This window comes from Leguminivora glycinivorella, chromosome Z, assembly GCF_023078275.1.
Source record: "Leguminivora glycinivorella isolate SPB_JAAS2020 chromosome Z, LegGlyc_1.1, whole genome shotgun sequence".
Classification (NCBI taxonomy): domain Eukaryota; kingdom Metazoa; phylum Arthropoda; class Insecta; order Lepidoptera; family Tortricidae; genus Leguminivora; species Leguminivora glycinivorella.
The window spans coordinates 26,344,512-26,488,690 of NC_062998.1; the positions used below are offsets into that span (position 1 = coordinate 26,344,512).

At 35.8% G+C, this 144,179-nt stretch overlaps 1 protein-coding gene across 1 annotated transcript; it reads right to left on the reverse strand.

Annotated features, from left to right (window-relative positions):
• Positions 1–13,543: 13,543 nt before the first annotated feature.
• LOC125240703 (neuroligin-4, Y-linked-like) lies at positions 13,544–111,407 on the reverse strand. The gene is made up of 11 exons (XM_048148721.1): positions 111,176–111,407; positions 51,019–51,569; positions 50,329–50,546; positions 31,475–31,627; positions 25,569–25,769; positions 24,806–25,304; positions 21,067–21,157; positions 19,738–19,911; positions 19,232–19,383; positions 17,556–17,674; positions 13,544–16,452 (listed from the first exon to the last, which is right to left on the reverse strand). Exons 2-11 carry the CDS (start codon positions 51,402–51,404, stop codon positions 15,434–15,436), a joined length of 3,012 nt encoding a protein of 1,003 aa, XP_048004678.1. The 5' UTR covers positions 51,405–51,569; positions 111,176–111,407; the 3' UTR covers positions 13,544–15,433.
• Positions 111,408–144,179: the final 32,772 nt, after the last annotated feature.

Genomic DNA, 144,179 nt, shown 5'->3' on the forward strand with positions numbered 1-144,179 from the left:
CTCAGGAAACTAAAGCGTGAATCCTACCGAAAGTTTCACATTATCATAACGCTGAAAACGGCTTGTTGGTCGGTACGGGATGATTTAGGTGGTGGTACATGTTATCGTTCTATTTTACTGTTGAATTGTCTACACATTTAATAAAAAATATGTATATTCTATGAAAAAGTGTAGCAAATGTGTGCAGATTATTCTACGTTTATATACACCTAAATATGGAAATGAAAATCGTGTTCACAATTCTATGTTTTGATTTAAAAAAATTAAAACCGCCTGTAAACGTAGGTACTTATTGATGTAAGCTGAACTTAGTACTTATTTTTATAAGGTACAGTCGCCATCAGATATATAAGAGCGCCCGAGGTACTCAAAAATATCTGAACACGCCTCTAACGCCTAGGCAATAGAGGCGTGTTCAGATATTTTTGAGTAACTCGGGCGCTCTTATATATCTGATGGCGACTGTACCTAGGTATATTTGTAACAAAAAAAAGTTGATAGTTCCGCTGATTCTAGTCACCGTGATTACCAGTAAGACAAAAAGGTTTTACACACGGTCACCATTTATCCCTCACATTTACATGTAAGGAACAGTAATGTTAAATACCAAAAACTGAATTCAGATCGCGTAACATTTTTTTTTTAGAAGTAACATACATAGTCATAAAAACTATACCAACACAACATACCTTTCTTCACCCTTAAAATATTGATGATGAATTAATGACGACGACGACTCGTTATATCAACCGTGTTATTGACCTATGAAGCTGAGTCACTGAGTAAGATTATGACGATAACGCTCGGCCAATGGTAATCGAAAATTAAATTAATAGCAGATTTATAATGATAAACCAATTCTTGCTTTAATGATGATTATTTTTATTTAATTATATTTAAATTCGCGGGTTCCCACTGTCTTGGAAAATTTGTAAAAGAGCGGGAATCCAGTGACGGTTGGCTAGTTTGAATACCTATTCACACCCACGGGTTAGTTGTAGTAAAAACGTATGGGTTCCAATACATTCTACGGCTTTTTTTCCGAACAGACTATTAACACAGAATATATACTAGTACAAGTATTACTTGATTGATTGTGTTAGTGCTGTAATAAAAATAATAAAATAATAATGCTTTATTTCAGACCAGTATGCGATCAGTATGCTATTAATTGATTGTTTAATGATAGTGACATTTACAAAATATTACTTTACTTACATATTATAAAAGTACCATAAACAAATTTCTGTTCATACTGAAACAATATCTAATCAAAAGCAATTGACAACGTTTCAAAATTTTTAATGTCCCTAAATCGAAAACCATTTCGAGATATACGCCTGTAGATCACAAAAATATATTTTTTAATATTTTTTTTCCATATTTTTAGTAAAAAATTCTTAAAAATAGTTTAAAGGGGAAGTGACGTTACCTAGTTGATTCAGACTATTCAAAGCTGCCACTATAACCAAAAAAATCTTCCGCTTGGGATGTCACTCGACTTTGACTGTGACACTTATCATCGCTCGTAGTATGGAGACAAGAGGTAAGAAGCGAAAGCTTTATTGTCCCAGAGTTGTAAGAACCTCTTTTTGACACATGACAGCGTCCACAAAACGTAAACTCGTGCAACCTAATGAAATTTTAAATAAAATCCTGTAATAATATTTAAAAAAATCAAGTACTTAAAAAATATTTCGCTTACTTTAAACATAATCTTACACATGTTACATTTTTGCGGATCTTCGTTAGTGAGTATTTTACAATATTAATTTATCGCGCAGGATGTACTTATTATGTCATTTATCATTCATTTTTATTTTTAAACTAGTGCTGTGGCACAGTCTGTCATTTCGATTCAAATGACATTTCAGTAAGTTGATAGAAATCGTATATTTGTTTAAGCGCCTCCTTGTACATAGGGCCTAATCGATTCAACCAATTCGAAATTAATCGTTAGATTTGGCAAACGATACGTCTTAGCCACATCGCAACATACTTCAAAACAAATGTGTCAAAAAATGTGAATTTACAAATCCGGGACAATAAGTATCAGAAGTGCACATATAAAACCATAGATAAGTGTCGCTGCAATTCCAGATACGAGTACATAAGGGTTTGACACGTAATTTTTCGACTGTATTTCTTTGACAGATTTCTTTCCTTATACTTGTACATTCCATAGCTCGTAGTTATTCAACATTTGTTGATAGTGACACTTGACAGTCAGGCATCTCTTAAGCTGACTGTTGAAACTTTTTTTTAGGAATGATTTTATCGTCTTCTTGGGTGTATGAAACAACACATGTGACGTCGTTAAGTTGAGTCTTGACGTTTGTAACTTACGGTCGAAGTAGTAATAAAAAGGGATTTTCGCATTAAAATAGCAATTTTTTCGAAAAATAAAAAAATACGTGTCTCTTTTATTATTGAGTTCTTTTAAACCAAACAATAAAAAGTAGTAAGGTCAGTAGGGATAATAGTAACTACGGGGCAATTGTAACTAATCGAAATATCTTCCATATTTTTCATCATTAAACTGTAGTGCCATATATGTCCAGATAGCGCATAAGCTCATTCATAATTTCACCGTAGATGGTGTTGATAGACCTAATGATGTCTGATCTACAGGACCGTGTAGTTTTCAACGAAATTGGTAGTATGCGCGTGAGAGACAGCCTCTCAAACATTCCATAAAAAAAATGGTTTTAATGTGATTTAACATTTTTTCTACAGTTAGTTGTATAATTATAAACTTTTTTTGTGTTTGTATGTCCTTCAATCTTCTGATTTTAATGTTTTAATAGTATTTAAGCGATAGTTTAAATTGCCCCGCTTAAATTGCGATGGAGGCTAATTTCGACTATTAGGTAGTTTTAATTGCCCCGCCATATTTTATATGAAAATCAACAACACTAGTGATGTACTCGATTCGAGGTTTTTTATCGATATTAATACCTCATTGAGTGACTCTGGCTCTGGAAAGGGCGAATTAGTACATTTCGTTATAAGTGCGAGAAGTATGTCATTACTTCACGAGTCCCGAGACATTTTGCCACGAGCGGCACGCGAGTGGAAAATCTCGGGACGAGTGAAGAATGACATTCTCGCACGTGTGACGAACGACGTTTTTTAATACAGTTGCGAAAAAACACTACTACTTACTTACAACGAAATAAAACAATCCGAACTATCAATTTTCCCATGGACATTGACGGATTATTTGACAATTCAAAGGCATATTTTTGAAGCTTTTCGAGTTTGCTATTCATCTAACATAATTTATTTCATTGGGTGCCATAAAAACATAAACATTTACGATTTGGGACGATTGTTTAATGTACAACTACATTTTAATTTAATCGATCCATTTATGCCCCGACGTATTGCAAATAACGTAAAATAATTATGACAAATCGCGTAACATATTGAGGTTTTTTGAACGTGCATTAAGTTAAAACATGGTAGACGCCTCTACTTTGACAGTAGAAGACGCGTTTCGTTCCAATCATTTTCTGTTTACACGACTCATTATGACCGATTTTTCAAAGTTTAAACCATTTTATAAATTATGTTTAGTATGACTAAAAGTAAACAATTACATATGAAATATTAACGTTTTAAATATTAATCACTTAATAGTATGTTTATAGTTTTATTCTGTCTTAGTAAACTAGACTAATATGAAAACAGCTCGATAAGTAGTCGTATATACTTTTTACGCACTAGTTCGTAAAATACAACTTCTCGCACGCTAAACAGCCAAAAAACGGGCACTTTTTGAGCATATCATACAGTTGACTTTTGCTATGCTGTTTTTGTTTTTATGTATAATGATTGCACGTTATTTAATCTAGTTTTGTAAGTAGAGTTTGTTAATTAATTTAATAAAATTATAGGCAACTGTATTAAAAAGTATATTTTATTGAACATCATTGTGTATTATCGATTATTTTAAGCATTTAGCCTCTTATTGTTCTGATTATGACCAGAGAATAAGGTATGCGCGGGTACACGGTATGCACCTATAGATACAGTATCGACAGATTTCTAAGAGGCACGATTCCTATCACTACTTAGTATGGAGACCAGTTTTAATTACCCCGCTGATATCTTGTAAGTGTTTTTTTACACAAACGGACAGACCTACATAAAAATGAGTGTTTTATTTAGGTTCCTTACGTTTTGACAAACCAAATGATATCCGGTTTACCAGTGTAGGTTCACCGTAATGAAACTTATCAATAGTTGGAAATCCCCCTCGGCGGGGTAATTATAACTATTTCTGCCATCTGATATAAAAATCGCATTTTAAAGTATACGGAATCTATTTTTTTGGATGAGAATCAGAAAAAATAAAACCTAGATAACTAATCTACAGTGTGAAGGCAATCAATTGTCAGTAAAATTGCCGTAGATAGTAGTTTTAGGCAGTCTAAGTTGTACTTTATATTTTAGTAGTCGCATTTACCCCGCTTGACCTTACTCAAAAATATGGAATGTTGTCAATTAAGTAAGGGGTTGAAAGAAAACGGAATGTGATATCGCAGGGTAAGTCGTTAGCCAAACGCCCACACCGCAATTTGAACCCATATCCTACAGTGGACTTCTACGACATCTACGGGAGGTTGTATTACCAGCAATTTTAAATAAGGCATTTTGATCTGGTTAACACGGCTATACTGCATACATTTCATTTTAAATATGGACCTTTATTTATCTGTTTTATACGGTGTACGGCATCAACAAAATTTGAAGTACCTACGTAGTTATTTCGTTTATCGATTCCTCTACTGTTCACGCGAGCTGTATCGCAGGTCCATTGTAAAAAGCTTTTACACAGAGATATGCCTCCATTAGCCGGTGAGTACGGTTACGTTAAGAGCTGAATAGAAAAATTGCAAAGCGTATTTAACAGTTGATAGTCAATTGATTCTGAAGCTATGTAATAGCTGGCAGCATATATAGTATTATGTGCCTAGAACCTACTTATACTCTTTTGTAAGTGTATAATAATGGATGCTCTCTATTTCGCCTATCATTAATTCGCATAATATGAATTGGCACAACAAATTTGGCGTAACTACATACCAACATATATAATTGTAACTATACTATACATATAATTGTAACAATAAAGAATAAATAAATAAATATAGCTACATATCATACAGTTGACTTTTGCTATGCTGTTTTTGTTTTTATGTATAATGATTGCACGTTATTTAATCTAGTTTTGTAAGTAGAGTTTGTTAATTAATTTAATAAAATTATAGGTAGACAAAATAATTGCTTTTTACTGATAATAACCTAACCACAAAATTAAAATTTTGAAAAAACCCCCATACATAGTACCTATTAGTGGACCTATTTTCATGAAACAATGCTAAGAACACTCCCGACTCCCGACAGCTTTCAAATATTGGGTTGGTGAGAAAGTAATGAGCGAATCATAACCAATATTGTAATTTTTATTTAATTTATTATTTTAATAATTTATCAAAAATATAACGGCCTTCGTTATCTACTACTTGTCTCCATCGTTCTGGTAAAGAATGAATAGCATCGGCGAAGAAGTTCTTAGGTTTAGATTCAAAAAACCCAGCTATGTACTGTCGTAGATGGGCTTGATCATCGAACTTTTTTCATTCAAGGCATTGCTTAGCGATCTGAACAATGCGTAATCCGTAAGTGCCAAGTCTGGAGAGTACGGTGGATGAGGTATCACTTTCCAACCTAGCTCCAATAGCTTTAGCCGAGTCACTTTTGCAATGTGTGGGCGAGCATTGTCGTGTAAGAAAAAACTTTAGCATGCTGTGGACGATTCTGACAGATTTTTTGGTTTAAATTTTCAAGCTGATTACAGTATACTGATGCGGTAACAGTCATTCCACTTGGTAGGAGTTCCCAGTGAATAATACCATGAATATCCCACCAAACGGACAGCATAACTTTTTTCGGGTGAGGCTCTGTTTTTGGTGCCTCTATTCCTTTTTCGTTTGGAGCTAGCCACTGACGTTTGCGTGTGTGATTTATATATAAGACCCATTTTTCATCTCCAGTGATAATATGGTCCAACCAGTTGAATGTGCCGCGAAAAGACAGAAGTTGTTGTATGCAGATATCGGCACGGCGGTTTAGTTGATCTCTATCAAGTTCGTGCGGTATCCAAACACTGTATTTGTAGTTTTTTCCCAACTCGTGTAAATGTGTTTCTATGGTGACATGAGAGCAGCCTAACTCGGTAGCAAGAGTACGACTCGTTAGCCTAGGATCACCTTCAATTAAGGTTTTTAATTTGGCTACATCAATCTTCACCGGTCGACCAGACTTAGGTTGATCTGATAATGAAAAGTCGCCACTACGAAACCGCTGGAACCATCGTTTCGCCGTGGCCTCAGACACAACTTCAGGAGCAACACGCTGACATATATTACGCACTGCTTCGGCGGCTGAATGGCCAGACTGAAATTCATATAGTAAGCAATGCCTTACATGCACTTTTAATTCGTCCATTTTCTTCCTTATATTAACTCGGCGACAGCTAGTGAATGACTGACGAGAAACTGTGCGACTCGCCCTTTATATACTTTCGACCATAGAAGATTCTAGAACTCTCTCAAAAATTTTATGTGGAATTCAATCGATCGCTCATTACTTTCTTACCAACCCAATAAAATAACATAAACTCAATCTAAATAGGTTTATCCGTTCGGGAGCTACGATGCCACAGACAGACACACACACAGACAGACAGACAGACAGACAGACAGACAGACAGACAGACAGACACGTCAAACTTATAACACCCCGTCGTTTTTGCGTCGGGGTTAAAAACTAATTTCTTCTTTTATTATCCAGCAAACACTATATTTCGCTTAGCTACAAAAGGTATTTATATAAATACGTAACTATTATGTGATTAATCCTGGGTTTAATAGACCTTAGGGCGATTCTCAGGGATGACGTTCGGTGCCTGATTTCGGTGCTGATTTTTATTTACTACTTTATTGATATGTCAGTCAATTTACTAAAATCTAGCCTAAATATAAAAAATATTGGTGGTGGAGGCCTCCATTAGAACCTTATAGTTTGTAAGAAATTTGACATTTTAAAATCACCGAAATTATGTATAGGCACTGTAATCAATTTGCCCCACCGAATTCAATTTTTTACACATTATTCCACATATCAACTTAATATATAACGTATTATTCAATTTATTGATATTTTTCATTTTAATTCGATGAAGGGTCATGTAAAAAGGCTCATAATCACGCAATTTTACTAAATTTAACATGGTAATATGCTTGTCGTTATTGAGGAGAATTTTGCACCCATAGTATGGCTTAATTTGCTTAGAAACCTAGTTATTTGTTTTTACAAAGTATATCGTACTATTTAAGTATGAAATGTTAGAAAATAATGGACATTTAATCAGTTTACAACGTGGCAATCGAAGTCGGTGGTCACTTTTTTTGATATCGGTGGTCAAAAAATCCACCGAAACCACGGAAATCAACTCCACTGATATCAAATTTTATAGCTTTTTAGGGTTCCGTAGTCAACTAGGAACCCTTATAGTTTCGCCATGTCTGTCTGTCCGTCCGTCCGTCCGCCCGTCCGTCCGTCCGTCCGTCCGTCTGTCCGTCCGTCCGTCCGTCCGCGGATAATCTCAGTAACCGTAAGCACTAGAAAGCTGAAATTTGGTACAAATATGTATATCAATCACGCCAACAAAGTGCAAAAATAAAAAATGTTTTATTAGGGTACCCCCCCTACATGTAAAGTGGGGGCTGATATTTTTTTTCATTCCAACCCCAACGTGTGACATATTGTTGGATAGGTATTTAAAAATGAATAAGGGGGCTAAGATCGTTTTTTTGATAATATTAATATTTTCGGAAATAATCGCTCCTAAAGGAAAAAAAGTGCGTCCCCCCCCCCTCTAACTTTTGAACCATATGTTTAAAAAATATGAAAAAAATCAAAAAAGTAGAACTTTATACAAACTTTCTAGGAAAATTGTTTTGAACTTGATAGGTTCAGTAGTTTTTGAGAGAAATACGGAAAACTACGGAACCCTACACTGAGCGTGGCCCGACACGCTCTTGGCCGGTTTTTTTGGAGATAACTGCAATAGCTTGCATGATACAGAGGAGGTGTCATAATGACGTAATAACATACTTTCAAGGATTTATTAGTAGCGTACATAACGACAAATGCACTTAAACTATGGGAGTAAATTGATCCACCGAATGTTAAAAAAACATGAGACCAAACCCTGCGAACGATTGAGAAACCTTCAAAAAGTCCCCTTAATAAAACGGTACTTGATCTCCTCTACACTGAATGGTTAAAACATAGCTAAAACTAACTGTATTTGTGCCACTATGTCCCTAATCTACTAATTTGTAAGAGTTCTGCCATGTTTAAAAAATTACACCGAAATCAGTCACTAGCCCGGGACACATGGTAAATTTGTCTTTGCTCGATGAGTTTAGCTGACATATTATTTTTATACAGAAAATATGATAGGTTAACTAATACCTTATACGTGAATATCTATAACAACTGCGATTAACAACTCCATCTTGAGTTATGATTTTTTGTTATGCAAATTCTGGGTGCGGGACATGCCCACCGAAGGTCATTTTCCGCATTAAATATTTTATTACTTATATTATACATATAATAAATAAATCATTGTATAGTGTACCAAATAGAACAGAGGCTAAAGATTATGCCTGAATTAATTCAGATTTTTAGAACAGTCCGTTTTGACGTTTTTTGCCTTGGACACGTAAAAACGCGCCTCCTGAGAACTGCCCCTTAAAATACTTTAATTAAATTACACAACCATTGGTACGTCTTGTATTAACTCTACTCGTCACAAAAAGTAGTTTTTTTACTTCATAGTTTTGACAGATGGTGTCTTTAAAAAGCTAATATTGTAATACTTAATAAATTTTGATGTCGCCGGTAATGTTGAAATTGTTGAACTGTAACAGCGATGCGCTAAAACACTTATTTTTTGTTAGAACGATAAGATTCGAGTCGTATGTTATGGCCGTTATGGGTACAAAATGAGGTTAATTTCCGGAAAACATGAGGTTAGCGACTTCTCTGTTATTACGTTTGCCAATATCGCCGACATAGTGTGAGGTCAGGAGATTTAAAACATGTTGTAGGGATATTATATCAAGGCCCAATGTTAAAAAAAAAGGATCGTATTTAAAAGAGAAATTCTTAGTAAATTTCATATGTTTCGTTTTCATTCAACCCCTTATTTGCCAAGAGTGGCACTGAAACTTGAGTTGTTTAATGTGCTCTGCCTACCCCTTTATGGAATACAGGCGTGATAGTATATATTCGTCCAGAGGCGGCTCGCAGCTGTAATTTGTGGGTGTTCACCCAAATAATCATCGTAAGGACCAAGGTCCTACATGTATGTAGCCTACATTAACTGTGTATTTGTAATTCCTATTACAACGGCATAAAGTCTAGTGTTCCTGTTTGTACTTACTCAATGTGATTAAATCATATTAAATTGGCTCAGAGATGCATTTTTTTTCTTTCCTTCAATTTTCCAACAAATGCCTGAACTATAAGTTTAAATTTCAGTGAAAAATATTCTTTATTTAGTTTATATAGCTGCCCAGCTTCAGGGTTAATAACAGTAAAACATAAAAATGAATAGACGAAAACTGCAGTTCATTCAGTAAATTAATGCGGGATTGTGAATGTTTTTTTTTTTATTTTCATCGAAAGATGTGATAAGTCACTTGACGCCGGTATAGGTCCATGCAGACTCACCACCTCCGCCGTCCGCGCCCGCTATAAATAAAAAACATGGAAAGCAAAACAGTTTGTCACTTTTTTCACATCCACATAACCACGGTGTTTTTTCATACTGTTCCGTTTTAAAAACACGTGTAAAATTTTGGTTTTTGAAAAATATATTTGCGTAAGTTTAAGGTCGGGCCGCGGTGGTCCTTTAGCTTTTAATTCTAATCGCGTTGCAAAAGTTTTTTCACACTATTTTATAAATGTCACATTGTATCCATCCATTCTCACACACTTGCAATAAAAACAATTTAAACGGTTTCAAAATAAGGCAAAATTGTATTCCCGCGCGTGCCTTAAAATAAAACTTGTTTATCTATTGTTTACTACGTTTACTAACAATTAACAAAATAGCGCGCGAAATACGCGGCTCGCGGATGACCGCGACGCATTTCGCGCCTGCGCGATGCAACCGAGACGGTAATCAAGGACAAACCCACAGACCTATATCGAGATAGAAGGAAAAAGCTTGGCGGTTGACAGGGAGACCGATCGTGTAACATTTCGCATTTATTGGTGTTCTTATTATGATTGGATTATCCTATTTAATTATTAATGTAGTTTAGAATATTTATAATATAAGTTAGTTTAAGATTTTTGCATGAATGTATTTGTAATTTAATTTGTGTTGCATACTTTTTAATCTGTTGAATAAATAGATAAATACTTGATACCACAATTGTGAATTGACTCGACAGTTTGAATTCATGGCTTATTTTTACATCGCTCGTACTCTAAGAACAAATCAATTTATTTTCATTACAATCATTACATACACATTATTGTAGCATTTATTTCATATTTATAGCTCGTTTGTTTTGAACGCACGCCAAATCGAGCTCGTCAAATTAAAACCGCAATGGAAAACTAATTTTGACATCCAATCGTCGAGCAGACTGCCGTTCGCGGTACTAAATATGATACTTTTTAGGGTTCCGTAGCCAAAATGGCAAAAACGGAACCCTTATAGTTTCGTCATGTCCGTCTGTCCGTCTGTCCGTCTGTCCGTCTGTCCGTCTGTCACAGCCGATTTACTCGGAAACTATAAGTACTACAGTGATGAAATTTGATGGGAATATGTGTTGTATGAACCGCTACAAAATTATGACACTAAATAGTAAAAAAAAGAATTGGGGGTGGGGCCCCCATACATGTAACTGAGGGATGAAAATTTTTTTTCGATGTACATACCCGTGTGGGGTATCAATGGAAAGGTCTTTTAAAATGATATAAAGTTTTCTAAAAAACATTTTTCTTAAAGTGAACGGTTTTTGAGATATCAGCTCTCAAAGTCGTAAAAAGTATGTCCCCCCCCCTCTATTTTTATAACTACGGGGTATAAAATTCTAAAAAAAATAGAGGTGATGCATGCTAATTAACTCTTTCAACGATTTTTGGTTTGATCAAAGTATCTCTTATAGTTTTTGAGATAGGTTGATTCATACATAAAAGTACAAGGCAAAATATCGGGAGAGTTTAGGCTCCATTCACCAGGTGTATAAATTGACATAATAAGTTTATTATATTTGCTGCTACGGAACCCTTTGTGCGCGAGCCCGACTCGCACTTGGCCGGTTTTTCTTTCTATCTTGATATAGCTCTGTCCTAGGAGCTCTGTCCGTCCCTAGGAGCGGCGCTCCAGATTTACCTAATATTTCATACATAATCTTCTGTCTCACGCGCGGAGCTATGACTAAACTTCTCTTTCGCTCTTACTGAATTTCGTATTAGAGAATGTACTGAATATTTCTCCATAGGAGCGCAATTCAAAGCGCTCCGTTGAGCGCGGTGCGTATGAAATTGTATAGGAAGGGAATTGGCGGATTAATATAGACTGTATAATGAACTTTTAAGAAATATAAGTAATTGTTTGATTGGACTTTTTTGCAATAGTTTTTATATAGTATAATACATTAATTTGAGGTACCATAATTGATGTATTACTATAGTTTAATTATGATTATTTTTGGGAGTGCACCGCACGAGCGCACTTTAGGGCAAGCCGCTACTGTATTCGTCACTACTTTGAAAAAATCTCGTATCTCATACTTCTCCTCAAAGTTAAAACGCAGTAAGTCTATATGCATTCCATACCTACTTACTACAAATTTCTTGTCATTGACAGACGAAGATACAAGTTTTTTTAAAAGTAGTGACGAATATGTATGTATGTAAATATCATGTTTAGTCTAAGGCGAGTAAATGTCTACCTTCATATTTAAAGATACTTGGGAAAATGAAATGTAGGTATATAAAATAATTTGAAGTAAACATTTCTCCTTGTTCTCCCTCAGCAAAAATGTTGATAAAAATAATATTATAGGAGGCTAGTGAAAAAATTGAAGCGATCTCTGACCTGGAAGTACCTAAGTTAAAAAAAATCTCAAAAGTTTAAATAAATAGCATTTAAATTTTATTTTTTGGTATGAAATACTATTTATCGTCATTTAATCATCCCTAATAATTGTACATATGTAAAGCACGTTAAAATAAGTTAACTAGAAAAAAATTATCGGAGAAATATTATATTTCGATTTTTTTTACACAAAAACTATAAAGTTTAGAGTGTTCAAATTTTGCAAAATAATTACTAATATGGAGCCACACCACCCATAAAAATTACAAGCCCAAAGTCAATGGCGACAGATTCACTTACCTTATCCTGAAAGGGGGTGCTTTCAGGACTGACCATTGAACTTGGCACCCATTTTGTTGTTGAAGTCGACAACCAAACCAACGCATATATCATATTATTGAACGTAGAACGTGAATTCACATTAATGTTTTTGGTGGGATCAATTCTACCGGCGAGCTTCAGGTATTAAGTTAATATTTGTATGAAATTACTTTACAAATTTTGCCATTCGTTTTTGAAGTGTCAAGAGAGCCTTTACCAGTTGGTGTGGTGAAAATATATTTTTGGGCCTGTAAAGTTAAATGGATGCAGGTATGACTATATTACTTACTCTTGAAAACTTCGAGGAGATGGAGACTCTGTTACGGACAGGAATGGCGTGGCTGCTCTCTGGCAAGGCGGGGCAATCCCATCTAAAGTGAAGGACATTTTGCAGCTCGTACACAAGTTTCATTCGACTTGCCAAAACTGACTTTTTCTATTGATTTTCCGTTGATGTGAATAATTTCGCCAGTTATCGAATAGGTAACCACCTATCAAAATTTGGCATTTGCAATCAACAGTTAGTTAATCAAACTACCTACATTACTTTAAGCCATAAATATATAATATAAAGCTGTTTACTGTTACATGTTTTTACAAGTAATACGGATAGGAAAGATGTACGGTCAGTCAAGAAAGTGGTTTATCACTTTTCGACTCCATTTTAAACACATAAGGTCGAAAAGTGGTAAACCACTTTTTTGGTTGACTGTACCAGTGTACCTACAGGTGATCTAATCAAGAGTTGATGAATCTGAAGCAAGAGCCAGCCAGACCTTTCTAATTTTAACAAGGATGAAACTTTGGGATAATGTAGAGTTCGTGTCGATGTTTATTGTCAGCAATTATTAGCTAGTTCGGCCCGACGGCCATTTTTTAAGCTATGGCCTGACTAATTGTAAGTCCTTAGCAAAGTTGGTATACTAGGCGTACTAGGATTTTTGGGATAGTAAAAAATAAAACTTACTTAATTTTCACAAATGGTAATATTTATTAAGTGTACTTTTTTATTAATTGTCATAAGAATTCATAGTAACGGTTAGGTAACTTTTACATTAATAATTTTAACACATTTCATTAACACGTAATTATGATGTTTTATCGATAAACAGGAAATTACGCACTTGATTAGAAAACATTAAGTATCAATAAATATAATAAAAAAACCGTCAGTAGATACATTTCACACAAAAGTATAAATAAAGCATTATAATAATTATTACATAAACTGACACGTAAATTAGTAAGTCATGACTTCATGAGTCGAGTAATAGTTATATGTATAGCCAATACATGCAAGTAAATTATACATACAAATAACAATGCATTATGTCAATGAAAGTTTGAAGAATCTAAATTCAATATACCGGGTGGGCCCTGTAACAAAAGTAAAAAATTAAAATGTAGACTATAACTCCTTAAACTGACCAACGTTTAATCTTTATAATTTTTAAAAGTCGCTGAATAAATTTTGGTCAGTTTACGGAGTATAGCCTACAGTTAAATTTTTCCTAGTGTTACAGGGCGCACCCGGTATATCAAGTAAGTTAGTTTTGATATTATTTAATGATGGTGACAAATCTTTTAAACGCCCTTCCAACAGTCGTCTTTTTACTGCCCGTGGCTTCCCCTATACTTATTTGTTTTACTGTTTCAAATGATAGTCCTTGTGACAGTCGCTTCAAATCTTTTATAGTTCGGCTCAGTTATAAATCTCATTTGGATTAGGCCATGTATTGTTTCGAAGAAGTTGTCAAAAAAATATTGACACTCTAATGATCTTTTTTTTTAAATTAATTATTGTGAAATCGCAGTCATATTTTATCAAAGAATATCCTTACTGATGATGTAAAGACATCGGAGGATTAATTCAATTTATGTATAGTCATCAATATAGGTACACAGTAGACGTGTTTAGTGCCATTAGTTTGCGTTCATTTCGGTTAAATTTTAAAAGTTCGTTATTATGCTTCGAAGTACTCCCATAAGTCTGCGTTTGCATTGTTATAAGTACACAAAACACGCTAGAGGCAATGTATATGAAAATATACGGTTATATAGTTACATACTCGTACATGTGTATTGTGTAGTCAACTAGTCGTGTCAGAGTATTTAGGGAGCTCATTAATAAAATCTAGAGACCATTCATCAATAACAATTTTTTTAAATATCTGCATAACCATTCTTAGTAATATAAAAATGTAGTTTTATTAATATTTAATACTACTTAGATGGAAAAAAAGAGGGCTTGTACAATGTTTATGACGTACCTATTATTAACCATAATTATGTTTATAATAAATATCTGAAGGGAAAAGCGAAAATTAAAGTACTGTTATTATTTCTAATGAGTTATAATTATAATTATATTCTTTCGGCTTAGTATGTTTCTACGTAAACATAAACATTTTCCTATTACAAGTATACAGTCTTTAAGATTCTAAATTATTTACATTAATTACGTCATTATATGACTATACCACACATCTGTAAAATTTGAACATACGAGTACATAGTGTGAAACGGGCTTGTAGATCTTAAAACGATTCTAATCATATGAAGATCAACTAATTATCTTAATGGTTAAATCCATTTAAAATGGAAAGATATTTATCATTATTTAATTTATAACTATACTTATTTACAAGAGTCAACTAAAAGTAAGATTTTATACAGACATTGACTTAGACATCAAATTCTTTCGGATACATTGCTAAAATTAACGTAAAAAGTACCTGTTTTTGGAGTAATTAAGTCAACTTACATCGATAATATGTACAGTTTTCTGATAAGATATTTACAACCATGCATTATCCAGTGATTTACAATTTGTTTCTACAGTGTATGTAGGTATCGCTCACACTGCACAGTGTCATCACTTTACACATAATTGTAAATATCTTCCATTTCTCATACATTCATTTCGGACATGGCCGCTTGAGGAACCCGGGATTTCTGAAAGTGCTGGGCGGAGGGTGAGCCCGGCGCCGGCAGCGCCGCTCCGTTGCCGGCCGCGTGGCCCTGGCCCGTCTGCGCCTGCACGTCCGGCAGGTTACTCGAGCTGCTCACGAATGTTGCATTCTTCGGTAAAGTCATGCAATTTGAGGCATTACATATTTGATTTTGTTGTTGGTAGCTAAATCCTACTTTCCTTGGCAGAGTAGTACATTGACCTCTACTAGTTGGAGGGCTAGCTTTTTGAGATAGATTTGACATTTGTATGCCAGGGTGACAAACATTGGGACAGTTTGCATTTGAAAAATGTGGTACGCGATTTGTCATTGCAATAATAGCATTCTTATCTTGATGATCGATGTCAACAATTGTGCTTGAACTTTGAGAATGCCCGATAAAATAGTGAGGGTGTTTTGAAGAGACGCTTTCAAAAGTAGAGTTGTGTGAACGTTTCTGTTGTTGTTGCAAAGCTTTTACTTGCAGGCGAGTTTTATCTCTCTGGTAATATACGCCAGCAAAAATGAGAACATTTAGGATGAGTAACGAACACCCAATAGCAATAGTGACACTTAAAGCCGTAGAGTAAGCTGTGTAGCCGGCCACTTCCAAGTTGGAAATGTCTTGTGTATGAGTGCTGTTCGGTGTCTGAGCCTGGGTAACGGCGGAGCCTGGCCGCGCTGACATAACGCTCACGCAAGTAGTCACGAACGTATCCATAGTAGTGGACGGCACATCTAAGGTAACATTGTATATAGGCCTGCGGTAAAGCTCAAGTGTGGGGTCAAAGTAGTTAGCTCGGGTGAGCGGATCAGGCCGGACTAGTCCGTCGTATAGTTCTGGGTCGTTGTGGTTTCGGAAAAGGTTGTGTTTTGCAACCACGTCCTTCATGCCGGCCCTGTGTATCTCCGGGATCAACCGCAGCCACACGGACAGCTGATGGGCCCGGTAATGGTTTTTCATGCGCGGCTTCATGCCTGCAATAGAGTTTTTGAATGAACGAGGGTTTTGTTGGAAGTTCGGGGGACTGAAATTGCTTTTATATTGTGTTGGGTTCAATGAATAAAGGTTTATTTATACAATTCATTTTCAAATTGAAAATTTCAAGTTATTTGTGGTAAGTATTGTACTTTACGTAAAAAAAGTTAAATAAATGTAGCTTTACACAGCCATGGTAGCGAGCACAGCACAAATATCTAGTCAAATATAGTCATAAGAGTAGAGTACTAATCCCTTACCAATGTGGGTATTATGTATAATTGCGGGGTATATAATTATTATGATTTACGAAACACTTTGTCTGAGGACATAGTACAATATACCAAAAAGGTACATTCAAAACTATGCTATTTGTACCTTAATTTTTAATAAGTACCTATCCATACATTTTTGACTCATAGGCTCTTCTCTTTATTTAATTATAATTCGTAACTGACATAACCATAATATGCTACTAGACTCATATCTAATTTGGCACAATAAATTATTGTTTTCTGTAAAATTTGACATAAGAAACCAATATTTAATGATTTTGGGTATTAAATGTGTACGATGGCTACGTATTTTTATTAATTCAAAAATGTGAGTAATTTTTTTTTAAATTCTGGCCACCGAAAACGCTGTCGGCCGTGTAGTGACGTCATAGAATTCATGTCAAATCAATCACAGACATAATGGCCTTTATGCCTCGTACTTAAAGCGTCAGAAAGTGTTGTTTTCGCACTAAATGACTTCATTCACACAATATCTATAGATGACATTGCTGATGTCGTTTTTGCCTGATTCCGTAAAAGTATTTTTTAAAATATTTTTTGCGGTTTATAAGTCATAATAAAATATAGTGTTATTTTTTTTCGATTAATTGGACAGAAGGTAATAATAATATAAGACAAACTTTAAAAAAGAGTCAAGTAGCCTATTATACCTAACTTCTCACAGCCCGACAACAATTGTACTGTTTGCACTTATTACTTGAGAGCTGCATGGTGATGGTGGTCTCACGCTGACTGTTGTAATGGTAAAAGGCCAAAAATAATTATATCAACTAAATAACCAAGAAGTAATGTTATAAATTTCTTACCAATTTCTAGATATTTCTGGTGCAAAGTGTCATATTCATCCCAAACAATGCTCTTGTATCTGTTGCGTTCTCTTGATATTGGTAACAAGGCTTCCTGTCGCAGAGCTTCATTAGGATTCCTGGGTAAAAAAAAAAATAGTTTCATTATATCTGAGTGTCACAGCCATTTAACTCGGAAACCACAAGATACATTCATAGTAATGAAATATGGAACGTAAAAATGTGTTTTGTGACTCGCGACCCGCCATCTCCAAGGCGTAGTGTGGAGTTTTCTCAATGGTACCCTAAGCTTCATAAGTTAATTTATTCGCTGTTGTTAAAATGATGTAAGAGTAGTCTATGAATGTGATGAGACTCGTATTAATTAACGGTAAATTATGATGCAAGTGCTGAATACAGGAAACTCGAAACTAGCGGGGAAAGTTAAAACACTGATTAAGGCGGTGTCAACCGGATGTCAACATGTACAGCCAGCATCAAAAGTAGCGGATGAAATAACGCTTCAGAAGTAACTACCATTCTGTAACCGCTAAACAAAAATATACATAATATATAAAATGTCTATATGAAAATAAAAATTAAACCAAGGATTCCGCACAACAAGCTTACAATAGTTGAATTCTCAAAAGTAAGTAAAATTAAGTATTTATAATCATTTGGTAGCTTATTAAAGAGGCTTACTTTGATGAAAAATCTGGAGGTGTCGCTTGCATGATAATACTTTAAAAAAAAAATTAAAAAATATTTTTCAGTGCAGATGGTGTTTTTTTTACGCACTAGTGCGAGAAGTGGTTCATTTTCATTATATGCCAGGTCGAAACTTCGGAGGGCCATCTGTACTGAAAAACGTCGTACCTACGATACACGTGCGAAAAGGAAATTCGTAACGACTTCCTTTTTTACGCACTTGTATCGTAATGTACTATTTTATATTTATTTAAAGTTTTTGTATGGCAATATAACACAAAATTAATATGATATACTTGTCCTACCTACATGCACAATATACGTGACGCGCGTCAAAAATCGGCTGCCCAGAAAAAAAATATCGAAGAATGTTCAAATTTCGTTTTTTTTAAATTACTAAACTATAAAGTTTTGGGAGCTGAAATTTGGCATACTCGATAGTAATACAAAGACGGATCAATAAAAAAAATTTAAGCCAAAACTCGCTAGGGGCAGATTCACTTTGCTTATCCTGGCATGGCCTTTGAAATAATTATGAACATTGTTTTTTTTTTTTTTGAAAAAAACAACTTAAACTAATTTTGTACATGAATTAACCTCTACCAATTAAAAGTATTATTTTTATTTATTTATTAATTATACAAAATGGCCAAAAATGGGCAAACTGTAAATGTCAAGCTTTTTCCACAACAATAATATTTTTTTAATGTACCTATACTTTGGCATTTCTGAACTACGAACTGTACAGATTTATTTATGGCCTCAGTCAATCTGTGTAAGAATGTCCTATAATATTTATTTATTTATTATTTATAATTTGAAAAGTTATTCAGGATATAAGATACTTTTGGTCCGTAGTATCATCAGCTACAATGAATGATGACTGTGCAATATGTTACAGTACTTACGGCTGTTTAAAGTTTCGACATAGGTAGGCAAGTAAAGTGTTGTTCACTTAATTACTAAGTACTAAACTGCAGATTACTTACCCAGTTCTCGCGAAGTTTGCAATGTAAAATATGAAAGCTTCAGATAATGCAACCTCTGATTTTGTATAATTTTTTGGGAAATGACCTAAGCCGTCGACCAGCGGCGCTCCGAATAAATACGGTAACTCTTCTCCATGAACAGAACCCATTCTCTGAAACAGGTGAGGAATAAATATGTGAGCAAAAACCTGTTTTGATATACATAATTATAAATTATCCTTGGTAAGTAATTAACTTGTCTAATTTGAGCTAAATTTTATGTTTAGAAATATAAGAGATGTATTTATCTCTGCCAAAATCTACAGTCCAGTTAATCACATCAGAATAAAGCGCCTGTGTATGACAAAACCAGCTGAAAACTGGGATTTATAGAAAGTAATTAAGAAAAACCTCCGTGCCCATCCCCAGAAACTTACCGTCAAACGGCGTGATATGATTCAGAAAGACGTTTCACTATCAGTGAATAGTTGAATACCCAAAAGAAGAGAAAGGGACTGTTTAATTACCTGTGGATAATCTCCATCTTTCGTTTGGTAGTCAAAAACATAGAAGAACGCATTTGGCCCAGAATCAGGCGAGCTCTTAGCCACGCTTAAGAAGTCCCCAGTTTGAACCAATGGTGCTACATATTGCGCATCCGAGAGTGCTAATACGGCTGCGTCTCGAGTGTTGATTGGATGCTGGCAAATAAGAAGAATACAACGTTGGTTAATCCGAGATACAAATATTACTATTTTAAGACTGTAAATGTGCAGTTCTCGAAAAGTTTGTACAAAAATTAAGGAAAAAGTTAAATTTGTTTTTATTATTCCTTTTTTGTTACCAAGATTTATTTCTTGAATTGAGATTTTAGTAAGTTTTATTTGGTCATTAAGGTTCTCTAGTATCTATATTTTCTTAATTATAACAATTATCCTGTATATATCTTACGAAAGTCGACTTATATCACTAAATGTTGGTAACAAAATAGGATCAATTAAAATTTGCTGACGTGGCTATGTAAAAACTTTTTGAGAACTGCTGAAATAAGTAACTAAATAATGAACAGGCATGCTTATAACGACGAAAAAGGACGGCCACTTTTCTATGCAAACTTAGGGTCCATTTAGACGGTACGAGAACTCGCATACGAGTTTAATTACATTGCGGTATTTGATGGCTGTGCAAAATCTTATGTATCCTCAACAGCCCGCAATGTAACTAAAATCGCATGCGAGTTCGCATACCGTCTAAATCAGGCCTAAATCTTATTTTCCTCTCTCGTGTCATTTTGGAGAAACATATAAAATGTCATAATTGATTGAGCGGCGAAACAAATAATAATTAAATGTACGTAAATTAATATGTATGTATAAATAAATGAATGATAAGTTATGTTAAAGAATAGAAACAAATGATTGTGGCCCGTGGAATATAATTGTGTCGCTTAACTTCAAACTTGGGTAAATCCATTCTGCTATAAGGTTAATTATGTTTCAGATTATGAACTAATTATGTTTCAGATTAATATTATATCAACCTTTTTATATAATCAACCAATTATGAAATTAAGGTAAATCTTGTCACTAGAAAAAGGCGGCAAATAGTTTTGAAAATCGGTGGAAATTTGTCATTTGTATCTTATCTGTGGAAATCTCCACCCCAAGTTTGAAAAAAAATATCTGTGGCTGTTTACATTGCTGGTTTTTGTTCGTTTCATAGGGATACCATACTTTAGTTTGATGTAATTGCTTGCCAAAATGAAATAGTAGAACATAATACTTGATTAAGTAGTAGGTACGGAATACTATGTAAAAAATAATACTAAAAATATATAGGTAGATATGCTATCTTACCTGAACTGTTCGTTCCCAATCAGTATATTCATTGACAATTGTGAAAAATATTTCACTCAAATGATATGTGTAAGCGTTCCTTACGTAAGTCCTAAAATAAAAGGAAAACATAGAGATATAGTTAGACTTATATTGACCGGGATATAGACCGTGATTACCTGCGTCGAAATATCGGGAGCTCGACAAAAATCAAAAAGGTAATCACGGTCTATATCGCGGTCAATATAAGTCTAATGAAAATAACCGTGAATCATTCAAAACTCTTATAGAGATATAGTTGTTTCTATTGCTTATATGTGTTTATGTGTATAAGTTATACAGCTTCAGCCTACGTTTATAAAATTCTGGCTTTTACAATAAATGTCATATGAGGTAAAATCCTTAAAAATGTTGTGAATGTTGTAATGCAAGTTTAACCACCAAATGTTCAACCACCCCTTTTAGGAAATACTGTAATCACTTTTCTTGTGTTGTAATATAGTGTTTTCCTGCAAAGTTTAAGGCATTTTCCACAAAAAAATGTTCCCGAAACGAGACGGAACTTTCTATCCCTTTTTCATCTGAATTACTTTTCTTAGATTTTGTCCAAATGTCTTTTGACGAAGTTTAAAGTTAGGTATAAATTCAAAATTGTTTCTCATTTTAGCAATTCTCAAAAAGTTTGTACATTTGGATCTCGTCTTCGATGTTAATATAAATTTGGAGGCTGGTAGAGTACATGATTTGTTTGGGAAATCTGGTAGAGCTTGTTCAGCATCATATACTCTAAAATTTCTTCATTCCAATTTTTATCAATGTCGAAGATACAATCCAAATGTACAAACTTTTTGAGAATTGCTTGTTTCTACACACGCGGTAACGTGTCAAGCCCAGTTTAAGTAGCAAGTAACAGAACTGGCGACCACCACGTGTGTAATATTACATGCACCATTTGGAGCCACTTTTGACCCCCTTCTAAAAAAATATTTCACATAAACGTGTCAAATTTGGCTCATATACATATTGAGACTTGCGAGATACATATGTGCTCCCAATTTCATAAACTCATCTCACATGGGTATTTAGATAATAACGTCCACAAATCGTCATTTTTATCATTTATATATCTATAGACTAAAACTCTAACCCAGTTCCAGATGACCTAAAAAGTTCGAATTTGGTATGGAGATAGGTAATTAAATAATTAGGTTAATACACAGAAATAAATCAGAAACTGGTAAATTTTTACATATTTTTTTAGTGTGCATCAGAATGACTGACCAAAGTGGCAGATCGATGTTGGAGTACCATCAGCATTTACTACCTATTTGCTACTATTTACTACCTATATTGACATATTTGCTACCTAAGTTAAAAAAAAGATTTTCCAAAAATAATGTGGGCAGTCATTCTGACGTCAGGATGACTGCCCAAACTGAGTATGTCGGGGTTGGACCCCCTAATTTGCAACAATGTATATACTATGATTTACTACCTATTTGCTACCTACACATATATTTTTTTCAGATTTTTTAGGTAAAAAATAACGATTTTATGAGCAAAGTATTATTTTTAGAGATTTCTTCCATAAAGTGGGCAGTCATTCTGACGTCAGGATGACTGCCCAAACTGAGTATGTCGAGGTTGGACCCCCTAATTTGCAACAATGAATGTACTATGATTTACTACCTATTTGCTACCTGCACATATATTTTTTTCGGATTTTTTAGGCCAAGATTAACGGTTTTATAAGCAAAATAGTTTTTTTGTAGAAATGTGTTTCATAAAGTGGGCAGTCGTTCATACTTCAAGTTGGACCCCCTAATTTGCAACATTCTATGTCCTATGATTTACTACCCATTTGCCTACTTACATAATATATGTATGTTTTCAGATTTTTTTAAATATGAAAAATTTAATAAAATGAAATAAATATAGGCCCCAAGGCCCCATTTGCCTACCTACATAATATTATATGTATGTTTTCAGATTTTATTTTTAAACAAATAAAATGAAAATGTATAGATATTATATGTAGGTAGCAAAGGTAGTAAATCATAGGACATAGAATGTTGCAAATTAGGGGTCCAACTTGAAGTATGAACGACTGCCCACTTTATGAAACATATTTCTACAAAAAAACTAATTGCTTATAAAATCGTTATTCTTTGCCTAAAAAATCCGAAAAAAATATATGTGCAGGTAGCAAATAGGTAGTAAATCATAGTACATACATTGTTGCAAATTAGGGGTCCAACCTCGACATACTCAGTTTGGGCAGTCATCCTGACGTCAGAATGACTGCCCACTTTATGGAAGAAATCTCTAAAAATAATACTTTGCTCATAAAATCGTTATTTTTTACCTAAAAAATCTGGAAAAAATATATGTGTAGGTAGCAAATAGGTAGTAAATCATAGTATATACATTGTTGCAAATTAGGGGGTCCAATCCCGACATACTCAGTTTGGGCAGTCATCCTGACGTCAGAATGACTGCCCACATTATTTTTGGAAAATCTTTTTTCTAACTTAGGTAGCAAATATGTCAATATAGGTAGTAAATAGTAGCAAATAGGTAGTAAATGCTGATGGTACTCCAACATCGATCTGCCACTTTGGTCAGTCATTCTGATGCACACATTTTTTTAAATCAAAATATTTCTGTTTTAGTACGTATAATTAAGAGTATAGTCGACTTTCGTATTTATTACGTCATTAACTGGGGTTTAAAAAGTAATGATATGCTATCAAAACATAAATCGAGGGTTTACTGGTGAAACCCGATAAATTGAGATGATGTGTCCTTGAAATAAGAACATTGTGGAAATTGCACATTTCATTCGAATTTTAAAAACCAGTTTTCGAGAATAAAATCCTGAACGTAGCGAGTTTTTCAATACACGAGAAGTAAAATACATTTGAACCCGTGTGTAACACAAAACTTTTCCCCTCACTATAGCGAGGAAACTACAACGCAAAAAATGCGTTTATTGCTTACAGTAGTTCCACAGGTGGTAAATCATCTTCATTACTAGATTCACCTACTTTTATCAATTTTAAAGCAGTTAATTTGACTATATTCAAGGTCAAATTACTTTACCCACTAGTGGATAAAATGCGTTTTTACCCTCTGGTATTAAAGGATAAAACACGTGTTTCCGAGCTAGTGAGGGGAAAAATAAATTGTAGCCTAAGGTCTGACTTGGCTAGTTCTCGACTACAATCATGCCATATGTACCTATGTATATCATATTATTGAACTAGGCTCTCATTTCACATTTATGTTTTGATAGGATTAGTTTAAGCTGCATCGTCTCACAGTTGACCAAACCCCAAATGTTTACCCGATTTAAGATTAAGTAAGTCCGAGTCTGTACGAGTAAGATAGCAAAGGCACGTCCAAAAAAATAATATATTAAAATTTAGCCACTAAGCAATCTATACTTTATTATAATGAATGCCTCTTAATAAATTAGTAAGCTACGGTGGCTACTGTAATTAAAACTATCATTTTCGATATCTATAAATACAACGACTGTATAGATGATACGATCGATGTAGTGAATTTGTATGTAAATATACGAAATTAGGTATCTATGTATAACCGAGAATTTGTTTAAATTTGAAATGCTAGTTTTATTGTATTATAATATCTAGGTAAATCTTAAAGACATTATATGGAAGTATGTACCTATATCCAAAATAACTGATCCTTGCGGTTGCCAAACACCAATTTGTTGAATAAATATCGACCTCACCTTATTATCCTGTCCCTCCGTTCACCCTCAAATCCGTTTTGTATATCTTGAGCTGAGAATTTCCACAGCGCTTCACTCGTAACCACTCCGAAAAGCAGATCATATTTGTTTTGCCCACCCCTTATCCCGAATATCCTATCGCCACCTCTTTTATCAGCTTTAAAGTTATTAACTCCGGAAACACTTGTAAAACCTTGCAGATCGTTTGGAATGAAATAGGTGAGTAATTCTTTAGCGTAGTCTGTTTTGACTACAACTCCATCAACGGAAGGTCCAAAAGCTGTTAAATAACTAGGCGTATTGATTTCCGCCGACATAAGCTCTTCCAGTGGGACTTCACGTAGACAATCAACAATTAATTCGTGATCCTTAACAATGTCTTCCGGTAAGGTGCAATTTGATTGCTTGGCCAGTTGGACGGAAAAACTAACAGGATCTTCTACGAGAGCCCATGAACTTAATGCAGAACCAGATAACAGTATAGCTCGATGAAAAAGCCCTGAAATAATATAATTTTGTTAATAAAACATTCCTACTTCCAGCAAACCATATTTCACCATAATCACGCCTAGCATGTTTTACCAATATCAAATTACCATACGATGTTTCGTCAGAATTGTATAAGAAACTCATACAATGTAAATAGGAAATGGACTTTTATTCAGGCTCGCTCTGCCTGACCCACACACTACGACATGCGACTAGTCTCACACTCTTACATCAATAAATAAATAAAAAGCATGTACATGTCGATAATCCTCACCTGGCATTACTGTCGGTGATATCATCAAAAAGTTAATACATGCAGCACCAGAACCATGCCCCAGCATGGTTACATTACCAGAGTCTCCGCCAAACAAAGCTATATTTTGTTGAACCCAATGTAACGCCGCAATTTGGTCCATGAGTCCGTAGTTGGCAACCCTAGCTTTAAGATGAGGGATGGGGTTGGCATTTAAGAATCCTGCAAAAATGTTTCGTATTAAATAGGTACGTCTTGGTATAAGAGGAACAAAAAGTATTGGTAAGTATATTTCATTTAACATCGGAAGCGCGACTAACAAATAACAATAATAATGATAATGTTTTGAATAACTATAGTCACATTAATGTTGGTATCTATTCCAGATACCCGAAGAGTATAGGCACAGGAAAGTTATTTTCACGATTTACGATAGGTAAAGGTACGAGTACATTGTTGTATTATTACGATCTGACGGACCTTACACTCGGCAACCGCAAGCAAATTATAAATGTACTAAAACCTTTAAAATATATCAAACTAGGACGAATGAATTTAAATGGTATACAAACAGATAAAATAAATCTACAAGTTATTAATTCAAAGATTTTCTGAGTATAATGTTCAATACTGGAACTCAGTAAGCACTCGTCATCAACGCTACAACAAACAATGCTAGATAGAAATACATACCTAACGTATACAAGTTTTTACAAGTTGATGACTTTTAAATTCTTCTGTTGAGATTAAATCAAGTAAAAGCAGATACATATAGGAATATGGTACACTTAAATACCCTACCTTTATCCCACGTCATGTGGGGTCGGTACAACATGTCGTCCTCTTCCATTTTGCTCTATCTTTCGTCATCTCAGTAATCACATCTTTCGTTCTCATATCCTCTTTCACACAATCCATCCATCTTTGTTTGGGTTTACCCCTCCCTCTCCAGCCATCAACATTCATCTCCAACATATGATATTCATCCATAGATATAAAATGTACAGGATACACAATCAGCTAAAAAAATGGTCCCTCAAATATGCCTCCCGTACAAATACGGAGGTATATACCTCCGTATTTGTACGGGAGGCGTATCGACAATATTGTCGATTAGTCTTGTTTATACTGCAGACAGTGACAGTTGTCCGGAATGACGAAAATGCTCAATGAAAAATTGGCAAAATAGTAATCAGAGTACATGGAAAAAGGATGGAATATATTTCTTTAAGTTATTTCTTTGGATTACATTACAAAATGAATGTATTGTGTACTCGTCGTAATTTAATGGATTTAAATAAATAATTTTATTAGTTCAAATTAAAGACCGTCAAGGTACAAAAACTAATGAGTCGCTATTAGGTCTATATTTTAATATTTTTTTATATGGAAATTATAGATCATAATCTTAATAAATTCTTTTCATATAAGATTTTCACAAAATCCCCAGCGGTCTGCAGAATAGAATATCTATTATAGCGTGAACAAACGCGACGCACTTTTTAAAGCCAAGCTACACGAGTATTGCTGAATTGCTGATATGAGAAACGTCAATTCGGTCGGAGTCAGGTTGTATGGTCGGTATGCAGAGTGGAAATGAAAAGTCGAAAGTCGTAGGTCCTTTCTGTACTTTTTGTTATCTATTTTATATTTAAATTTGCAGGCTTTTCTACCCGTTTTACCGTACTTATAGTACGGGTGCAGATATCGGGTTATCCTATAATGAAACTTGAACACTCGCATTTTAACACTCCTTAGTTTTTGAACTATATCATTACTTTTGATGTATCATATTCACGTCTAATATTATTTTAATAGCATTACAAACATTCAACCTTTTTTCACGTTAAATTAAAAAAAAAAACATTATCACATAATAACTACTGGTATCTAATTTAGAACAATAAGTATAATAAATAAGTAAACCCGTTTAACCTTCGGGGTGTCTGCTGTTGAATTAAATTATTTTCATAGAAAATATTTTTTCCCCTCACTAGCTCGGAAACACGTATTTTGTCCTTTAATACCAGCGGGTAAAAAGGCATTTTATCCACTAGTGGGTAAAGTAATTTGACCTTGAATAAAGTCAAATTAACTGCTTTAAAATTGATAAAAGTAGGTGAATCTAGTAATAAAGATGATTTACCACCTGTGGAACTACTGGAAGCAGTGATAAACGCATTTTTTTGCGTTGTAGTTTCCTCGCTATAGTGAGGGGAAAAGTTTCGTGTTACACTCGGTTGCAAATGTATTTTACTTCTCGTGTGTTAAAAAACTCGCAAGTTCAGGATTCTATTCTTCAACCACTCGCTTCGCTCGTGGTTCAACTATAGAATCCTTTCACTTGCTCGTTTTTCAATTCCACACTCGGCGTTAAAATACAACTTTGCCCCCTTGTATAACAAATAACTATTAAAGTTAACATAAATATAAAAGTAAAAATGCGGTCTTTTATTTTGGTATTTCTATGTATGAAATAAATATTTAATACTCATTATATATGGATAGCGGCTCCCTCAGCTCAGAATTACATAAGTCACTTGAACATATTACGAGTAAATGTATCAGTTCCATTTGCAATTTTGATACTTAGGTCTTATTACTCTAAGTTGGTTATGGCATGAATGTTTTTTTTTGGCAGGGTGCAAAGCAGGTGGAGGGGGTAGCTAAAACGATCACAGCGCTCACTACGGCCAAAATTGACATCTTAGTCGCTGACTTACGCTGTCAAATCCATATTGCAGTAAACATTTTCATATCGTTTTTGAGATAAATTTAATATGGGCCTAGTAAAATTTGTTATGGCGAATTGTAATAACTCCAAGAAAAATAGCGACTAAATTCTAGCTATTTCCAAGACCGTGGTGGAAACGAAACCACCGTTTAAGTGAATAGTTGCCGTAAGAAGAAAAGTGTCGTCCAACCTCTGAAGTTTTACTTTAAGTGCGTAATCATTTGATACAAGTATTGAATTGAATTTACGGTGAATTTATAGTGCAAATTTTATTGAAGGTAGAAAAGCCAACGTGGAAGCCAATCCCAGTTATGTTCCAAAATCATTTTATTTGTTTCCACATGTATGCTCCTGCTCCTGCGTATAAATCGAAACGGATTGACGAAAATGCGTAAATATCGAGGTTTCAATGAGACGAAGGAGCACGAGAACAATAGAAGCAGAAGCAGTCCATCCACTGAAGGCTTATCACATTTTAAATGAAATTCCTGAGAACTTATTTCATCGCATTGATGATTACATATTTGATGTGATATCTGTGGTAAACTTCCAATATTTTAAAGTAAATGAAACAAGTTTTTGTAATGTATATTATAATTAAAAGTTATTATAGCTACATTAGCTATATAGTTTGGTTTTATTTTACAATAAACCCTGTACCCTGTAAATGATATTTATAATACCTATACCATTATTTGATCTGTGCCTATACTTAGCCTATGAAAATGACATAGCATAGCAGTGAACTGTTCAACAATTTCATAAGCCAATGATTTATTTATACTTTATTGCACATAGGTACAAATGGTGGAATAATGTCTTCAGTCTGTAGAAAATGCCCAGCTAGCACCAATTTCTTGCCTTTATTCATCGTCTCAGGTTGGAAAATGATTTCGTGACCGATGGCACGAAACCCCGTTTTAGTCACCAGTTTGTTAATTTCTCACTGAAAACAACAATTTTAATGTTATTGGCGATAATGTTGTAACCACCATCGTCCAAAATTGTCGAATATAGTAAAATAACACAAGATTTCATTAATTTTTTCACAATGTTTACTTACTTCTCGCTTGCCAGCGGTTACAATATTGTCTATAATGGTCACCTGTCACGTGGCGTTGTCGTCGCGCACGGTCCCAATTACTGCAGGGCCCGTGATTCAAGAGCTTAATTTCATAATTAATCATTATTCATCAATCATTTTAATCATGACTTCAAAACTAATCTGTTCATATGTGAAATAATTTATACCTTCTTGATACGTGAAAAGTAAATTAAATTATTTCTTTATTTTTATAGTTGCATTTTATAAAATAGTTGTGTTACAATATTTCAATAAATTATAAAAACGAAACAAATTGTTTCCTTTTAGTTTCACGTATCAAGTAGGTATTAATAATTCCACGTATGAATAGCTCACTTTTGTAGTAATTTGTACATGATTAAAATTGATTAATAAATAATGATTAATTATTACAATAAAACTATTTGAATCACCTATATGCAGCGTGACGTCAAACTGATGTCATCAGCATGAAAGTTATGGGCCCTGATTATTAGCAACAAGAATGTGACAAATGTCATTTAGACCCAGATATTAGAAAATTTTTGTTTGGAACTGTGCGTCCTTGTATTTAATGTCATTACATTCATTCCTTTTCATTACATGACCGTACCACGCCAACCTGTCACTCCTTATCTTTTCCATTATGTTATAGGTGCAACTTTCAAACTACCCTAAACAAATATTTGAACGCAAATACTAAAATCAATTTGTTAAAGTCCCTGCCTTCACACGGACTTTTCTAGTTAAATAAATAGAATCTTAATTAGCAGCGCATAATTGGATTATCGCAACAAGAAACTCCTCTCGCATTTTGGCAAACAAATTAAGTAGGTAAGGTCCGACAGTACCGCTGTTTAATAAAAACGGTGACGGTGCGGAATCGCATTGATGTACTCGTACTTAAGTACATAAGCGTCCCTTTTTAACCGCCGCCCAAATCTCAAGGAAGGACGGTTATCATTCGGTTGTTTTTTTTGTTTTTAGTATGTTTGTTACTCGATATCCCATCCTATATTGGTCCTATTTTTTTCTGAACTCGGTTCTTAATGATGGGATCCTGGAGAAATAGAGGGAACTCCTAGGTTAAATCTTAAAGGCATATATGTAGTGATATTAGTCTTTTTGTAAGAACAGCATGCATTTTAGGTTCAGATCAGTGACATTTGGTGCAGTGGAATTGTTGATGATGATCAGGACGGAACTTCTCAAATCTGCACGGCACACTTATAGTGACTTTAGTATAGTTATAAGAACAGCATACATAAACGTCCAGAACAGTGACATTTGGTACAGTGAATTTGGTATTTTTATAACAACCGGAAGCATTTACGTTCAGAACAGTGACATTTGGTGCAGTGGAATTGCTGCTGATGATCAGAACAAAACTCCTCAAATCTGAACGGCACACTTATAGTGATTTTGGTATTTTTATAAGAACAGCAAGCATTTAAGTTCAGAACTGTGACATTTGGTGCAGTGGAATTGCTGATAACGAACGGCACGGAACTCCTCAACGACACATAGCTCATGTTAGGAGATCTCTGTTCTCTTCGCTATGTTCGTTTAATATGTTGGGTTATCATGTCACATTTTGGATCAGTTGGAGTTCTGGTGATGGGATCCATTAGGAATCAAGGGAACTCCTCAAATCTGAACGGCACACTTATAGTGACTATTGTACTTTTATGAGAAAATCAAGGACTAATTGACAAATGTGACATTTGATGAAGTGGAACTGCTGATGATAATTAGAACGAAACTCCTCAGCGAAGCATAGCTCATCTTAGTTTGTTAAGCATAATTAAGAGTTCAAGTAAAATTTTGTCAAGCTCGATTTTTTATATCGGATATCTGATTCATGAGGTATTGAGGGAGATCCTCAAACCTTAACGGTATACGTATATTTATTTACATTAAAAAAAGATACAAAGAAATTTTTATTAAATTAAATTATATTACAAAGATTTACATTACAAACAGAAAATAAATGCACATTTCTATATAATTCAACATTCGCAAATAACTTTCACCAGAACCTTTATTTCTTAAAAATTAATATTCTCATGGTCCAAGTTAATCGATTTGCGTATGTTGATCAGCACATTTTTTTATTCTCAGTTCGCTTACCTAGGATACCTAGTCTGTAGTTGATTGTGATAACAACAAGCCCCGCATAGCTGGCTAGAACGGCTCCGTCATAAACGTTTCCAGAATTCCATTCAAAAGATTCTCCATGGATAAAAATAACAACTGGATATTTGGCCTGCAATGTCGGACCCACTGAAACAAACACAAACAGTTTTTTGTATGAAAGTTTGAAAAAAAAAGTAAACGAATAATTTGTACATTCCAGTAGGTAGTTATACAATATTTTTTGTTTAATATTACATATATAAACCAAATACAAAACCAAGCGGATTTGTCACTGAGTGACCTTTTTTAACCTTTGGTCGTGCAATCTCTTCATTTACCCTCAACAGTTTTAAGGTGCCTTGTGAGGGTAGATTTTTCACCAAATGAAATACTGCTGTCCGTTTTCGAAGAAGACGAGAGCCTTGATTGTTGGTGTGGTGAAAATAACGGTTGTCTATTGTTTGCCCGACAGTCATATAACATAATATTCATATGCCCGAATCTAACTTGCCTGAATTTCATTTGCCTGAATGATTTGTTTATCATAAACATTGTATGACATACTGGTTGTTTATCCGAACATTACCTTCCATAATCATACAATGCCATACTATTTGTTAGCCATATTATTAAGTGCAATAATATGGTTTAATATAATATCCAAACGCCATAAGCAATTATTGCCATATTAATTGTTGCCCATATTATTACCTAACCTACTTTTTGAGAGCAGTTTCATTTTCCAGGGGGTCACAGTTCTAACCTAACCTAACCTACTTTTCAAGCTGTTACCTTTTCCAGGGGGTCACAGTTCTAACCTAACCTACTTTCTGATAGCAGTTTCATTTTCCAGGGGGTCGCAGTTCTAACCTAACCTAACCTACTTTCTGATAGCATTTTAATTTTCCAGGGGGTCACAGTTCTAAACTAACCTAACCTACTTTTCAAGCAGTTTCATTTTCCAGGGGGTCGCAGTTCTAACCTAACCTAACCTACTTTCTGATAGCATTTTCATTTTCCAGCGGGTCACAGTTCTAACCTAACCTAACCTACTTTTCAAGCAGTTTCATTTTCCAGAGGGTCACAGTTCTAACCTAACCTAACCTACTTTCTGATAGCAGTTTCATTTTCCAAGGGGTCACAGTTCTAATCTAACCTAACCTACTTTCTGATAGCAGTTTTATTTTTCAGGGGGTCACAGTTCTAACCTAACCTAACCTACTTTCTGATAGCAGTTTCATTCTCTAGTAATTCTAGTAGTGTCGCCTCTGTTATAATTACGCATTTCGATGATTCTGCCAAATCACATTATGGAAATGGATTTTTCTGGTCGCTAATTTGTATGACAAATGATGGTATGGAATGTGGTACTGATTTCGATGATTCTGACAAATGACATTATGGAAACTGACTTTATGGGAAACAAAGTTTCTGGCACTTGATTAATATAGTAAACAATGATTATGGCATAAGATGTTATGAAAAACAATATTATGATTGTTGAATAGGGTGGCAAATAAAATTATGGCAAATGAAATTCTGGCAAATGGGGGTATCCCGAAAATAACACGCCGCATCGGGGATTCCCAAAGACCGTTTTCACATTATCCGATCCGATATCGGATGTCGGAAGGATTTCAATAGAAAACATCCTAAATGGCGCCTGTAATGTATGGGATATCGGTCCGACATCCGATATCGGATCGGATAATGTGAAAACGCACTTATAAGTGTTTTTATACTGAATGTTTATCGAATTAAAATATACGTTATTGAAATGTTACAACTCAAGAAGAACCGTTATTGTCGCATTAAATAATATTTGTCAATCTCCAGAATTTTTAGAAAAAAAAAACAATGCTGCTAGGTTTTTTGATTTTTTTCATAAAAAAAAACATTTTTTTTTTGTATTTGCAACCCCTTATATGTATTGTAATATTACAATAATGAGATATTTGAAAATAATTTATTTTCGCTTATTTTAAGAGGCCACATACTGGCACTGGCACTAGGTTGATGAACCCTATCACAGAGGCTTAATACGTACTCGTATTATGTATTTTGTGTAAGGGCTATGATTTGTTTGTATACGTTTTGTATATCAGTCGGTCAATAACCGCTTTCAAGTAAAAAATTAAGATACATATTTATATAACTTTAAATTCTCGCAAAAATGTAATATATGCCTAGTACAGTCACGAACTTTAATTTGGGACCCACCTATGGTTGAATATCGTGTAGCAAACGGTCGCTATTTAGAGCTAATATTTTAATCATATGTTCTCAACACAGAACTTAATCTATATAGAAGAAACAAATTCATTAGAGATGTACCGACTATTGATTTGGCCGACTAGGCCGACTACCGACTAGTCGGCGCTTGGTTGGCCGATTAGTCGGCCGACTAGTCGGCTAGTCGGCCGAAACATAAATGTCGACTAAATTCACATTTTGAATGTTATATTTGGTCCTTCGTTCGCGCTTTTCATGATTTTTTACAAGTTCAGAGGTTCATGACAATATTTATATACATTTTCCATTTTTGACAACCGGCTTGGCTTAGTGGGTAGTGATCTTGCTTATGAAATCGATAATCATAGGTAGGAAATTTCTTTCTGTGATGATAACAAATATTTGTTGTTCTTACAAAGAAAGGAATTACGAATAGGTACATGATACAACCATAAATTTAAGCTGTAGCTCTCAGTTTTTCTATCACTAATGAAGTGCCGACTAATCGGCCTTTTTTGCCGACTAGTCGCCGACTAATCGCCGACTACAAATGTGGCCGGATAGTCGGCTTTCCCGACTAGTCGGCGACTAGTCGGTACATCCCTAAAATTCATATATTTGTATAGGGGCCGAGCGTGTCAAATTTTGTACTGAAGTTGATTCTTGCCTGTAATTTTAAATATGTCTCAGGCTCTTGATTGTTCATAATTTTTGTGTTGTTGCAATTGAATATCACGTAACGAGGCATTTTTTATGTTTTGGTTGACTTCAACTTACAAAAATTGACGCCCGAAAGCTGCAAGCTGCGAGTAAAGACGGACAACTCAGTGGATTTCACTGAGTTCATTTGACACGCTAAGTAGGTATCTAGTTTGCTTGATCTATGGTATATATGACATCTGTGGTTCTCAATGTCATAATTTTTATCATCGACAACTTTATGTTTAGTCTTCTCATTAAACTATTTTCTTGACTAATACTGACATGACATATAATCGAAAACCGTAAAGATAGTTGTTTGCAAAGAGGTTATCATTTCAAGGGTAGTTTAAATAATTATGACATTTTGTCTTAACTTGACATTCAACATTACTGCACTAAATTTTCGACTTTCGACCTTATTGAATTATGAAAAGGGTCAAAAATTTAAACTCGTCACTGTACTTTAAACATTTTCTTGGTTTCCTTGTGCTACAGATCTCTGCTAAATGGGGTCTTGCCCACACTTTGGACCTATGTATTTAATTTAGTTTTGTTTTAATTAGTCATTTTAAACTTAAAAAGTAAGTTGATCCAGCCTTATGCCGTTGCCTGGTGTGGTTGTTAAAGATAAGCAAGAGGGCTATGCTAAAATGGCACTTAAACTTTATAAGAACCTGCCGTCATTATTCTCGGCAGAGATTCGTATATTGTTTTCATTTTCTGGTAAGTACGGTCAGAAAGCTCGAACTTTTGTTAAAATATCGGACAAAGACCTTATCGTTGCATAACAATAGTATGCAACTCTATAGATGGAGCAGAGAGCTATTGTAGACTATGATTACATTTTTGCTTTTAAAAGTGCGAGGTTTTTGAACAGTGATCATGAGATTACTGTGATTTGAAGTTCTGTCCCATTACTCCCATTCAAATTTTATTTTGTAAAGAATCTGAACTACCGGATTTGACGCAAACTGCCCCGATACTTTCAGGCGACAAAGTTACTGTACTGTTACTGTACTATGATGTTGTTGGTCATCGTATTGGGTCTCCAACTGCCGGGGTCGGGAGACAGTTGCGCCCGCCATCTACTTTAGCGGAATGACGTCTTCAAAATCACTCCAGCCACGTTGCGAATTCCATATTGCACCCAAACCATGGATCACACATTCACGTTACGTGAAAGGTATCAAATGAAAGCTAATTAAATATAGTATGATTTCATTTATACATTGTATTTCAAAGTTTGCAACAGTTTCATTTCAGAGCAATTCACTAACATATCAAAAAGTCACGGTTAAATATTTGTGTTTTACAACCAAATCAAAAGTCTGACGTTAAAGTAAAGTACTATAATACTAAAGACGATAGGTACGAGCCTTATATAAATAACATACTAAAAAATCTCAGCGGTTTCCAGATCAGAACTGTCTCTTCGGCCATTTCCCATAAGGCCTTAAGGCCTCTGCCTACTGGTAGAATTAACCTTTGGTCTTAGAGCCCAGAGCCGCCAGACCTTCCTCATCTTCTCAAGGATGAAACTTTGGGACAATGTTTTTTTTTTTTTTTTTTTTTTATAAGTTGGCTTTCACTCCTCGGTCTTTTTTCCGAAGTGTATTTTGCCAATGACGACGTTTCTCAACATACAACGCACGTAAAGAATGTTCGGTGAACTGAGAATTTTGATTTTGGGAAGGATTGGGGACCTGACATGGACATGGAAGAATAATTGTTATTTAGACATCACAGACAAAACAACACTTAATTATGAAGGGCATTGGAAGAAGATAGATTCGAAAGTTATTGACATGAAAGGAAGATAGAAAAGGATTTAAAATTTATTAATATTTTATTTTTAAAGCAACTATAGAGCAATATATAATTATACCATAGACAACAAGAAAGCATGAGTGTACGCGGTAGAAACGAAACGTAAGATGCAAGATGGAGGCAAAGCAAAAAAGGTAGAGTCAGTTTTAGAGATATTATAGTTTTATGTTATTTTCTTTGATATGTTTTATAAGTATACTAGTGAAGGGAGGGTCCATAAAAGATAGAAGAGATTGGAAATTGATAGGTCGTGGAATACTGTTTGGTAAGACGTCGTATAACGAGTGATTGAGCCTGACGCAGTTAAAAAATATGTGGTCCGTGGTACCTTCATCGAGCCCGCACTCACACAAGGAGTTATCCCGTACCCTAATTTTGCAAAGAAACACCGGGGTGCATACGTGTCCCAAACGTAGGCGGCAAATAGTAGACGTGATCCATTTGTGGGTAGACTTAAAGCGAGAAAACCACGGCTTATAGGGAATGATTGGTTGGATGTTACCATAATGTTTGCCCTTTTGTAATCTAGAAGAGTTCCATAATTCCTGCCAGTCATTCCTCGCATCACTGCGGGCTCCCATCATTAAGTCAGCAGATTGTACCGTATTATGCATTTCCAACCCATTAAGAGTGGCCTGTTTAGCCCACATATCAGCTTCCTCATTGCCAGCAATGCCACAGTGTCCCGGGATCCAGGCAAGGACAATCTGTAAACCTATTTCGTGACATTTGTAGAGCAATTGTTTTATTTTTAGGATATAAGGGGAAACTAATTTCATTTTCAGGTGGTTGCCTACTACTGCCTGCAGACAGCTTTTAGCATCTGAGAAAATTATGACCTTGGGGATTTTGTGCGATTCAGCATATGCCAAGGCTTCCATAAGAGCAATGGATTCACCAGTGAAGACAGAGGCCTGAGGTGGACATTTATATGGTAGAAGGATACGGTACCTAGGGATCCAGACCGCGGCTCCCACATAGCTTCCAGGTCCTAATTTTGAGGCGTCAGTAAAAATGGGTAAGAAGTCTTGCCATTTATCTAATTCTTTATTAAAAGTGATGTCTGCAGCAGGGTCATTTTTGTCAATATTGAAGTGTAGAATGATGTTAGGGGAATGTATTAAACTATTAAAATCAATTTCAAATACGGGGTTGGTAATTGTTTTTTTTAGTGGGAAAGGAAGGTTCAAAAGTTTTCTGTAACTAATAATAATTCTGGGTGGTATTTTATGTGTCCAATATGCATTTACAGATGCCTCATCGGATAGGGCCTGTAATCTTGAAGTGAGCGGGTGATCTGATAAGGAACAAGCCTTAAATACATACCGGTCAGACAAAAGTTGCCTACGAATGAAGAGGGGCGGATCCACACACTCAACCTGTAAAGCATTCTTAGGTGAGGAACGCATGGCTCCAATGATGATTCGCAGACATTTGGCTTGAATACCGTCCAATTTACTGAGTGCCTGTTTGTTGCAGGGTTCGAGAATAAATGAGGCATAGATAGATAGATAGATTTTTATTGGTATTAATCATACACTGTCAGTTTACAATCATAAATTACAAAGAAAATAACAATTCATTACAGTCACATTAAATGTTCATAAATTAATTAACAAATAATATTGTTGAAATTATATAACACAAAATTAAAACATACAAATTAATGACATTATTATTGATACAGATACAATAAAATGGGGACTTGGACACTTCAATTTACCAGGTACTCATTCACCGAGTAGCAGGCCATGTTTGTGCAGTAGGTTTTAAACTCACGAACAAAGGTACGGTCTGTTGCAAGCATTTTAATTTTTTCAGGTATTTTATTATATATTTTAGCGCCCATCACACTAAGGGACTTACCAGTTTTCTGAAGCCTGTGTGTGGGTACAGCTAGCCCTGGTTTCCTCCTTGCGGAGTTGACCTTTGCGATTGGAAACTCGTGCAGGTTTCTTCTCACATATTTTCCTACCTCAAAAATATACAGAGAGGGCACAGTTAATATATTAAGATCAATAAAGAGTTGTTTAGCGGGCTCGTCCGGTGGCACGCCGCATATTAGCCGAACAATCTTTTTTTGGAGAATGAATGGGCGGTCTCTGTCCGCTGCTAGGCCCCACAGGTCTATTCCACTACTTAAGTGAGTATGGAAATAAGCATAGTATGCCGTGATTAGATTTTTTAAAGATAGTGTACGCCTTAAGCGCGATAGGGCGTAGTATGCGGTGTTTAATTTAGAACATAATACGTCAATGTGCTCGCCCCACAGCAAGCCCCTATCAAAAGTGAAGCCCACATAACGAGAATGACATACAGTCTCGACCTGAATACTGTTAACGTCAATATTGAGACTAAAAGCTTTTCCAGTAAGTGAAAAATGGATGAGGTTTGTTTTGGCAACATTCACTTGCATTCCGTTACACTCAAACCAGTACAGCAATTGAAAAATGACATCTTTCGTGTTGGTCTGCAGTTCGTCGTGACTGTTGCCATGAACGACTGCACAGATATCATCCGCGTACATTATAAATTTAGCAAATGAGCTGGGAAAAGGTAGATCGTTCACGAGCAGAGCAAACACGGTATTCCCGACGTTCGATCCCTGGGGCACGGATCTGTCTCCGATGGATCCAAACTCAGAACGGTCGCCATTTACGTCTGTTAATTGACTACGGTCAGCTAAAAACGACTTTATTACATCTGAGGCTGTACCACGTATACCGTAATGTCCTAGTTTAGATATTATAAGTCCATGGTCAACCAGATCAAATGCGCGGGATAGATCAAAAAATATAGCGACCACGTGCTGCTTTGCCTCCAAGTCGTCGAGGACAGTTCGTAGTAGTTTGCGCGCTGCACCTACGGTAGACCGGCCCGCCCGATAGGCGTACTGCTCGTCACCGAGTGCCCCGTTCTTATTGAGAAACCCTATAAGTCTATCACAAAGCCCTGATTCAAAAATCTTGGAGACTGCGGGTACAAGGGATATTGGTCTATAATTTTTCATCGAGTCCTTGGCACCCTTCCCTTTATAAACTGGGGTCACCTTGATTTTTTTAAGCGATTCCGGATAGCAACCTTTATGTAATGAGAAATTGAAATATTCGCACATGTGGTGAATAAAGTTTAATGGCAGCCTATGGAGGATTGAGGTGGGGAAGCCGTAAACATCTTTAGTTCCTTTTGCTTTGAGTTTTTTTAAGATTTTCAATACTTCATTACAAGTAAATGGTACAATAAACATAGAAGACGCTTGGGACGGGCAGGCAGCACGCAGCAGGCGCATCGCATCCCCCAGGCGCGGGCGCACCGGGGTGTCGCGCACCACGCCCAGGTAGTGCCGGTTGAGCGCGTCAGCCAGCTCGCGGCCGGTGCCGCGCTCACCGCACACCGCTCGACGCAGCACGCCGAACTCGTCCTTGCCACCCATTCGATTCTTGCAAGTCTCAGTTTTAATGACGTCCCATAAGGCAAGGCTTTTATTAGAGCTAGCCTCGATTTTATTATTTAGAAAAGCTTTTCTTGTTTTATTAAGGAGACCGTTGTGCTTACATTTATAGCTGTGTATAAACTGTGTTAACTGAACATTGTTTGGATGAAACCTCGCTAATAACCCTAAGAGCAAAAGAAATTCCTTGCTACTGGTAATCTCTTTATTTAACCACACTTTGTCTCGTGGCTTAATGAGTACTTTTTTAATAGGACAAAAGATTTCAAATGTTCTATGGAAGTGCTTAAATAGTAGCTCAAAGCTATTAGTACTTGGATCTGAGAACCTAGACCAATCAAAACTCCCTACCTCATGAAGGAGTTGTGTTATTTGTGTATCATTCGTAATTCTTTTTGTGATATGTCTGGTCTGATTATTTAACATTGTGAATGAGTATTCAAACGATATTGCACAGTGATCACTTATACAGGTACCTACTGGATTAACCGATACAGATTCTCGAGCTAAGTCGGTATATACATGGTCAAGACAAGTATTAGAGTTACCCTGTATCCTGGTCGGAAAGTTAACCATGGAACTCAAATTAAATCGGGTCAACAAACCTTGGATGTCACGCCTTTGTTTTGTCCGTTTCAGTAAATCTATGTTAACGTCACCCATTATCAAAATATTCGCATTCTCATTAACTAAGTAGCTGAGTAACAAGTCCAATTGGGAAATAAAGATGTCCAAATCACCCTCCGTATTAGAGCGGTATACGCAAATTACAATTAAATTGATTTCTACAAGTTGTATGGCGGCTATTTCAACATGCATTTCTATAGAATAACTGCACAGGTCGAGCCTATCTATAGCTGTGAGACTATGATGCGCATAAATACACACACCGCCGTGCTGCCTAGTTAAACGGCAGTATTTAGAACTTAAAACATAATTATTGATATTAGTCACTGATAACTCGTTCGATAACAACCAATGCTCAGTAAGTAGTAAAAGATCGTAATTTATACCACCTTGTAGTAGGCATTCAATTTCAGCAGTTTTGTTACGAAGACATCGCACATTTTGTAGCAGTATGTGTAATTTACGTTCGCACGCACTACAGGTTTTTTCCTTGTTGTTGTTCGGTGGCTGGCGAAGCGCAGACTGCTGAACCGCGCCCGGCGCGGCGGGAGCGGGCGAGAAACCAGTTAGCAAATCTCACACCCGGGGGCCACGCAGTCGGCGAGGTCAAGCGCTCGAACAAATTCTCAGGAATACCTATTATAAATGAAGCGTGCCTTGTGGAATTAATCTGCCGCTTTTCCACGTAGTAGTCATTCGATTTTTCAATCTTGTTTAAGAACTGTAGGATGTTATCTGTGGTCGTTTCTGGGTCGAAACGCCAGGCCTGTATACATTTAATTTGCTGCACAGTCTTTATTGTGTCATCCGCTTGTCCCGCTCCTGATATTACAGAATTTCTTCTCCTGTTCTTTTTGCTAGTGACCTTTTCCCATTTCTGGTTGTCCGCTTCGATTTCAACATCGCCTGTTGAGGTGAATTTAGGTCCAAGTTAGAGTTGTCGCTATAGGGCGAGTCATTGATAAGCGGTGTGAACGCCGTTTTAGTGGCCACAACTGTCGTCGTTGCATTTCGGTTGTCATCGGGAATTCGGCTATCAGGTGATGAGTCGTCAATCTTCGGGGCGGGTCGCACGGCTTTCCTTGTCCCACTCGAGAGTTTGGATATGCTTGCGGCTGCACTTGTCTTCGCCAGCCGCGGAAGTCGTTGAGATTCACTGGGCTGCGCATGCGCGGGCGCCGGCGCTGAGACGGGTGGCGCAGGCGTAGTCGACAGCGATTGGCGGTTAGCTTTTGAACCGATTCCGTCTTTGTTTTTGCATAACTGACAAATGTTCGTTGCCTGGTCTGATAATATGCGATTTTGTTCGGTTATCTTGCCTTCAAGTACCTGTACTTTACTCACAAGTGACGTTACGGTTGTTTTTAACTCGCGTATAAGGTTTTCGAGTGGTTTAGTGGACATTTTAACAAAATTTTAAATAAATACGCGGAGTGCAATGGATGTGCAACCGAACTTCACCCGAGGTGGGGAGGGGACTGATCAATTTGACTACGAATCAGCGCATTGTATAGCAGCTTTTGGCAGTAGGGGTGTGCACCCCACCAGACTCCAGAAAGGGCGCGGAGAACATTGATACCTCTCTCGCATTTGCCAACTATATAGTTAAGGTGATGAATTCCAGACATTTTGGAGTCCAAAAATACACCAAGGAATTTCACGAAGTTGCAGCTAGGAATAATTTGGTCCTCATATTGAAGGTTGACAGTTACTGGGGACGCTATTGCACAACACCCTGCATTTTATGATTAAGCACTGAGACTTGGCACAGGTTGTTCCTTGGGTGGCCCTGAGTAGATAAAGATCGGGAGGCATCGAGAGCCCCCCTTAATTTAGGAGGGAAGAGGGGGGGAAGGCTGGCGCCGCCGCGCTTCCTTTGAAACCATATTTCTCTAAAACTATACAAAATAGGGCATGCGATATCATTTTCGGATAAATGAAGGACGAGGAATTCATTTTTGGAACAAAAAAATGTATTTTAGAACAAAAATACAAAATAAAATGGGAAAATCTGAAAACGGGATTTTTTTTTAATACATATTATTGCATATTTTATGAAAACTGTAATGGTTTTTTCTAAATAAAAAATATTATTTAATAGCTACATTTATCTAGTTTTAGAAAATGTACAATTTGTTATAGAAATATATTATAGGACGAGTGATAAAAAATAATTTACATCGCCCGATAGGGTGATTTGAATGCTCATTTCAATAAGTTTTGTCAATGATTTCAGGTATAATCACTATTTTTAACACACGAAAGCCGTAATCATTGTAGTTTATAGCTATTTTAGTGATTAATGTACTTAAAATAAAAAAAAAATACAAAAAATTTCAAAAATATTAAAAATGTGATATTTTTTTTAACATTATCCTATTTTGTTCTTTCTACACAATATATATCTAAAAGCAATAAATATCAATAAAAAGCCACATTTATACAGTTTATAAAAATATATAGTTTGTTATATAAATATATTAAGAAACGCGAGATAATAAATAATGAAAATGAAAATTTTAATGTACGGGTCAGCTGGCATTATTCGATGAGGTGAGGTAAAGGTACTACCCGCTATGCAGTGGAGTTCGTGTAGTAATACAGAAATATACTTATTTTAATAACATTTACACATGTAGGTATATCACGAGCCAGTACAGAAAATTGTAAAAGTCCTATAATATAGTTTATTTTGATTGTAATATAAAATTGCATGTGACTTATATTGCAAAAAAAATGTCTTAATCACGTTCTCCTCTCCTAAAACAGTTCTGCATGCATAGGCTTGAAGATTTTTTAGTTTACTAGCAGAATTTAGTTACTTCCTTTGGGCCCCCTTAAATCGGTTTTACCCATCCATAAAAGATAAAATAAAAATCGTCATATTCTTCCTTTCAGTATCAATGATAGTTAGTTATTGCGCAATAGTGCCATAAAAAATAAACTAGATTCGTATTAGCATTAAACATTAATGATTTTTGAACTAAGACATTGCTTTTGTACAAAGGAGAACCTCAAAAAATGGTCTGACTAGACGAAAACATATGTATCGGGGCTAGTACTCAAGGCTCTCAAAAAGTGTAGCTATTTTGAGTTATTCAAATAAAACAACATGAATAGTCTGAATTTAATTATGTATATATCACAACATCCACTGCATAAGCACATCAGCTCCGAACATTTAATTTAAAAAGTCTTTTTTTACGGTTGCACCTTACGCGGCACTGTTTTTTATTACACCTGCATCCGACAATTTCGAGACATGTTTCTGCAGCAACAGGCAACGTTGCGGGCAAGTAGGCTCCCAAATCCCAACTGTTACAGACTTTCGTCCAGCCACAAGTAGCAAATAATGGCAAATTTTGAATTGGGTTTAGTTGACCCCATAAATGGACACCTTGATATACCTAAAACCCTTACAAAAATGGCGCAAGGCAGCTTTTGTCGGTGAAATGCTGTTAATTTGGCGGTCTTTTTTGGTTAATAACTATTTTCGGCACTCGTTAACCAAAGTACAGGACGCAGATCTGGTATAATAAATATGTCAAGTAAGAATTATCCATAAATTATGCAAATCATATAGATAACTACTATTTCACAAGATGTATTAGGATCAGATGTATACATTTATCTGACCTATCATATCAATCGATCATTTCATGTAATATAAATAGTTAAATTCAGACTATATAGGAGTACTTATGTTTTTTAATTTAATTACTCTAAATAACTACACTTTTTGAGAGCTTTGAGTACCTTTACCTCACCTCATCGAATCATACAAGCTGACCCGTACCGTACATCAAGATCGCCCTGCCACGTCACTTTCATTATGTTTTATCTCGCGTTTCGTAATATATTTATATAACAAACTATATATTTTTATAAACTACATAAATGTGGCTTTTTATTTATATTTATTGCTTTTAGATATATATTGTATAGAAAGAACAAAATAGGATAATGTTATAAAAAAGTTATCACATTTTTTTTTTAATTTTTGTATTTTTTTATTTTAAGTACATTAATCACTAAAATACCCATAAAATACAATGATTACGGCTTTCGTGTGTTAAAAATAGTGATTATACCTGAAATCATTGACAAAACTTATTGAAATGAGCATTCAAATCACCCTATCGGGCGATGTAAATTATTTTTTATCACTCGTCCTATAATATATTTCTATAACAAATTATACATTTTCTAAAACTAGATAAATGTAGCTATTAAATAATATTTTTTATTTAGAAAAAACCATTACAGTTTTCATAAAATGTGCAATAATATGTATAAAAAAAAATCTCGTTTTCAGATTTTCCCATTTTATCTTGTATTTTTGTTCTAAAATACATTTTTTTTGTTCCAAAAATGAATTCCTCGTCCTTCATTTATCCGAAAATGATATATCGCATGCCCTATTTTGTATAGTTTTAGAGAAATATGGTTTCAAAGGAAGCGCGGAGGCGCCAGCCTTCCCCCCCTCCTCCCTCCTAAATTAAGGGGGGCTCTCGATGCCTCCCGATCTTTATCTACTCAGGGCCACCCAATGAACAACTGTGCCAAGTCTCAGTGCTTAATCATAAAATGCAGGGTTCCCATACAAGACATAGCAATAGCGTCCCCAGTAAGTAGGAATAGCGTGCCGACGTGTGAAGGTCACTGTACAGCTTTTAGAAGGGGAAAGAGATAGACCATGATCATCTAACCAGTCCTTCAGATATGCTAGAGCCTCATTGAGTCTGTCAGCTGCTTCGTCGGTATGATGTGCTGTGGAGTAAATGACCAAGTCATCTGCGTACTGGAGGATGCTGCAGAAAGGGGAGACAGATTGCTCTATATCAGTGGTTTTCAAACTTTATGGTGTCACGGCCCTTTATGACTCCTTAACTTTTTCGCGACCCCCATAGCTCTTTCTTTGCCAAATATTAGCTATATCAAGTATAACAAAACTGGATTTGCAGATTTATTTTCTGATTATGTTTGGCTATTGAAAGTAGCAAACGAGTATCTTGCCGCGATATCTTTGACGAAAAAATAATTACAGCAGATAAAGTTAACAGGTTTCTAGCAAAAATATAGTTGTGGACAACATTTTTACACAATATGAACGTGAACGTAGAAATCCATATTTCTGTTATGCCACCATGAGAGCTTGCAAAGTTAAAAAAACCAATTCTCAAGATATTTCTCAAAAACTTGGATTTTGAATCCTTTTTTGAATAAGTCGCGTACGCCTCGGTGAAAGAAGCAAATTTTGGAACTAGCATCTGATAGATTGCTAATAAATTGGAGTTGGTATCGATTTCAATTGGTGCGTTCTGGGTTTTCAAATAATGGCTTGATCCCATTTGCTACTTCATATTTATGTGAGCTGACATTTTCAACAATGGTAGATATAAAAACAAAAAAAGGAATAAGAATTTGACTTTTCAAGAATTTGACTTCGATTAGAAAAAATCAGCCTGTCATAAGTTTCTCTTAAACCTAAACTTCGTGGCCCCCCAGGATAAGTGCCGCGACCCCCCTGGGGGTCGCGACCCACACTTTGAAAAACACTGCTCTATATCATAGGTATACAGATTATAAAGAATGGGACTAAGAACAGAACCTTGAGGAAGGCCTCGCCATACAGTAAGCGGAGAGTATATAGCATTCCCAAACCGAATTTTAATAGTTCTGCCCATGAATAGCTTAAAGATAATGTCGACTATTCTCGATGGAATGCTCAGCTGACGCAGTTTTGCTCTGAGCAGAGGTAGTTGGACATTATCGTATGCAGCGGAGATGTCAAGAAAGCATCCAACTAGTTGCTGTTTTTTAGAGAGTGCCAATCTGATATCAGAGGTTAGTATACTTAAGCTATCCATAGTACTCCTTCCTTTTCGGAAACCAAATTGGGTATTTGCTAGTATTTTTTTGTTTTCCACTAACCATTCCAATCTGTTCTTCACCAGGTGTTCGAAGATTTTACCCATAGTGGCAGATAGAGCTATGGGGCGATAAGAAGTAGACTGCTGCGGGTCCTTGCCTGGCTTCAATATTGGAATTACAATCTGTGACTTCCAATCCTCTGGGACCTCCCCCGACATGAAGAACGAGTTGTATATCTGCAGGAGGAAATCAATGCAAGGGGGACTTAGTTTTTGGATAAAACAGTATGGGATGCCGTCCTCCCCGGGTGAGCTGTTACGTAGTCCTCTCAAAGCTATATCCAGTTCTGAGGTTGTGAAAGGGTTGTCAAAGTGATGATATGTTGAATGAGTATCTGGATGTGTGTAACATTCCTCAGGAACAAATGGAGGAGCTAGTTTGTTGGCAAATTCTCCTAGCCAGGTTGATGGGTCACACGATGAAGTGGGGTCTGATTTGAAGGAGCCTCTGAATTTCTTAACGTTTCTCCATACCAATGATGGAGGGGTTTTAGGGTTTAGACTTTCGCAGAAGCCCTTCCATCCTGCTTTTTTTGATTTGTTAAGACAGCGTTTAGTTTGAGCAGATATTTTTTTGAAGAAGGTGAAATCTGAAGTTAGGCCTGATCTATTGTATTTACGTTCTGCCATGTCTCGCTCCTTGACAGCTTTTGTGCAATCTGCGTTCCACCAGGGGGGAGATGGGATTTTCGAATTATGTGTTTTTTTCCTTGGGATGAACTTATCGGCCGCTTCAAGAACAAAAGATTTTAAGAGGTTATATTTGCCACAAGGGCTTAATAAGTTTTTGTTGATTTCTTTTACTTTTTCCTCGACGTGTGAAGAATAGTTTGGCCAGTCGGCTCTATCGATTATGTGCTTAAGGAGAGGTTCATGAGTAGATATAGGGGACACTGACGATGGTTTTGAGATAATGATGGGAAAGTGATCGCTTCCATAAGATTGGCCCAGAACCTGGTATGATAGAAGACAAGAGAGGCTAGGAGAGCATGCCGTTAAGTCTAAGACAGAGTTGGGGTTCTGGCCAGGGTACACCCGGTGAGTGGGTGTGCCATCATTGATTACTGAGACATTAATATCATCAAATAAATCAATGAGGAAAGAGGAGAAAGTATCATTGTGCGATGAGCCCCAGGCCGTGTTATGGGAGTTGAAATCACCAAGTATTAAAAGGGGGTGTGGAACAGAGAATAAAATAGTGGAAAGATCTGGAATTAAATTTAAATTAGGGTGGGGAATATATATTGAAATTATATTTATTCCTATAACATTAGCTGCAACTGCGTTAATTTCATGGGTGTGAGGAGGAAGTTGAATTTGGGAAAAAGGGTAATTTCTATTTATTAATAAAGCACTACCTGCACGTCCGTCACCACGGTCATCCCGGAGGCACGAGAATCCCGAGACCCGGAACCGGGAACCCGGTCGTAACCATGTCTCCGAGATGGCCGCAACAGTTACGGAGTGCGAGTTCATTAGATTAATTAAATCTGGCTTTCTTAAATTGATGCTACGGCTATTCCATTGAAGGAATGAGGCCATAGTAGCCATTGTCAAAGGTTAAACTTGACAGAGATTGTTTGAGAGAATTCATGTCTTGGGCAACGTTGGGCGGTACTAGGTCTCTTAACCTGGTGATCATGCCCTCAAGGAAGGCAAGACCGGACTGTATAAAGTTGTCAGTAGGGGGAACATCATCATTGAAGGGGGGGTGGTTAAGAGCGTGTCCGTTTGGCAGCTGAGATTGGGGAGTAGAAGTAATGTTCTGGAGAGCTCGACGGTCGTATCCGGGAGAGAGAGGGGACCTTGGCCTAACTGGACGGTATATTGTCTTGCGGTATGACGTTGATGTACAGGGAGGCTCAGTAGTGGAAGGTCTGCGTGGGGTCGCTGGTGGTGGGGTACTAAACATTGTGTTAGCAATTTCGGCAAAAGTCTTACGCACGGCAGGAGTACGAGCTGCAGCCTCCTGGTAGGAGATGTTTTGTTCTGACATAAGTAATTTAATTGACTTTTGTCTACCAAATTCTGGACAATTTTTGTCAGTAGCCAAGTGGCGGCCTGTACAGAACAGGCAGCAAATATGCTCCGGTGCCACGTTGCAGGTTTCTCCCGGGTGTTTTTGAGCACATTTATAGCATCGAGCATCAGATCTGCATTGCGTCTGAATATGGCCAAAACGCAGGCATTTTCTACACTGGATAGTAGGAAGAACATACACTTCTACATTTAGTGACGTGTAGCAGGCGTATAGTTTTGATGGAAGGGTTTGACCTTCAAATGTAACGACTACAGACTGAGTAGGGATCCAAGATGGGGAGCCGTCGTCCTTGGTAACTTTACGCTGAAGGCGGCGGGCTTTCAGGATTTTTCCTGTGCCCTCTTTCAATTCTGTAGCGGATACAAACTCGTCCATCGACCAGTCCACAGGTACACCGCGGACCAGACCCATACGAGAGACATGGTAGGATGGGATTACTCCTATTAGTTTGTTGCGCGTCAAACATTGGTTTGAGAGGAGGTTATTGGCGTCGGCTGGTGATTTACATTCTACGGCAACGCGGTTACGTCTAAGGGCTTTAATACCGTCCCTTTTGATACCAGGGACACTGTCTCTGGCAAATAATTGGCCTACTCTGATAGGTTGTAAGGAGGTTCCTGCATTGGGTGCTGCTTCACGAGATATGTGTACCACAAACGGACCACTGTCAGTGACGTCGTATTTCCGGGTTGTATTGTTGTCGAGGTCAGGGTGTTTATACACGGTTGAAACAGAGGCGTTGTTGACTTCACCTTGCATCTGACGCTTCTCGCTGGGTTCGAGAATTTGTCGTGACTTTTCCAAAGCCTTGGCGGCGTCTCTTTTCCGGGACTGAATGTCTATGTCCATCATTTCTGTAACGTTCGCCAAGGCTGTGGAATTGCCACCAGTGCCAGTGCCACCACCCGGGTCGGGCGGCTTATCCGCCTCGTCCCCCATCGCGAATACCTTACCGCCTATCAGCAGATGCGATTATTTATGTACACTGTGTTAAAATTGTTAAATAAACCAGTACCAAACACTTACAAAACGGGAAGTTTTATTTATTGGGATAACCTAGAAGAAAAACCGAACAGACTCACTCAATGCGCTTCTGTCAAAAACCCTGGGACAATGTTAAATGTAGAGTTCGTATCGAAGTTTAATGTCTGCATATTACCTAGGTCGGCTCGTCGGTCATTTTTTCAGGAAGGTCTGGTGACTCTAGGCTCTTAGTTCATTTATAAGATGATTTTCAATCATAAATATTTTGATGGATGATGGATTGATAGATTTCATTTACTTTTATATTTTAGGTTAGTATTTTTCTCGTGTTGGCGAAAATTTTTACAACACGTGTTTGTGTTTCTTTCACTTGCTAGGATACAAATATTGGCGTGTGGTCAAAACAACAACTTTGCTGCCTAATAATAAGTAACATTACGATACAAGTCTGAAAAAAAGGAAGTTCGAAACGAGTGGTGATAAATTAAAATACCACCGAAGGGAGGGTCTTAAAACGACACGAGTTACGAATTTGTACGATGTTTTTCAGTACGGCCCTCCCAAGTTTAGTGCGTCAAAAAACACCATCAGTACTGAAAAATAAATGACTATTACACACTCACAATATACTTGCATAAATACAAGCTAAACCTTTTGCACCAAATCAGTATTATCCGTTTTTATACTAAACAATAAATTGTTAGTATTGGAAATAAAGTCGAAGCTATGAACGGATCAACGTGTCTGTTTTCAGTGAACCGTAGAGCACAGGTGCGCTCTGTGGAAACAGATTTTATGAGACAAGATTTATAAATGTCGATCCGTAAACTCTGTTAGACTTGTTAAATGTTAATATAATTCACTTATGTAACAGAAATATGTTATATGTATATAATTAATTTTAGTTTCCTGTTTTGTTTACAATATTATAACGATGCTGAAAGTTAGGTCAACTGTAAAGATTGTAGGTTGGAAAAGTTTAACGTAGTCAGACTCCTAACCGTTATTTTGCGTGTTAATGTGAAAGTAAGATAATGACTATAAAACATACCTTGTACGGGGGTGTAAATGTTCATGTAGAGGCAATCCTCGCTTTGATTCTTCAGTCTTGGCAACAGTCTCCTTAAATACTCCAGTCTACCTTTGGGCATTCTCTCCAAAGCAAGAGTCTCGTTTGAAATGTCGGGCAAGCGTTGAGGACACACTGGACCCATTTGGTCGACTTGCTTTACGTCATCCCAGGGCGCTGGAGCGCGCGTCGGCGCGAACCTGTATCAAATATGTCATTTCCTCAAAATGGAAAACCCTACATTTTTTACTTGTTTTTAATCTATTTTTGTCTACTATTAGGTACTCAAAATGTGACAAGAAAGTAAAGAAATGTAATGAATGCATTAGTGCACAATAATTATAGGTAGGTACGTATTTACATTACGGTAATTTATTTTTTAATGTAAATAGTATTATTGAATGTACTAATGTATTTTATTATTATATAGAATTTACAGGTGTCGTTAGTATAAAAAAACTTAGAATAAAAATTAACCTTATTGAATTATGTTATAACTATGCAGGGTCATATGTGTTAAGAAAAAGTTGTACAATACATACCCTTTAGCACAACTTGCCTTGTCGCGCGCGACTCCATACATCAAGCGCGACTTCAAGTATGGACTCGCCCGCGACATGGCAAGTTGTGCTAGAGGGGCAGGTAAAGTATTAATAAATCATTCACACTTACCTGTTAGACCCGGTAGGTGGAGTCGCATATGGTACTCCTAAATACGCTTCCACTGGTTTCAAGAATTTATGTTGATCCATTGGCAATATAACACCTTGCATTTTACCGTATCTTGTTCCAATCACTCTTGTCCTAAGCATAGAATTTCTTCCGCCGCTGTAACTATTGCCACATGAACTTCTTGGAAGGAGTAGAATGAGAAATATTACCAACTTTGCTTTATCTGTTTGCTTCGATTTCCAATAAATATTATTTGTTTTTAAATATGCGGACCGCCTTCCAGCCTTTATGTCTAAGTTTGGGTCATTTATTAACTTCGATTTGGCGTTAAGAGTATACTGTTTGATTGAGTTGCATATATGTAGCGGCAGTCTTATATTAGCCATTTTGAGATAATGTCAGCTGTGGGGTCCCATTATTTATTGAATTTCGCCAATATTATTCAAACTATAATGCGTTGAAATATTTAAACATACGTCTTTAGGTAAGTAAACTTCTTGTAAAAATGTTGGCACAATATTTTGACCAAGCACAGCCATCATTTTTAAAACCTGTAACAAAAGAAGTTTGGATTATATAATATGTAGATATTTTAAAATGCCTGCAGGAGAAAAGTGAAGTTAAATAAGTTCTGTTGTAAAGTATTAGATAACCTAATTCGCATATTAGGTATGCATTCGTTTTATGGCACCTTAATTTAATTTCTCCATTTCACCAGAATGCATTATTTTTTTAATACTAACTTCGTATGACCTATGGTAATAATTTCAAAGTCTCAAAATACCTAAATTATACAGTGCTTTCTTAAAAAAATGTTGCACTTTAAACTTAATGTCATATTTAAAAAAAATGCAGAGGGAGACAATTTTACAATTTTAGCATCATATTGTAGTAAATTTAGTCTAGGTACCTACATTAAAAACGTCCTAAGAAAGGTTTTTCAAAAACTAGTCCTAGTTTGTAATCGCCAAAATTTGAAAAACCAACGATTATTTTGCGGTTTTTTTCTATTTTTGACTAAGTTGCGTTCGGCGCTCGAGTCACAAACTTAGATTATTCATTAGGCCACCATAATTAACAAGTCGGCATAAAATCAGAATTACCGAATTAGATGCATATTATAAATGTAGGTATAAAGTTACTGGATTATTATGAGACTTGAACGATCGCAATAAAAGACAATAATTTTAGTATTTTATACAATCGTGATATAATACAGAGCATTTCAGTCGAGTACCATGTTTAGGCCACGAAGCTTGTTGAGTGGCCTTATTAGGCCACTTATAGAACTTGTATGAAGTTCTATTTCTGAAATTATTAAGTACAGTTAACTAAAGTGATTGTAATGAAATATATTATAGTTGAGTAAGGCCCACTTTCACCAACCACTTAACTCAAGGTTTGAGGGCTGTCATCTGTCAAATTCCATGTAAAATGGTGGGTTAACCCTCCATTTTCGTTGGTGCAAGTGGCCCTAACCCAAGGGTTAACCCACCATTTAATATTGAGCGGAGTGATGCATTTGCACCACGCATAAACTTGTTACAAGTTTCTGTGGCGCATCAAGGTTCTTAAGGTTTTTGTAATTTTCTTTATGATATTAATAAATAATAATAAAAAAAAATATATGGAATTTGACAGATGAGATAGCAGCCCACTAACCCTGAATCAAGTGGTTGGTGCAAGTGGGCCTAAGTGTCAAAGACTATCCAACACTGATAAGTAGGCACTTCTAGTTTAGTTTGTGGTGGCCTAATTGACAGATTGAAGTCGACGAGTATAAAAAGTATTGGGTTGGCACCAAAAACAGAGCCTCACCCGAAAAAAGTTATGCTGTCCGTTTGGTGGGATATTCATGATATTATTCACTGGGAACTCCTACCAAGTGGAATGACTGTTACCGCATCAGTATACTGTAATCAGCTTGAAAATTTAAACCAAAAAATCTGTCAGAATCGTCCACAGCATGCTAAAGTTTTTTTCTTACACGACAATGCTCGCCCACACATTGCAAAAGTGACTCGGCTAAAGCTATTGGAGCTAGGTTGGAAAGTGCCTCATCCACCGTACTCTCCAGACTTGGCACCTACGGATTACGCATTGTTCAGATCGCTAAGCAATGCCTTGAATGAAAAAAAGTTCGATGATCAAGCCCATCTACGACAGTACATAGCTGAGTTTTTTGAATCTAAACCTAAGAACTTCTTCGCCGATGCTATTCATTCTTTACCAGAACGATGGAGACAAGTAGTAGATAACGAAGGCCGTTATATTTTTGATAAATGATTAAAATAATAAATTAAATAAAGTTTGTGGTGGCCTAATTGACAGATTGAAGTCGACGAGTATAAAAAGTATTGGGTTGGTAAGTAGTTAAACTCTCAAGTAGTCAATCTAAATTACATTTGCTTTTTCTAGTTTTGGAATCTGGGCAGTTAAAGGACAACATACATAGTAGAAATTTTAAAAAATCAATACTTCCACTTGAGAACTTATCTGCGATGAATTAACAAAAGAGAACAATGCTCGGCTGCCCTACGCAGAAATCAAGTAGGTATCTCAAAATTTTCCAAAAAATGGTTTTTTACATCATTCGATTCATTTTTTCAAAATACTTCTTTCAGTATTTTTTTGAAATTTTTATAATGTATATTTTTCAAAATATAGAACTTTAAAAAATTCAAGTACTTCTTTCAGTATTTTTTAAAATTTTTATAATGTATATTTTTCAAAATATAGAACTTTAAAAAATTCAAGTATTTTTTTTTAACGGGGTATTCTACGCTAAAGTCAAGTATCTACCCTATTTCTATCTTGAAATCGAATATCTTGCGAAAGATACTTGCAATTCATATTAGATGGCTAAGTTACTTGACTTCAGAGTTGAAATATTGATATTGATTGCGAAGTTACTTGACTTCAGCGTAGAAATTTTGATATTTATTGATAAGTTACTTGACTTCAGCGTAGAACTATTGATATTCTTTGCGAAGTTACTTGACTCCGGCGTCTATCATTTTGTTATGATGTCAAAAGCTTGTAATTACTTATACATATATTAATTTGGGTTTCAGGTAGAAATTGTCTTAGTATTAAAAACAACCAGATGTAAACAGTAAAAGCACGAGGAACTTGTCTTATTTACCTCTAATATGTAACTTCTTTTATACAAAATACGAAAATACATATAACGAACATACTTACATAATTATTGCATGTTGGTTAGTTGATCAATAGGCTACTAGCCTCCTAGTTAAATCAGCTTCTTTTTAAGAACTGTCAAAACGAATTTGAAAGACTTGCTAATATGGAATTTATATGAAATTGAATTGAGTGACGTCACGGTCAACTCCGTTACTTTATATATTTCTACCTGACTTATTAAATAGAAATTGGATTTAAAAATAACTGTTGTCCATGTTTTTCACATAATTATCTGATGCTTTATTTCGTGCATGATATAAAATAATTTATTTGAACTACAGTCAAGTTCCCTATTATTATAATTAAGTAAGACTATAACTTTCATTATTTTTTTCTGTCTTCATGTATTTAGGTATTTAACTACTGTACTTAATTAATATTGTGCGTTCCACGGGAAATCGCTTTCGAGGTTTTTTTATGATTTAAACAGTCTCCTACAACGTAAGTAATTGATTAAGTTTCATGAGTATTTTTGAACTCTTCGTGACAGAAAAACTTCTTAATCCTATAATCTTAAGACAACTTGCATTCAAACACAACCAGAGCTTCTTTTCCGTGGATTACTCCAACATTGCATTTATATTAAAACCTAATTTACACAAGCATGGCATACACTATATTAAAATAATCTATCTAAAATGTATACTAGCGGCCCGCCCCGGCTGCGCACGGGGCTATCATAAAAATGGTTATAGTAATTTATCCTTAAAAGATAGACATATGCTATTGCAGACTTTTTTGTAGGTCTATGAAAGATACACAATTTCGTAATACATTGTTTTGATATAGCTCAAAAAGTTTGGGCAGCGTTTTCGATTAAAGCTCTCAGCCAGCAGAATTTTGTCCGACTTGATTAGCAAAAATTGACATATTTCAACTAATTCGAACAAGATCTCAACAAATTATATACCAAAACCTTTCGCAAGAATCATTCTATTTATTGGTGAAAACCGCATTAAAATCCGTTCTGTAGTTTTTGTTTTAGATACATTTAAAAATAACAAGCCTACCAAAGCTAAATGAAAACAGTTCAAGATACTTGCTTTCTTGTAGAAAAGCTTTAAAATTTTCTTATAAAATAAAATAAAATAAAAACGTTTTTTCGCTCTACTGTAAAATTTGGCAAAACCCAGATACTTGATTTCTGCTTAGGGCAGCCGAGCTGTTCTCTTTTGTTAACCCTAAACCGCTAATTACCTGTGCGAAATAAATACCATAAACAACAAAAGATGTTTTATAAAAAACAACAGTATTCATTTAGTAATAAGGTTCAAATTGTCATAGCATACACTCAATGTACAACGTTTTGAAATTAAGAACCGTGGTCACGCAGGTGTAAAGGAAACTTTGATTATTGTAACTTGTGTTCATTTTTGACCCTTATTACTAAAGGAATAACTGTTGTTATTCATAAAACATCTGTTGTTGTTTATGGTATATATTTCGCACAGGTAATTAGCGGTTTAGGGTTAACAAAAGAGAACAATGCTATTAATCTCAAGTGGAAATCTTGATTTAAAAAAAAAATCTACTATACCAAGATGATATACTTATTTAAGTATTGGTAATCGGCTTTCATTGATCCATTCATATTGAGAAGACGAGGATACCCAACCCCTGAGAGATTTTAAAAAGATGACAAATGGCTTATTCAGTATTCGATAGCAAATGCTTGTAATAAATCAAGAGACTCGATTATTCGTAAAGAGGAATATATATGAGGGAGAAAAGGCTCAGTCGCATTTGGACATTTGACATACCTATTACACATTAGGCTGGGGTTGTTCGTGTAGCTACATTACTGTAGCGGCGTTGTTGTTGCTGCTGTAGCTATGTATTCTTGAAAATAGACTTTTGGTGCAGCTTTATTGCATAAATTATGAGGTTCATTCCATGTTTCATTTTCTTTACAGTGTGTTACCAACACGCGGACATTTAAATATTAAGACCGATGATAATTTGATCCATTAGCAATCGTTTGCGCAAATAATAGTCAATTTAATATTTATATTAACTGCAAAAATAATTCACCGAAATCTGCATATACTCGTACAATGTACTGCGTGCACTTCGTAATTATTGTCATTACCATAGATTAAATATAACAAGATCATACCATCCCATACATTAAAATGCGACCGCCTAAGACCGCACTTACACTTCACCACACATAGATGGCGCCACAAAATAATGTCTTGTAGCTTTCGATTATACTTGTAGATGGCGTTAAGTGTCACTTTTGACATAGATTTACGGCTCGGAATTGACACTTAATGCCAATATACAAAGGCACGTATTTAACCGGGCGACTAAATAACCATAGAAATGGGTATCAAAAATAATAGTTTGGCGACTAAAATGGGGCCTCAAAATATTTCAATATGAGGTAGCATTTTAATGTCATTACGGCTACGGTTTATTCAGACGCGACTACCAACTATTTATTTGGCAACTGAATTATTATATTGGAAACAATTTAAGAGATACAGTTTAATAGGAAAACGGCTGTCTATTAATATAAAATATACAGTTCTTTTAAAATATTTATGTAGCAAAATAACATAAAAAGTACATTTAAAATTTATACATCGGCACTCATCACCTGAGCTGTCATTTTAATAAAAAAAAGTATTGTTATAAAATATAACGGTCGACAAAATATTATACTTATGGGTAAGAAATTAGGTATTTGGGGGTGCTGGCAACTTCGTCTATACAATTAATTTAACTTTTCATGACGTTTACTCTATCGAATCTAAGGCCGGCCTTATACAGTCTTAACTTATCACTCTGAATTACTCTGAAAGATTAATTTTTTTGACAGGAAAACCTTACTCAGAATATGCTTTGACACAAATCGTTTCGCAGATTTTATAATATCGAATCTTATGCTGGCATAATGTTAATGAGCAAAATCAGGGTTCGAGGATATATATCCAATGGATATATATCAAGCGGGGTTCGACGATTATATATCAATGGATATAAATATCCGATATTTATCATTTGTTTATAAATATTGCAATACAAATATGGTTTAAAAAAATGTGACATTGTTAAAAATATAGTTTTTTTTGTGTTTGTTACTGTTTTTCTACTAAATGTTCTGTTTTTTAGTAGAATTTTCCTTATCTGAATTTGTATTCATAAATAATGCAACAAAATACTGCCATGCCTTCCATACAAAATGGATATATATCAAAGTTGATATATATCCGATATATATCAAAGTTGATATATATCCGATATATATCATAAATATCCGATATTTTGATATTTATTATAAATATCGGATATTTTCGAACCCTGAGCAAAATAATCTTCTAAATTAAGAGTACTTCCGTAGATGTTTGTTTGCATAATATTGTTTGCATAATATTTAGGCGGTAAAAAGTTGTCCATATTCTTCCTATTTCTGTTTTGATAGCGAGTCATGTGTGTTGGGGATGCATGCCTCTGGGACTGTATTTCATTTCCTTTTTGCTATCGTTGTTTTGTTCATACAAAGTACCTAAGAATTATGCCATACTTAGCAAATTTGGTAGGACTTATATTTTACTAAAAAAATAACCTAACCCTAACCCACTTTTTGCTAGCAGGAAATAATTCTGCTCTTGTATTATACTATACGATATGGCAATTTTTTTGAATACCACGTCGGTGGCAAACAAGCACACGATCGGCCTGATGGAAAGCGGTCACCGTAACCTATGGATGCCTGCAACTCATGGGGTATCATCATATGCGCGTTACCGACCCATTAGAAGCTTATACACTCCTTTTTGCTGTTTACTTATTATAAAATGATTTGGTACACGTTCCCTCGCTTGCAACTCGCTCGAAGATAGATGTGAGTCGAGATATTTAAATACTACCCGTCGTTTACGGGTCGCAAATACGATGTTTGAATAGAATACACATTTATTCGTGAACACAGGCAAGATAAAATACACATAATAACAACAAGACACAAAGGAATGAAGTGCCACGAAATGGCCTCACCTCAGCGTGTTGCTGGTGACTTCCAGCGCTGATCTTCCGATGAGACCATCCTTTCCCTAAAGAAACGATTTTATATCTGTTTTAAAAAAACCTACTTCTCAATATTTTTTTTAGTTGCCTCTGCAATTTAAATACTACTTTAAACGATGAGCTAAGTATAATTATTTAGGTGCTAACATCTATATGACTACAAAATATTAAAAATCTTACGCTTTACAGTACTAGGTGCCAATTTTTATTTTAGTCGCCAAAGTATTGCTTAATGTTCCTCGGCAATATTTTTGTCGCTTGAAATTTGCTGCCGTTTTTTCAATAATAATGATGCTTAATATTTGAGGCTCATTTATTTTTTTTGTCGCCACTATATTAAAACACAGCCAAATTATATTATTGTATGCCCGACATAACTTCCCGTTTAATATTTTAGTTGCCCGGTTAATTATATGCCATATACAAATAATCGGTGGCAACAAGGCATTTTTTGTGGCGCCATCTATGTGTGGTGGAGTGTAAGCGCGTTCGTAGGCGGTCGCATTTTAATGTATGGGATGGTATGATCTTGTTATATTTAATTTATGTCATTACTCACATCGCTAATACTAATGAGCTGTCGTTGGCCTTACTTGACAGTCTTGTCACGTTTCTGTGCTGTAGGTATGAACAGATGTAGTGCGAAAAGAGTTGCCTTCGATTTGTTACTGAAACGTACGAACGTGTCATGCTATTTCAGTCAGTCTCAGTACAAGATGTACGGACATTGACTGAACTAGCATGACGAATACGAACGGTTCCGAAGGAAACCCTTTTCGCACTACATCTGTACAGTCAACCAATTGGAACCGTAGGCCACTGTAGAACTATGTCAAAGTGACGTTATAAATAAGATTGTAAGAAATCTCTTACTACTTGTCATTTTGACATGGTTGTAGAGTGGCCTAGGGTTCCAATTGGTTGACTTTGACCCAAGGAACAATGTTGTCAAGCAACATCGCCACAGGTAAAAGAGCAAAGTCGCTAGTCTTACTTATCGTACAGGTCATCAAATAGAAATATTGTTAGAGAAAAATGAGCATAGTTTGAAAATTGTGTCGCTTATCTTCAAAAGTGGGTATATATAAACAAATAACAAGACAAACCGACAGCGATGATGAAGAATTTGATGAACAGAGCATACACACATTTGCCGTGAAGAAACACAATCCTGCTACAAAAATTATGATACCAACTCTACTTAACGCAAAAAGAGTTGAAATGCTTTATGACCCAGGAGCAGTACATTCCGTAATTGGTAAGAACCTGTGGAAAGCTATTGGACGTCCAACACTAAAGAAATGCAAAAACCTTATTGCTTACACAGAAGTACAAATTGAAACATTAGGAACATGTGAAATTACAGTTAATGCTTTTAACATTCAGAAGGTATAGACAGCATACGTAACACAACAAAACGACATTCCGCTTTTTGGACTGGATTGGTGCCTAAGTTTCGAGCTACCTATGCCTCCTGGAGCTAGATTGTGCAATGTAAAAACACCCGCAACAGTTACATCAAACCAGCCAGATACAAAACATGATAACATAATACAGAACATCCTTCAAGATTTCAAGTCATTGTTTGATGGTAAACTTGGGACTATAAAAGGACATAGTGCTAAGATTAACATAGCAAACGACGTGAAGCCCAAAACATTTCGACCCCGCCCAGTACCATTCGCCTTACGGGAACAAGTGAACAGCGAACTACAACGATTAGTCCAAGAAGAAGTTTTAGAACCAGTCGATACTATGACGACTCCAATTGAATGGGCCTCCCCAATGGTCATAGCGATTAAAGCCAACGGAAGCATCCGCATTTGCGCCGACTTCAAAGTTACTATAAACCAACATGTTCAAACTGATGACTATCCACTTCCGAGATTCGAAGAAATAACATCAAAATTGTCTGGAGGACAATTGTTTACAAAGATTGACCTGAAAGATGCCTACTTACAACTGATGATCCATCCAGAATCACGAAAATACTTAACGATTTCAACGCATAAAGGCTACTTTCGCTACAAACGTTTACCTTTTGGAATTTCCTTTGCACCTGCCGTTTTCCAAAGGACCATGCACCAGATCCTCAGCGGCATTGATGGTGTTGTATGTTATCTTGACGACATTCTTATAACGGCTTATACTTTAGAAGAACATATAACACGCGTAAAAACAGTACTTCAAAGACTTCAAGATGCCGGAGTCAAGAGCCAAGTAAATAAGTGCGCTTGGTTACAGAAAAGTGTCACCTTCCTAGGACACACAATAGACGCCAACGGTCTACATCCGACGGAAGACAGAATTAACGCAATTAAGAACATGCCCATACCAACTAACACAACGGAACTCCGAGCCCTACTAGGCTCGGTAACATACTACGGCCGTTTCATAGACAGCCTTCATATGAAATGCGCCCCATTGTACAGACATCTAAAAAATAATCAACGGTGGCACTGGACCGAAGAAGACACACGAATAACGAACGATCTGAAAAACATCTTGACGTCATCAGACACCCTCGTACACTATGACGAAAACAAACCGATATATGTCAGCAGTGGCGCATCAGAGAAGGGAGTCGGGGCAGTTTTATTTCATAAAATCAATGAAACAATGAGACCCGTTGCATATGCATCAAGAACACTCTCCGACGTTGAACAAAGATATTCTACTATCGACAGAGAAGTATTGGGTATCGTGTATCACAAAATTTCATCAATACCTATATGGGAGAAAGTTCATTTTATTAACTGACCATAAACCCTGGAAAGGATTTTCAGTCAAGATCGAGAAACACCCAAAATTGCTAGCAACCGGCTTCTTAGATGGGCCATGATCTTAAATAGCTATGAATATTCCATTCATTATCAAGCAGCACGGGAGAACACCCCGGCCGACGCACTATCCAGACTACCGATCCTAGGCAACGACACAACATTATTAGAGGAAAGAACCGGGCTACCGCAATTCGCCCACTTATTACATCTACGACTTGATAACATTCCTGTAACTAAACACGAGCTACAAAAACAGATGATCAAAGATAAGACGCTCAACAGTAGTAAAAATTACATAATAACACATTGGCCTGATAAGAAAGAACTGTCCGACAACCTATACACGTTTTATGAAAAAAGGGACCAAATGTCATATGAAGACGGAATCTTACTTTGGAACGGAAGACTCGTCATACCAGAAACACTACGCCCGCAGGTCCTAGAAATGTTGAACGATGGCCATAACGGCATTACAGCAATGCAATCACTGGCACGTCTACACGTGTATTGGCCAAACATTGACAAAGACATATTAACATTTTCAAAAAGGTCCAGTCTATGCCAGCAGTCTAGGAGCAACACGCAGTGGCGTAGCGAGGGGGGGGGGGGGAGGCACATGACAGGGGGCGGCAAAATCGGCAATTAAAAATTATAACATACATAGAAACAGAGTCGCACCATAAGTGTTCCTTTGTACCTTTTTGTTACGGAACCCTACTAATAAAAAATAAAAAAATTATGAGACCAACATTTTTCAAATCGCGCTGTGAAACGCGCCAATGCTCTGTTTTGTGCTGGCGCCGAATACACCACACCACGGTTGCGAGGGACGCGGGGCGGGGGCGCGAGCGGCCGCACGCTGCCGAGCTTCCACGAACTATAGGCGAATGTTCGAAGAACTATGGCGAAAGAGCTGAAGCGGCAGCTATATTACACGATAAAACACCTTATCTTCATAATGTTAAGCCTTACTTTGTAATGAATGGAGTTTTATATTTTTGTACTTACGACACATGATTACTTGAGTTGAGCAAACAAAATTCGTCATTTTGTTCCGAAGTTTCGATTTTAAAAACTGCAATTTTTACTTCTTAGTGCTAAGTTTAATTTATAATAGGAAAATATTACATTTGATCTGTAGATTGATATTCAATTCACTTATTGTCAATGTCAAACTAGCGACCCGCCCCGGCTTCGCACGGGTACTTTACCTACATATAAACCTTCCTCTAGAATCACTCTATCTATTAAAAAAAACCGCATCAAAATCCGTTGCGTAGTTTTAAAGATTTAAGCATACATAGGGACATAGGGACAGAGAAAGCGACTTTGTTTTATACTATGTAGTGATTGGGTAAGTGTCTATTTTAAGCATTTTTAGGGTTCCGTAGTCAACTAGGAACCCTTATAGTTTCGCCATGTCTGTCCGTCCGTCCGTCCGTCCGTCCGTCCGTCCGTCCGTCCGTCCGTCCGTCCGTCCGTCCGTCCGTCCGTCCGTCCGTCCGTCCGTCCGTCCGTCCGTCCGTCCGTCCGCGGATAATCTCAGTAACTGCAGGGGCGGCTCACTCCGCGATTCTATCGCCGCGCTACAAGTACATCCTGGCGGCCGCGAGTTCGCGGCCTACTCAGGGGTGGCGCGCGTTCTCACGGAATGCACGTTCGCACTTTCTACTGTTACTTTACGTCGCGAGTTTTTTTTAAGGTTCAGATTCGATGTACGCGTGTGGAATGGCTAATAATATTTAGTTAAATAGACATCATGAATAAAATAAATACCATAGGACATTCTTACACAGATCTACTACTGATTAAGTCCCACGGAAAAGTTCAATAAGGCTTGTAATGTTGGAACTTGAACAATAATATATGAATACAGTATTTGTACCTATAAAGTACCCAAAACTTGAATATAATAATTAATAGTACATATAACATTTTATGTGAGTGTTAATTCGTTTTAATCCATAAGTAACCCTATCGCCGGACGCCGCGCACGTGCGGCTCGTTTCTTTGTAAGAATTTTGTAGGTATTTAAAAAGGCGGCATAACGAGAACATCAAAGCAGTGGGCCTTCTGTACTTGTACTATTATATATTCTGTGGTAACTGTTAGCACTAGAAAGCTGAAATTTGGTACCAATATGTATATCAATCACGCCAACAAAGTGCAAAAATAAAAAATGGAAAAAATGTTTTATTAGGGTACCCCCCCCCCCTACATGTAAAGTGGGGGCTGATATTTTTTTTCATTCCAACCCCAACGTGTAATATATTGTTGGATAGGTATTTAAAAATGAATAAGGGTTTACTAAGATCGTTTTTTGATAATATTAATATTTTCGGAAATAATAGCTCCTAAAGGAAAAAAAGTGCGTCCCCCCCTCTAACTTTTGAACAATAAATGTTTAAAAAATATGAAAAAAATCACAAAAGTAGAACTTTATAAAGACTTTCTAGGAAAATTGTTTTGAACTTGATAGGTTCAGTAGTTTTTGAGAAAAATACGGAAAACTACGGAACCCTACACTGAGCGTGGCCTGACACGCTCTTGGCCGGTTTTTGAATATGAATTGAATGTTGAATAGTTTTGTTCCAAGTTTGAAATATTTCTCGTATGTTATGTGCGTAAGTAAACAATAATACTTTAGCTTAGTGCTAAGGCCACTGAGTAATATTAGACGGTCAACCAAATTTTAGCACTAAAAAAACCGGCCAAGTGCGAGTCGGACTCGCCCACCGAGGGTTCCCTACAAACTTTCAATAGTTGAATCATCAAATGGTATTCATATAACTGTACAAAAGTACAAACTTGACTAAATCCCGCAAGACTCAATTCCCACATAAGTAATATTTTAATACACAATTTTATTGTTAGACAACGTCCAAAGAAAATCACGATTCGACTTAAATAGTTTACGACATGTAAGGACGCTCCTGAAGGGACCTCATTATGTCAGGAAAAACGTGATGTAGGAAATGAGCGTTCAACGTCCAGCGATATCTTTCGGCAAATTAAGTAAACTAATGTGTGCGAGATAGTATGGAGGATGATTTTTATGGGATAATTGTTTATTATGTGAACCGATTTTAACCATTTTTCCTCTCTTTGAAAGCAAACACTTTCATTTTTATTCTGTATAATATACAGGTACAATAAACACCCGCAAGAGTGTTCAAATTGAAAATGTAAATCTGGAAGGATTTTTTTATAAAGTAAAAAAAAGTTCACATTTTTTTCCAAAAAAAGTTTTTCTCCACAACAAAAAATTATGAAAAAAATAGTTCTGATATGTATAGTTTGAGTTCTTTCTAACGATAACCCACTTGCCCTAGTAAATTTGAAATTTGTAGTCTTCCTCCCTTTTATTTTGACCATTTTCTGTACTTACATTTAAAAAAATATACTTTCAATTCAATCTCTACAAGAGTAACGATGTTCATAAGTATTGCAAATTTAAAAGCGATAGCATAAGTAGTTCTCGAGATATTAACTAATGTGACAGAAAGACAGACAGACAGACAGACGGACAGAGTCGCACCATAAGGGCCTTTTATTTGTACCTTTTTGTTAAGGAACCCTAAAAAGGCGCAAAATTTAAATTTTCTATGGGAATTTAACCTTCGCCCCTCTATTTTCAATATTTTTTTGAAGTGTCAGGATATGGTTCGTCGGTGGCGTTTATCAGTTATCACCGATTCTTAGTAATTCCACAGGTGGTAAATCATCTTTATTACTAGATTCACCTACTTTTATCAACTTTAAAGCAGTCAATTTAACTTTATTCAAGGTCACATTACTTTACCCACTAGTGGATAAAATGCGTTTTTACCCGCTGGTATTAAAGGACAAAACACGTGTTTCTGAGCTAGTGAGGGGAAAAAACAATTATGCCTCATTGAAGTTGACATCCGGACGTCACATTGATAAAGATACCTACTTACATTACGACATAGTTACTTTCTTGCTAATGTCACATGAGGAAATCCCTTTTACGCCTGCCAAGCGGAAAACCCCGCTAAGTGATTCTCCCTCTAAAACAGAAACGGGTCAAGATATACTACTTACTACTCGAGCTCAGGGCTGACGTACCTACTCGTATGATATAGATAATTAGACTCGTCCGCAAATAGTGTTTAACTTTTTTACAGATTTCGATTCTCAAGGGCTAACTAGGGCAGTGAATGATACATATGTAGCCACTGATTTTGAATTTTGCAAGTTTAACCATTTATAGGGCACTGGTCTCAAAAAAGACCTGTATGACTATCTTTTTGTATTTTTTTCCTGTACAGAATTTTTAGGACTACAGGATGGCGATAAGGTTTGAACTCACGATTTTTTTAGTCTTGCCTGTTAAAGGGTTAAAGCATTCAGTCTAGAGATGTCATGTCTGTCATTCAGAGCTGGAAGTCAAGGAATCAAATTTTCTGAAATTAAATGCCGACATTAACAGGCTGAAAGATGAGCTTTTGGCAGTATCCACCATGTATGAGACCACTAAAAAACAAGTTGAGGAGCACATACAGGCTTTTAATAAATTGCTGCTAGAAAATAGAGATTTGGAGGAGCGGTGTAAAGCATTATTAAATGGAAAACATTGTAATTGTGGCCAAATGCCACCAGCAAAGATTATTCAAGCCGATGTGGCCCACGACACAACTAGGCATGAGCAGTAGTTAAACAGCCCCCTAGAGCAGTCAGTAAGACTGTTGTTTTTTCAGATCAGATTGGGTTAGGAATGGGCCCATTATTAAGCTACCAGTTAGAGCAACAAGTGACAAATTACTGTTATCAAAACATTACTTTGTCTCATTTATGTGACCTTATTTCAAAGGGATGTTATGATAGCAGTACTACATTAGTAATTTTATTAGGAAATAGTCTTAATGTAGATAAGCTTAGCATAGATAAATTGATGTCCACTCTAAATGTTATTGAAAAATCTGGTGTGGGGAAAATTATATTATGTGCACTACCTTATGCAGAAAATGTATCATATGACTATAATTGTAAGATAGCTTACTACAATTCTTTAATGTACCATGCCATAGCTGTTAATAAAAAGTACCATTTCTTTGACTTAAATAAATTCATTGAGCGCTTCATGCTAGCTCCACGGAAGGTATTTTTGCCAAAGAAATTTTTTGTATATTTAGTGGAGTTATTGGCCTTCAATATTGAGCCAAATAGATGTAATAGTGTTATATATAAGTCTCAGTCAGCTGACAAAGCCAAGGACCCCATGCCTCATTTAAACTAGATTGTAAGACAGCGGAAAAACACCTGAGTATGAACGTTGTTCACCAGAATATTCAGGGTTTTTCCAGCAAAGAATTAGAAGTAGGATTATTTTTAGATAGTAATAATGTTGAAGTTATGTGTATTACTGAACATTGGTTGAAACAAGAACAGTTGATATTCGATTATGTTAATTTTAAATTAGCTAGTTTTTTGGCCAGAAAATCTGCTGTTCATGGTGGCTCCCTTATTATTGTTAAAAATTGTATGAAGTGTAAAGAGCGCAAAGATGTAGTAAAATATTCCATAGAAAGAACTATAGAAATTTCATGTGTTGAATTAGACAGATATATTATTGTATGTGTTTATAGACCACCATCAGCTGACTTCAGCATATTTGAATCTACAATGGAAAATGTTCTGAAGTTAGTGTGCAAGGGCCAAAAACATGTTATTGTATGTGGAGATTTTAATGTTAACTTGCTCGAGTCATCTAGTAATACTGTTAAAATGCTCTGTTTGTTTAAATCATTTAATTTATTTAATTTATTTCTTGAACCTACCCGGGTAGGTGTGACTAGTGCAACATGCCTAGATAATATTTTTTGTGACTGTGAATGTATAGATAAGAAATTATTTAACTGTTTTCATTCCGATCACAGCGGCCAAAGGGCAGCTTTCTTAAACGTTATTCATGATACTCCACAAACAATAACATATAGACCCATTACTGGATCTCGCTTGGAATCATTCAAAAATGAAATTCAACATAGTTTGTCTATAATACCATTTTCGCATTATGACTGTAATCATTTGTATCAAGAAGTTTTCAATGTAATTCTGAATCAATTTAACAAAAATTTCAAAGTGAAATCTATTAGTGAGTCAAAAGTTAAAACAAAGTTTAGTGAATGGGCTACTGTAGGTATTCACAAAAGTAGAAAAAGACTTTATGAACTTTATGGTGAGAGAGAGCTGAACAAGAATTCAGAATTCCTGGACTATGTAAGAAACTACTCAAGAATCTTCAAGAAAGTGTGTTTAACTGCCAAGAAAAACTTTATTAGTTCTAAATTGAAAGTGTCGGACAACAAAGTGAAAACAACTTGGAGTATTATAAATAAAGAAGCTGGTAAATGTAAATCACGCGATTGTCAAGTCAACATTGTATCAGATAATCAACAAATAGTGTCGAACAGCGATGTTGCCTCGGCATTCGAAGATTATTTCTCAAACATAGCCGTTAACACCACAAAATGTTTACATTCTTCTGCGGCTCAAGCCCATTCATTACTTTGTGCTAATGTTAAGAAATGTAATAATTCATTTGAATTTAGTCAAGTAGACTCTGTAAATATTGTTAAAACATTCAAGTCACTCAATTTAAAGAAAACGGAAGACTTATGGGGCACATCAGTAAAAGTAATTAGTCATGTCATAGATATAATAGCACCTTACTTGGCCGTAATATATAATATTTCAATTTCACAAGGCACCTTTCCAGATCTTATGAAATGTAGCAAAGTCATACCGCTTTTTAAATCGGGTGATTCGAGTGATATAACCAATTTCCGTCCCATATCAATACTTCCTGTTCTAAGTAAAGTCTTTGAGAAGCTAATGTTAAATGATCTACTGGGACACTTCAACAGACATAGATTACTTACAAGCAAACAGTTCGGTTTCACAAGGGGCCGTTCCACGACCGATGCTGCTTCGGTACTCATTAAACATATATATAATATTTGGGAAAATTCTTGTGATGCAATTGGCATATTTTGTGATCTTTCAAAAGCCTTTGATTGTGTGGATCATGGAACGCTCATTTTGAAATTAGAACACTATGGTTTGTCTATAAATGCCCTAAACTTTATGTCTTCTTACCTTAGCAATAGAACACAAACAGTAGTTGTTAACAAAACTCGCTCTAGCGGGACTGTTGTCCAATTAGGAGTGCCACAAGGCTCAATTTTAGGTCCATTCCTGTTTTTGGTTTATATAAATGATTTGCCATGTATAGTAAAAAACTTTTGTGAAATAGTACTTTTTGCTGATGATACATCACTGCTTTTTAATGTTGACCGAAAATCTACGGATTACAATGTAATTAATAGCACGTTCGCTGATGTACTGCAGTGGTTTACTGTCAACAATTTACTTCTTAATTCTAAGAAAACCAAATGTATTCGATTCTCTCTGCCGAATGTTAAACCAATCGATACAAAAATACTTTTGAATGATGAATGCTTAGAGATGGTAGATACAACACTGTTCCTTGGCTTAACATTGGACAAAAATCTACAATGGAGTCCTCATATAAGGAAACTAGCAAGCAAATTAAGTTCAGCCGCATACGCCGTTAGGAGAATCAGGCAACTGACTAATGTTGAGACAGCTCGCCTAGTGTATCATAGTTATTTTCACAGTGTAATGTCATACGGTATTCTGGTTTGGGGCAAAGCAGCTGACATACAGACTATCTTTGTATTACAAAAGAGAGCCATTCGTTCTATTTACAACTTAGGAACACGTGAATCAGTAAGAGAACTCTTCAAAGAAATTAATATCTTAACTGTAGCTTCCCAATACATTTATGATAGTATAATTTATGTTGTTAAGAATCTAGACTGTTTCACTAAGAATTCTGATATCCATAATTATAACACTAGAAACAAAAATAAGCTTGCCATAAAGAAGTTTCGTGTCCGTAAAGTACAGAAGTCATTTGTTGGGTAATGCATTCATTTTTATAATAAGTTACCTGACACTGCTTTGAGATTACCCCTCCCAGCTCTTAAGAACTACTTAAAAAAATCATTGATGTTAAAGGCTTATTACAGAGTCGAGGACTATTTGACAGACAAACATGCATGGCCCGAACCAGAAACTACAAAAAACGAATAGCAATTAAAATAATTGTATTATGTATAGAGGACACAGTTCAGATAAGAAAGCACATCAAATATTTTATATTTTATGTTGTGTAGGTAAATTACATATTTAATGATATTGAGATTCATATTATCTTTTTCTTCTGTGACAATTTGATATGTTTTCTCTGAAGAAGAACGACGTATTATTAAGCAATAATATAATTTATTGAAATTAATTTCCATAGAGTACCTAGTCTGTTCATATTCTTTGATGAATACTTTTGCATGTTAAATTGTATCTTGTTATTTAATGCATGTTAGTTATAAGATGTAATGTTTTGAAAAGAAGTTGCCCGCCGAGTTTCTTGCCGGTCCCATAGTGGATACCCCCCTCCCAACTGAGGGGGGACTGAAATCTTCTCGAGGCTGAGGCGTAGGGTTAGAGCCGGCGTAGCTTTATTTGACGTTCATATGCGCATTGTAATATGCCTACTTGAAAAATAAATATTTCATTTTCATTTCATTTTCATTTTCGTTATCTTAAGGTACATAAGTACTTAAAAATCTGCCGATTTTTAAACTTACGAGTACGTGTAAGTAAGGCTTCGCTCGCGTTAGAAAGATACAAAAAGTAGCCTATGTCACTCTAGATCCCTTCAACTATCTCCACTTAAAAAATAAAGACGGACATACAAACAGACACACACACTTTCCTATTTATAATATTAGTATGGATTTTCCAAATGTAAAATCCAAAGGTATATTGATATAAATTAATATCCATACATAAAAAACTTCATATGTATTTATACCTATAAACCTCCAAAAGTTTAAAAGCCGAACAAGAAACGATAACAACGAGCTCCGATTTTGACTTTTCCACAATAAAGACGATGTATTTTTGTAATATAGTCATTACATCAGAGGCCGGGAAAATGAGGATTTCCGGCCAAGTGGGTATATACGGCCGAGCGATCGTGCGAGCGAGGCCGGATAGTGATACGAGGCCGGGAATCCGTTTTCACGCCGAGACATGTATAGTCCTTTTCTCAAACATACAATGAAATAAAAAAAAAATGCTCTAAAGGACAATATTTTATAAAAAAAAGTTACTTTGCAGGCCTAGGCCTAAAAAATAATATGAAATCCCTTTACAGTCCTCTCGAGTTGTTGCGCCCAAAAAGCGATACTTCCCAGTCCATTTTAAGGAACGTAAAGACAATATTTCATTGCATGTTTGAGAAAAGTATTTTTACATAAATGTTTTTCGTTATTTTCGTTAAACTCGTTAAAATGTGCGTTTAATTTCTTATTTCGACTGTAAGCTGTAATGTCTTATATACTTTTCAGGATTTCGCCTAGTTTCAGAGTTATTACCAATTGAAAAAAAATATTTTATTATTGTTACTGAGTACAAAAGGTTTTTTCAGTACAGATGGTGTTTTTTTTTACGCACTACTGCGAGAATTGGGTAATTTCTCGTTCAGGTCAGAAACTTCGGATATAATATAATATTTTTTCGCAATATCTTTTAACTGAGTTGTTCTGAATTGTCATTTTTTTTTCGATAAATCTAGTTAATAACACTAGTATATTTCAATTCCCAAATTGAAAGGGGGGCTCCTTTCCATTTTAGCATTTTCGCTCCTGTAGTGTTTTGATTTATCGCGACTCGTTTCGAACTTCCTTTTTTAAGCACTTGTATCGTAATGTACTATTTTAACAATATTGATGCCATTATAAGTAAAACCTTTAAAAAATGAGGTATTTAAAAAAACCGGCCAAGTGCGAGTTGTACTCGCTTTGCACGGGTTCCGTACACCACAAGAAGGGCTTAAGCGCCTCCTTTTTTGAAGGCACTTAAGTAATTTTTGCAAATAATCGATATTTTGAACAATTTCTAAAAAAAAAAACACAACAGAGATGAAATTTATATATTATATTCAGACGCGCTCACACAATTTCAAGAGATTTGGTTACTCCTTGCAGCGGCAGTGAGTGAAATTCGTAATTTGAGTTTTTTCTTTTAAGTCCGGCTTACGTTTGACTGTAGATTTCTAATAGGTTTCCTGTAATCTATAGACTGAAGGCTAAGGATATTATCTCGTGTTTTTTTTTAACTAAGTAATTTCGGAGATAAGGGGAGAACGGTAATTTTTTGCCTTTTTTTTAATAAAAAATATATAAAAAAATATTTTTGAAATACTTATAAAAATTTCTTTCATTCGACATGTACTTAACTCAATGTACCTAGTTCAAAAAACTTTGATTTTAAATTTTTACTTTTATCCCCCAAAAGTGGCCCCCGTATTTAAAGTTTCTTTATTTAAATTCCATATCCGTTTTTGGGTCACAGTCACAGGTTAACATATGTGTGCCCAATTTCAAGTTGATCGGTTCAGTAGTTTCAATGAACTAATGATAATGAAACACGTTTTGTTGCTGTTTGGTGAAACTATTCAATGTTAAAACTGTATCTAATTATTTTTTCTTGCAAGAGTGTTTTAAAATGTCGTCATTATAGTAAACGCGTGTGCATTGGTAGGTGTTCTATCTTTTCGCAGAACTATTTTTGGCCGAATTTCATTTGCCAACCAACATTTTGCCGAAGTTTAACTTTAACAACTAACGTTTAGCTACTTTTTGTGTAGCAACTTTTCAATTGGTAGATATATTGTAAAGCAGACTATTAAAATCCTAAACTTTTGACAGAGTTACTTATCATTTGTCAAATCTTTCACTTGGTCAAACAACTCTTGGACGAATAACGTTTCGTTTATGTAACAGTTGCCTTTTCATATAATTAGACAAGTGCAAATAAAAAAAAAAATACATATCCGTGCCTAGATATTTTTTGTTGGAAGTATTAATTCTATACTTTATGTCACTTCCATATCTTTTGGCGCAACCCTGCCCTTGACCTTGCCTAAAAATTATGATACGTATAGTAACAGAAATCTCATATGTGTGACAGAGTCCAGTTAGGGGCGACGACGAGTAAAGCGAGGAGGAGCGTGTTAGGTTGGCGTGAGCAAACCGGAAAATATTTTTAATGTAATTAATTACAAGTTAAACATAATTCTTGTGAAAAAATAAGTAGGTAACTATAAAAAAAAGATATAGTTATGTAAGTAAAAATGGCATCTGTGTCATAATGTAAATTTAGAGGTGACCGATTGATACTCCGAAAAAAAAATACGCCGATATTCGGTACGTCAACAACGATTCGCCGACATCTTTTTTGGCCGAATAACGATTGGCAGAATCTCATTTCGCATAATATTCGTTCGTAAACGGATTCAGTAAGCAGAAAATTGATACGCCGATTGACTTTTCGTCGAATAATCATTTAGTAATTGTAAAAATTGGCTGACAAAAAATTGGTCGAAACACTATAGGACGAGTGATCATTTGATTTTTTTTTAAGTGAGTTCGCAGGAACTTGCGTAAAAACTGTTCTGCGGATTCAAGAATCTAGCTGTTAGAGCGTTTATTAAGAGTAACTCACATTTATTTAAACTACTTACTTCTTCTTCCTCCTACCCATATCCCACGTTATGTGGGGTCGGTACAACTTGTCTTCCTCTTCCATTCTCCCCTAGCTTTCGTCATCTCAACACTCACATCTTTCTTTCTCATATCTTGTTTCACACAATCCATCCATCGTTGTTTGGGTTTACCCTTCCCTCTCCATCCATCAACATACATCTCCAACATTCTTTTGCCTATATGACACTCATCCCTCCTCATTACATGACCGTACCACGCCAACCTGCCACTCAGTGTTGTCACATCTACCTATTTATAGGTAGATCTACCTATTTTGCCTCCCGTCTACCTGTCTACCTATTTCGGTCCTAAATCTACCTATTTTCTAAAATATTACTATTGTAGAAAATTCTCCATGCGTGTTACGAAATTAAGTTTTACCTGTCTTATAATTACAGCATTTTACTTAAATCGGAACGTGTTTAGTGAATAATCTGTGGCTGTCAGCTTGAAAGTCTTGATGTTTGACAGTTTTGACACTGACAGCCTGGTAGTGACAGTGACAGTGTCATTTGACAATGACATGACACTGACACTTCTGACAGCCTGACAGTGGCAGCTCTCGGAGACGTTAGCTTGTGTTTAAAATATTTTAACAAAAACATGTATAAACACCATAAAGAACTCACCAAGTAAACCAATAAATATATTTTTAATAGTTTAGAAGCATTTTTAATCATTAAAACTGGACTTACCTTAGATGGTATTAAAACAGGTAGATCTACCTATTTTTCGTTTCTAATTCTACCAGTTTCTACCTATTTTTTCACCCTGGTCTACCATTTTGTTCAAATTGTATGTGACAACACTGCTGCCACTCCTCATCTTTTCCGTTATAGGCGCAACTTTCAAACTTCCCCTAATATAGGTACTCATTCCTGATTCGATCCATTCTGGTCACTCCACACATCCATCTCAACATTCTCATTTCCGCTACGTGCACTCTCCTTTCATCCTCCACCTTGTAGATTTTCCCCTTAAGTTTAAGGGGCATTCGTCGATCGCATGTTGTCCCTGAGACCTGTCGCCATTTCATCCATCCCGCATTTATTCTATTTTTCACGTCACGGTCGATGCTTCCGTCATTTTGGAATAGTGACCCAAGGTACCGGAAGTCGGAGCAGACTGGTAGGTATGCACTATCTAAGGCAAAAGGGGAAAAACTGGATAGACCACCGAAAACGCAGAACCGCAGATCTGTTCAGGTATTTTATATTCTGATTCTAAGGATTCATTTTAGTAAATTATGTAGGTATTGTTGTTTTCAACTCACCAAATTTTTACATCTCTCATTAGGAAACTAGCAAAGGAAAACATCGTGAGGAAACCGGACTAATTCCAATAAGGCCTAGTTACCGGTCGGGTTGGAAGGTCAGATGGCAGTCGCTTTCGTAAAAACTAGTGCCTACGCCAAATCTTGGGATTAGTTGTCAAAGCGGACCCCAGGCTCCCATGAGTCGTGGCAAATGCCAGGATAACGCAAAGAGGATGATGATTAGGAAACTAGCACTTTTCTGTTCAAGGACTTTATGTTGCCAGTATATGTAAATTATTAAAGCAAAGAAAATAATATTGTCTTCGGTTACCGCGATAGTTACTCATGAAATAAAACTATGGAAATGGATTAAATCGCGTATAAAACCCGTTGACCACGAACGCTGTAAAGAGTTCGAAACGTCGGGATGTATTTTAAATTCATTATACGCGATTTAATCCGTTTCCATAGTTTTATTTCAAAGAAAATAATTTCACATTACACACTGTTTAAAAAAAGTGTCCATTAAGTGCGTACTATTTTTAAAACAGCGATATTTCATATTTTAGGCTTTCCTCATAGGTGTTGTGAAAAGCAGTATGTGTAACATTGTAGCAAAATTATTTCCGCCTTGGGCGTTGATAGTAGGTATTAGGGCTTGCATTCCGGAATTCCGGAATCTCGAAATTCCGGAATTTCGGACAATTTTTCCGATATTACAGTTCCGGAATTGAGACACATAATCTCGAAAATTCCGGAATTGAAAAAAGATATATTTTTGGACGAAAATGTGTAATATAGCCTGGTTATTTTACAAAACTACCACCGCGTCTATAAAAGGGGTGCGCCAAAGTTCATATAAAATTGGTATAGATTATTGGTAGTCCGAAAATGTTTTTCATACAATTTTATATTATAATGATCATTATTTATAACAATTTTGTGTTAATAACTATCGTAACTTCGAATGACTTATGTTCATAATGTCATTCATCATAAATACATTTTATACTAATGTTAATGTTTATATACTTATTGATCATAACGATTGCGAATAATATAATTTATCGTTATATTATTGTTAATAGAACAGAAATCACATGTGACAGTCCAGTTAGGTGCGACGACGAGCGTAGCGAGGAGGAGCGTGTTAGGTTGACCGTGAGCACTCTAGAAACGACTTTTTAATGTAAATTGTATATGTCACTGTGAAACCTCAAAGCGCGCTTCTATAAATGGCACAAGTTTTTCATAAAACTTCCCCAAAACTTTTTAAATAATTTTATGATGAATGATTTTCTTAAACACAAAATTATGAATGTTATTAAATATTTGTATAGAATTTATGATTAAAATTTTTCGGCTAAATGATTATTATGAACAGTGATAGTAGTACTATTGATAATAATAAAACAAAATTATGATAAGTAAAATTATGAGAAATGATTATTTGGAGCACAAATCGGTATAAACAATAATTTTATAACAAATAATTTTATATGAGCCAATATGGACCCCTATAAAAGATATGTAAATTCATTAAGTTAGACACTACTCGGATTCAGGTAGTGCCTATGACCAAAGGGTTGCATCCAGGGCTAGTTAGAGCGAGATAGTGTAGTTTTAACCCGCTAATATTATACCATTGTCACTTTCTGGTTTTGCTCTCAATTGTTTTAGCTAATAAGTGAATTATATAATCAGTTTAAAGTAAATTTTTGTTGTAGAAAGTTGTGTTTTGTGATAATTTAAAATTACTAGCCGGGAGTTGAGTGTTATGCTCGAATACTGGAGGACAATTAAATATAAATAAATAACATTAGGTACATTATTATTTTATTAGCGTTATTTATGCTCAATTTATTAGATCGAACTTAAATTTCAGTAATAATCTAAATTAATAAAGCGGCATAAACTCAAAATTTTAATTCTTTTCTCATAGCACTGAATATTTTAGGCATAAAAGTTCAGACGCAAATCGTAGTATTTGGTATTACATTCATTCACAAGCATAACATCGTAGTTACTTTATACACTTTTCACAAAGACGTGTGCATATTTTACTAAACTCTATCTAAGTCTATTACCACTTACCACAAAATCAAATGATTTGAGAAGCAAATGTATGGAAAATTATGAATATGAAAGAATGATTTATTTTTTTACAAAAAATTATGGTGTACAATGTACATGTAGGTACCTAGGAATAAATCATAAAACCTGCTGTCTTTTTGGGCTAGCTTGGATATCTTTTGTCCCTACTCGAGTCTGATAAAGGTAATTCAATATTTCTTTTATTACAGTTATGTGAACAAGACGTTATGACATTCTTGTAAATTATTACTTTTATATTATTTCGATGGTCAATGGATAAAAAATAACTTTAACGTTGACCACTATCAGAAAACTGGCACTAAAACCTCGTTTGTATCGTTAACTGTAGTTCGAAATACCTTGCAAGACCGATTTTGACACAAAATGGGCTTTCCTGTAAAATTACTAAAATGAAAATTTCAGTGTTACATGCCTTTCAGGTACGGAGTTATTGTCTTAAACGTCGATTTATAATAAATTTCAATTTAAAATTGTATTATTTCATCAAAAACCCACCAGAAAACCAAACCAAAAAAAATTGTTCAATTCCGGAACTAGTTCCGGAATTCCGGAATTGAAGTCCAATCTCGAAAACCAGTTCCGGAATTGAAAATCGTCCGATATTGCAAGCCCTAGTAGGTATTAACTTAACACTCAAATACCTCACTACGCTCAGGATTCAATTTACGACCTCGCTGTAAATATGTAATTTTGCTCCCAGTTGTAACACAATCTACTATATATATTTTTTAAGTAAAAATAAATAATGAATGTACCTACCTACGAAATGTGCCTTGAACAGAAAAGGGTCACTTTGATCCCTAGCAGGGAAGAAAAGTACCCTTTTCAAATGGGTGAGGTGAAAAACGAATTCCTACCTACATGTTTGACGACCGTTCTGTCCGATCCGTACGTGATTTTAAATATGTGTAAGGTAAAGCGGGGCAATTACGACTGGTGGACAGTTTTTATCTACTCGATTTATTTCCATGTTTCACATTATTGGCACTATTAAATAGAGTGTCTATATCCACTATTATACTTAATCACCATATGGAAGTCTTCAGTGGATATGGAGGTCAAGTTAATAGTGTAGAACATGAATAAAATTGGATCAGTTTAAAATTGCCCTCAGTCGCAATTGTCCCGCTGTACCTTACAAAATGCGAGAATTTAAGATGTGATACCGTGGAAGAAATTCCTAAAATATTTATTTATTTATTTTTCTACAGTCAACAAAAGTGCACTTTATTTGAAAATATTTTAACGATGTATAAAATGCTCGACGATGTATAAATCGACTAAACGTGGCCTAAACGAAAATAATAGTTCGGATAATTTGCACAGAAGCGAACTGAACTGTATGCGAACCAAGATTCTACGTAACATTATTCGACCAAAAGTGACAGCGATAGTTTGAATATTCTGCCAAATGGCATTCGGCGAATCGTCGGCGAATCAATAATCGACTAAAAAATTGTCGGAGAATCATTAGGAAGCTAAATTTAGAAGACCGTAGAATACTCAGTATTGCACCTTTTTTGGAATACGCCCTACATATTGTTGGTGTTCAATAAAACATTTGGTATAAGTACAATAAAGATTAAAGTGTTTATTACGCAAAGTAAAACATTCGACAACATGAAAGTTTACATTTTTAAAACAAGGCCTTTGAAATAAAGGCGTTACGTTGGTAATGTGAGGTTGGCAAATACTTAAAACCAAACAAGTTAATAAGTTGGGAAACTAACATTCGATTCGGCGGTAGGTATACAATTCCGCAAAACGTGAGTTGGAATGTGATATTCGGTCATACAATTTTCAGCGATAAATAAGAGAATCGTATTGGTCATTACATACGACGCTAAATTATGCGCACAAGATGTTAGTTAGAGCCAACCAACCTAGCACATTTGTATCACGTGTTGTTGTTTTAAATAAAATATGCGTAAGTATAAACGTTTTGTCCACTTTGATTACCTTTATTACATGATATTTTTTACTGGATAGGTACATGGTGAGCTTATTTTCTTAATCCATGAACCGCACCAGTATGAAATGGAGACCCGTCGCCTAATTTATAGCTTAATTTGTCAGAATAACCAGCGAGAAAAAAGGAATAAGTGGGTAATCAAGCAACATTTTTGTATCCGTAAGATTATTTTTCAAGCTAGAAGCAATGTGTAAGGTTCACCTTTACTAATCCGTTCCCTACCGTTGCGTGCTTTGTTACCGGATTTAGTCATGAAATAATTTAATTGAGGCATTATTAGCGGCACGCTCACGGTTGTACATTATTGTTTATGAAAAAATACCTATCGTGTACCTGTGTAGAAACAACCGAGCCTGTTTGTACTAATTTCATACTTTTTTTGACTAATCTAATAAATAAACGACATTTAGTTACTAATAGACAATATTTTTATCCATAAGTATGTCTTTTCCATATTGCGGGACGGAACCCTGGGGTCCTGGACCTTTGGGAGGCGTTCACGGGTCTGAAGCCAACAGCCTAGAGGCGCTTAAGACATTTTAATTTAAAGCCAGGCAAATGAGTTCACCTGGCGAAATACCACCCCCGAGAGCACAATATGAATAATGTGATACATCCGGAGATAGTCCCCACCAAGCACAAAGACAATGCAGCACTTCTCTATATTAGAGAGCGGATTCCAGGTAGCGATTTAAATATTAACATGAATATGACTGGCATAATTTATTATTTTATCTACCAACAAAAAAAATGTATCGGAACATAAAAGTAAAACTAATATTGGACATAAAATATGATGATAATAAATAAAAACATGTTTGTTCATTTTTTAAAGAGTTTATTTATTTAAATTCTTCTTCTTTAATATTTCTTCTGCACATTGCACAGTAGAAACTTTTATTATGACTCAAATAATAGAAAAATGGAAATAATGCTCTTCCTCAATGCTCACAGAAAATTGTTGCAAAAATAACATTAATTTTAATTATTCAGCGAAGGTTGCGGTGTGCGATGTAATAATAATAGACTGTAACGCTTTTTTTGGGGGCCCATCTTGTAGGGACGATCGAGTCACCGTCTGCCGGAAATAAAATGGGATACCGTTTTATTAGGCAGGCGTCCGCTTTTTTATCCCATAGCCCAGTAATAAGTCCATTACTTTCATCCAATAGCCCAGTTCATTTTAGATTCCATTAACTCTTAAATAGTCCTTACACCCTGACGGGTGTTGCCTCTGCGTGTGTCCTATGATACGGTCAAGGGCAACATCCGCTCGGTGTACCCCTTACATTTCATTAAAGTGTCAAAAGAGCCTCTACGGGTTGACTTCGGCCCCGCGCACGCCTCCCAAACGTCCGGAAGTCCGGAAGACGTCGACTGTAAAACCTTATTATAAACCATATGACATGACATGTATTTAAATAAATTGCACTAGTCATATCCATCCATCCTCCTTGCGTTATCCCGGCACTAGCACTAGTCATATCCATATTACTTAAATCGCTACATGAAATCTGCTCTCTAATTATTATTATTTGTATGTCTTACCATATCTCGGGACCATATGGTCCCGGACTTTTGAGAGGCATGCGTGGGGCTGAAGTCAACAGCACAGAGGCCCTTCTAGACACTTTAAAAGCAAGGGAAAAACTATTTCAGTGCAGCACTTTTGTGCTGCGATGGGAACTAAGGCCATAGGTTATTGTTGTGCAAGTTGGATGGACTGGATAGTGGTCTATGGTGGGAGACTAACGGACACCTGCCATGACAATTAGTCTCAGGATTGTAAAAGACAGATGGTGACTCGCCAACTCATTGAATGGTCGCCAACTCATTGAGTATGACAACAAGCAACACTTGAGAGTGGCTAAAAGGTTGTCGAGAGGTGAGTCTGCGGTAGCTTGGTACCTGGTGTTTCATTCTGCAGGCCGCCAGCGTTATGACATTTTACACTTCCAACCTGGAGCATAGGTCCTATCGCTCTTGCGAATCCACTCTGAATCCACTCAGCGCAGAGGCGAGGGCTAGATGGAAGTGCCATTTAGAATAAGGGTCCGTGGTGTCACCACTCACCGTCCACCGTCAGCTCGCCACAAGCTGCCCGGCGGGGTTATTATTATTTAATTTTTAGCCTATTGTCTTCTACTGATGAGCAAAAGCATCCCTCTCTTTCTTTCAAGCGTTTTGGTCTGGCAATGTTTGGCCATTCTTTTCCAAATAGGGAACAACTGCTGTAGTATAAGTTGATAGTGAGGAAAATGATTAGTGAATATAATAATTAAGTAAGTACACAAATAATTAATTGAACAAATATAGTTGTTGGTATGTATGTACAATCATAAAAAAAAAGTATTAAAACGGTTCAAAGATAACGGAACATAGATACAATATATAAGACGCAACAGGAGCGAAAATGCTTAAATGGAAAGGCCCTTTCAATTTGGAAATTTTAGTTAAATATACTCGTGTTATTAACTAGTTTTATCTAAAAAAATGTCCATGAAGAATAATTAAGACAAGAGTTCGAAACGTCGGGATGTATTTTAAATTCATTATACGCGATTTAATCCGTTTCCATAGTTTTATTTCATGAGTAACTATCGCGGTAACCGAAGACAATATTAAGAATAATTAAGTTAAAAGATATTGCGAAAATATAGGTGCCACTCTCGACTGTTTGCTCTTCCAAAACTTAATCAATTGGAACCAAAGAGAATCTGAATAACAGTGAAATAACCGATTTTGAATATCACACATTTTTTGCGCCACAATTAAAAAGGTCGTTTTTAGGGTTCCGTAGTCAACTAGGAACCCTTATAGTTTCGCCATGTCTGTCTGTCCGTCCGTCCGTCCGTCCGTCCGTCCGTCCGTCCGTCCGTCCGTCCGTCCGTCCGTCCGCGGATAATCTCAGTAACCGTTAGCACTAGAAAGCTGAAATTTGGTACCAATATGTATATCAATCACGCCAACAAAGTGCAAAAATAAAAAGTGGAAAAAAATGTTTCGTTAGGGCACCCCCTACATGTAAAGTGGGGGCTGATATTTTTTCATTCCAACCCCAACGTGTGATATATCGTTGGATAGGTATTAAAAAATGAATAAGGGTTTACTAATATCGTTTTTTGATAATATTAATAGTTTCGGAAATAATCGCTCCTAAAGGAAAAAAAGTGCGTCCCCCCCCTCTAACTTTTGAACCATATGTTTAAAAAATATGAAAAAAATCACAAAAGTAGAACTTTATGAATACTTTCTAGGAAAATTGTTTTGAACGGGATAGGTTCAGTAGTTTTTGAGAAAAATACGGAAAACTACGGAACCCTACACTGAGCGTGGCCCGACACGCTCTTGGCCGGTTTTTTGGAAATTTTTGATGGGCTCTAGCGTCTTTAAAATTCAAAATATCAAAGAAATCAAAACGGTCCGACACAGATAAAAATAATAATTAAGTATCTGTGTTGAAATAATCATTGCTCTGCAGCTTCAAAAACCAGGGAAGAAATAGTCGAGAGCGTTTGTGTCGAAAATTGACCCCTCCTGTTGCGTCTTAACGTTGATACCTATAATTCTAGGTAAAGTTTTTTTTTATGATATACCTAGGTAGGCAGCAAACGAGTAGACGAGCCGCCTGATGGGATGCAGTCATCGCCGCCCATGGGAGCAACATCAGGGGAGCCACTTATGAGTGGCCGATCTTTGAAAACGCTAAAGCGGCATGAGTGTTGAGTAGCGTGAAATCATTGAAAGATTGCACGTGACCCTCTTTTCGCCTTTTTAACAAACTCGCACGTGACCGGTATTTTAGGTACTTATTTTTCTACTATATTTACTTTTCTTGTAAACGAAGTGTATGAGCATTATAATTGTTCTTAAATAGTATACAATACACATACTTTATTTAATTTTGATTTGCGTTGTAATTGAATGTGGTGCCTTCGTTACAAGTACATACAATATTTTTTTTTGAGAAGACGTTATAACTTGGCCACCACCTAAACTACGTTATCAAAAAAAATAGTAGTTGTATTTTAAAATATCTGTAAGTTTTACTTTACAAAGCTGAGGGCAAAAAACATACGAAATCTAACCACCTAATAAAATGGTTGCCAAATGCGTTCGGAGTGGTGTATCTATCACAAGAATGTAAACATATTCGTGGGAAATGCGGTGTATATAGGCGCCCGATAAGCACGTGTATTGAGAACGTCTATCACGCTCTAGTTGTTTCCATCTTGCACCCGCGTGTCATACCGCATTCGTTTGAGGTAATGGATTTCCCTGAGCTCACGTGACGACAGTAAGCCTTCGTGCGTCACGATTTTTAATACTTTCTATTTTAGCGCTTACGAGTATGAACGTTACAAAAAAGTGTTATAATATTCACAAGTAATGGCTTCAAATTAAAAAAAATATGCTCAACAAAAAATGACTAAAATTGCGTACATATGGAACTTTATACTTTATTTTTATAAGCTTGAGGTGGCTGAGTGTTTATTACATGTGCTCAAGGCATATTCGGGCATATTTAATTACCAGTGATCCGTGGAGAAGCGATTTTGTGAATGACCATAAATCGATTGTGAAATTGTATTTACGTAACTTTCTGAACATTTGTTCAAGTTTTTGGGCGTTTTTCGAATGGCGAATTCATGCGTTCGAAATTCAAAGTATCGGTCCTCGTACCTAAATTATTTTTTTCTAGAGTCTGGCTAATGAAAGTTGAACCCTGTATTTTTTTAGAACAGCAACTCTGGATGTCATATCTTCGATTGTGATCTGTCAGTGTGACTGTCACTTTAACGAATTTCGGTAAAAATTAACAGCGAAATCTATAAATAATAATGAATAACACCATAAAAATTAGTAAAGAAAGTGCTGTAAATAAATTAGAAATAATAAAAAAGAAACCGTGTTATCAATGTGTTGCCAACTCCATTTTTTTTGAAATTGCCACGTTTTTTCGGGCTCAACTTTCATTAGCCAGACTCTACTCCCGTGTTGTTATTCGTCATTTTCCGTGTCGTGCATAGACCGTTAAAACCTTACATAAAAGATGCCCGCCCCCGCCCGGCGCCCCGCACCCACGCATACGATATAGCTCTTAAAGCATTGTAAGGAAGCAGAAGGCCGCGGGGCGCCGGCCGGGGGCGGGCGGCGGCGCGGGGCAGTGCGAGCGACAGCGTGAGTGCAGAAACATTGCAGAGGACAAGTCAAAATACTTATAGGAAACAGTGCGATATTCACGAAAGTTATTCTAGAAAACTATACAAAAGTAATAAGTGCATGGTCGTAGAAAAAGTATTGTATGCAACAGTGTTTAACTGAGTCAAAAAATACTCGTGGCGTCTTAATAACAATTTTCGGCTTCGCCTCAAATTGTTACCCACGCCACTCGTCTTTTTTGACCTCCTTTAAACGCCTGTTGCATAAAATACTATTACAGTGTCGTGCATAACCCTACATATATTATAGATCTTTAAAACCCTACATAAAAGATGCCAGCCCCCGCCTGGCGCCTCGCGCACCCACGCATACGATTTAGCTCTTAAAGCATTGTTAGGAAGAGATTCGTTTTTTAGATATAGCGGGGGTCGTGGGGCGCTGGGGGCTGGCGGCCGCGCGGGGGAGTGCATGCGGGCGGCAGGGTGAGTGCAGGAACAGACGGGAGGCCGACAAGTCAAAATACAGGAAACAGTGCGAATTTCACGAAAGTAATTCTAGAAAACTATGAAAAACTATTTGAATGGTCGTAGAAAAAGTATTGTATGCAACGGTATTTAACTGAGTCAAAAAATACTCGTGGCGTTTTTATTAACAATTTTTTTGTTACTCACGCCACTTGTCTTTTTTTACCTCACTTAAACGCCAGTTGCATAATAGTATATTATATAACGGTAACGTTATGAAGGCTATAAAAGTTGAGTACCGCGGTTAGGCCACGAAGGCTTGCCGAGTGGCCTACGTAAGGTACGAGACTTTTATAGCCTTCATAATGTTACGATTGTATACTATACTTTTTCTACGACAGCCACATACATACCTATTCGAGAATAATAAAATGGGGTAGTTACTTACTTCATGTAATGAATGGGAATATTTGTGTGGATCGTCGTAGCATTGAGTATTCTGTCCACAATGTTGATGGCGAGAACTTGTTGCACAATTCTTCAAAATATGCCAACAACGTCGTTTCAGAGAAAGTTGAAACATTTTTTTGCAATTTCCATGTCAAAACAATCATAACATTTTTGGTACGCTTTATCTGACTTTTCATGTAACAAATTGTCAGTCACTTTGAGCGCCCATAGCCTTGATTTCTTCGGAAGTGAATTTTTCACCAGAATCACTCATAATTACTTATGTTTTTGCACAATAACGTCGAATTAAAACAAACTACACACCACCGAAATAGTTCAAATAGTTTCGTGATAAGTTTACAAATGTCAAACATACCATAGACAAGAGAAATAGAAAATAAGCCGGTTTTCAATTACGAAAAATGTGGTTGCGTTCAAGAATATTTAAATGTCGAATGTAAAATTATATGATTTTTACCTTTGTTTTGCAATATCTAATATGTAAAACGCATTTAAGTTTATTTTTTCATCTTGATTTAAATTATGAACCTAAATATTATATTATTTATTAAAAGTTACTTATTACTGTAAATGAAAACATACCTGATAAATGGAAGTTGTGCTTTTAAAAAAAAATTAACAGGACTCCTATATTCATATGATTACTGCTAGCAGTAATCCTATGAACCTATAGACAAATAGACTTTCTCATCGTTACTCAAATGAACTTAATTTGGATACCGCTGACAATAATCTAATTGACAGATTTAAGTGCTGGAGTAGAAAAAATACTATTAACACACTTCTTTTTAGGGTTCCGTACTAAAAAGGTACAAAGGGAACCCTTATGGTGTGACTCTGTCCGCCTGTATATCCGTCTGTCAAATTACTTTAAATATCGTTGTGGCTCACCTGCCTGTCACTGTGGTGCCGTGGAACAAAGTATACAACACGTTTTCCTAGAGTGCCCATCTACTCGATACACTGGAGGCCTCCCGGAAGACCTGGCAGGCAATTATGGTCGCGCGATAAATGATAAAACATCTGGCCGTCCCTATCGCACTTACTAATGGTGCGATAGGGACGGCCTGATATTTTATCGTCTATCGCGCGACTATGCTACCCGTGCTGATTGAACTGAAAGACGAAGCTATAAAGTGAATTAATTCTCTGGAGTTCAGTAAGATTTATGAATTCCCGGAAATGTACCGGAAAGAAACTGTAAATTTTAAATGACAAAACTGAGAAGAAATACTTAGCTGGCTATAATCTATCTGGCTTGAAAAGATTCACCAGGTGGACCTAAATTAGTTTATTTGTACCCTATTTTGTTGCTAAAGTGTTTTCAGTTCTGACTGTCCAGCTTCTTCCGAACATCTTCCACAATCATTTGTCCATGCTCTTTTTTTTAATTTCTCTTAATCTCCACTTTCCGCATAAGTCATGAAATATAAAATGGTACTCAAATCTTGAAAACCTTTTTTTAATTTATAAAAAAACCTTTGAATAACAATGAAAGTACCTGCTTCCAAATTGAGGGAAAATGGTTAGAATCGATTATCGCAATAAATAATTGTCCAATAAAAATCATCTTTCATTCTTTATGCTCGCGCACATTGGTTTACTTAATTTGCCGATAGATGTCACTGTACGTTGATCGCTCACTTCCTATGTCGCGTTGTTCCTGATTTATTGTGGTCGGGCAGGAGCGTGCTTAGGTACTACGAGCACATGTCGTAAACTATTGAAGTCGATATGTCTTGATTTAATTTTGACGTTGTCTAATAATAAAATTGTGTATTAAATATTACTTGTTATTGTTAAGTATGTGGTAAATAGAGTCTTGAGGGATTTAGTTAAGTCTGTAGAGTTATATGAATAACTTTTGATGATTCGACTATTGAAAGTTTGTACGGAACCCTCGGTGGGCGAATCCGACTCGCACTTTGCTGTTTTTTTACTAAATGGCCTTAGTAGTATCCCAACAAAACAAATGAAAAATGGGAATCGACTTGACTTAGCCGAATTCTTTACATGTATATGCCTTGTCGACTTCGAAGCTGGTGCCAAGTGCTTAAGATAATCAGATAAATTGAAATGAGAGATACATAAAGTAAAATACTAAAATTGGCTAGCTCCCAAGGCGGGGTGCTTGCTTAACAACATGCTGCTAAAGAGATAAAGCAAACCCTACAGTTTGAAGAATTTGTCAACGTAAACGCTCTTCAAAATTACACCCCCGGTCCACAAGTCCCAGTTATTTTATGTGGGTCTTGATCTGAACCCTTTCCCCTCGTCAGCATTCGCGGGGCTTCCAGGTAGCTACTATCCCGGCCCTCCAAAGAAAATTTACTCCGGTTTTCAGGTGATTTGATGGTTCAATTGGAATATAAAATTCCTTAGTCTTCAATTGGCGGCATAGGTAGGCGGGTTCAAAGGTTTTATACACCGTCGTCGTCCTCATCTTATTAGCCCTTTATCGCTCACTGCTCAGTATAGGCCTCTCTTCTAGTACGCAACGTACGTACGTTAGTAGTAGTTCTTCTTTTACACTGCGCTAATAAACCAAAAGATTTTGAATCAACGATCGAACAATCTTGTGCAAATGCAAGCGACACGACAAATAAAATTTTGCAACTGTCAACTTTCCGGTAATAGTTATTTGTTATACAAGGGGGCAAAGTTGTATTTTAACGCCGTGTGTGGAATTGAAAAACGAGCAAGTGAAAGGATTCTATAGTTGAACCACGAGCTAAGCGAGTGGTTCGAGAATAGAATCCTGAACTTGCGAGTTTTTTAGCACACGAGAAGTAAAATACATTTGCACCCGAGTGTAACACAAAACTTTTCCCCTCACTATAGCGAGGAAACTACAACGCAAATAATGCGTTTATCACTCCTTTCAGTAGTTCCACGGGTGGTAAATCATCTTTATTACTAGATTTACCTACTTTTATCAATTTTAAAGCAGTTAATTTGACTATTCAAGGTCCAATTACTTTACCCACTAGTGGATAAAATGCGTTTTTACCCGCTGGTATTAAAGGACAAAACACGTGTTTCCGAGCTAGTGAGGGGAAAAAAAATTCAGTACAGATGGTGTTTTTTTTACTCACTAGTGCGAGAAGTGGTTCATTATATGTCAGGTCGAAACTTCGGATGGCCATCTGTACTGAAAAACGTCGTACGATACACGTGCGAAAAGGAAATTCGTAACTCGTGTCGATTTAAAACACTCCCTTCGGTCGTGTTTTAATTTATTGCCACTCGTTTCGAACTTCCTTTTTTTCGCACTAGTAATCGTAATGCACTATTCTGCTACATTTAAGCGATACTATGAGGCCATAATTAAGGTGCATACGAGTTGTTTGATTATTTCTTTCTAATTCAGATATTTACTCCTTTGCCGGCTTACGATAACGGGTAGTTCCTACTATAGGTACATAGATTTCTACTATGCCTAAGCAGGAATTAGTATGAAGCAAGGACGATATAATACGGGACAGACAAAGCCCATACAAAAAAGCGTACCGCAAATGTATGGACCTTTTAGACAACACTAGATGCGCTGTTTCGCGGCCTGAAGTGGCCAAAATCATATTTTCCTCAAATATTTTTGCGTGTTTTTATTTTTTTGCCACTCTTTTTTATAAGTACACCCCGTTATCTAGTGCTCACTTTGGGGGCAAGTGATGGGGCAGTTTCGATAATCTGAATCGATAAAATAATAAAATTGATTAACTCACTCAATAACGCCAATAACATATTAAAAATTAAAAATCTGATGATTCATAATTATCATAATTTATAACAGAGCTCTGCTGTAATTTATTTTGTAATGTGAAATAAAAGATTTTTCATATTTATTGTTTTTTAATGTATGTTTCGTAATAAATTACCAATATTTGTTCTAAATTTAACGAAACCAAACTTCGTCGTCTGCTTGTGAAAATCTATTTTAAAAATGAAAATGATTTTTCGACCTCTACAGATGTAACGGGCAAAAACTGTTGATTTTTGTAATGCTCTATGCAGTTTTTGTTTATAGTACTGAAATCAATTAGAACTTCGTATTAATATTTTTTACGGGTTTAAAGCCCGGATTTTTATTTAATATGTTTGTTAGTTTTGCATGAATCTGTACCGTTACCATAGGCTGCCCAAGTGAGAGCCGTATTACTTTACTCAGAAAGTAAGTGAGTTTACGTTTGTTTACAATATATTGTGCCTAACTTCACGCCAAAGAAGCTGCTTCTATCCCTTTCTAAGTTTATCAATAAACGGAGAAAGAACTATAGGCGAATGGTACGCCTCTGGTGTTTACGCGATGGAACTAAAATCATAAGTAAATGTAATTTACCTATCGAAATCTGTCAATATAGGGTGTACTGCAAATTTCGAAACATACGCACTGAGGGATTCTTCCTCTTTCACTTTATACTGATAAGAGTAAAAGAGACGCATGTCCACATTTCGATAACTTCGGTATTCGGTAGTAGGCCTCAAACCATAGGCCAAGTCATTCTGACGTGACATTTCTGTCAAGTTATACAAAAGTCACACGGAATTTTCACGATTATATTTGCAGTTTTAAATAAAATTATGACTAACATATTGCATTAATTTATAATATTACGTGAAATTCAAGATTAGCTAAAATTGAATAAAAAAGATAAACCAGTGAACAAATCAAATAAGGTAATGAGTTATTTTTGGCCATCATATTGTACTATTTACAATTGAGATGATTATAATGCTCAAAGCAGTTTTTGGTTTCAGAAAGATGACGGAAGCTATGATTGAAATCAATATTTCCGAACAAACCCATATGGTATTCAGTCAACATGGAAGATGGTTCAATTGATATTAATACTGTAGCACTCTGGCAGTTACGCTACTCAAAACCTTAGGGCAGCAGAGGGGAGCAGTACCAATTTTATAGGTGTTTTTGTTCCGCGATGCACTTAATGGTATTATTGGCCATGATCATCACAGGTATATGTATAGAAGTGCTCCAATAAAGGAAAAAACCTCAACTCCAAAAAATAATCCTGTTACTAAAATAAAGTATTTCATTAATTGACTTTGTTTATTTGTGATGTTCTCGAGTAGAAAAGAAATAGAAATATTTTTTACAGAAAAGGGTACATAGCATCTTATATAGAATTAGCTTTTGCCCGCGGTTTCACTCGCGTACTAAAAGAATTCTTATTCAAACATATACAAATAATAAAATTTTTATTTGGATCCGTAGGTTTCTATGCAGACGTTTGTCTGCGTTTTTTTCGATTACTCATATTACTATTGTTTTTAAAAAAGAAATGCTTGCAGTGGTTGTACAAATGTTACACAGCGACCACAGCGTAGGTAGTAGGTACGAGTAGGTATGTATTCTATACATATACACTGAGGAAACTACATATTGTATACAACAGAACTCACATAGCTCCGTATCTCGGCACTATTGTCGGTGGGTAAAAAGTACTTTCTCGCATTATCGCTTACAATTACCGATTGCCGACCGATTACCCCTATCCCTATCCCTAACCCTACCCCTATCCCTATCCCTATTAGCGTTTGCTCCCGGGAAATACCGGTACCGAAAGTACCGGGAATTCCCGGGATTTTCAGCCAAGCAAAGAACCGGGAAATGAACTTGAAAATGAAAGAAACCCTATAATTTATGAATTTATTATGCACACTATTGGGGCTTTGTAAATAATTGGTAATTGTTCAAAAATACTTCTTTTCATTCATAAAACATTGTATTGTGTAGTTACTAAATAGTCATAAGGTTAGCATTTCAATATGTGCAATATTACTTTTATGATTTACAAAGTAATTGTTATTCCTGTAATTGTTTCTTCTGCTGTATGTTGTATTAAATATTGTATGTTTGCGCTGATGGCCTGCAAGTTGCCAATGCTCCCAATAAATTAAAAAAAAATAGCTTTGTCAATTTTGACACAAGGACTTAGCTGAAATGTCAATCGTTGACGCTAAACCATGGACTTTAAATCTATGCGCTAAACGCCGATCGAAATTCAGTCTAGCTCTGTCATGTCAATACGGAAAAGTGATAGAGATAGCTAAGCTACGATAACGATGTTATCATAATCGTTTGTGCATTTGGCTACGTGCCCTGCCAAAAAAATAGATACAATTTTTACTTGTTTCAAAATGCTTTTTCTACTCACTTTTGTATCAAATTATAATCTTCATATACACCCCATAATGGCCTAATCGCCTTCAAAAGTTCTATAGGTACCTTACCTTAGACTTTGTCGTTACCTATGTCGATTGTTGTAATTGATGTTTGATATGTACGTAAACGCTGAATTTTAGGTTTTTAGTTTTCGTTTCACGTCAATTTATTAAATACTTAGCCTGTTACTCAAGAATATTACAAAATAAACAAAGTCACAGAATGAGATACTTTATTTCAGTAATAGGATAATTTTTTTGAAGTTTTTTCCTTTGGTTCACTTCTAATATATACCCACGAGTTATGGTGACTATAAGTACAAGTATTGTGCATTGAGGAACTAACATGCCCATGAATTGGTACTGCCTGCTGCTGTAGGTAATCAGTTGATTCTTAACTGCCTCATTCATTATCAATTTGAACAATCTTTCTACGTTGGATTTGTACTGAGGTATTCCCCGATGAACTACAGTATGGGGTTCTCAAAAAAAAAAAGGAGTATACAAGTTTCTAATGGGTCGACGACGCGCATGTGACACCCCTTGAGTTGCAGGCGTCCATAGGTTACGGTGACCGCTTTCAATTAGGAGGCCCTATAACTGTTTGCCACCGACGTGGTATAAAAAAAAATGTAGAAGGAAGTGTAACTACACTTAACAACATCAAACTTGTAGTTGGAATGAAAGAACACGTAGGCGCAATTTTAACAGAAAAAAAAATAGAAATGTTGAACGAACATTAAATCTAGTTGTTTTTCTCTCCGTGTGACACATAAATAAACGCTGAGTCTGTCAAGATATAACATCTCCTGAAGGAATTTAAAGACACAGCTGCAAAAACAAATTCAAATCGTGGTACCTTGGGAGAAACACTGTGCTTACCTACTAAACTACCTCGTAGTTCGGTGAGCTGTATAAGTATTCTGTTACTCCTGTTACTCCGGTCAATTTCAGTATGACTTGATGCCTTGTAAATGGGCATGCTGATTTGTTCGGTTAACAGCGCAAAGAAAGTAAATGAAGGAGATAATATTTGGGTAATAATTTAGATAATATTTTATCAAAGGAATGGAATGCACTCCCACCATAGATGTTTAAGATAAAAGTGAATATGCTAAGTATTACTGAATCGGTGAGCTCCATCTTCGACTATATCTTCACCTTCCATCAGGTGTGACTATGGTCAATCGCCAATCAGCAAAAAAAAAAAAAAACAGTAGACAGTAAAAGTTTTAATAACTATGCACTGCAATTTATAATTAAATTTATGAGTAGATCTAACTAAACATTGTAATATCCGTAAGTATTATGAATTGCATTAGATGAAATGAAAAATGAAATAAAATGAAATAAATGTTTATTCAAAAACGAAACCTACAACTAAATTTATCTTCTGCCAAACCAGAGTATGGTTTGTCGGCAGACGAGGCTCCATCAGATACATTAGGTTCTATAACTAAATACTTATATGTACTATTTACTAGTTACTAGCAATAATAGGTGCATATAATGAAGTATAGGGCCGATACAATCAGTTATCATCAATAATTACCTAATATACATTAGACGCCTGACAAGCGACCTATTAAAAAAAAAAAAATGTAAATCATGAAAAGGTATGAAATTAGTGAAATATTATTGTACGAGCCGTACACCTTAGATGATATGATTCTTGATGGTTGATGGTAGTCTTGATAGAAACACTGATTTTTGATACACTTATAAATTTATTGATAACCAAGGTAAATACTGAGTACTAGCTAGGAGCACGTATAAACGTAAACTAATGCATAAATCGATGTATATCGTAATCGCAAATACAGCGATCAATCAATCAATCAATCATTATTTATTTGCAATAAAACATAACTAAATGCATGCAAATGCAATCAAACAATGCAAAGCAATTCTAATCAAGTCATAATTATATTAATTTTAATGCTAGCGTGACATTACACTGAACCATACGGCTGGCATGGAAATATTGTTTTCAATAATATCTTCTTTTTCTGAAAGCAACCAATATAATCATCTCAACTGTAGCTAAACAGTACAAAATGATGAATAATAAACCTAACTTATTACCTTTGTAAAAGTATCAAGCACTGGTTTCATCACTGGTTTATCTTTTTATCGAACTACTGACTAACTGCTACATTTAAGCTGTTCTTTAATTTCACGTAATATTATACATTAATACATATTAGTCATAATTGCATTTAAAATTGCAAATGTAATCGTGAAAATGTTGTGGGATTGTTATATAATTTGACAGTAATGACACATCAGAGTGAATTGGTGGTTTACTTTTACGTTAGTGACTGTCATGATTACTCACGTAAAGTATTGAGTTTTCACTAGAGACTGTCAAATAGTTCTGATTCTATTGACTTCATACAATGAGAAAGAGAGCGCCTTAGCTGTAAAGTTAGGAACGTATTAAAAACTCGGAGTAAACACGTTAATAACTTATGGTACCGATGAAAATTTTAGTACGTGAGCGTTTCCGCTTGGAGCGCTGTTCAGTTTTTCCATACATTTTCCGTAACTCTCACTGAAAACGTAACGTATTTTTTCACTTAAAAAAGTCATGGTAAGGCTACTGTTTTCCTTTCTGGTGTAGCCTCACTAATGAAATTTTATATTGAATATAGTTTACAATATTTAATGAGTGTTTCAATGACAAGTTGGGGTCTTCTAATTTTGTAATGCCTGTTGACAAAATTGTGAAATGGGTGTGAATAAAATTGATATCGCTTGTTAAATCATTGTCCGTCGTCAGAAGTCGCTGTGCTTTAGCTATAGCGACGGCGTCAGTGGCATTCAAGCTTAAGAGGATACGGTCTTGGGAATTTTAGTTAAATATACAAGTGTTATTAACTAGATTTATCGGAAAAAAATTGTCTATTAAGAACATTTCAGTCAAAAGATATTTAAAAAAAATCTTTAAAATCGAGGTTCCGCTCTCGACTCTTTCCTCCTTCAAAACTTAATCAATCGAAACGAAATTTGAGAATCTGAATAACAATGAAATAATCTATGTCGGACCGTTTAGCTTTTTTGGTTAATTGTTACCAATCTTGAGTATCACACCTTTTTTTGCGCCACAATGAAAAAGGCCGTTTTTGGAAATTTTTGATTGGCTCTAGTCTTTAAAAAGCAGAATATCAAAAAAATCTAAACGGTCCGATACTGATAAAAATAATAATAATCTGTGTTGAAAAAATCATTGCTCCATCTTCAAAAACCAGGGAGGAAATAGTCGAGAGCGTTTGTATGGAGAATTGACCCCTACCGTATCGTCTTAAAACAACGTCTTTTACTTTGCTGAAAATTTCGTGGTAATATTTGACGGCGTCAATCCACGTGTCCCATCGTGTAATAACTGGCTTTGGTGGAAGAGGAGTATGTGGATATTTTTCTTGAAATTTGCAAATTCGTTTAGGGGCTTTTAAAAAAAATTCCTTTACGATGGAAATCAACTTACTTACATTAGGAAACAACGCTCTCACTGCTTCAGCCACCCTGTTTAAGCCATGAGCCAAGCAAGTCATGTGAGTCATGTTCGGATAAATTTTACTTACATTTTAACCTGCTTTGAGCTTATAGGATCCTGTGTCAGTTATAAAAAACAATAATTTTTTTTTATTTTTTTTCATATTCTGTACCCCAAACTTCTTTAAGTATTCTATTTACAAGCTCAGTTATTGTTTCATTGTTTGTAGATTGCAGAGGTTTAGAAGCAATTATATGAGGTTGAGAAATTGTCTCCTTCAAGGCACCAACTATTACATTAGCTACTTTTTTGCCTATTCTATCTGTAGTTTCGTCTATACTTAAATAAATGTATTCATTCGACAACTCTTCAATTATTGCATCTTTCTTTGTTTTGAACAATTCTGGTAAATAATTTAAACGTAAAGTTGCTTCAGCTGGCACCAGAATATTGTTGCCATAAACATTTTTTACGCAATTTTCTATAAATGATCTAAAGTTCGGATTTTCCAGCTGAGTCCAAGGAATATTACATGAAGTCATAAACTTTGTTAAATCTTCGGTTTAAAGAAGTTTATTTTCTCATAAGAATATTTACAATTCACTTACATGAGAAATTAACACTAACTTAACTATGTTGAGCGTATGTATGCGTATTATAATTTGATTACAAAAGAAGTGCTTAACCTAAATAATTATAACTTATTTTTTTATATTATGTAGTTACAATAATAATTTACCAGTTTCTAAACTAATAGTATACAAAAAGAGTTGGTATGTGTTCGTAGGGTAAACATAAAATTAGTAGGTAGACAAACAAAATAAAGATCAGAAAATATAACTGCACAAAAAAATGTGTGCTTCATTAAATGTTGCCTGTACGAGTGTACGTTCGGAATATTATTGTGAGTTTGTGATCGTAAATGTCTCTCCACGCTTTGTTTTGAAGCAAATAAGTTACACCGACAGATTGAACAATAAATTTTGGTATCCATTCTTACGAGGCTCATCTTTCAATAAATAGTCCAAATGTATTGAACAGGAAGCTTGTTTTTCTGCATGGGAGCGTGATTTTATATGCCTTTACAAATTATATTTTTTAAATGCAATGTTGCTGTTGCATATAGTACAATGGACCACATCACCAAATAACTCGAGTTCTAAATGTTCATCCAGAAGTGATGCCATTGTCCTGCAATGATTTAATTGTTCTTTAGTCACCATAAACATCGGGTATACAATAAAATTTCCGCAATATTTTATGGCGTTAATTTACTTACCGTCGGCAATCCAGGAAGCGAAAACCGTCAGCCTTTAATTTGCAATGTCAATAAGACAGTGTCTTTGTTAGAAACTATGTCAGATAGAACTAATTTATCAGAGGTCATGTCATGTCACCAGCCAGACAGTCGTAGCAAAGAAGTATTTATTATGTGAAATGTTATTTTATGATATATTATTTTATTTATGGAAGTTGTTTCCTTCGGTCAAATAGTTTTTAATTACATTATATTTTTCAATTACATTTATAATTTCAAACCAAAACTTTTCGAAATCGTGTAACGGTATATTTTTTTACATTTTTCGTAATTTCGATTGTTGAATCGAATCGCAAACATCGCAGGAATCTTTTATTATTTTACTTTTGATTTTTACAGACATTCAAGTGGTGACAACCACTTGAATGTCTGTAGAAATCAAAAGTAAAATAATTAATATAAATTTGGTTGCCTCAAAGCTAACATGTATTCGCAATCGTTTCACAGTCACCTTTATTATCTTTCTTTTGATATTTACGAATCCGAGCTAGTGTGTGTGTCCGTCTGATTGCCTGTCTGTCACATTACTAAATATCTCGAGAACTACTTAAGCTATCGCTTTGAAATTTGGAATACTTTTATGAACATCGTTAACCTCTACGAATTGAAAGTATGTATATTTTTTCTTATAAACCTATAAGATATATATGCCAAGTTTCATGCTTTCTGCTACACCGGGCTGTACCTAGTACCTGTACCTGTTAGGAAACTAGACTATCATAGGTATAAATAAAATGAAAAATACTTATGAAAAGAAATCTAACAGAAACACAGGGTAATACAATGTACAAAATATTGAATATGCGGCATTCGGTTCACAACGTTTGAGTAAAGCAGATAAAACAAAATACATGTTTTGGAAACATGCCAAAGCTTTTATGTCGATGTTTCGGCAGAAAATCTAAGAAAATTACACATAGATTTAGACAAAATTCTAAGACAAATCATTTTATTTAAGTACGTAACGCTTTATAACAAGACAGCTTACATTGTTTTATTGATTAATAGTTATATCATTGCGTCGTGAGCACATAAAACTGTGACAAATAGGTAGGTAGTATCCTAACAAAAACGATCAATGACAGATATTAAGAACGCAAAAATGATACGTAAGTTAGGTCAGGACATGTATTATATGGACGATACCAGGCTCAAGGTTAGCAAAGCCAATATATACTATACTATCCGACAACGGCGCTAGTGGCATGACGAAACCGTTAATATCGTGCGTTAGTAGAATTTAAATCGCTAGTAGTGGAGATATTATTGAACAAATTTCACGAAATCGAATGTCCGAGATTCAAAAATCGGCCCCCTACCGGACCTTGCGATCCTATGCGAAAACTTACCCCTTAATTTAAAATTGATGAAATTGGTGTTTATCTACACATTTTCGATAAAACAGGGTGCTAGGGAAATTGTATTCTAAACTTTTTTGATGCCATTATGCCCAGGATGATATCCCGTACCTATACCTAGACAGGCTCATATAATATTATAATATAAGCTTGTATGAGATGAAAAAAAAAACTAGTAATTGGAGAAATTACAATTTGCACGAAGATGAAAACTTATGCTAGTTTTTAGCCAATCGATTCTATTATTATCCCGTATCAATAATTTCCTACGAGTTTCGTGTCCATAAATGTGCGGTTATGCACGTAAAGGGGAAGGTATAAATTAAACAAATTCGCGACTTTCTGAAACAATGCCAGAATCAGAAAAATACAGTGCGAACAGCGGCAGGAGTCTTTAGATTTGAAAGAAGATTTCACAAATAAAGCAGTTTCAAAGACAAGGATACGATTTAATCATTACTAAACGATCTAGGGTCTAAACGACGCAAGAAAACTTAACTGATAAACTTTTTAGCTGACAGTTTTATTTGTAGCGTAACTTTATCGTTGCTTAACGTTTCTTCTTTTTGTTCGCTTTTAGTTCAATCAGTTAGGGTATTTGATCTTAGCATATAAAAGTACATTAGTACAGTTTGCAGGAATGCGAGGCGAACTGCGGGTAGACCGCGCGGCCCCTGTTTCACTAAGGCTACAATTGTCATATCATATCATGTCGAGTTAATATTTTTTTTATTGTACTTAATGCGTACAAACATATCAGACAATCTGCTACAATTGTATATACGTATTATAATTATGTTGTGAAATAAGAAATATTTTTTCTAGGCGACATAATTATTTGTAGAATTGTCGGTGAATCTCGACATGAGGTTAAACCTGTGTCGAATTGCGTGACGATTGTAGTAATTCGTTGTTGACATTAAATGGCTCTCCATGCGAGTAGTAGTGATGCCAGTGATAGTGACAGTATACATATCCTCGTAGAAGATGATTTAATTAAAATAATTTTTTTTTTTCTTTGGATCTCACAGATGTTATTTCCATTTATTAACTTTCATTTCGATGTTAATTTGTTATCAAATTTACCAATTACCACGGATTTGCTGTCGGAAATCAATTTTAATATAGTCATCTTTATTGTTTTTATCCATATTGCAATATCGTTTTTGAATTATAACACTAACACATACCATGTCTACGACACAAATAATGTTTAATGTTAACGAACAAAATGACATAGGTATTGGCAGGAGAGGGTTTTATAATGTGAATAGTTTTACGTAAGTTTTATCAAAGAGAGCAGTCATTTATATTCAGCCAATAAATATAAAATCCATATTTTAAGGATGGCTCACAGCGCCAGCGAACCGCGTCCAAACCGCGGCTGGGCGGTCAAGTACCGACGCCGCTAGGGGCGCGGTGGGGGTAGTGCAAGGGTTGCCAAGTATTTTTGAGGGAATTTTCCAGAAAAAAATAAAAAGAAATAATTACATTCTTAATAATTTTTAAGAAAAAAAAAACCGCCTTCCTTTGGTCTTCTGGTGATAAATATTGGGTTGGTAAGAAAGTAATGAGCGAATCATAACCAATATTGTAATTTTTATTTAATTTATTATTTTAATCATTTATCAAAAATATAGCGGCCTTCGTTATCTACTACTTGTCTCCATCGTTCTGGTAAAGAATGAATAGCATCGGCGAAGAAGTTCTTAGGTTTAGATTCAAAAAACTCAGCTATGTACTGTCGTAGATGGGCTTGATCATCGAACTTTTTTTAATTCAAGGCATTGCTTAGCGATCTGAACAATGCGTAATCCGTAGGTGCCAAGTCTGGAGAGTACGGTGGATGAGGTATCACTTTCCAACCTAGCTCCAATAGCTTTAGCCGAGTCACTTTTGCAATGTGTGGGCGAGAATTGTCGTGTAAGAAAAAAACTTTAGCATGCTGTGGACGATTCTGACAGATTTTTTGGTTTAAATTTTCAAGCGACCACCTAAATCGATTTATCCGTTCGGGAGCTACGATGCCACAGACAGACACACACCCAGACAGACATGCATACAGACAGACACGTGGAACTTATAACACCCCATCGTTGTTGCGTCGGGGATTAAATATAATGTCTTTGTTTCGTTGCCATGGTAATATGTAATTAGTTAATTAGTAAATCAACATTGCATTGGGATAAACATATTTATTTAACAACAATATAAGTACATATACAATATGAAACTTAACAATACTTAAAGATAACTATACAAAAATGAAACTATAACTAATATTAACTCAGTAGGTACTTAAAAATGAACTTATAACAAATAAAAATAACACTAATAGGTAAAATGAGAAATACTAAAAAGGAGGGAAAAAAGTCATAAAAAGAAAACCCCGTCCAGAGAGTCTTCATGCGGCATCGACCCCAATTACTTTGCAGTAATAATTATTTTAAATGTATCATTCATTGCCATTTCAGGTCTGACCTATACCTACTACGCTCTGTTTCTTTATTTGTACAGTCAGTTTATTCTTGGTTGCAGTTGGTTTGGTTACTCTAAGAACAAATTAAATAATTTTTATAGATAATATTTTATTTTGATTGTAGTCACACTACTATTATATTATAATTATTATTTAAACATGACATGACGTACGCATGGAGGAAGCTGGTTCGATTCTAGCTCTTCACACTTGGAGGCCTTGGTTGCTTTTTGGTTTGGCTAGTTCTATTAATGGTGACCGCGGTACTTCTAGTTAGAATATAGAGGTAGTTACACAATTTACATATGCACAGGGGACTATTGCAACTGGGAGACAATTAATTTTCTTTCCATGTATTACACTATTATCTTTACTTCCATATGTATCCACTAAACATGCCATATACCTACTCTTTTTAGGGTTCCGTAGTCAACTAGTAACCCTTATAGTTTCGCCATGTCTGTCTGTCCGTCCGTCCGTCCGTGGATAATCTCAAATCGTGGATTAGCAAATCTAATAGTTATCAATGTATGCCCCTTAGTCTATGAAGCCTTTGTGCAAATTTTCAGCTTTTTAAATCAACATCTTCTGCCTCCGCATTAGGGTTGAAATTTTGAAAATCTCATACAAACCTAAAAATTCAACTTTCAGATAAAAAAAATTTCGGCAGTATTATGTTTAGTATTTGTAATTGATACATATCATTATGAGAAACTACGAAAAGTTGCGAAAATAGCGTCCAGAATCGCCAAAGTTTGTCTAGTTTCAGTACATTCGCCAAAATAGCCGCTAAAATACTGAAAATTGGCGATTTTTAACGCTATTTTCGCAATTTTTGGTAGTTTCTTGTAATAATATGTATGTATCAATAATGTATACTGAACATAATACTGCCGAAAAACATTTTTTATCTAAAAGTTGAATTTTCAGGTTTTGTATGAGATTTTCAAAATTTCAAACCTAATGCGGAGGCAGAAGATGTTGATTTAAAAAGCTGAAAATTTCCACAAAGGCTTCATAGACTAAGGGGCATTGACTGATAACTATTAGGTTTGCTAATTCCAGAAAAGTGTTTTTTCGCTCCACCCTAATTTATATCAATCACGCCAACAAAGTGCAAAAAAAAAATGGAAAAAAATGTTTTATTAAGGTACCCCCCCCCCCCCCCCTACATGTAAAGTGGGGGCTGATATTTTTTTTCATTCCAACCCCAACGTGTGATATATTGTTGGATAGGTATTTAAAAATAAATAAGGGTTTACTAAGATCGTTTTTTATATTATTAATAGTTTCGGAAATAATCGATCCTAAAGGAAAAAAAGTGCATCCCTCCCCCCTCTAACTTTTGAACCATATATTTAAAAATTATATAAAAAATCACAAAAGTAGAACTTTATGAAGACTTTCTAGGAAAATTGTTTTTAACTTGATAGGTTTAGTAGTTTTTGAGAAAAATAAGAAAAACTACGGAACCCTACACTGAGCGTGGCCCGACACGCTCTTGGCCGGTTTTCCTTTTTAATAACTTAATAATGCAAACATTGTGGAACGTGAAAAAATATCGATTAGTTTTAATTGAACCCCAATGGAAATTATCCGCATCGGCCGTTTTGGCACTAAACCGAAGGCATACCTAGTGAACTTTAAAATCACTAAGGAAGGACTGATGGCGCACCCATTGTCCCAGCATTCAGTGTGGGTGAAGGGTTAACAAAGGGGTGATTTGACCCAATTATACAATTCTCTCATTACAAGGATGATGCCAGCAGCGGGTGGGCCGGGACTCCGGATGTGTTTTCTGTTAGCGTAAGAGTGCGTTTGGTCCAAAATTAATTTTTCTACTCCAGCACTTAAATCTGTCAATTAGATTATTGTCAGCGGTATCCAAATTAAGTTCATTTGAGTAACGATGAGAAAGTCTATTTGTCTATAGGTTCATAGGATTACTGCTAGCAGTAATCATATGAATATAGGAGTCCTGTTATTTTTTTTTTAAAAGCACAACTTCCATTTATCAGGTATGTTTTCATTTACAGTAATAAGTAACTTTTAATAAATAATATAATATTTAGGTTCATAATTTAAATCAAGATGAAAAAATAAACTTAAATGCGTTTTACATAGAGTGTGGTTAATGAAATATTGCCCCAACTTTTGGCGGGAAATTCAAAAAATCTAGGGCTGGTCACATTTGGTATAGTAGGAGATATAGTTTTGATACTAGAAAATATTTTTGTTTTCTGTGCACACTTATATTGAAAATCAATAGAAATTGCTAATATATGTACCTACAGAAATTAATGGTGGTAATTGACATTTTTTAAGGTTCAAATGTCTGTCTTAGGGGTAGAACCTGTGAAGACGAGTGCTGTAAAGGGCTCGAAACGTAGGTCATGATGTTAATATACGCGATTATTCCGTTTAAAAGAGTTTTATTTCAAATGTCTGTTTAATATGTTAAGTAGGCAGGTAAAGAAAATGCACTATCGACATTTTTGCCGCTCATATATAGACATGTTTCACCAAGATATTTTTATATATTTTATATTTTTATTGCCATATAAGCAGTGGTGGCCGAGTGGATATGACGATGACGCCCAACTTTCAATCCGGAGATCGCAGGTTCAAATCCTGGCTCGTACCAATGAGTTTTTCGGAACTTACGTACGAAATATCATTTAATATGTACCACTAGCTTTACGGTGAAGGAAAACATCGTGAGGAAACCTGCATACATCAGCGAAGAAATTCAAAGATTTATGTGAAGTCTCCAACCCGCATTGGGCTAGCGTGGAGACTATATAGCCCGAGCCCTCTCAGACATGAGAGGAGGCCTGTGCCCAGCAGTGGAACGTATATAGGCTAAATTATATTATTTATTTTATTTTTTATATTTTTATATCAAATTACTACTGACCAGTCACTTCACTGATTTCTTCTAAATATTGGTTTTTCGTAAGTAAGTCGTTACGTTCCAATATTTTTATTTTATTAATGCTTTCCAGAGCTTCGAGTTTCTCCTTGTCTTTACACTCTTTTCCTGTTTATGAGATTTAAGTTTTATTATATTCACATACTTAATCAAAGTTATAGGCAAATGTTAGAACTAGTACTTAAAGTATCAAAATATTAATAGAGCACCAACCTACTATATTGTTTACGACTTGTAAACATTGCAGTTTTTCATTATATGCCGCTTCACGTCGACTTCGCTCTTGGTTGTAATTATTTATTAGCTTAAACAGCAAATTGCGGACCTTGCTTGGTATCGTCATTGTTATAATATTTAAGATTTACCCTTAATAACCCGCGAACAATTTGAATAAGTGACATAAATTGACAGCAGACTTTTAGCCTTTTTTTTAAACCATAGACAATTGGTGATACCACAAGGAAATATCTGTCAACAATATTTGGCTAGCCAGACTCTATTAGATATTGCAAAACAAAGGTAAAAACATAAGTTTATCCAATAATTTTACATTCGAAATTTAAATATTCTTTAACGCAACCACATTTTTCGTAATTGAAAACCGGCTTATTTTCTATTTCTCTAGTCTATGGTATGTTTGACATTTGTAAACTTTTCACGAAACTATTTGAACTATTTCGGTGGTGTGTAGTTTGTTTTAATTCGACGTTATTGTGCAAAAACTTAAGTAATTATGAGTGATTCTGGTGAAAACTGCACTTCCGAAGAAATCAAGGTTATGGGCGCTCAAAGTGACTGACAATTTGTTACATGAAAAGTCAGATAAAGCGTACCAAAAATGTTATGATTGTTTTGACATGGAAATTGCAAAAAATGTTTCAACTTTCTCTGAAACGGCGTTGTTGGCATATTTTGAAGAATTGTGCAACAAGTTCTCGCCATCAACCTTGTGGACAGAATACTCAATGCTAAGATCCACACAAATGTTCTCATTCATTATATGAAGTAGGTAAGTAACTCATTTTATTATTCTCGAATAGGTATGTATTTGGCTGTCGTAGAAAAAGTATAGTATACAATCGTAACATTATGAAGGATATAAAAGTTGAGTACCTTACTTAGGCCACTCGGCAAGCCTCGTGACCTAACCGCGGTACTCAACTTTTATAGCCATCATAACGTTACCGTTATATAATATACTATTGTGAGGCGTTTCATGGTAATTCAATGTCGCCATACATTAAGTATCATTTACAACGTTTCTCTACCGAAGCTGGGATAAGAGTTTTCTACAGTTGATAAGGTCGCAAATCGTGACCAGAATGAGTTACCTCGAATCGATGCACGATGTCAAATTCAAGTGGAATCCTTCAAAGTGGGTAAAAACACGTACTAGCTACATCAATTCCACGTAAAATGAGTAATTGCGATGATACCATTAGTTACGAGTAAATAATGTAATTTGTCATTTTTGCCACGTGGACCGTGGATTCGACGTCGCCACGACGTAAAGTAAGACTTACTATTTTTCAATATGATTTCAGGTGTTTTTTACCTTTTAATTGCCATGTTATTTTTTTAGAGGAACCATGACAGTAAATAAGTGATTACGAGAGTATTTTCTTTTCGCTCACAGTATACAAAATGTCTGTCTTCAGATTTAAATTTTGCAACGAGAATGGCGGCCATACGATGAAATTTTGTGAGCTGAACTGAACAGCTGGCTGCATGTTAGGTTTTTATTCAAAACTAGTAATGGGATATTACTTTTTTAAGTTCATAAGTAATAATATACTGTATCAACGCAAACAGTGACTGAAATAGTACACTACTACCGATACAAGTGCATAAAAAACCGGCCAAGAGCGTGTCGGGCCACGCTCAGTGTAGGGTTCCATAGTTTTTCGTATTTTTCTCAAAAACTACTGAACCTATCAAGTTCAAAACAATTTTCCTAGAAAGTCTTTATAAAGTTCTACTTTGGTGATTTTTTCATATTTTTTAAACATAGGGTTCAAAAGTTAGAGGGGGGGGACGCACTTTTTTTTCCTTTAGGAGCGATTATTTTCAAAAATATTAATATTATCAAACAACGATCTTAGGAAACCCTTCTTCATTATTAAATACCTATCCAACAATATATCACACATTGGGGTTGGAATGAAAAAAAATATCAATAATAAAACATTTTTTCCATTTTTTGTTTGCACTTTGTTGGCGTGATTGATATACATATTAGTAACAAATTTCAGCTTTCTAGTGCTTACAGTTACTGAGATTATCCGCGGACGGACGGACGGACGGACGGACGGACAGACAGACATGGCGAAACTATTAAGGGTTCCTAGTTGACTACGGAACCCTAAAAAAGGAAGTTTGAAACGAGTGGCGATAAATTAAAACACGACCGACGGGAGTGTTTTAAATCGACACGAGTACCTGACATATAATCATTTCTTGTCAAGTCGAAACTTCGCAGGGTCATCTGCATCTGTACCTGCAGGATGATCTGTACTGAAAAACGTCGTACGATACACGTGCGAAAAGGAAATTCGTGACTCGTGTCGATTTAAAACACTCCCTTCGGTCGTGTTTTAATTTATTGCCACTCGTTTCGACCTTCCTTTTTTCCGCACTATTAAAATAAAAAAATACTGTAGTAGTAATTGGGTTTCGTCAAAAAAAAAAATTTATATGTCAACATTACAATAAATAATAATTATTAATTCAACTGAACTAAAAGGTTACTATAAGAGTAATCATAAATATCGTAATTTTGTTTCCGGGATTTGTAAGTACAACATATGTAGGTTTCTTGACTAAGATTGTGGCTTTTTAGGGTTCCGTACCTCAAAAAGGAAAAACGGAACCCTTATATGATCACTCGTGCGTCTGTCACAGCCAAGAAACACGCCGATGTGACAAGTTTCCAATATTTGTGGCCAGGGACTCACACAAGCTGCCCCCGATCGACTTTGATTCTGTGGATCTAACTTCGCTTCTAAAAGATATAGTAGTGCTTAAAAATGAACTGCAAACCATAAAAGCACGGTATGTTACGCAGGAGCAGTTTGAAAATTTGGAAAAGATCGCTATGGACTGCCGTAAGATCTCTAACGAAAGTGACCCATTCTATAGAAACGTTAGTCATTCGAATTTAAATGTTAACGTTAGGCGTGGTGCATATTTAAACAGCGGACCAATGGGTCTTCACTTATCCTCTCACAGTATAGAATGTGCCGATGAAGATAACAAGACATGTCTCGCTCGAGTCCGCTTAGAAACGGAATCTCGCCGTCGCACTCGCCGAAACGAAAACCAGCCGAACCTACGAGCAGCGCTAGCGCAGTTCACGATTGTACGGGCGCGCATGCGCTGGACCTTGCGTCGTCGCCATCTCCGCCGAGCTCCTCACCCCCGCCGACCGCCATTGCAACTAAACAGCCGCCGAGTACACAAGTGTCATGCACTGGTGAGCAAGTAGAAAGCAAGGAGTTATTAAATCCAGTGAAAATGGACTCTGCTATGAGCTTTGCTGACATAGCGAAACGGGGAGAATGGAAGCAAGTAGTGAAGAAGTCAAAACCTGCACCAAAAAATCGTCGTGTAGGCATGTTGGGCAAGGCCGAATCCAACACGAAATTCAAAGCTGCCGAACCGAAGATACCTATTCTCATTACCAACATACACAAAGACACCTCAAAAGCAGATATAATAGACTACATACGTGAGAAAACCTGTGAGACAGTGATACTAGAACAAATAGTTATGAAAAACAGAAGCAATAACTATAACGCGTATAAGTTTTATGTGTGTCAAGAAAAAGTAAAAATGTTTTTAAATGAATCTTAGTGGCCGCGTGGAATAATATTTCGCCGATTTATTACATCTAATCATGTACTCATCAATACCGGTCGCGACACCGCGCCGGGCATGGCCGCCAGTGCTACGTCTGGTGCTACGTGTGCTACGAGTGCTACTACGAACAAACAAACGTAATTTTTATTTTATTTTATTTATGGGATTAAGTGAAGTAACGCTGTGCTCATTTAACTGTCGAAGCATTAAACGATCTATTGAAGATATTAGAAAACTGTGTAATACGGTGGATATAATAGCCATTCAAGAGCATTGGCTTATACCAAGTGAGCTAGCGTATTTAAACACCGTAAGTGACGAGTTTGCCTGCACCGGGACCTCGGCAGTGGATACGACGGCGGGAATGCTGCACGGCAGGCCGTACGGCGGTACTGCGCTTCTGTGGCGTAAGAAGCTCTTTCCGTCTACGTCGGTTATTCAGTGCGATAACGTTAGGATAAGCGCGATCGATATAACGTTAAGTGATAAACACATTATAGTGTTCAGTGTTTACATGCCGAATAACTCTATAGATAACTTGCAGGATTTCGTACAGTGTATTAGTACAATGGATGCTATAGTGAAAGAAAATTGCGTGGAAACGGTTTACTTATTAGGAGATTTCAACGCGCACCCTCACGAACTGTTTTATGACGAATTGCTAAGTTTTTGTGCGGAACGGGACTGGATATGTGCTGACATCGTTAAGTTAGGTATAGACTCGAGCGCGCACACATACCTGAGTGAAATGAACGGATCTAAGCGGTGGCTGGATCACTGCGTAACCACGTCGGCTGGTTTGGACGCTATTGTAGATATTGTCATTGATTACGATGTGTATTGTTCTGACCATTATCCTATTGTAATTAAATGTAATTTTTTGATATTGTTAAGTCAAAGATGTACATTAATAATAACTGTGCAATATTTAAGGGAAAAAGTGTAACTTGGGGGAGAGAACATGTGACGAAATTGAAAAATACGAAAATAAATGTAATGAAGTATTAAAATTTATTGATTTTCCTTCCGATTTAAGGAACTGCTGTGGTGGCTACTGCTTAAATAACTCGGAGCATTGTGTGATATTAGATAAAATGTACTCTAACATAGTATCAGCGTTATCTATGGCTTCGATACACAGCAAAGTCACCACGGGAGGTACCGGCCGCCGAAAAAAGATAGTCATAGGGTGGAACAAACATGTAAGCGAAGCGCACAGGGAGGCCAGGGCTAGATTCCAGGACTGGGTTTCGTGTGGTAAGCCGAATGGTGGGTCCGTTTTTGAAGCAATGACTCATAGTCGTAAAATCTTTAAGTCTAAGCTCAGATGGGTCCAAAATCATCAAGACCAAATAAAAATGGACTTACTTGCCGCACATCACAAGAAAAATGATTTTCGAAATTTTTGGAAAATGACAAAAAAGTTGGAAACTAGGCCTGGACTTTCTGTAAGCGTAGACGGAGTTTCAGACCCTAAGGGCATTGCGAATGTATTTAAGGATCATTTCAGCGTTCCACCCGCTGCATCAACCGGGGCCCGGCGGCAGCAGCTGCGCGATTTTGGGGTATCGGAGGGGAGTGACTTTCAAGTCCATTTCACTGCAGATGACGTAAGAAAAATAATAAAAGATATGAAAAGGGGAAAGTCGCACGGTCACGATCACTTAAGTGTCGAGCATCTGCTGTTTGCTGGACCTCACCTGCCCCGCATACTCGCAATGTTCTTTAACCTTTGTATATGTCACTCGTACTTGCCATCTGATTTGACCAAAACCATTGTAGTGCCTATTGTCAAAAATAAAACGGGTGACATATCCAATAAGGCTAAATATAGGCCTATATCGTTAGCGACAATAGTGGCTAGGGTGCTCGACGGCTTGCTCAATGTACAATTGGACAAATGTGTAATGTTACATGATGCTCAGTTCGGCTTTCGACCTGGTTTATCCACCGAAAGTGCCATCATCTGTCTAAAGCAAGCCGTTGAGTACTACACACGAAGAAAGACACCTGTATATGCGTGTTTCCTCGATCTATCCAAAGCCTTCGATCTTGTTAACTATGATTTATTGTGGAAGAAGCTTGACGAAGTGCATTTTCCTATGGAACTTACGCGCATATTCAGGTGTTGGTATGGTGGCCAGCGAAATTGTATTCGCTGGGGTAGTGAGTTGTCGGACGAGTATGGTCTGGAGTGCGGGATGCGGCAGGGGGGGCTAACCTCACCTAAGCTTTTTAATTTGTATATCGATGCCCTGATTGGTGAGCTCAGCAGTACACGTGTCGGTTGTCATATAGATCGGGTTTGTTTCAATAACATTAGCTATGCCGATGACATGGTACTGTTGAGCCCATCGATTGGCGGTCTGAGATTGCTTATTGAGAGGTGTGAGGTATATGCCCGTGCGCATAACCTTAAATATAATGTGACTAAAAGCGAATTTATGGTGTTCAAAGCGGGAAGCAAGTGCCCATCACACATCCCACCCATTCGTTTGAATGGCATGCAGCTGAAAAGGGTTTCATCATTTAAATACCTTGGGCACTTGGTAACCGACGATTTCCGTGATGACGCGGACATTGAGAGGGAGAGGAGAGCGTTGGCCGTCAGGGCCAACATGATAGCTCGCAGGTTTAGCAGGTGTACAGCGCAAGTGAAAATCACATTATTTCGAGCTTTCTGTACATCGCTGTACACCTGCAGCCTGTGGACTCGGTACACGCAAAGGACGTTTAACGCCATGCGCGTACAATATAATGACGCGTTCAGGGTGTTGTTGCGGCTGCCGCGGCACTGCAGCGCGTCCGGCATGTTCGCGGACGCGCATGTGGACGGGTTCCATGCGACGCTGCGTAAGCGCTGCGCCGCGACGCTGCGCAGGGTGCGCGATAGCCGCCACAGCCTCCTGAGCGTAGTTGCTGAGAGATGGGACAGTGGCCTCATCAAGCACTGGTCCTCTCTCCACTTATCTCTAGTACCTAAGTTAGTTATTTAAGATTATTTTTAAGTTAACCATAGTTTTATGTTTTAGGTTAAGTTATACTAACAAAATATGGACCTTGTTTGTCTGAAATAAATGCATTTTATTTTTTTTATTTTTTATTTATATAATTATTAATGAAAAAAATTATACCTATAGTTACCTACTTGGAAAATATTAAATTGAGGAACTCCTTACACAGAACAACCTAGCCTCAAGCTTAGCAAAGCTTGTACTATGGGTGCTAGGCGAAGATATACATACATAAATATGTAGATAAATACATACATAGAAAAGTGGGCTGCAAAAGTGCATGGCGAATTTATCAATGAATTGATTCATATTTTCTCCATGCAATTTCGCAGTTGAAAATAAATAGATATCTATTTATTTTCAATATCCGTTTTGCTTTTCAAGCATGTTTAAAAGGTTTTGAATTACCTAACTTTGAAATGAACAAACAACGAACTGGGTTAATAGTTCTTGGTGGCATTGCTGCGATTATTAAATCTTCCTATACCCTTGAACAGTCAGTCGAAGACAAATTGAATTATGACGTTTACTTAACCTTTGCAGAGGCGGGACTATCAAAATCGTTGCGAACTTATCTTAGCCTGACTCTATTTACCGTAAGACATCTTCTGGGCGAGCTCACTCCATCGTAGGCTACGTCTTTGCCTTTGGCTAGTCTGTGGCCAAGAGTAAGCTCATTTATAACAGCACATTACGATACTAGTGCGAAAAAAGTAAATTCGAAACGAGTGGCGACAAATTAAAACACGACCGAAGGGTGTTTTAAATCCACACGAGTTACGAATTTCCATTTCGCACATGTATCGTACGACGTTTTTCAGTACAGATGGCCCTCCGAAGTTTGGACCTGGCATATAATGAACCACTTCTCGCACTAGTGCGTAAAAAAACACCATCTATACTGAAATAGTACATTTCGTTATAAGTAGAAATCTGTCGAGAAATATGTCATTACTTCACGAGTTTGGGACGATTGTTTAATGTATACTAATATTTTAATTCAATCGACCCATTTATGCCTCGATATATTGCAAATAACATTAAATAATTATGACAAATCGCGTAACATATTAAGGTTTTTGAACGTGCTTGCATTAAGAGACAACTCTTAATTTGACAGAAGACGCGTTTCGTTCCATTCTGTTTACACGACTCATTGTGACCTATTTTTTCAAAATATAAACCATTTTATTAATTATGTAATTTATGTATAATATGACTAAAAGTAAACAATTACATAGGAAATATCAATGTTTTAAATATTAATGCCTTAATAGTATGTTTATAGTTTTATTCCGTCTTAGTAAACTAGACTAATATTAAAACAACTCGGTAAGTAGTCGTAAAATGGAACGCGTACTTTTTACGAACTAGTGCGTAAAAACCAACTTCTCGCACGCTAAACAGCCAAAAAACGGGCACTTTTTGAGCACCTGTATTAAAAAAGTAGTTTCTATAATCTAGATGCAGTTGCGATTACGTTATCGATGACATACTCGTGATGAGAGTAACCAAGTACCTACTTACATAAATAATGATAATTGATAACGAATAGCGACATGTATACATACAAAATTGTGTTAGGTAGGTACCTAAGTATCTGAATATGTCTGAAAAAGATACCAGCATGAAATTACTTTATTAAGTTAGATTATGGTACCGTCGTTTTATTATGACGAAAATTTTATAAGTACTTTGACTTGTTAAGTACAATGACATTTTGTAATTACTGATGTACATTAATTATGATTTATGAACTTTAAATTTTATCATTAAGAAATGTGAACCTATATGCTGCCGTGCTGCGTACTAGTGAATTAACTAAGATATGTATCTAATACTCATTAAGTGAAATGTAAAATTTCTTATGAGATAATAAATTTCTTTAACCCGAAATTTCTCTTCATTCTTTGTTAAACTGGCAATAGTAAAGTCACAATTTAATTAGTTTGTTATAGGTACAAATAAAATCAATCGTAATTCAACTACTCAATTAAAAATTTAAATTGTTGTTTTAGACATGTGAGCTAACTACAGAGTATATTTTATTATTATTTATACATTCATCTTGTTTATTTAGATGTACAATTAATACGATCACTGTTGTGGCATTTGATGTTATTAATTTAATAAAGTTCTCATAATGGCTTGATAAAATCAGTCCTCACCCTAATAAAAACGAACAAGAAATTGGAAAAAGTAGGCTCCTGTTAAAAACAGATTTCTTCGCTCGAAGAATGGGTGTCGCTAGCTAAGTAACATAGGTATATTAGACATTCGCGTTGCAAAAAATTCGCAGGAATGCTAGCTTTATTTAGTAAGAAAAATAAACCCAAGTCTAATTAAAATAATATCGGCGCCGAAAAACAAAAGTTAATCGTAACATTCAAATATACTTACATTTCATAAATTGCTCCTGAGAGAGACGTAAACTACTGATTCATAAGAAAAATATAGTTCCACTGACACTACTGAAGCGTTTTTTCACCGGGCTGGTGTCCATGTACGTTTACCGAAAAATCATAAATGTTTTGCAACACTTCCACAAAGTATTTTTCCTTACAACACTTTATTAATGCCTTAACAAGTTACAAGTTCATGAAAATGATGTACACGCGCTTTGATTTCCACAACGCCGCTACCACGCAGGACCACAACACACCGACGTTTCAAATATACTGGACTGAGCAAGACCTGGCTGACTACCCAGATACAACTAACTCTTTCTAACATAGACAATTTTCAGGCAGAAATATAGCTATCTTGCTCACACAGCCTGAAAGAGAGCATAGTGAGAGTACTCGTAATACGTATAGGTCAATATCAAACCTCCTCGGGTTCTGGAGGCTGCAGTTAGGGTAGCCATGTTTTTTTTTTCATACTTTTTTACTTTATTGAACAATAATTGAAGAAAATAAACTATTTTTAATTACATACATTTTGAGACATAGGTAGTGGTATAATATTATTATAATTTTACACATAAGCTGTTATGATCCAGTCACTTGTTGTAATTTTAAATACAAAAAGTCCAATCAAAAAGCTTTACGCAAGCGCTTGATATTGATTAATTGCAACATGGACTTTATTACCGCCGGAGATAAATATATGTGTGAATAGTTACATAATAGTCAAATGCCTTCTTAGGACTTTTATATGTTATTAATACAAAATATACTACTATATGTGCAAGCACAAGTACACTGGGAGACTTGAACAAAGAGGATGGAAAAATGTGTACGCCCTACACGATTCGCCTCGAGTCGGCGACAGCACGCATGCGCGTTCTGAATCAAGCCTCGCCGAGACCAACACAACCGTACACACCCCGAAAATTAATTATTCGAAACACTACCGACCCGTTACTCAAATGATAGACATTATTCATGCCTTTTGCCATTGATTAGTCGCCGAAAGCTAACTTTCTAAAGGTACGCGTAAATCACTCACAATCGCACGTGTAGGGCGCTGGACTGTGAGAGATTATAAAGGTAATATGTTACTTACGTCATTGGATCCCCGGTATAATACGAGTATATGTATGTCCTTGTCGCACTGCTGGGGCAGTTATACTACTTACCTCATTAGCTCAAAATATTATGATTACTTAAATACGTTTCAATGTGCCTGATAATTATGTGTGTAAATAGTTAAAAATAACCACTTCGGTTTAACACCTTTTCTCATAATAATATTTACAATTTTCATGAGAAATTAAAACTAATTTAACTACCTATACTATGAGCTTACCTATACTAGTATATTACAAGATTAGATTTACAAAATTATTATGTCATATGCATATGGCTTTATTCCTGTTAAAATTTTAATTATTATACATGCATATAAAGTAAGATTATTATGATCTAATGTTTAATTTGTATTATATTATATTTGTATTATTATATTTACAAAATATACCTGATCTACATCATTTTTAGGGTTCCGTACCTTAAAAAGGAAAAACGGAACCCTTATAGGATCACCGTCTGTCCGTTGTCACAGCCAATTTTCTCCGAAACTACCGAACCGATTAACTTGAAATTTGACACACATATGTAAACCTGTGACCTAAAGACGGATATTGTAATTTAAATTAAGAAAATTCAATTATATTATAAAGTTTCAGTTTCTAGAACTATATTGTGTTACATGTCAAATGAAAGAGCTTATTATAAGTATAAAAAAAAAAATTTAATAATTTTAAGTAAATTATTTTTCAAGTAATTTAAGAAAATAGGCAAAAAATGACAACATTTTTTTTAAATTTATTAATATTCATGTAAAAAGTATTTATACTTGTTGTTACTAGCCGCCGCCTCTATGAGTGCGAGGCTGTCGACATGTGTCATACGTCAAAGTAAACATTAATGACAATACGGAAAACGTATGTATGTATATATAAATAAAGAGGATCGAGTATTATAGAGAGTTACTGTCAAAGTAAAATGTGTAATCACAGTGCATAGACTGCCATCTCTCGACACACGCTTAAAACTTTTGAACCTCAGTTTTGACAATTTGGCCCATATTCATAGCTTGATATAGGTTAAAATGTCAAATATTAATATTACCGCCATCTAGCCGAGCGCACCCTAAAGGTGTATCGCCATCTAAGTCACCGTAACTTTTTCTATATGGTTTTGGGGTACGTTTTTTTCTTAGACTTTATCTGTCTATACGGAGTTACATATGTCTTTGGTATAAATAAGTTAATTATAAAATAGTGAATAAATTTACACGCATAGACAAATGGACATTAAATGTCGTTTTTTATCGTTACAGGTATGTAGATTTTACTTTAGTTATGTTTTTAGGAATTTAGTAGATATACAGAGTGGGGCCTATAACAAAGGCGAAGAATTGAACGGTAGGCTATTCTCCTTATACTGATCAACATTTGTTCGGCGACTTTAAAAATAAAATAACTTGTATTTTGATTTTTATCACCCTTGAAAGTTTTTTCTAAGAGGTAATGTATTGCGAATTCTGTTAAGTCTAAAGTGTGACAGACAACGTCAATGACAACAATAATGGCGTACATTGAAGCTAATATTTATTTTGTATGAAAAATTAAAAATTTAAAGACTTCATAATTTTTAAAAGTCACTGAACAAATGTTGATCAGTATAAGGAGAATAGCCTACAGTTCAATTCTTCGCCTTTGTTACAGGCCTCACTCTGTAGATAGAAACATAGATTCAATAAAATCTTATCGTTACATATATATAACAACGCGTTGTTTCATTTGTCTTGTTAGTTGAAAATATCGTATAAAACGACATTTTTGTCATTAAGACGACCGAAAATGGAGAAACTTCGTTTTCAATTTACTATATTGCCGGAAAGCGATGCAAAAACAAATATTTACTGCGTGACCTCTATAACCACGAGTGATAACAAAAGCTATGCTATTCCGGAAGAGCTATAATCTGTCGATTATCATAAAGAAATAGTGAAAACAGCTGCTTACAGTAAAGTAAAAATAGATTAACTAAAAGATATCAGACAAGAAGAATCTGGATAACAATGACAGAAGAGATTAAGAAAATATATGTTGATGATGATGAGGATGGTAACATACAATTTGGTGATCAATACCTAGAAGAGTTAAATGAAGAAAATTACAATATCGCACCTCAAAAAAATACAGATGCCTTGGAAAAAATATTACAAAAATTAATAAAGAAATATGTACAAAAATATGACTGGCATCCGATGTCAGTTACGTTTCGTAAAATTTTAGTCCACGGTGCTAAAATTATTGAATTATCTGCTTTACCGGTTGGAATGCTATCTGAACAAGCAGCGGAGTCTAGAAACAAGTTGTGGCGACACGACAGGGAGCATCATGCCAGAAAAACAACTCGTGATACAACAATATCTTACCTACCTGTTTCACAAAGCGCTGGTATCGTCCGACCTAGTCATTTCAGACTACTCTTTAAAAAAAAAGGAAAAGTAAATGTGACAAAAGTCCAGTACCTAAATTAGCAGTTAATTTGGTGAAACCAATTGACGAACGAAATATTACAGGCGTCCTGGTGCTGGATGACCTGGACTACGAAAATTAGATCATTGAAAATGAAGACGATACATTTCTTTCTACCTCTTGATTGCTAAGAGTGGCACCGAGACTTCATATGCTCTGCCTGCCCCGTTTGGGAATACAGGAGTGAGTTTAAGATTATGTTAGTTTCGACTCCAACATACTATTAGCTGTGCTTGCTATTAGCTATTTAAAGTAGTATGTAAGGTCAAGCGGGAGAACTGCGACTACTAAAATATAAAGTACAACTTTGACTGCCTAAAACTACAATCAACGGTAATTTTAATGACAATTGATTGCCTTCACACTGTAGATTAGTTATCTAGGTTTTATTTCATCTGGCTTTCATCAAAAAATAAATTCCAACTACTTAACCCAGATAACCCTAAATGCAAAAAATCTTACCCCCGGATTTTTCGGGATATTTTTAACTAGAAAAATTTTAAAAAATGAATCGGTGTTATAACACCTGGTAGGGTTAAGTGGATTAAACACTCATTTTTATGTTTGTGTAAAAAAACACTTACAATATGTCAGCGGGGTAATTATAACTGGTCTCCATACTAAATAGTGATGGGAATCGTGCCTATTAGAAATCTGTCGATACTGTGTCTATAGGTGCACACCGTGTACCCGCGCACACCTTATTCTCTGTTCATAATCAGACCAATAAAGGACTAAATCCTTAAAATAATCGACAATACACAATGACGTTCAATAAAATATACTTTTAGCCCTTTCCAGAGCCAGAGTTACTAAATGAGCTAATAATATCGATACAAAACCTCCAATCGAGTAAATCACTAGTGTTCGCTTAAATACTATTAAACTAAACATGAAAATCAGAAGATTGAAGGACATACAAACATAAAAAAAGTATAATTATGCAACTAACTGTAGAAAAAATGTTAAATCACATTAAAACCGTGTTTTTTATGGAATGTTTGAGAGGCTGTCTCTCACGTGCATACTACTAATTTCGTCGAAAACTTCACGGACGTGTAGATCAGAGATCATTAGGATTATCAACATCATCTACGGTGAAATGATGAAAGAGCTTATACGCTATCTGGACATATATGGAACTACAGTAAATGATGTAAAATATGGATGATATTTCGATTAGTTACAATTGCCCCGTAGTTACTATTACCCCGACTGACCTTACTCAAGTCTGAGCACACATTAAAATTAAATGTAGTTGGATACTATTTTTCGTATAGAAATGTTATCTTATGTGAAACCCGGAATAAACCATTTTGTTATTTTCACTTTGATAAAAATATGTATCACATCGGTAGATTGTATGCCGGATATCAGAAATTGACAAGCCTGATTCTTTTTATAAATCGCTAATAACTTCTGAATAACGCAGAATTAGATTGTGATTTTCTGACAACTAATAGACGTGTGTATAAGGAATAACCAATATAAATATTTTAATCTAATACAGCGTTATTCTTGAGGAACAAAATAAAACAGAAAATTGTTAAAATCTGTATTATCTCTTAAACTACCTATGTTATCTAATTTAAAAATAGTCAGAATATTATTCATTAAGAGTGTAAGCGTAAAATATAACGAAATTTTAATTGAGTAGTCCAGTTTAAGTGCTTTGATTTTTTTTATGATGCTGGTGACTTTTTATCCGGTCAACTTTAGATTTATTTTTATTAAAAACTATAAGTCGTATCGATGTGGGAGTTTTAGTCTAGTGTTTATAATGATGAAAAGAAATGATTTTTAGTATAAAAAAGAGATGGAACAAGAATAGGGTTCATAAAACACTGTGCGGCAATAATAAACCAATGAATTGAAATATGTATGTTACTTATTTATATTTTTTTATGATTGATTACATGCAAATAAGCAAAATCTAGAATTGAAGTGTTAACACTGTTTACAGGTAAGCTATTATAGCTTTGATTAGATGGTAGCATCGCTAAAATTGTAAGTACTACAGAGCATACATAAATGAGTAAATAGTGGTCTCCGTTAAACTTAGACCTTAATATTATGTACATAAATTTGGTTGTCTATTGTTTGCCCGACAGTTAATGAACATAATATTCATATGCCCGAATGATTTGTTTACCATGAAAATTGAATGACATACTGGTTGTTTATCCGAACATTACCACCCATAATCATACAGTGCCATACTATTTGTTAGCCATATTATTAAGTGCAATAATATGGTTTAATAGAATATTCAAACGCCATAAGCAATGATTGCCATATTGATTGTAGCCCATATATTAAGTGCAATAATATTTTTTGATAGAATATTCAAACGCCATAAGAAATTATCAGTTGTTTCGGTTTTAGGGGGTCACAGTTCTAACCTGACCTAACCTACTTTCCAAGCAGTTTCATTTTGTGGGGGGGGGGGGCAGTTCTAACCTAACCTACTTTTGAAGCAGTTTCATTTTCTATGGGGTCACAGTTTTAACCTAACTTACTTTCTGATAGCAGTTTCATTTTCCAGGGGGTCACAGTTCTAAGCTAACCTAACCTACTTTTGAAGCAGTTTCATTTTCCAGGGGGTTACAGCTCTAACCTAACCTAACCTACTTTCTGATAGCAGTTTCATTCTGTAAGTAGTGTCGTCTCTGTGATAATTACCATTTAGATGATTCTGACAAATCACATTATGGAAATTGACTTTATGGGAAACAAAGTTTCTGGCACATGATTAATATAGTAAACAATGATTATGGCATAAGATGTTATAAGAAACAATATTATGGTTGTTGAATAGGAAAGCAAATAAAATTATGGCAAATGGGGGTATCCCCATAAATTCACGTCTGTATTCCCAAAACGCGTAAGAACGGGCATCTGCTCTTCCGTCGCTTCATGGTTGGCCACGTGACTCATGGAGCTCTCACACGCACTGGCTGTTATAAATGTTATAATAGCACGGTGTGACAGGGACAGCGTAACGCCTGACCAGTAATTTAATATAAATGACTATTGTCAAGAGGGAGCTGTTACTCGTATTGCTTATTGCGCTGTTATATGTTGTATCCTGTACAGTGACAGTTCAGTATAATATGAAGAAAATAGTTCTAATGAATTTCCGCAACATGCATTTCTGGTCAGGCTTTAATGTCAGTGGCATCGCGCTGTCTCTGTCTCACCGTATTTTAATTATAAGTATTATAACGTGATTATAACATTTATAACAGCCAGTGTGGGAGCACCATCAGGTACACTCAACATTACAATTAAAATCTATAGCTTTGATTAGATGGTAGCATCGCTAAAATTGTAAGTACTACAGAGCATACATAAATGAGTAAATAGTGGTCTCCGTTAAACTTAGACCTTAATATTATGTACATAAATTTGGTTGTCTATTGTTTGCCCGACAGTTAATGAACATAATATTCATATGCCCGAATGATTTGTTTACCATGAAAATTGAATGACATACTGGTTGTTTATCCGAACATTACCACCCATAATCATACAGTGCCATACTATTTGTTAGCCATATTATTAAGTGCAATAATATGGTTTAATAGAATATTCAAACGCCATAAGCAATGATTGCCATATTAATTGTAGCCCATATATTAAGTGCAATAATATTTTTTGATAGAATATTCAAACGCCATAAGAAATTATCAGTTGTTTCGGTTTTAGGGGGTCACAGTTCTAACCTGACCTAACCTACTTTCCAAGCAGTTTCATTTTGTGGGGGGGGGGCAGTTCTAACCTAACCTACTTTTGAAGCAGTTTCATTTTCCAGGGGGTCACAGTTTTAACCTAACTTACTTTCTGATAGCAGTTTCATTTTCCAGTGGGTCACAGTTCTAACCTAACCTAACCTACTTTGCAACTTTGCAAGCAGTTTCATTTTGTGGGAGGGGGGAGGGGCAGTTCTAACCTAACCTAACCTACTTTTGAAGCAGTTTCATTTTCCAGGGGGTCACAGTTTTAACCTAACTTACTTTCTGATAGCAGTTTCATTTTCCAGGGGGTCACAGTTCTAACCTAACCTACTTTTGAAGCAGTTTCATTTTCCAGGGGGTTACAGCTCTAACCTAACCTAACCTACTTTCTGATAGCAGTTTCATTCTGTAAATAGTGTCGTCTCTGTGATAATTACCATTTAGATGATTCTGACAAATCACATTATGGAAATTGACTTTATGGGAAACAAAGTTTCTGGCACATGATTAATATAGTAAACAATGATTATGGCATAAGATGTTATAAGAAACAATATTATGGTTGTTGAATAGGAAAGCAAATAAAATTATGTCAAATGGGGGTATCCCCATAAATTCACGTCTGTATTCCCAAAACGCGTAAGAACGGGCATCTGCTCTTCCGTCGCTTCATGGTTGGCCACGTGACTCATGGAGCTCTCACACGCACTGGCTGTTATAAATGTTATAATAGCACGGTGTGACAGGGACAGCGTAACGCCTGACCAGTAATTTAATATAAATGACTATTGTCAAGAGGGAGCTGTTACTCGTATTGCTTATTGCGCTGTTATATGTTGTATCCTGTACAGTGACAGTTCAGTATAATATGAAGAAAATAGTTCTAATGAATTTCCGCAACATGCATTTCTGGTCAGGCTTTAATGTCAGTGGCATCGCGCTGTCTCTGTCTCACCGTATTTTAATTATAAGTATTATAACGTGATTATAACATTTATAACAGCCAGTGTGGGAGCACCATCAGGTACACTCAACATTACAATTAAAATCTATAGCTTTGATTAGATGGTAGCATCGCTAAAATTGTAAGTACTACAGAGCATACATAAATGAGTAAATAGTGGTCTCCGTTAAACTTAGACCTTAATATTATGTACATAAATTTGGTTGTCTATTGTTTGCCCGACAGTTAATGAACATAATATTCATATGCCCGAATGATTTGTTTACCATAAAAATTGAATGACATACTGGTTGTTTATCCGAACATTACCACCCATAATCATACAGTGCCATACTATTTGTTAGCCATATTATTAAGTGCAATAATATGGTTTAATAGAATATTCAAACGCCATAAGCAATGATTGCCATATTAATTGTAGCCCATATATTAAGTGCAATAATATTTTTTGATAGAATATTCAAACGCCATAAGAAATTATCAGTTGTTTCGGTTTTAGGGGGTCACAGTTCTAACCTGACCTAACCTACTTTCCAAGCAGTTTCATTTTGTGGGGGGGGGGGGCAGTTCTAACCTAACCTACTTTTGAAGCAGTTTCATTTTCCAGGGGGTCACAGTTTTAACCTAACTTACTTTCTGATAGCAGTTTCATTTTCCAGTGGGTCACAGTTCTAACCTAACCTAACCTACTTTGCAAGCAGTTTCATTTTGTGGGAGGGGGGGGGGGCAGTTCTAACCTAACCTAACCTACTTTTGAAGCAGTTTCATTTTCCAGGGGGTCACAGTTTTAACCTAACTTACTTTCTGATAGCAGTTTCATTTTCCAGGGGGTCACAGTTCTAACCTAACCTAACCTACTTTTGAAGCAGTTTCATTTTCCAGGGGGTCACAGCTCTAACCTAACCTACTTTCTGATAGCAGTTTCATTCTGTAAGTAGTGTCGTCTCTGTGATAATTACGCATTTAGATGATTCTGACAAATCACATTATGGAAATTGACTTTATGGGAAACAAAGTTTCTGGCACATGATTAATATAATAAACAATGATTATGGCATAAGATGTTATAAGAAACAATATTATGGTTGTTGAATAGGAAAGCAAATAAAATTATGGCAAATGGGGGTATCCCCATAAATTCACGTCTGTATTCCCAAAACGCGTAAGAACGGGCATCTGCTCTTCCGTCGCTTCATGGTTGGCCACGTGACTCATGGAGCTCTCACACGCACTGGCTGTTATAAATGTTATAATAGCACGGTGTGACAGGGACAGCTTAACGCCTGACCAGTAATTTAATATAAATGACTATTGTCAAGAGGGAGCTGTTACTCGTATTGCTTATTGCGCTGTTATATGTTGTATCCTGTACAGTGACAGTTCAGTATAATATGAAGAAAATAGTTCTAATGAATTTCCGCAACATGCATTTCTGGTCAGGCTTTAATGTCAGTGGCATCGCGCTGTCTCTGTCTCACCGTATTTTAATTATAAGTATTATAACGTGATTATAACATTTATAACAGCCAGTGTGGGAGCATCATCAGGTACACTCAACATTACAATTAAAATCTAAACATAAATTATAAACAAACAAATTTATTAATATAAATTTTCCTCTCGTGATCTGGTACCAAAGACGCTGGCAGCTTTTCCCCCAAAGAGTAGTTTAAAATAATTAGGACAAAGAGAGCTCTCACTGTCTCGCGGGAATTTTTTGTATTCATTTTGAAGCGCGGTTTGTAAGTCTTAACCACTGTTAATACACTTTTTAATATTACTCAATGGGTGCCCGAGTGTGTCGCATTTTTGTGAGTCAACTAGAGAGAGCGAGATAGTTAAATTTTAAATTTCTCGCGCGAAGGAACTTCATTTCGGCGCCGCGAGGGACACGTTTAAACTGGTTCTTCGTTTGTATCACCATCCGATGCCAGCAAAGAAGATGATTCGTCCAGAAAAAGCTGCAGTAGAGTCTGATTTTCTATGGCCTCGGTTTGGGTTCTACCACAGTAATTGCCTTATTAAAATAAGTATTACCAAAGAGGATCGAGTATTAAAGAGAGTTACTGTCAAAGTAAAATGTGTAATCACAGTGCATAGACTGCCATCTCTCGACACAAGCTTTTGAACCTCAGTTTTGACAATTTGGGCCATATTCTTTGCTTGATATGTGTTTTAATATTAGCGCCATCTAGCCAAGCGTCCCCCAAAGGTGTATCGCCATCTAGGTCACCGTACCTTTTTCTGTATGGTTTTGAGGTACGTTTTTTAGACTTAATCTGTCTATACGTAGTTACATATGTCTTTGGTATTACTATGTAAAAACAGTGACTTTGTGAAACATTGTGTATTTATGTGCCTCAAAGAAAGGCATAATGTTCCTTGTCCGTTTCAAAACACCCATTGTCCGATTCAATGCTAAAGTGATATAAATAAAATATAGGTTATTCTCACTAAAAATGAAGTTTCATTAAATATGGTGTATTAATAATAAAATTATATTTACCATAGTATATCCGAAATTCATAAGGATAGTCAACGAGTTCCTAAGTTTTTAACCACAGTATGTAATCTTGCTTCAAAGTTAAATGTCCGTTTCATGGCGGATCTCCCTTACATACATTTCTGTAATAATTTTGAGTGTCCACGTAGAAATAATTTAAATCAGTTCTAAAAAATAAATATTATGTTATTTCGAAGTTTTATCTTGAAAAAATGTTTTATTTTTTGCCAGAGCCGAAGTCGAAAGTATCTCTTATGACCCAAAATTTTAACAAAAGGATACTTAATTCGGCCCGCAATGTAATGCGAACCACACTCGTATTAAACGCTCGTTGACAGTTGTCATTGACTGTCATCGGCCCATAACAGTACATAATGGTTTTCAATTAAGACGTCTGATTTAGTCAAAAGGTGATTGAAGCCCGTAGGATTTCATGTCGCATGTGAAGTCAGTCGGCGCGGCGAGTAGGCTGTGGTCAGTGGAGTTGTTGAAGCTCAGTATCCTTGCCACGTATGAGCATGCCCGAACGAAACCGGGTTTAAGCGAATAAAAATAAAAATTGTACCAACTAGATTGCTATTTTCCGTGGATGGCATAACAATTTGAACTACTGATAGGGTTTTGTGAAATTATTACAAGTTATCAATACAAGTTACTAGCAAGTTACGTACCTACAGTTTTAATTAGTTTTTGTCATGTATTGTGTATGTTTGGAGAGGCAGCTGTTGAATGAAGATTGATTAGTGTAGGTACAGAAATTCTCAAATATTGTTTTTTCTACTAACATAATATGTTAGAAAACTAGCCGTACATTTTGTTCATCAAGTTAAAATATTATTTAAACTTGATGAACAAAATGTAGGTACGGCTAGTCTCTGTTTTTAATCGTACCTAGCTCTAAGCAGTGCGGGCGTCACCCAATGTACGGGAGTAGCAAATGTTGGTAGCAAAAGAGATCACTTGGCACAGATGTAATATTATGTGTGTAATATACAAGCTAATCAAGCCAGGGCATCCGAAGTTGTGCTCCGCCGCGCTTCAGATAAAAACTCATAACTACTTCTATTTACCTAATATATCAAGTGTGGTATCGTTTTCGAATAAATCGGTCATGAGGAAATCATTTTTAGGCATTTTAGATATACACGTTAAACTTTCGAGAGACATATTCAAATAATTCATGAATCTACGGTTGTACTCAGGTTATTATATCGCTATTGCTGCTACATGTTTCGGGTCAATTTGGAGGCCCCTCTTCAAGCATATAGGACGGACGGAGTTCACGCGGCGACTAAACTCCGTGAACTGAACGCGCCGCTCGCCGCTCCGCCCGCTGCGCGCGCGTTGAAAGGACGGGGGCGGGGGGCGCAGAGCAGTCTGCAGCTAGCTAGTGCAGCACTAAGCACTAGTGAAGCCTGTAGTAAAGTTGTCGTGTAGAGTTCTGGTAGCGCGGCTGTGTCGGCCGACGAAGGCAAGCACACTGCACTGACTGTGTCAGTTTCATCATAAATTAAATATAACAAGATCATACCATCCCATACATTAAAATGCCACCGCCTAAGACCGCGCTTATACTCCACCACACATAGATGGCGCCACAAAAAAAATGTCTTGTAGCTTTCGATTATACTTGTAGATGGCGTTAAGTGTCACTTTTGACATAGATTTACGGCTCGGAATTGACACTAAATGCCAATCTACAAATAATCGGTGGCAACAAGGCATTTTTTGTGGCGCCATCTATGTGTGGTGGAGTGTAAGCGCGTTCGTAGGCGGTCGCATTTTAATGTATGGGATGGTATGATCTTGTTATATTTAATTTATGGTTTCATAGACGTTTTGATTCAACTTTATAAATGCTCAATAAAAAAAAGCTAGCTTGTAAAAAATACATACACTTATTTTTGTATTTATCATTCATCTATCCAAAAAGGTGGCAGGTTTTTCTGCCAAGTTCAAATTTAAGTAATAAGTATTCTGGCATGGAGGACTGGGTGTGGTGGCGAGTCTTGGGAATGGCAAATGTTTACCAGTGGATCAGCCTGTTGATGAAGATGATTACGATCGATTTTAAAGTGCATCTAAACTTGGCATTGGATTGGATTTTAACCCTTTTAAAGGCGAACAAAATAACCGATAGGAACTTGGCCTTTTTAACAGGTATGTTTTTTGTGGGACAGTGTTTACGGCATAAATGCCACCGCGCACTTTATTTGTGTCTGCTCTTTATTAGAAAACTATTCAATGTAGATATTAGGGATTGCAATCCGGTCCGGCGGATCCGGTAATCCGGCCGGATCCGGTGCTTTTTACATGCTACCGGATCCGGTGAAATTCGCCGGATCCGGTAATGTAATTTAATATGTTAATATAATTTAACATTTGAACGTAGCTCAACAGGGGATTGCAATCCGGTCTGATTTCCAATCAAAAAATAATTTAATACGTACGTTTTTTGCATTACTAGGCCGTTTGGAAGTAAAATAATGTGCTCAAGTGACGCGTCAAACTTTCCGTCTTTGAATCTGTAGTGAAATCTGTGCAATTGTTTACTTGGATGCAAAATGTGGAACTTTTCGTTAAGATGTCACTGAGGTCGATCCTTCGCGTTTTCTGGCCAAACACTATCCGAAATCAAGACCTATTGAGTATATGCCAGCAAACACCCATTAGTGAGGAAACCGCGACACAAAAAGTACATTGGTAGCACACAATTCTAAGAGTTCCCTCTAACGAAATAACGCAACCATTTCTTTCGGCTGGAAATCGCCTGCCGCTGGAAGGTGCCTTGGCTGCGGGCGCCCTGTAAACTCATGGAAGCGGTCCGTTGAGGATGAACTACGAGCGACCGGGTCGAGCTGGAGCGAGGCCACGAGGGTAGCTGAAAATAGGAAGGCATGGCGCGAGCTTAAGAAGGCCCTTTGCATCTCTGTGGTGATGTAGGACTACAAGAACAACAACGTTTTCAGCATGATATAACAAGTATGAGGGCACATTACTACAAGAATCATAAAAAAACAATTCAAAGCTTAAATATGAACATTTTTAAAAGGTATCCAGTAAGATTGTGGTTTCATCAATAGCAAATAATACTAAGGTCAATTACTCTTGATGACTTTAATTTAGCTACTGTAGTTTTTTTTAGTTCTTTGCGTGTGAGAAAAGTTCACTGTAAAATAACACAAAACATAATTATCTTTTTTTTATATAGTTACCTCATAATGCATGTAGGTAATGTTATAATGTCCGTTCTTAATTGTATCTTAAAAGCTCTATAGGTATTACTGTAAAACAATACAGTAAAAATAATTTTGTTATCCTATGAAAGTTTAAAAAGAACGAAAGAATTTTATTTGCGACTGATTATTTTAGTAAAATTTACTTGTTACCTGGTAAAAATGTTGATTTCTAAGCTTTCAACTTTTGGTTTATTAATCGTGAAGCAAAATACCATCATATTTCTCATATTATGCTGAAAACATACAAAAAAGTTACTATTTGGGTACTTTTCATCCTCAAGGCCAATCCGGCCGGATCCGGCCGGATCCGCTGGATTAGGACCAAAATCCGGCCGGATCCGGCCGGATTGGATATCAGACCGGATTGCAATCCCTAGTAGATATGTTATTCTAAAAATATTACATGGACATTTAAATATGGATTAATTTTTTGAATGGAAACGACACTGAAAATAAAGCACCCGCGTTTTGCAAGTGACGCTATCAGAGAATCCCTCAGGAAATGAGACGGATCATTGACTTGATATTATCGCATTATTGCGTATTTTCGCTTTGCCTTACGCCTTGAGGACTCACGGAAACGAGATTGCTTTTGGAAGATTAGTTAAATAATTTGAAGGGAATAATAAATTTGACTGCTGCGGAGTGGTTCAATGTATTTTGCCGCTGTCGCCCTGCAACATTAAGATGTGGAGTCTAAGAATGAGTATAGGTACCTAATGTAGAAAGCCGTATTAGATAAGGTATTGCTCGTTAAATGTATGAGTAGGTAGGTATCGCTTCAAAACACATCCGGTTTTAAAGATCTAGGAAGCTGTATTTACAGTAGATTTGGTAACTCCTTGCAACGGCAGTGAGTAAAATTCGAAAGGGTATAAGCAGGATAAGCTAAGAAAAATTGTCTTTTTGGTCATACTTAGCTCTGCAAAAAGTTTAATCACTCTACTGTTACCCCCTGGGGGTAAAAAACACCCGATTAAACCTAAAACTATTTTAAATGTTTTTCCTAAACTAAGCAAGTTACGATTTAAAAATTTTGTACAAACAATAATGGCACTAAAAACGTTAAAATTCATAAAATAAATGAAACAAAATTTTAATCATTCTGTATAACAAGTTCAGCTCATGGTAAAGACACCATATTTTTTTTAAATATGAACCAATTGATATTATCAATTTATACAAAAGTTTCATCGACATAACCCAGAAGGAACAATACGAAAATAATATGAATTTGTTATTTGGTGCCTACTAAGTATTCTCTAACAAACTACTACCTACCATTATTTTATTTTAAAACTTAGGGGGAAGGGGGGGGTGTTGTATAGTAATATTTTGCCTATTTTCTCAAATTACTTCAAAATGACTTGAATAAGATTTATTAAAATTATATTTTTAAAATACTTATAAAAAGCTCTTTCATTTGATATGTAACGCAAAAACGCAATCCTATAGTTAAAAAAATTTATTTTTAATGTTCATCTTTACCCCTCAAAAGTGGACCCTAAGATTAAATTTTCTTTATTTAAATTACATGTCCGTCTTTGGGTTACAGGTTTCCATATGTGTGCCTAAGTTAATCGGTTCAGTAGCTTCGGGTTCCGTTTTTCCTTTTTGAGGTACGGAACCCTAAAAAGTGATCTACTTACCATAAAGACACGAATGACACGATCCTATTTTTTCCGTAATATTTATCACAAAATCTGTTTTGTAAAACTTATTGTAAACGATGGCCCATTGCAAATAATTAATTATAAAATTCATTAACACAATATTGCCAAAAATTATAATTTAAGGGAGAAAGTTAATATGATTAATTTGTACGTTTTTAGCGTTCTTTAAAAACGTTGACGGCGCAATGGAAAATATAGTTATAAAAGATAAATAATGTATATAAAACTGCTACCAAGAGGGATAATCTCAATTTTTGCTAGGATATAAATAATACATTTTCAGATTTCCTTTGTGAGTGGAATCGTGGTGTCGAAATTATCTGTGACACAAGACAAGACCCAAATAATAGGAATAGCATAGCAACAAGAAATATCACCTACATTAGTTCACTATGATCAATATTTAATGAGACATCAAAGGGAGAATAGTAGGTTATACAACTAGGATATAAAGCGCCCATGTTAACAGAGGCAATTTATCGGCCCGAGTGCAAACGAGGTCCTTTATAAGATGAGCATAACATGGAATATTCAAGTTATTCCCTAGTTGTAAAGGAACTCATAGGTACTTTAGTATACGTATATGTATTTATCTATGTATGTGTGTATGATTATGTCTTCTTCTTCTTCAACCTAGCGTTTTCCCGGCCTAGCGCCAGGGTCCGCTTTCCTGCTCAGCCTGTGTATGATTATGTATTTATATTATTTATTTTGTAGTATCTAACTTGTAGATTCTATAAGCTATTTATCATGTTGTTTTTACATGATACTGTATCATGTTGATTCTACGTTAAGCGCTAACTTGTCAGGTTGAATTTATGTTAAATGTCAGATTGATCTTACAGTTAAGCATGTAGTTTTAACGTCTCGTAATTGTTAAAGTGAAATGACAAGCTTGTTGAGTCAAAAAATTGCTTGTTAAATTATCTTGTTATTTTTACATGGCTGGCATATAGTTCCAACATGCTCGCTTTGTTATTATAATTTGCACTAGCTTGTTAATTCAACAATTAGCTTGTTGAATATATAATAAGCTTGTTGTTTTATCATGTTGTAGTTTCAGTACGTGCTTGTTCAATCAACAGTCAACTTGTTGCATTCGCATTATTGCTTTGTTCTATATACAGTCAACTTGTAATTATATCACATTATTGTTACATTACATGAATGTTGCATTCGCATTATAATTGTTGCACTTGATGATTGATGGTCTTGTTGAATTTGCGGTTATATTTTTAAACGTATTCAAGTTTCGTTCTACTTTCAGATGGAAACGTAACAACAAAAATTACTTCTCGGTGTTAATTTTCCAACTACAAGTAGAACGAAACTTTCAACAAGACGGTCAACAATCAAAATGCGAATGCAGCATGCATGTAATGTAACAATAATATGATAAAGTTACAAGTTGACTGTAAATAAGTACACACAAAAAAGAAAACACAGAAAAGATAGAACAAACACAAACTTATCTGACAATAAATACGCGGTGAATAAATATTAAAAATAAAACAAACATTTCAAGGTTTCATTTATTAATCAACTTTCAACTGGATAAAATTAAATTAACGGATGCATGAGGGTTACCGGAAGATGATGCAGCGCTACTAAATACCTAGTTCCGACAATTACCCATTTCATTCAGCGAGGTATTCCAGCTTTTTTTAGCAGTAGAAAACAAGTATTTTTCTACTAGCTTTTTTTCTGACTTCTGAGCTTCGTATTCTGACTTAGATACGGCAGGGCAGGTAAGTGACTGCCGGATCTTAGTCAGAATAATAGCGTTTTCGGTGGCCGAAATTTAAAATAAATGCTTTTATTTTTAATTAAAAATTCTTAGTCATTGTACAGTTTTAATATACAAAATCAATAAATATTGGTTTCTTCTGTCAAATATTACACAAGAAAATCATGTGTTATGAAAAATTAGATATACATAAGTCTAGTAGTCTATTCTCTGAAGTCTCAGAATGATATCGGTAATTAAAAGTAAAATTTTGAGAATCAGGAGGTTTTCCAGATTAAAACGGACTCAAGGCTGCGCCGGAAGTCATAAATAATTCAAGTCGGCACTTACAATTAAAACGCATGATTCATGTCTTACGGAGAGAGGCACAAATAAGGGAAAAAGGGAGTTTTGAATGATCTTTAGAGTGTAAATGGAAATATTTGCTGTAAAACTGCATTGATAAACATAAGTATTACTTACGAGTTAGTATCTCACGAAGGGTATTTTAAATAAAAATAAATAATTTATAAATTACTATATGGGTACATACTAGAGATGGGCCGAATACGGTTCAGCTGTTACCGAACCGAACATTCGGCCGAATATTCGGTTCCGCCATATTTTAAATGCTGGCTTAGCGTTAAAAACTTTTCAATGATTGGTAATGGGTACATTTATCTTACTAAAGGCTCTTAATGTTCCTATAATTTAGTGCATAAGAAAATATTGGATTTTGCTTTTTAAACTACGTTATTTTTACATTTTTACAATATTATTCTATTTGTATTGCAACGCATTTTTAAATCCCTTTGGTAGTGCCTTATAATGCTGATATAGGATGTCATTATCCGATGAATTATGAAACAACTTACGCTATTTATTTACTTTGTTTATTCGGTATATATTCGGCAATGTGACCGAACTATTCGGCCGAATACGAACATTAAAAATCTTGCCGAATATGCCGAATACCGAATATTTACCGAATATTCGGCCCATCTCTAGTACATACATACAGAGAAGGCGAAGCTTGGAAACCAAACCAAAGTCGATATTGATCTCTTGACCATGCAAGATCGGTAGGATAGCAGTATAGCTGAAACATAATTATACGATGCAATGTCGTATTGTAGCTCTCTGAAATCTACGATGTGTACCTAGTGATTGATTTACGACAAGATGTAGTATTATGATAGTACGATTTACGGCAAGGCGAGACGTCACTACAATGACGTCGTTGTAGTGTAACAGAAATAACGCATTTAAGAATCCACAGGAAGCCCGGCTGAATTCCACTTTCCCATGCAAACGAAGTTACGTTCTCATTACAAAACTGCGTATTTGTATTGTAATTATAACTAAATTTATATATTGTTGTGTATTAATCTCGTTAAGTGAATTGTATGTAATTCTTATGAGATTAAATGATCTTAAACCTAATTAAACTTTGCATAAATATTGATATGAGATATATCTACACATTTGTTTTTATTGTTTCAGATTAAAACACTAACAAAATAAAGTAAGAAAAATTTCGTATGGAAAACTTAATAATTCACTACTTACATAACCATGGCAATGGTATCTGAAGTACTACATCAACTACATAAACAATTTCCGCTCTGGATATAACTCATGTGATTATATTGGACAAGTTTCATTGTAATCCACACGTAGTTTTTAAATGAGTAGCTGCGTTTTGTATGGTCTATCAAATAGGAACAGGGATAGGGATAGCGATAGGGATAGCGATAGGGATAGCGATAGGGATAGCGATAGGGATAGCGATAGGGATAGCGATAGGGATAGCGATAGGGATAGCGATAGGGATAGCGATAGCGATAGCGATAGCTATAGCGATAGCGATAGCGATAGCGATAGCGATAGCGATAGCGATAGCGATAGCGATAGCGATATCGTTAGCGTTAGCGATAGCGATAGCGTTAGCGTTAGCGTTAGCGATAGCGTTAGCAATAGCGATAGCGATAGGGATAGGGATACGGATACGGAACGGATAATATGGGTATCGTTAGAGGGATACGGATAATCGGTCGGCGGTCTCTTACAATCAATGTGCTCTAAGACGATCATTGTTTGCTTGCTTGAAGATTACGTTTGCGATAAGTATAAGCAAAATGTAAAAAATTGTAAGGGATAATAGAAAAAAGTACTTTTTACCCACCGATCATAGTGTCGAAATACGGGCTATGTGGGAAAGTATTATGTGCAATCGAAATAATCGCAGATAAACCTAAGGATCCAAATGAAAATCTTAATGAATACTTTTATTACGCGGGCGAAGCCGCGGGTAAAAGCTAGTATTATTATATATAGGGCCGGTTGCATCAAAACGTCTGTCACCGTACTCACCGTTAAAGCGTTCGTTAAATTTTATTGTATGGGAAGTTCCATAGACGTCTGCTGCGTGACGATGATGTGTCTGTCAAATGTGGTTGATGCAACTGGTCCTTAGAATTGAAATTTAAAACACAATACACAAACCTTTTAAACCGTCAAAAACTTTACTAACTGGAGGTACTTCCCGTCAACTTAAAAAATATGAAATATGGCTAATAATAAATCTTACCACAGTCAGTAAATTTTTAGGGTTCCGTACCAAAAAGGTACAAACTAAACCATAAGGTGCCGCTCTGTCCGTCGGTCTGTCTGTCACATTACTAGTTAAATATGTCGAGAACTACTCTAAACTCTATTCTTTTATGAATTTTGATTTTGTTACAGGGCCCACCTAGTATATATTTGACCACTGGTCTGGCTTAGTCGGTAATGGTCCTGCCTGCGAAGCTGATGGTCCTGGGTTTGAATGAAGCACAGTGTATACACCGGGCGCGAGTACACGGTGTCGCCGCCGCACCTCCGCGCTGTGTACACGAGACGCGTAAAGCCCGTCGCCACGCCGCCGCCGCGCCACCTCCGCGCTGACACCAAACAACACCAAACTCGATCTGGTAACTTTCAGGGGGAAGATATGGAGCCCATAATGTGATGCGGAAGATGTACCTTAACCAGCCGGCCCCTACATCTCCTCACCAATTCGGAGGGTAGGTACCGCGTGTCACCCTCCAGAATGGCAATCGTCGACGCCAGACGCCAACAGAAATGCTCTAGCTCTGTCGCGCCAATGCGCTAGAGTGATAAAGATAGATAGCTAAGAAACAGATATTATAGTGAGCATTTGTGCATTTGGCTATACACGCCGGTCTTAAATGGCTCAGTATGACCCAACAACAACTGTGCCAAGTGGCTTCCTTCATTCGTCACTGCCACTAATGACCCTACATGAGAAAACTGAAACCAATACTGTTGATACAAATGAATCCATTGAGCTACTGAACTAAACTAGTGAACGACTTGACAGTATACGAAATATATATATCACTCTTTTCTTTTTAGCGACACATTTTGCGCATGTGCACAAAATGGTATCGAGGGGCAGCGGGCGGCGCGGCGGCGGCGGGGGACTCGCGTCTCGTATACGTGGCGCGAAGGTGCGGTGGCGTAGAGGCGGCGGCGCGGCGGTGGTGCGGTGTCGGCGCGGAGGCGGTGCGGTGTCGGCGTGGAGGCGGCGCCGTCTACACGCGTCCTAATCCATCACTCGGCAATAAATATATTATGTGCTCATCACACAAATAAATGCCTTTAGCAGGATTCGAACCCAGGACTATCGGCTTAGCAGGCAGGGTAACTACCCACAATGCCAGACAAATCGTCAAAGGATATCGACGGCTTTCTATTCGAGGCAGTCTTTAAATCAAACATACTATAGGTACTTACTGTTCACGGCAACTTTAAAAGTAAAGTAAGAGAGGACTAATACAAAAATATTTATAAAACAATAAACAATACTGTCTCTTGAAGTTAAGTCTGAATTGGATGGATTGCTTCAAATACCTCTTGTGAGTGCAATCATCGTACGTTACATATTGCTCGGGATTTTTCCTTAAGAATTTTCACACAAAGGAATTCGATTACTTTGAAAGCACTTTAGAGTTAAAACCTTTGCGCCATTCATTTCATAAAAAAGAATCTGCAAATAAAAGATCCGGGTGTCTTTTATTACTAATACAAAGCATTTCTACTAATTTAAAAAAAAACGGCTTATCTGCTGGCTACTTTATCCTATAAAATTTTCATTTTCTTCCTATAAAATTTTAAACATTTTGTGGTGTTCTAAAATTATATAAATCCTTTATTGCATCTTTAAATTATCTAATTAATAAAATCAAACGATTCATGAAATGAATGAAAACGCCCACGTGTAAAGGTAGGGGTAAATACCCGAGGGTGGCCTTTTATAAAATCCGGCCTCCTCCTATCTTATATCTACAGCGTAAATAATGCCGCATAGCATCACGTTTTAAATTTATTTTGTGAGGTACTGGGAAAAAACTTCGCCGTTACAACCCTATCACGATCAAGAAGGATGTTAACAACTCCGACCATCAATCAATGTCTACCGTCAGGGTTGAGTGAAAAATATTGTCGTAATTTCATTAAGCTTTTATTGCCGAAATATTTTACGTTTATTTCTAACTCTTTTTTTTATATTTAACGTCACCTACTCATAAACACACGTTCTTACTTTCACTGCTAATAATTATTATTTTTCAGGTAGGTACTTAGTTTGTCATATTGGTTCCGCGCATGCCTCCCAAAGGCACGGAATATCTAATGGTTCCATGATGGGAATGACATACAGTAAAAATAAAGTTTCTTCAGAACGACTTGCAACATAAATAATCAACTTTCATTAGTGAATGTACCACCGACCGGATTACGCTACAACCGAGCTGAAAACGTTCAAAAATCATGTACTTATTGAGAATCTTGAAACAAACTTTGCTTCGGTCCGTTATTGTAATCCATTATACCGATAGTCCCTATGTTGGCTAAATGCCTTTCTAAAGTAAGTGTAAAAAATACAAACAAATTGTATGAGACGTAAATCTCCGTCGGTAGCCGCTTATGAATGCAGAAAACGTGCGACGTGACGACGTGGCAACGCTCGCACGAGCCACCCGCCGACTGCACGAAGGAAATTAGTGTTTTCATTCCATTAGTGGGAGATTATGCAATTATCTGTCGCAGCGTTTACGCAGTGAATATGAAAATCCGTTATTGTTTCGCTGCACCTACGGGTTTATTGTACTTTTTCATTAGTGTTTCGCTGATGATATGTCGGTACATATTTTGTGAAATTGATAATGATGACGATTTAAATAATAGGTACTTACATATATTGATATCGAGTGTTACAAAAACTTTTAACTTGCCCCTCATAGGAACCGCAAAAGTCATAACATTTCAAATGCCTTATTCCATAAATATAACAGAACGAATATAAATTCAAATTCAATAGTTCATTTGCAGAAAAAGGGTTAGTAAAAGGTCTTAAATTAGGTTAATAGGTGATTGTCCCAACTTTATCCTCTGTCTCAAGACAGCATGCAAATGTACAACTTATTCCTAAAACACAATTATTTTTATTTAAAATTTATTATGTAATTTGATGATCAAACATAATTTAATTTTGGCATGTAGCAAATTTATAGTGTAATTTTTATCATGAAATAAAGAAATCTAATATATACAGGTATCCACCAGGTATCAGTCTATTCATCGGTGTCCTGCCGTTTCGCCAAAAAACGTTTCGTCAAATTTAATTTCCCAATAATCATTTTTTTTTTTTAATAAAATATTTTATTGAGCAAATGTACCGTACAGCCAGATGTGTAGGGCCCTGACTTCTGAGCTAGGTAAAACCTGTGTTACAGAAGTCAGTGTCCTCTCCCAGATTTAGTTTTCATATAAATCTAATCTTACACTACTGCAATATCGCAATCATATCGCAATAGTGTTTCATTTCCCAAATTATTGTTTGGCAAATGTATGTTTCGCAATGAATTTGTTTGGTCAAACTATCATTTAGCACAATTTTATTTAGTCAAATTTTATTTAGACAAAACTTTATTTCGCAAACGTTTTTAATAGCAAAACTTATCCCAAAAACATGTTTGGTCAAAATTTCACATCGCAAATTACGAAAATATTAAGGCATTTGCATTTTCATTTCTACGAGATCCATTTAATTTATCGAAGATTTTTTGCCAAATTTAATTTCTTAAATAAATTTTGCCAGCTACACGTTTGTCAAATGAATCTTTCCCATATTAACATTTGACAAACTTAAAATCTGTCAAATGATAATTACCCAAACTGTTATAATGCAACTTGTATAACCCCAACTGCTTTAAAAAGCAAATTACATCATGCAAAACCACTTTTGACAATAACAAGACATAAATGTAATTTAATAATTTTATTAGTATTGTAACAGAAAACTCGTGTGTGACAGAGTCAGTTTAATGTCAATTTACGATAAGTTGTTTTGCCAAACGTTTATTTGGGAAATGATAATATGGGAATAATAGTTTGTTAGATTTAAATGTAATGTGTATTTATATAATCTTACTATTTGCATGTTACCTATTATGTTACTGGCTTACAGCAAGCATGTCTATGCTTCATAGTATTTGAATTTTATATTTCGCCTGTTCTTATTTTTGTCTGCATGACAATATCATGTCACTTGATTTGTTTGTTTACTTTAGGATGCACGTTATTTAATATATCTTAATTATACCTAAACAGTCTCGTGTTATTTAACCATTGCGTACTCAGAAAGCTGCGCTACAATGGTTATGGGCCCAGAGAGCCCTAGGTATATTTAAAATTGAAGTCGAGTCAGTTTTAGGTCAACGTATTTTGTGGTACGTACGGTTGACACGGAAGTAAAGGTTGGCGTAGAGAGGTCAACAGAATGAGTACTACTGTGAAAATAGAACCGCTTACTCAAGAAAATTATGAAACGTGGAAAATTCAGGCCGAAGCGGTTCTTATAAAAAATGATGCCTGGAGCTACGTGGATGGGAGTAGCGTAAAGCCCGCCGAGGTGGAGGAAGCACGGAAGTGGAGCGTTGGAGATGCAAAAGCTAAGTCCGATCTTATACTTGCTATCAGTCCTAGCGAATTACGTCATCTGCGTGATTGTAAGACGTCGCGAGAGGTGTGGCTGAAACTGGAGAGCGTACATGCCTCCAAAGGACCCGCTAAGAAGGCGACGTTACTGAAACAGTTGTTGCTTCACAAAATGCAGGAAGATGGTGATATCAGGGAACATGTTATGCATTTCTTTGACGTCAGAAATAAGCTAGCTGATATGAAAATAGAGATGAATAAAGATTTAATCTCTATCATGCTCCTCTATAGTCTCCCACCAAGTTTTGAAAATTTTAGATGCGCTATTGAGTCCAGGGATGAGTTGCCAGATCCAGAGGCCTTAAAGATTAAAATTATCGAAGAGTTTTCTTCAAGGCGACAGAAAGGTATAGACGATGGAGCATTTGTTGTAAAAGGAAAATATTCTAAGCCGTTGAGTGGAGCAGGTGCCAGTAGATCTTACTTCAAAGGTAGATGTTGGAAGTGTCAAGATTATGGCCACAAAGCCTATGAATGTAAGATAAATGATAACAAGGAACGATACAAAGACAGTGCCGATAAGTATGTGTCGAAGTCTAATCGCGATGAACAAAATTATAATTATGGTCTTGTAACTTTTAATTGTATTTCAGACAATAAAGCTGCTGCGTGCGATGGGAATGAGGGCTGGATCATGGACAGCGGGTGCACCTCGCACCTGTGTAATGAGGCTCCTAAATTTGATAATTCTTTTACACCTGTATCTGGTAAGCTTAGCCTAGCCACAAATTCGTCAGCTAATGTAAAAGGTAAGGGCACAGTAAGGTTACTTACATGCCAAGATGATTTAAAAACATTTGTGGAGTTAAAAGATACATTATTTGTTCCGGATCTGAGATGCAATTTGATTTCAGTTGCAAGAATTACAGATAGGGGCTATAGAGTCATATTCGATAAGTATGCAGCTCATGTTGTGAATGACACTGGAAATACTGTCATGGTCGCAAATCGTTCGGGTAACCTTTATCATGTCGAAGAACGACTTGGGACTGCTTCAGCAGTTATTGGTAAGAATGATGATGTAAAGTTGTGGCACGAGCGCTTGGGACATTTAAACGTAAAAGATTTGGTAAGGCTTTTGAACAAAACTGGCATAAAATTTGAAATGGCGGATTTGAATCAACTGTATGATTGTAGTATTTGTGTTAGTGGGAAAATGATTGCGTCTCCGTTCCCGAGAGGAAATGGACCATGTGACGAGAAACTGAGGATTGTGTATTCGGATATTGTAGGTCCCATGCGTCATGAGGCTCTTGGTGGAGGAAAATACTTCATCACTTTTATTGATGATTCTTCTAGATGGTGCGAAGTGTTTTTGCTAAATAAAAAGAGTGAAGCGTTAAAATTCTTCAAGATTTATAAGAATCATGTTGAAAATTTGACAGGTAAGAAAATAATATACTTTCACACTGACAATGCAGGAGAGTATTGTAGTAGAGAGTTCGATGAATACTTGCAGGATGAAGGTATAAGAAGAAGGCTGACTATCCCTGGTACACCCCAGCAAAACCCAGTAGCAGAGAGGATGAACAGGACATTAACAGAAATGGCCAGGTGCATGTTAATATCATCAGGTCTCTCACCAGGATTTTGGGGCGATGCTGTACTGACTTCATGTTATATTCGAAATAGATGTCCAACTAGCAGCTTAGCAGGCGAAACACCCTATGAGAAATGGTTTGGTAGACCTGCAACAGTAAGTTATCTGCAACCTTTCGGATCTAGAGTCCACATTTTAAATAAAGAGGAAAACAAGGACAAATTTGCTCCACGCGGAATAGACGGTATTTTTGTGGGGTATCCAAGCGACCGAAAGGGTTACAAGATTTGGTTACCACAGGAGCGAAAATTTGTCGTATCTCGAGATGTCAAATTTCAAAAGTTCATTGAACAGACAGACGAGCATGAGTGTAGTGAATTAGATCCCCTAGAAGTCAGAAATGAAGAGGTACAGATGGATACTAATAAGAGTTCTTCACCTGGTTTAATTGAAATAAGTTTTTCACCCAAAGGTATTGCTACAAAATCAAACCATCAGAATGATCCAATTGAAACACAAATAGAGAGTGTTCAGGAAGTTAGAAATGACGTGGATCAGACAGAATCGCACGGGGATGACAACCAGACAGCAACGGTTCATGTGGAATCAATTGCTGGTCCGTCGCATACTCCTGTTCAAGATGTCGGCTCCTGTATTGACGAAGTCAAAGTTATGAAGAGAGGGCCTGGTAGACCGCGTTTAGAGAGAGGACACATTGGAAGACCAAGAAAAATTTACCACATGAACGAAGTGAGACAAGAAGTCGAAGCAGAATGTAATGTAGAAGGATCGTCTGACGAATGTAATGTAGAAAGATCATCTGCCTGTCAAGATTATGCTGGTGTAACTAAAAGGATGCCAGATGTTGAAACAGAAAGTGGCTCAGAAGAATATTCTGACTGCCAGGAATTCGCTGGTGCTGCCCAGATAACTTTAAAACAAGCACTGTCAAGTGATGAAAAACAGAAATGGAATGAAGCCATTTTATCGGAGATAAAAAGTCTTGTAAAGAATGACACCTGGGATATAGCCGAGAGACCAGTCGGGCGAGCGATAGTAGGTTGCCGCTACGTTTTAACAACTAAATTGAACATTGACAAGACAGAAAAGAAAAAGGCAAGGCTTGTGGCGAAAGGCTACAGCCAAAAATATGGTATTGATTATCACGATACTTTTGCTCCGGTAGTCAGATTAGACACGATACGATTGTTAACATCACTTGCGGTAGAATTGGATATGGAAATCCATCAAGTAGACATTAACACAGCCTATCTAAATGGTACATTGGACGAAGAAATATATATGGAGATACCTGAATTGCTTAAGGAAAGTCTACAGAAGCTCTTGGAGCTAGAGGAAGTAGGATCTGATACGTATGAACGAGCTAAGAAAATGTTAGCCGATATTAGCGCTGGGGGCAATGTCTGCAAACTTAAGAGGTCATTGTATGGATTGAAGCAAGCGGGACGCCAGTGGAATGCCAGGTTAGACGACCAACTTCGTCGCATGGGCCTGAGATCATCGTTAAATGAGCCATGCTTATATTATGAAGACATCGACGAAAACTCCAAACTTTTTGTTGCGGTGTACGTTGACGATATATTAATAGCTTCACAGAATAAAGTTTACATAGAAAAGTTCAAAAAGCAACTGGCCAGTGAGTTTGAACTCAAAGACTATGGCATCGCAAAATATATACAGAAATGTCAAAGGTAAAATTAAGTTGTCACAACAAAAGTATGTTGAAAATCTTTTACAGAAATTTGGTTTTGAGAATTGTAAAGGATCCGTGTCGACTCCAATGGAAGTGAACTTGAAATTTGAACCCTTTAAAAGTGACACGAAATCCGATGAGCAATATCCATATCGGGAATTAATTGGAAGTTTGATGTATCTTTCCGTTGGAACTCGACCTGATATTTCAAATACCGTTTCTAAGTTAGCACAGTTTGTGGAATCCCCGCGTAAAGACGCATGGGTCGCTGCGAAACGCGTATTGCGTTATTTACAAGGGACAAAAGAGTATGGACTCGTGTTTACAAAGACTGGTAAGTCGTTAGAGGGGTATTCTGATTCTGATTGGGGAGGCTGTGTATTAGACAGGCGTTCATATTCTGGCTATGCTTTTGTATTAGGTGGTGCGTGTGTGGTATGGCGATCCCAGAAACAGAAATGTGTGGCCACGAGCACTTCCGAATCGGAGTATGTTAGTTTAGCGTCAGCGATGAAGGAAGCGATGTATTTGAACAGCTTGCTAACTGAAATCGGATTGGGTAAGTTTGCACAAGTAACCTTAAATGTGGATAATCGAGGAGCAATTTGTCTAGCCAATGATCCAGTGTTTCATTCCCGCATGAAACATATCGATATTCGCTATCATTTTCTTAGGCATGTCTTAAAGGAAAATCAGGAGATTAAGTTGGTGTATTTGCCAACTGAGTTCATGTTGGCAGATATATTAACTAAGGCTTTACCGAAAGTAAAGCATTACGAGTGTATGTCCGGTCTAGGAATGCATTCTCTGTTTTAATATTATGTTTTGTGCATTACTATCTTCTGATCTGTGTTGATAATAATTATAATATACACATTAAGAGGGCGTGTTAGATTTAAATGTAATGTGTATTTATATAATCTTACTATTTGCATGTTACCTATTATGTTACTGGCTTACAGCAAGCATGTCTATGCTTCATAGTATTTGAATTTTATATTTCGCCTGTTCTTATTTTTGTCTGCATGACAATATCATGTCACTTGATTTGTTTGTTTACTTTAGGATGCACGTTATTTAATATATCTTAATTATACCTAAACAGTCTCGTGTTATTTAACCATTGCGTACTCAGAAAGCTGCGCTACATAGTTTGGGATGTCAAACTTTGGGAAACGTTTTTACGCGAATCGTCAGTCAACCTTATAAAAGACATAATTTTAAAGGTTTATAAAAACACATATTTTAAACGACCAATGAAAGCAATGAACGGCTTAGAAAAAGTTAGCGCTTCAGTAAAAAGGATGTTAAGTTTAGTCACAAAAACAAAGGGCCAAAGGTGGAGTAATTCCAAAACATTTGTTGTAAATATTGCATAGGTACCTATAAGTGGTATAAAATATTTAGAGGTACAATTGCTCAACACCGACAAAAATGGCTATCTTTGGAAGAGGCCTTCACCTAAGGGGTTCCTGTTTATCAAAAGATATAATATAATTATGTACCTAAAATACAAATGTAATCACTAGAGAGCGGATTTCATGTAGCGATTTAAAGATTTATATGGATATGACTAGTGTCATTTTTTAAAGACATGTCATGTGGTTTATAATAAGATTTTACAGTCATTATTACATCGCACACCGCAATTTAGATTAAATTATTGTTATTTTTGCAACAAACTACATTTCAAGAAAAGTATTTTATACTAAATAAAGGAGTTTGTATACAGTACATTTGTTACGTACCTACGTGACAGTAAATGTCAACAATGTCACTTAAATATAATAAAACGTGAATGCACATTTAGTCATTCGTAACATTATTAGCATTTTAAAATGCCTAAAATAAGCACTGTAGAACGATGGATTCAAGACTTTCCCGAATTAACATTTAATAGTTTAGAATTATATTGCAAGTGTTGTAAACAGTTCATAAATTTTGAAAAAAAAATGCAATGTGCTTAAACATGTTGCAACAGATCAGCATCAAAGCTGTTTATCTGGTAATTTAAGCAAACAGGAATTACAAAAACAATTCAATTTGGAACGAACTAAGGTTATGATTTCCTGTAATATTCCTCTGAAAAAACTTGATAAAGAGATATTAACTACATTTTTACAAAAATGTGTTGACGGCTTATACCAAAATGCTAAAATTCCAAATGAATCCACTTTAAGAAAAAACTATGTAGAGCCATTATACCATTCAGTTATGTCAAATATTTCTGAAGAGTTGCAGAACCAAAATGTTTGGATCAGCACGGACGAGACAACCAACGATAGAGGAGAAAAAGTAAGTCACGTATTAATTGGTGGAATGCATCGTGATGTTCCAATGCGTGCACATTTAATAGCATCATTAATATTGGATAAAGCCAAAGTATTGCTATTTACTTCAGATGCAGCAGCTTACATGAAAGCAGCTGGAAAAATATTAAAGCAAACTTATAGTAATATGGTACATGTTACTTGCTTTGCGCACGGTTTACACAGAGTTGCAGAGTTAATTAGAGAATGCTATGCCAATGTGGATCGCCTTATATCTAGCACAAAAAAAGTGTTTTTAAAGGCTCCTGAACGCATACGTCTGTTTTACGATTCTCTTGTTGTACTTGGATAGAGGCTGTATCCTACTATTACAATAATTTTGCGGAAGTTAAGAGTGTGGTCGAGCTACTTAATTCTAATGCTGCCGAATCTATAGCGATTTCCCAGCAATGTTTCAGAAATCACACCACTCTAGCCGAACTTGCGGAAATTCATGGAAATTATTCGAGAATCCCGTCAATTATTAAAGATTTTGAACAAAGAATGACAGATCAATTTACTGTTGTAGACGCAGATCATTTGATCCTGGACCTAAAACACTATATTTCTCAGTTAAATGCACAGATGTCATTTGTTTCTTCTATCTAAATTAAGTTCTGTGGTTAAATAGAATACCTGCACAACGAGTACAAAACAAATTTGATCAGGTGTTGAAAAATAATCGGTTTTAACACTCTTGTCAAATATAGTAAATCTCTTTGAAGGGAAGGAAACGAACATGTCTAGTCCCAGTGATAACAATTCAGCATTAAACTATTTTAACTACTTTAAATATGCTCCTGTAACATCTGTTGATGTTGAGCGATCATTCTCAGATTATACTTGGATTTTAGATATAAAGCGTCACAATTTTAAAAGTGAAAACCTAGAAAGATATTTGATTATCCATTATCTTTATGCAACTTCATAAATAATTTCATCAATGTTTGACTTCTGTAATTATAATTCTGATAATTACTAGTTAATATAAAATACAAATACTAAATACTTACATCAACCTTTTTAGTAACAGTCTGGTATTATTCATTTGTGTTGAAAACATCGTTCAATAATTTAAAAATATAGAATGTCAGAAGAGAAAAAAAAAAAAAACTGACATACCTAGTTACTTTTACAATTCACATCAATCATATATATCAGATTCAATGATGCAAAGTTTTTTTTTTTTTTATAATTATAAATGGGCTTACTCTTGACCACAGACTAGCCAAAGGCAAAGACGTGGCCTACGATGGAGTGAGCTCGCCCAGAAGATGCCTGTTCACTCTTCAAGTTTATGCAATTTGGCTATGTTTGAAATTGCAGTTTTGCAGTTTGATATAATGAAATGTAAAGTACTGAAATTCCTTCGAGACAGAACGAACAACGAATTCTTTTTTGATGAAAAGGTAAGCCGTAGTAGAAGAAGCTTCACACATCCAGAAGAGTTTTGGCTTTGTAAAATAGGCTTAGGCCTCGTTACTGTCATTTATATTATGGATTTCTTGTTTTAGATGGCAATTTGCAAACAATGGTTTTTTGGACTGGAATTGCCAAGAGATTTAAGTATAAAACTGTTTTTACAATTGTTGCCATCGTGGACGGTAAACATGGCGGATGAAAATGTATTTTTCGACGGTGTATGCTTAAAATGCAATGTAAGCGAGTATCATATTTGCATTGACTTCGTTTGTGAGGAAGAACCAATAAATAACCTTGAAATAAATGAATTGTTTTGTGAGCATTGTGGAAGCGAATTATTTTCATTTTTCTATTCTTTGAGTCGTGATAAAAGTTTTTACTGTGCAATGTGCAGAAGAAATATTAAAGAAGAAGAACTTAAATAAATAAAGTATTTTAAAAATTTACAAACATTTTTTTCTTTGTTGTCATCACAATTATTGCCCAATATTCACAAAAGCATCCAAAAAGGGTTTTACTTTTATGTTCCGATACATTATTTTTGTGTGCAGAAAAAATAATAAATTACGCCAGTCATATCCATATTTAATATTTAAATCGCTACATGAAATCCGCTCTCTAGTAATCACTAACAAAAACTAAATTAGAACTAGAGAAAAAACTAACAATTACTAACAAACAGCAAAGATTTCATTGTACATAATAACAGGAAATAACAGGCTTCTTATTTTATTTTATTTCATTTCGTTTCATTTTATTTTATAAGTGTACCTTTCATATAATATAATTTTCATTTTAACATAAACTACGCGTACATTTATTTATTAAGGATCAGAACTTTTTTCTAACTTATTGGATACGGTGTATACAAGTGCACCTCGCGGTTACATATAAATATTTCATTACTCACCTACTTTAAATCCCTTTGTGGAGGCACTTACCAATACTTGATATTTTTTTCATTATTTTTCCAAGAATGGCCTCCAGAAGAGGCATCAAAATCGCACCCATCGTTTTCGAAAACCTTGAAATAATATATTTTCATACATTAACCGATCCGCCATAATATTTAAGCAAAGACAATTATTGGTTGATGGATGGAACGTTCAAGATCGTCCCAACAATATTCCAGCAACACGGATTAGTGTACAATACTGTTAAAACATTTCCCTTTTTTTATATATATTATAAATGGGCTTACTCTTGACCACAGACTAGCCAAAGGCAAAGACGTGGCCTACGATGGAGTGAGCTCGCCCAGAAGATTCCTGTTCACTCTTGATTTGAAGGTTGCCGGGTTATATGAGCCCTTAGTGTTTGTCCTATGTACCTACTACCTACGCACAAGGATAAGGCATCATTATGACGTCATGTTTGATCTTCTATCGAATCCCCCCCCCTCTAACTTTTGAACCATATTATGCTTAAAAAAATATGAAAAAAATCACAAAAGTAGAACTGTAGAAAGACTTTCTAGGAAAATTGTTTTGAACTTGATAGGTTCAGTAGTTTTTGAGAAAAAT

What these genes read in the sequence shown, in the direction of transcription:
- LOC125240703 (XM_048148721.1), bottom strand. Translation starts at nt 51,404, where the DNA reads ATGGCTAATATAAGACTGCCGCTACATATATGCAACTCAATCAAACAG. An exon ending in CTACAGACTAGGTATCCTAG is followed by an intron (nt 25,770 to 31,474) that starts GTAAGCGAACTG and finishes ACATTTTTGCAG; the next exon opens with GATTCTTAAATGCCAACCCC. An exon ending in ATCACCGACAGTAATGCCAG is followed by an intron (nt 25,305 to 25,568) that starts GTGAGGATTATC and finishes ATATTATTTCAG; the next exon opens with GGCTTTTTCATCGAGCTATA.